The sequence below is a fragment of the Notamacropus eugenii genome, chromosome 7, assembly GCF_028372415.1.
Source record: "Notamacropus eugenii isolate mMacEug1 chromosome 7, mMacEug1.pri_v2, whole genome shotgun sequence".
NCBI classification, from domain to species: Eukaryota; Metazoa; Chordata; class Mammalia; order Diprotodontia; family Macropodidae; genus Notamacropus; species Notamacropus eugenii.
In genome coordinates, this window is record NC_092878.1 from 8353745 (window position 1) to 8497923 (window position 144179).

The 144179-nt window shown below is 39.3% G+C and overlaps 1 long non-coding RNA gene across 1 annotated transcript; it reads right to left on the bottom strand.

The window, feature by feature from the left end:
• Window positions 1-30132: 30132 nt before the first annotated feature.
• On the bottom strand, window positions 30133-92920 carry LOC140514947 (uncharacterized). The gene is made up of 4 exons (XR_011970781.1): window positions 92825-92920; window positions 33181-33257; window positions 32529-32584; window positions 30133-30312 (listed from the first exon to the last, which is right to left on the bottom strand). It is a non-coding gene; the product is annotated as an uncharacterized lncRNA (long non-coding RNA).
• Between the last annotated feature and the right edge of the window lie 51259 nt (window positions 92921-144179).

The following is a 144179-nucleotide window of genomic DNA, read 5'->3' on the forward strand; positions in this document are numbered from 1 at the left end:
ATATGTAGCTAGCCTTGCAATTGGGAAGTTGACTAGTCTGACCAAGTGGGAGTTGGGATAAGAGTCCTCAAGAGCTTATGAGATCACCACTGGCATTGCCTTTGGCATGATATTTGCCTGTGGAAAGCTCTCAGGGTAAACGAGATCATGAACAGAGCTTTTCATATTCCCTGGAGAATGGTCATAAATTCAGAGATTACTGGGAAAAATATTAATTTCCTTTACGGTATGTTATTGGGAAACGCTCCTTGTACCTTACCTAGGTCCAAAGAATGGTTTGGCACTTTTTTTCTCATCACCTGGCTATAGTGAGGATTCAGTTGTATAACCAGGCCAATAAAACTAGGGAAAGTACGTTAAAATCAGAAACGCTGTGCACTTTGCTAATGGCAAAATCTTGGGAACATGAGACATAAACTGACCATGGAAATGAAAAACAAGCAAATTTGGCTTAATTGCAAATAATAGCTTTGCAGCCTTGAAACTGGGAGGAGGTAGAGGAGACCAGGGGCTGCACTTCAGAACCAAAGCCATCATGAAATATCCCCACATTAGCGCTCTGCACAAACATCAAACATGTGGCCAGAAAAAGAAAAAAAAGATTCCAAAACCCTGAGAAAGAGAATGGGATTTCTCTTAATTTGGTCTGCTAGGGATGCATTAAGTAGGGCAGCAGTCTCCATGTGGAGTCGAGGTTGTTTATATTTTGGCTTCTAATTAGCATAGTCATTCTGCAGTCTTCTAGCTGACTTCCCATTCCATATAAATCTCATTTGGCCTTGAGGAAGGTTATTAGAGCATCCACAATGAGTGCAAATGAAGAGAACTGTCTGCCAAACAGCAAGAAGGCCTAAAGCGTCGAGGGCAAGCACCCAGGCCGGAATCCAGGTTGGCACTGGTCAAAACTGGCAGACAAGAGTCACTACGGAGAACAAATCAATGTTTCTCAACACTTCCCCCCCACCCAATTCTCCCACCTCCCAAAGTTGCCCTGGCCAAGGCACTTTCATAATAAAAAAGGTGTGGTATTGAAAGGATGTGAAAGCTATAAAGAAAAGATTTAAAATGGATTTTGAAAGTTTCTAAACTAGGCCATAGAATGGATGGCTTGTATTGAAGTCACTGCTTAGTCTCTCTCCTAAAACTCCTTATAAGAGAGTGACATTTCAATTTTCCCCGGCTTTGGGAAGCTTGATTTTACAGCTCTACAACTCAGTCTTTGCGAAGCACCTTCTAGCAGTGATAATAAAGTATACTGAGTGGGGATATGGACAACATTGATAAAGAGGCACTAATCCTTATCCTCTGTGAAAAATCGTCTGAAGGCAGATTCCAACCCAAGGAAAAAAAGAAAAAGAAAAAGGGGAAGAATGCTAAACATGACTAGGACTGACCTATGTTTCAACAAGCCATTGGGAGCTCAAGTTCATTTTTGACTAATATTTTGTTCATAAAAAAAGGCAGGAGACTTAAGGGGAAAAAATTGTGAAAGAATATGAAGTCACCAAAGTCTAGTTTTATGATGCCTCTGGGGAGAGAAGATGAAGCAAAAAGTCATTTCAAGGAGCTTTGGGGGGATCTGACTGCATTGATCCCACAGATCCTTTGTAAGATCTGCCTTTGTGGTTGGAGATTTCTCTTTTACATTGTTGGGAGCAGAAGCATTGGAAAGAGGCCTCCCATGCTGTTCATAAAGTTTTATCACAGCTCAGATGATTATAATTTGTAGCCAAACCTCCCCCTACCGTGAAAAACAGAATGCTAATTATCTGAGAATCTAGTTTAGCCCCAGAACAGCTAAGAATTACAACTCCCTCAACCACATGCTGGAACTCTCTACGATTAAACTTTACTAAAAAAAACTGAACTTCGATCATTTTTCATATTCAATTTGAACACATCAGTCAGTTGGTTAGCCAGAAACATTTACTAAAAAGTCGGAGATAGATACTATAGATTTCAGTCTCCCTGTCTCCACTTCCTCCCCTGTCTGGTCCATTCTGTCATAATTATAATCCTCTTAATACAAAGTTATGCCACTCCCTGCTCATGACACCTCAAGGACCCCTCATTGCTTATAAAATACAAACTCCTCAGCCTGCCTTTTCAGGCTCCCAACTATTTGACACCATGGCCTTATTTCAAATTACTCCCCATCATGAAGTCTACTGTCTAGCCAAGCTGGGCTACTAGGTATTTTGCTACCTACTGTGTCTATGACTTTCTGTAGGCCACTCTCCATGCCTGAAATCTGCTCTTTTCTTCTCTGCCCATACATCCTCAAGAGTGGAGATTGTTTCATTATTTGTATGTATAGCACCCATGCCCAGTACAGTGCCTGGCAGATAGTAGGTGATCAATAAATATTTGTTGATTAATTAAAATTCACCTCTTTATTCAAGGACCAGATCAGGTGCCACCTTGGTCACTGAGTTTTCCCTGATTCCACACCTCAGTCTCCTCTGTCAGATTTTCCTAACATACTTTATCTGGGTCTCTCCTTCTACTCATCATGTTCTATCCTATGTAATATCTGTTTACATACATGCCATATCTCTCCCCAGTGCAGCTTTCACTCCAAAAACTCCTCGAGGACAGAGATTGAGTAATTTTTTCATCTGATTCCCAGGGCTATTATAGTATCTGGCAGATAGTAAACACAGTGTTTGTTGGATTCAAATGAATTTAATAGTTTCTGCATAGATCTCTTGAATAAAGGAATACTCATGGTGAAAATTCCCTGAGATGCAAACTATTTAAAGCAGGAGGTGAAAGATTATGTTTAGGATAAGTTAGAGGCCTTCAGTACCACTCCAAAGTATGTTGATGTTTCAATTAATGTTATGGGACTCTAAATAGTTTGCTGTACTTGGGCAGAGTCTACTTGGTCATTCAAAGATCAACAGACCATTGGCAAATAGTCAGGCTTCTGAACAAATACTGTCAGAGAATACCAGAGTATGCCACCTACTTGTAGATCTCTCCTTGTTTATATTCTAAAGGTCTCATACTTCAAGATTTTTAGAGTCTTGAAAGCTTCTATAAAGACAATAATCAAGTTCCTCTGATAATGTGAATTAAGATATTACATCACTCCAGGTGTGTTCCAATTTTATATTTATGAATTAACAATTATTTGCTGACATTATAAATGCTCGGTTTAATATATGTAAAGCTCTCAATAACACACCATTTAACTAACAATAATAATAATTTGTTCTATTGAATTAACATAGTATTATTGCCAAGCTTGCAATTGGTTAGAAATTTGTCCTACACTCAAGTTAACCAAGTACTAAACCTACATGGACAGCTAAGCGGGGCAATGGATAGAATGACGGGTCTAGAGTCAGGAAGACTCATCTAAGTTCAAATTCAGCCTTAGAGAGTTTCTAGGTGTGTGACCCTGAGCAAGTCCCTTAACCCTGTTTGCCTCAGTTTCTTCATCTGTAAAATGAGCTGAAGAAGGAAATGGCAAACTACTCCATTACTTTTCTTTTACTTTGTTTTTAATTTATGGAATAAAACAATCATTTGCATTACATAGTCTTAAAAAAATGATTGCACAATATCATTTTAAATGACTTTGAGCAAACAAGTTATTTTAACTATTATAATTACCCAGATTAGCTATAAAGGACCTATGAAGAAAGAAGCTATCTACATCCAGAGAAAGAATTGATAAATAGAAGTATGTATAGAATAATCTTACATATCTGTGTATATTATATATAGGTATATATATAAATATATATATATACCTATTTGTGTCCATTACCTTTGCCAAGAAAACCTCAAATGAAGTCACCAAGAGTTGGATACAATTAAAACGACTGAACAACAAAAAACTATGTGGCTAAAGGAATCAAATCAAACTCATTGAATCTCCAAAATCAAGTGGCTATGCTGATTTTTGCCCTCCCCACCTAGAAAGATGAAGGAGAAATTTGCTTCTCGTTCACTAAGGTTTGCATTACATGACCATCAGTCATTTTACAATGTCGCCAAGTCAGCCACTTCTCAGACTTGAGGCATAATGAGAAAAACATCATGAGGCAGACAAAGTCCAGGATGAGGTGTCAAGAGATATCGGTGATAATTCTGGATTGTCACTGACCATATGTGCAACCCTGGATGTATCACTTAATCTCTTTAGACCTCAGTTCCTTCAAAAAGTAAAATGAGAAGGTTATGATAAAATATAAGATCCTTGAAGGAAGAAATTGTTTATTTTTGTCTTTGTATCTGCAGCATGTGGAACAGAGATTGATATGTAGTTTCTGATTAATAAAGGTTGGTTAGTCAGTTGGCTAAAAATCTGGTTGATTGGTCAGTTGATTGGCTTGGATGATCTCTTGAGGTTCCTTTCAGTCTCACATTTTTACGATTGCAGCATTTTTGACATTTGTTTGGCATAGTAGTTTATGTCAGGCATACTCTGGGCCAAAGTCTTCCTCTAATACTAGATTTCTTTTTCATCATACTGTCTCTAAGATATCTTTAAACATCAGTTTTTAGCATGCAGATAGGGAGCCAACATAAGACATGGGATTTTGCATCTCACTCGATGACTGGCAGTGGGACTAAATTGAAACATTTGAGGCTCAGTTTAGCTATGTCATTAGCTAGGATCATAAATGCAATGTACTCTAAGTATTTTCTATACCCATCATGCTTGTAAAGTAGCATTTGCTCTTCATGCTTCATAACTGAACTTACAGTCAGTTAACTTCTTGAAAAAAAATTCACAAAAACTTAGAGACTTGATTGAACGACTCTTGGCTCCCTATAAACCTGGCGTTATCTTGCGTGCCTGAGTGGTTTATTCTTTCCACGCACTTTTTGTCATGCTTGTCCTGGTTAACTGGGCTGTGCTGTCACAGAAATCTTCCAGCTGACGTGGTTTAAACCATGACCGATCCACTCCCTTGAGTCCCTAGTGGAACATTACAAAGGGCTAGAGACAGGATGTTTGCTGGATTTCTCAAAGGCTAGAATCAAAAAGACAAATTATAGTTACAGAGATTGTGCCTAATCGCAGAGGAAACCATTTCTCAGGATGGCCCATTTAAAACACCCACCTGTCACCTCTGACCCTGGAGAGGAGACAATGTGGAAAATAAGGGCAAATGAAGAAAGCAGAAATTGATGGATATAGATGTCACATGAGGGAGAACACCCATCTCAAGTCTCAGTTTGACCTTTGTGAGCTTTATAAAATGTATTTAGCTCAATTTTTCTTAGATACCCCAAACCATATAGGAGAATGGAACTGGTTAAGGACATTTTTGTATTCCAATATCAATAGAAAATATCAATAAAGCAAAGGCATATACTAGCAGTTATTAATGACTTTCAATCCTACATTTTTCACAGTGGCCTCAATGTTACCACCACCACCCACACTCCCCCTTGTACTCATGGGCTTGGCTTAAGTCTCTTTGCCTTAATAAGTCAGAATAGATGAGTTCCCAAGGACTCATGGAAGACTATCCCCAGTCACCCTAAAATACAGGAAGTATCCATCTACCTTCTTTAATTGGTCCACCTAGAGTTGTGGAAATTAATCTTGGGAGACCCCATCTTAAATACATTCCCAATATGTTAATCGCCCTGGGATGCCAGGGTATCTAATTTTCTTTTTCAGAATGGTAGGAAAAGACTATCACTTGACTTCAATCATATCTTTTTAATTAAAAATCAAAATAGGCTTTCTACTACATTATAGCCTAATGTAGCTTAAGCTAGTTAACTATGTATCCTAGTGTATTACATTATACTTAAAACATGATTTGATATTAAGCTCTAAGATATAAATTCTACATTCACATGATATCATGTGATACCTACACATACATATGTTTGGTAAAACTCAGTACAAAAGAAAAAGACAAATAAAGCCAATAACCAAACAAAACCAAATCATTGACCAAGAAAATTCAACAAGTCAGAAAGCATTTAAGTGTTGACTATGCAAAAATAAAAACAGTCTCTGCAGTCAAAAATATTACATTCTAGTGGAGGAAGACAACATTTAAAAAAGAGGATGAAAGTAGGACTTGTGGCTGCATGGTGGCAAAGTCTTTAGAGCCAAGCAGAGTCAGGAGAAAAATGAAGGATGCTATCCCAGGCCCATTCTCAAAATAGAGGTTTGGAGAGGAATTCATCAGTTGGAGAAGGGGATCACAGGGTCAGAGTGATGGATGATCCAGGGTAAGAAGGCCTCAGATACTAAGGAAACACCCAAAGTAAGAAAGCAATTGAGGTATGGTAGAAAAGTCCAGAGAATCAGAAATAGACATGGAAGATGAATGACAGGCAACTATCCTGAATCCTTCTTCAAAATGGAAATTTTCAAGAGGAACTCACCAGTGAGAGATGGGAGTCTCAGGGATGATCCAAAGTGAGAAGGCCACATGCAAAGAAGGATGTTCCAAAGTAACAAGACAGTTGAGGTATGGAATTAAATCCACAGAGTCAGAAGGAGAGTCAGGAGAGGAATAAGGAAGAGTTTGTGGAAGGACAGTGAGATGGTTACTACTTTTAAATATTTGAAAAATTGTCTCATGAAAGAGAAAAGAGACATTCTGGTTGGCCCCAAAGGGCAGAACAAGAAATAATGAGCAGAAGTTTTAAGTAAACAGAAAGCTCGATTAAAAGAGGTAATTACTAACAGAAGTCTTCAGACAGAAGTTGAATGTCCACTTGTCAGATATGTTAAGCAGGCATTCCTTTGGGGTATGGTTTAGACTATATGACCACTAGAGTCTCATTCCATTTCTGAAATTCTGTAATTCTGTAATAACCGGAGCTGTCAAGATAAAATGGATGGGCCTGCCTATGGAGCTAGTGAGTTCCCTGCCACTGGGAGTATTCAAACATGGGATGAATCAAATTATTCCCTACAGGTAATGACTGAGCTGGAAAACATCTAAATTCCCTTCCAATTCTGAGAGACTATGATTTCTTGGTGTCAAACAACAAGAAGAAACAAGATTTTTCCTTTTTCAACCAATTATTTTAGCATCCTATGCAATGTCATTTTCTAATTCTGTCTGTTTCTTTACATAATCCATGCAACCTTAAGCAAATTCTTTAACCACCAAAATTTTAGTGATCCACCTTGCATCCTATTTGTAAATATTTTGTATAAACTTACATATTTATATGTTGCCCCCCCCAAAGAAAATAAGTTCCTTGAGTTGTTTCCCTTTGTCATTGCAAAATTCCATGGTTAGCACAGTGTCTGGTATATAACTTACCAACAGCTGTTCAATCGATTAATTGACTTTATTCCTATCCCTTAATAAAAAGTCAGATGTGCTCACAACCACAGAGGACAAGGTGACTCAGCGTAGCCCGCGCTGCCAACACAGTCAACACGGCCAAAATGAAAACTTTTTGTTTGGCTATGCCTGCAGGGCTGCATTTAGTAGTGATTTCTAAAGGCTCTTTGTTTCCCTCAAATTAACATCTAGATGAGTCCCAGTGGAAAATTTAACTGAAGAAGCTACTGCTGCAGGAATTCCTTCAGTTTTCTCCTTTTCTAAAAATCCTACTCAAGAATCCACTCAAGAAGATTCTCTGACATGAAAGAATTTTCTTTGATGTTTTATTCCCTCTCAGGCCACTTTCTGTAATTTTAATCAAATAAAATTATAAAATCAATGTCACAGAGATGCAAGAGACCTCAAGAGAACATCTGGTTTAGTTTCCTGATCTCAAGCAAGTGACAATCCACACCATCAAGGGTGAAGAGTTTATTATCTTCTTGAGAATCTCCTGGGATAAAATTTCCCCAACTTTCCGAAGTAGCTCATTACAGTACTTTATCACCTAAAGATCAAGAAATTACTCCTCTGAGTCAGTAAAATCCTTTTTATTCAGTTTTTTGTGCTGATTTAAATAACAAATAATAGGAATCTGAATCCCAGGGGAAAAAAAAGAGTTTGGAGAGAACAATCTGTCAGACTTCACTGATGATTGGAAGTGGAGGGCAAAGGAAAAGGAGCAGTTAAAGAGACTAACGCTTAAAGCCTAGAAAATGAGCAGGGTGATGATACACCACATGCTAGGCAAAGTCTGAGTTAAGTGAAGTATCTTTAACTCTCAACTGTTTCCCATATCAAATATGTGCGTTTGTCCTTCATTGCCGAAGAAGACCATGCCATCAAAAAAATAATGATGTGGCTTGCACTTGACTTTGTTTTGAGTGAAGAAGGGCTCTACAGGTCACCAGCCTCACTTCTCCTCCAGAGCCATCTGAATTCAGTGACCAGATATCCATCAGGATGACTAGAGATGACCCAGGATGAGGCAATTGGGTTAAGTGACTTGCTCAAGGTCACATAGCTAATAAGTGTCAAGTGTTTGAGGTGAGATTTGAACTCAGGTCCTCCTGACTTCTGCACTGGTGCTCTATCCACTGCACCACCTAACTGCCCCACACACAAATGAGAAATTGAATGAAAAAGTGAATGAATGAATAACACCAGAAAGATAGTTTTAGAAAGCAGACGAATAAGCTAATTTCCTATTCAGCAGGCTCAGATGATCCTACCCAGAAGTGCTATCTCACTCCATCGGGTTCTCACAGTATTTTGTGTGCACCTTGCTTGATTTAGCTCTGAACTCCCTGGGACCATGCATGCTTATCTTTACTGTGACCATTTTCTATCTTGCTGGGGTAAGTATAAGTGTTCTCAATTTCCAGAGCTCCTACTTGGCGCACTGATCAAATCAATACTCCCATTGTCTCTGAAAAGGAGCATGAATGAACTGCCTTATAGTTCTACCCATCGTCTCTGAGATTTTCAAGAACATCTTATCCTGTTCACCACTCTCCTAAAGGTACTGTTTATTCCTATTAAAATTATAAGTTCTTTGCAAGCAAGGGGCTGTCTCTCTTTTGTATTTGTACCCAAAACTTAATATGGTGCATGCTACAAAGCACATGCTTAATAAATGCTTTTTTCATTCAATGGTCTATTCATTCACTCACTCAGTCTTGTGATGCATGGCATTCTGTCTTATGTACCGGTATTTATACACCTGCCATCTCCCCATCTGCAATATAAGGTCCATGAGGAAAGAAAACATTGCCTATACTTCTTTGTATTCCTCCATAGTGCCCTGCACATGGGAGGGGTTCAGTAAATATTGAATGAGTAAATGAATTCTATTGCATCCAGAAAGGCCAATAAAAAGTTGATCATTATCAGGAAGGATAATGGAAATTAAATGAAAACATAATCCTATCTTTGTACAAATATCCACAGCTCTGAAAAGAGTGACCAACTCATTTCATGTAACATGACAGTCAAACTGGACTTTTCTTCATCCCCTGTTCTGGTCCTACCTTCTATCTATCATCCCTGTACCTTTGCTAAAGCCAAGCCTTGCGTCCAGCCTCCTCTCTTTCTTCAAAAGGCTTGTCTCAATTGCACCTCCTCTAGGAAGCCTCCCTTTAAGTCTCTCCCCCAACCTGACATTCCCCATTCACTGGCCCCTTCCCTCACCACTTTCCAGCTGTAAGTAATTCACAGATATTCACTCACAGGTCATTCGTTGGACCTCTTCTTTGAATTTACTGTACTTTTTCTTGTATCATATTTCTTTCTGAATTAGTCTTTCCTTCCCTCCTCTATTAAATAGTAAGCTCCTTTAAAGCAGGTTCTGTGTGTTGTTTTGTGTTTCCTTAGAATTTAGTAGGCACTGAATGAATAAAGGAAGAAAAGAAGAAAGGGAGGAAGGAAGGAAGGAAGGAAGGAAGGAAGGAAGGAAGGAAGGAAGGAAGGAAGGAAGGAAGGAAGGAAGGAGAGGAGAGGAGGGAAGGAGGGGAGAGGGAGGGAAGGAGAAAGGAAGGAAAGAGGGAAGGAAAGAAGGAGGGGAAGAAAAAAAGAAGAAAAGGATGAAGGAAGGAAACCAATCAAGCAACCTAGGAAAGTTGTTGCTTTTGGGACATTTCAAAAAGTTATAGGAAAATCTACAAAACCAGCAAAGGTTATTTCTGTAAGCACGCTCACTGCTATCAGTATTACTCTCTCCCTAATCCCCTCATGTTACCCTCAATACATGAAGCTTGTTGCTGGCAACTAGATGGCACAGTGAACAGAGAATGCTTGACCTAGGGTAAGGAAGATCTGAGTTCAAATCCAGCCTCACTTATTAGCTGTGTGACCCTGGGCAAATCATTTCACTTCTGATTACCACAGTTCCCTCAGATGTAAAGTGGAAATAATAATAGCCCTTACCTCACAGGATTGTTGTGAGGATCAAATAAAATATTTATAAAGCCTCTGGCATACAGTAGGTGCTATCTAAATGCTTTTTGTTCTTCCTTCTCTCTCCTTCTCAAGTGAAATTTATCTCTGCTGTATCCATGCCCTCTCAAGTCTCAAGGCGCCAATAAGATAATTTGATCAATCTATTTTATTCGTCTTTGCCCACTCCAACACATCTTCCACACAGCTGCCAAAATAATCTTCCTAAAGCAAAATCTGACCATGCCATTTCCCTAACTTAGAATTTTGTAGTGACTCTTTTTTTGCGTAGAAGATAAAACAAGGGCAGCCTTAGTCTGGCATTGAACAGTTTTCATAACCTGGTCCTAACTTACCTTTTCCACCCTGTTCAAGTTACTTCCTCTCATGCAGTCCACTTTCCATTCAGATTAGATAACAAACTGTTCCCCAAACTTGATGTGCCATCATTTTACCCTTAAGCATTTGCACAGACCATCCTGCATACCACAAGTGCCCTCTTTCATCTCTGCTTGTCAAAATCCTTCTCTTATCTCAAGAAGCACCTCAAATGCCACCTTCTCCATGAAGATTTCCCTGGCTGAAAGTGTTCTCTACTCTGCAAGTTCACTTAAGGCAATTTGGATCTTTTATTTCTTTCTAACTTAAATTATGCTCATCTGTATACCTGTCATATCCACAAAACGCAATAAATGTAAACTTTTTGAGGATATTTCATCTTTAGTATTCCTGTCACTTGAGGTATGTGTGAGTGTGAGTGTGTGTGTGTGTGTGTGTGTGTGTGTATGGTGAGTCTACTGCACACATATTTTATGTGGGTCAAAGTCAGGCAGAATGGGCATCTCCAGCTTTGCTCCCCTTCTTCCCCCACCCTGCCACCTTCTCCAAGGGAGATGATTTCCTTCCAAGAGAGGAAGAAAAAGCTGGGGCCAGAGGCCACCATTCTGTTCTCCTCAGAAAAAGGAGATATTAGGCTAGAATTATATCTTCTCCCTTAATTGTTGTTATTCTAGGGGATATGGTTTTCAAGGTCAATCTAACTCCTGATCAGTTTCATTATTGGGAGAAGGAGGACCTCAAGCTTTGTTTCCAAGTCTTGACCCTTTTTCCACCAAACATCTCCATGAATATACATAAGAGTTTTCAAAGAACCCCATTTATCCAAATCATAGCAAAAAATAGAAATAAGAGAAAGTATACGTAGGAAAATTGATTTCAGACAGTAAAGAGTGAAGGAGTTCTCTCACTGGAAGCAAGGTAACTCAGCTCCACCAAGACAGAGAGTCCCAGATCTCACTCAAGAGAAGTTCCTCAAAGTCTCTAGTACAGCCAGCTGGAGATAGGAACATAATGGAGACTGCCAACTCATCTAATGTTGTTTTCTTCCCAAAGTCTTTTCAGTAACCTGAAGTGGTATTGGCATCTACCATTTTCTCTCTCAAAGCTGAAGTCAGGAAAATCTGAACTCAAATCTGGCCTCAGATGTTTATTCACCATTGGAAAGTCACTTAAACACTGTTTGCCTCCATTTCCCTGAAGCCAGAAGCACCCAAAGTCCCAAGTGACTCAGGAACTTAAGAAACTTCTAAAGAATTGAAGAGCCCACCTCTCTCTAGCTCCACCTAGCTTCACCCAACTAATTTCTAATTCATTCAGATATGAGAAAATCTAGTTGTACCCAACTAATTTCCAACTCACTCAGAAATGAGAAAACATATGCATTCCCTAAATGTCTCCTCCTATTTTGATTGTGCTGAAAATCAAATCAATACATGGAAAAATATCTCTCTTACAGAGATATGAGTTTCCATGAGTTAGCTGCCTATTCCAGGCCATGGTGGCTTGATACATTAATAAAAGATTTATATCTTACCAAGTTTCCATGTGATTGTGAAATAGCTGAAGAAGCATATAGTCAGCCATAACTTTTAAGGAGAATCCGTAAATGCATGAAGTATCTGACAAAAAGTTATATATTACATAAATATTGTTCTAGCATTTGGACACTATCCCTAAATATTGAGGTGAAAAAAATGCATAATTTCAATCAAATCTTCCAGCCATCCCATATCTTTGGGGGGTTTTTTCATATTGAGCCCAAGAACTTTAGCAACAGAAAGGATTTTTCTTTGGTCATTTCATTTAAGTGGATTTAGAGATAAAATTGACCTAGACATCACCTAATCTATCTTCTGATTTTTTGGATGGGGAAACTGAATCCTAGAGAGATATTGCATTTGATTGAATTCAGTGATGTTCCAAGACCTAAGTTCTATGCTATATTTAATGGCAATCCTACTTTTTTTGATCATCAGGCAAATGAATTGAAAAGGAGATATGGGAGGTAAACAGATAAAGCTCTAGCTACAAGTCAACCCTCAACAAAGGTAACAAGTAGTCAAGGTGCATCTTCAGGGTCACTTCCAGTCACATTTTCCCCCTCATCAGACATCTCCAAGACCCACCTACCCCAGACACTCTATCCCTTGACTGTCCAAGACTCCCTAAGTACAGGCCTCTACCTCTACCATCTTACTAAAACTGTCCTGCCCTGTGTTTCACTCTCTTTCAGCCAGGAGGTAGCTCAAGGTAATCTATTGTCAATAGATATCTGCCTTTTATCAGAGGATGCCCAGTTCCACAAGTTCCATCATCAGTCATTAATTGAGCATCTCAGAAGGGAGGAGGTCATAGAAGCCTTCCAATTCTCATTCTGTCTGTATCTGTTTGGTCTCTTTACATGTAAGACCATGGCTGTACATGTGGTATAGAATGGCCTGAGGAGCTTGACAAGTTAGAGAAAAGTTTATGTAGTGATACATTTCCCTCTCCCCTTCTCACAAAACAAACAAATGCAGCTTGTATATGTGGGATACTAAGCCTACTTCCTCACCTTAGGATCTCCAAATATTTTGCTTCTTCCGCAATTGAAATGAAACCTTTTGTCAAGTGCAAGGAATAAGGAAAGAAAGTAGACTGAATCTCACACAATCCTGCTGTAATTGTTTGTCCTCTGTTCTCAAAAGGACCCAATAACACCAGAAAGGCAATGTCCTGACTTGCAAGAGTATTGGACTTAAGTGAGGCAGGGCTGTGCAAAGTCACCAGCCTCACTATCTCCTACAGAGCCATCTGGTTCCAGTGGCAAGGTACAGATCAGGATGAATGGAGATGGACCCCTATATAATCATAAAGCACTCTGGAGACTTACCAAGAGAGAAATTTAAGTACTTGAAACCCTTTAGCTTACCACCTGCCCTGCATTAGCACAATTTGGATTCCTTATCTCCCTTCTTTATTAGATGGTAGCAGCTTATTTTCTTTGAACATGGCATATTGATTTCTGAATTGATCTTGACTAAGCCATCCACTGAAAACTCAGATATGATATATCTTAATCCAAACTCTACCCTGAACATGTTGGGTGACTTAGGGAAATGAATCCTGAAACTCAGGATCCCGGTCTTTGATGTAGGAAGCAGCACAACCGAATGGAGCCAGGAAGGAGGGGCAGCCCTCGTCTTGAGATCAGAGGACCTTTTTTCCCATTCTAGTTCACCATAGATTTATAAGTTATTGGTGATGGAAATGAGAATAGAGATCATCTATTCCATGGTTTCTTAACCTAGGGTCCAGGGGCTTATTTTTTATCATAGTTTTTATCTCAATAACTACATTTCAATATAATTGGTTTTCTTTGTGATGCTAGGCACTTTATTTTATGCATTTAAAAAAACATTATTCTGAGAAGGGATCCTTAGACTTAATGATACTGTCAAAGGAGTTTGTGATGCACACACACTCACAAAAAAAGGTTGAAAACTCCTAATCTAGCCCAGTGTCTTGATTTTACAGACAAGGAAGTTAAAGCTCAGAGAAGTTAGGTGACTTTGACCAAGATGGTGAAGCTGAGCTGGGATCAAAGGATCCTAGGTTAAGCACTATAAGAGATTGCTAGAACTATATGAATCTGATTTAGCCCCTCTTCTCATTTACGGATAAAGTCAGTAAGGCCCAAAGAGATGCAGAGCCTTACACAGGGTCTCCCAGATGGTAAACAGTGAAACTGGAATATGAACTAAGGGCCCCGACTCCAGAATCAGTGCCCTCTCCACTGTCCAACCATAACACACAGGCAGAGCCTCCTTCTGACTCACAATCTCACATTTTTATAATTACCTTTATTTATCTTACATATACCATTTCCTCTTCAGTTCCACTCCAGAATCTCCAGACTTTCTCTACTGTGCCACAGAATCCTCCTCACCCCAGAAATTCACTCCACTCCTGGGTTTCTTACATTGGAAGTACATCCAGTTTCCACAATCCCTTCCTCTCACTGGTTGATTCCTCCCAGAACTTCCATTTTAAGGAGAGTGCCTAGGCTAGACATGGTCTCAGTTTCCTCCAGGCTCCAGTCCTGAGTCTCTAAAACAGGGATAGGGAACCTGTAGCCTCAAGGCCACATGTGGCCCTCTAGGTCCTCAAGTGTAGCCCTTTGACGGAACCATCTGAAAGTTAGGATTCTGACAAAGGGCAGCACTTGAGGACCTAGGCTGCAGGTTCTCCATCCCTTCTCTAGACTTTCTCTATCATGCCCCCCTTCTCTATCAGCCTGAACTAATCAACCGGAAGAAGAGCTTGGACCTCATGGCTTCTTTGTTCTCTGAGTTAACTCAGAGAATACCTCTTTCTATGTCAACAAGGCCAGATAGAGTATTTGTTTCTCTGTTTATGACCATTAAGGATGAGATCATTAACCCAAGACACTATTTTGAATAATGGGAATTTTCTCATATCTTAAAATTTTATGGACACATACTATATTATGGCATGTTAATGGTAAAGAAAAAAACACAGATATCCTGGGTCATAATTTCAATTGACACTTTGTCAGCTCTCCTATCTTATTGTATTTACCACCTATTTAATCAAGAAAATTCCTTTCTCATAATATGGTTAAATATATAAGAGATCATAAATTTGAGTGACATAGACACCCTCATTTGGGATTGTTCTAAAACTTACTTAAGGCTGGTCATTCTTTTATCAGACAGTCAGAATTCACATTCTGGCTCCTGGTACATACAAGTTCACTAGTTTTGGCTAGCTTTAAGGGAATGAACAACATGAATTTATATATCACCTAGTCTATTTCCCTCCTTTAACCAAACTTTCACGTTGACAAAGGTGACTGATAGCTCAAAAAGCTTAAATTGCCTTGGAGAGGGGAATCAGTACTTAATGCTATCCAAGGAATTTTCCAGTTCTAAATCCTATCCACCTTCTAAATATTCAGCCTGAATATTTTTCACTGGAAAATGGGAGGGAAGTGGGAGTGGCTGATAATGGAGGTGGGGAGGAGGTGAGGGAGTGGAATCCTCCCTCTGTTTTCCTGGTAGATTCTGATTTATTATTAAACTCAACTGTCTCATTGTTAGGAAATCCATCTCTCTGGGCAAGTTGGAAGGCAGATTTATCTCATTGTAAGGGACAGCTTCCTAACAATTAGAGCTGTCCTGAGATGGAATAGGCTTCCTCAGGAGGCAGTGAATTTCCTCAGCAATGGGAGTTTCTCAGGGGAAGTGGAAAGATTACTTGCCAGTGATTTGGTAGAAGGAAATCATGCTTCAAGATTTTTGTTTGTCCTCTGTTCCCCAAAGGAACATTATATCAGGAAAGTGAGATCATGACTTAAAAGTGAATTGGATTTAAGTGTCTATGTTCATCCTTCATTTTCAAAGAAGATAATGACATCAGAGAAATGATGACATGACTTGCACTTGACTTTGTTTTGAGTGAGGATGGGCTGCACAAGGGTACCAGTTTCACTTTTCTCTCCTGAGCCCATCTGGATCCAGTGACCAGATATTCATCAGATGGCTGGAGAAGGCCCAGGATACAATGGGAGACCTTAGTCTATTCAGGTACTCACCTAGAGAGTGAGGTAATACCCATTCAGTGAATAGGGCCTCTTTAAGAAGTAATCAGGGAATGGTCCTTTTAATGAGCAAAAGAAATAAATAACTAAATCAAGCTGGGAGGGAAAGTAGTAACAGTTACTATTGATAATCACTGTGAAGCCAGGAGGGTCCCAAGCCATTAAGTGGAGTTTGGGTAGGGACCTATTGTTGTGCAATGTGTGAGCTTCAGAGTGCACTAGGTTTAAGGTTTTGGGAAAGGAAGAATGCAAGAAAGAAAAAAAAGAAAGAAAGAAAGAGAGAGAGAGGGAGGGCATAAATCAAAGGAAGGTAAATTTATGTGGATGGATAGAGGACTCCCAGTTAACTTAGGGTTTATGGGCCAGATTTCTTTCTTTCTTTCCTTCTTTCTTTCTTCCTTTCTTTCTTTCTTTCTTTCTTCCTTCCTTCCTTCCTTCCTTCCTTCCTTCCTTCCTTCCTTCCTTCCTTCCTTTCTTTCTTTCCCAAAACCTTAAACCCAGTGTATTTAAGTATAGGGAAAGGAGGGGGGGATGCTGTGCAAAGTCACCAGCCTCACTTTCTCTTCCATAACCATCTGGGTCTAGTGGCAAGATATAAATCAGAATGACAGGAGATGATCCTGGATGTAGTAGAATACTTTGGCCTTTTCAAGTTAAGGTCTTTCCCAGGTCTCAGTTTGACTTAGGCAATGCTCATTCAGTGATTAAGGCTACATATAAAATGAGGCAAAGAATGGCCTCCTTTACCTAGTCAAAAAATAAATAAATAAACCTGAGAGAGGATAATTCTCAGGGTTTCTGGTTCAAACAGAAACAGTTGCTATTTACACTCACTCTAAGTCATCAGGGTCTAAACAAATGACCAAGTGAGGTTTGGGCTAGGACTCATTGTTAGCCAATCTATGAAAGCCAAAGTGATTTGCATTTAAGGCATGGTCCTTAAGAAAGAAATCCAGTCCATAAACCCCAAGATATCTTATAAGGTTTCAGAGATCAAAATTTACATTCCTTTGGGCAGAGCACCCATAGGTAAGGGTATAATATCTCATGTACATAGAGGGAGAGGAGGGAGGGAGTGAGGGTGGGAGAGAGAGAGGGAAAGAGAGAGGGAGGAAGTCGCATTGCCTATCTAGAACTGGCCAGTTGGGTCTCCAGTGGGACAGCAACTACTACTCATAAGTTGTTGTTTGTCTTTCATTCTTGAAGAGGACTATGACATCAGGAAGTCATGATGCCATGACCTGCAAGTGAATTGGATTTAAGTGAGGAAGGGCTGTGCAAAGTTATCAGCCTCACTCTCTGCTCCAGAGTGCTTCAGGAATAGAGTGTACTAGAAGATCATGAGGTTTCTTCTAAGATTCTATGATTCAAAATTACAAGATCATCCTTATATCTTCAATTCTAAGTTAAATTTCTTCAGAGCAAAGACCAAGAAGTCTACTTTTTTATTCCTTAATAGAAATAACATAGTAAAATCATTGTAGTGTTCTGCATGGTAATAAACTCAATAATATTAATAGTTCATGTTTATAATGTACTGGATAGACAAGATATTATAATGGAAGGAGACAGGAAAACAGGTTTTAATCCCTCCTCTTACATTTATTAACTGTGTGGCAGTGAATGAGATACATAACTTCTCAGGGAGGTTCCCAGGCAGTTCTCAGTTACAGACCAGTTGCCAGTCTGCAGTGATGAACAGATTTTCTACAATGGAAGCTCTCTACACTGAAAAAATTGATGTGGAAGGCTCCCTGGTTTGGAAACTCCCATCACTGGTGCAGATTAGCTATTCAACTGTAATTTACAGAATAAGAAAATTGTGTAGTGCGGTGAGCCGTCAAGTTATTTGCCAATAGTCACATAATTAATAAGTGTTAGAAGCAGAATTTGATTCTAGGTCTTCGTGACTTCAAGGTCAGTCCTCCAGCCACTATATTAACTTATTGCTTACATATATTGCATCTATCAGTGTAGATGGCAGGGTTACTGTGAGAAAAGCACTCTGTGCATTGCTCCTATACAGAGAGACCTATTAATAAACATTATCATTATGTAGTCATTGAGAGTTTTACAATTTACAAATGTCTTTTCTCATAGCAAACCTTATGTAATGGGAAGTGGGGAGGGGGGTGATCAGGAAAATCTAAGTCTATTTAATAAGGTCACATAGGATGGTTATTTATCAGAAGACAGTACTTCCTATGAAGTTAGAAATGTATATCAGTGCTTCGTTTTGGTGACACAGCCATTTAATCTCTATTTGCTTTAATCTAGTGGAGAAGGAAATGGCAAACTCTTCCAGTATCTTTGCCAAGAAAGCTCCATGGACAGTACTGGTGTGCTATGGTCCATGGACTTATGAAGAGGTGGACACAGTGGAATAGCAGCATAGATTATATAAAATACTTGTAAGTCTATTTGCCCTGATACATATAGGAACTATATGAATATGCCTACAAAACACTGTTTACAAAAATAAAGACAGACCTAAACAACTGGAGAAATAATCACTCCTATATTGGCCACTACTATAATAAAAATTATAATACTACCTAAATTAATTTACTTATCCAGTACCATACCCATTAAATTATTTTTAAAAATACTTTATAGGACTAGAAAAATAATAATAAAATTTATCTGGAAGAACGAAAAGTCAAGAATCTCAAGGGAAAAAAATGAAAAAAGTGGAAATAAAAGGAGCTTGGCAGAACAAATGTCAACATATTCTACAAAATAATCATCATCAAAATAATTTAGTACTGGTTAAAAAATAGAAATTAAATATGCAACATTCTGAAGCAAACAAACCTTGTAGCTTAGCAACCAAGGAACTCAAAGACCCCAGCTATTACAATAAAGACATTATTTGACAAAACAAATTGGGAAAACTTGACAGCAATCAGGCAGAAATAAGGCTTGACTAACACTTCACACCATATACCACATAAACTTCAAATGAATATATGAACCAGATTTGAAAAAAAGTCACATCATAAACATATTAAAAGAACAATGAAAAATTTACCTTTCAGACCTATGGACAGGGCAAGAGTTCCTGACTAAACAAAGTACAAAGAGGATTATATGACAGAAAATTAAAAAATTGAGTACATAAAATTAAAAAGTTTTTACATGAACAAATCCAATATATCTACGATTAGAAGGGAAACAGTTAGCTGGGGGTACGAAGAGGAACCTTGAAGCAAGTTTCCATAATAAGGTTCTTATTTTCAAGATACATAAGAAGCAGATTCAAATTTCTAAAAATAATAGAGTTCCCAACTGATGATTGGTTCAAGAGAAGAAATTCAAGCTCTCAGCAACCATGATAAAATGCTCCAAATCATTAATAATTAGAGAAATGCATAACCAAGCAACTCAGTTTCCAATTCACACCAATTAGATTGGCAAAAAATGAGAAAAGAGGAAAACAACAAGTGTGGAGGGCATGTGGGAAAGTAGTTACACTAGTGTACCTATTCATGGAACTTTGAATTGGTCCATCCATTCTGAAAAACATTTTGGAACTATACCTAAAAGTGCCAAAACTGGGCATGCCCTTTAACCATTATAAGACGTAAACCCCCAGATTAAAGAGGAAAAGGGCCTATATGTACAAAGATATTAATAGCACCTCTTTTGGTAGTAGCAAAGAACTAGAAACTAAGAGAGTACCCATCAATCATGAAGTGGTAGAACAAATGTAGTTTATAAATGTAATGAAATACCATCATGCTATACAAATTAAGAAATGATTTCGTAGAAATTTGGAAAGATTTTGTTATAACTAATACAGAGTGAAGCGAGAGGGACCATCAGAACAAGGTATACGATACCATTATATTTTTTAATTCTGAAATACTTGAGATCTCTGATCAACATAATGATCAACTATGAATCCAGAGGCCCAATATTGACGAATGTTGTCGATATCATGACTGAGTAGTAATGGACTAATACAGCATGAGAAATATACCTGTGACCACTAGGGGAGTTTGTTTTGCCTGATGATGCATGTTTTTTACAAGGGTTTTATATTTTTTTTAAGTAGGGGGAGGGGAAAGAGAAAAATGCTTAATAACTGAAAAAAAATTTTGAAGAAATATATGTTCAATAGTTTCAAAAAGGGTCTTTACCTAAATGTAGGAATATGATGAGTACAATAGACTATTTGAAAGTTTTGTTTCCTAAATATGTTCTGGTGTGCCTTTAAGAGTTTTTCTGAATCTTATGAATTTTCTCTCCTATAGGAAATAAAAAACTGATTCACGTACCATATCCATATTGAACATTCAGTACTTTTGGCAAAAAAGGATCTTGTTTTTGGCAAAAAAGAAATCCTAGACATGTTCCATATCTAAGCTTTATTTTAGAGAGTTCCTTAGTATTTTACTCTGGGGTAGTGGCAGAGCCAGACAAAATATCTTCCTCCCCTGGGGGATCAAGCCATATGCATAGACCTGGGTCTATGCAGCCCCTTAAAGGAAGACTGGGCTATGGAATTGAATGTAAGGTAGGTAGTAGACATATTATTTTTCACTTTATAGATGAGGTTCAATGACACTAGAAGACTTGCCCATCATAACATAGAGTTAATAACATTAACTCCACGGGCAGAATAGATCACCTTAGTTCTTAGCTATACAAGGGCATTTCCCATTAGCCTTATACATGTATAAGAAAGGTGGACTTGATGATTTCCAAAGACCCATTTCATTTCTAAATCATATGAGCCTATGAAAATAACCCAGACTGTTTTTTTTAAAACCTACTATCTCCCTATTAAAACTCTGGCTTAAAAAGAGGAAATTATTCTGTTTAAGTGATTTCAAATGTGGAAATCTAAAAGTAACTTCCCAATTAGAATTAGCAGTCAGTCTCCAGCCACTGGGAGATCTTATTTAAAGAATCTAAGAATCACTTAAATCTAGTAATAAGATTTGTCTTAATGCATGGACTGTACTGTAGAAATTCCATAATCACTTGGCTGTTGTTTATGTATAATGAGTTTTAATTAGGAGTCCAAGCAAATTTCCATTGCTTCTTCACACTAATACAACCTCCTTGGCCTAACAGATAACCATATGATATTAAGAATTCAGCCAAATGGGAGGAGTTATGAACCTAAGTGTTCCTTAATTGACTATATTTGCAAAATACATCTCAGCTTGATATATTATTTATGAATTAAGTTTAATTAGCGTAACAATAAAGTAATGCTTGAAAAGAATTTGGCACAAATTTCACTTTTGAGGTTATTTACTATATTCTCTCTAGTCATATTGCAATCTTTTATTTAAGAAAAAAATACTTAGTGTTTTACTATAAAGTGCTAGCATGCTCAGATCGATTTTCTTTTTCTCTAATGCTTAGTAGCTTTCAAGAATAGTGTTTTTCTTTTCATTTCCTTTCTTTGTTTACTTTGGCGTTTTATTGGCTCCTCTCTTGGTTTCCTCATTATTGCCATTCCCTATGAAAATTCTCCCCAGGACAAAGTCAGTCAAGTAATTTATCCATCAGAAATTTCTCTGCCAGTGATGTCAATATTTCTTGATTATTAAGGGATGTTTTCAAAGGACTGACTAATACGAGCAGTGAAGGGCTTAATCCATACTTGAGCCCCAAAGGAGTCAAATTATTTTCTCTGGCTCTGCTTCTACCCCAGAGCAAAATTCCAAATAAATCACTAAAACAAAGAGAGGTAGGTACAAAGAAAGTGGATAACAGAATCCCCTCATGATAAAACTATTCAATGTATAGTATTTAAATCCTCCAATACTGAAAATGCACAAGGCTCCAAAAATTTGAACTCTAATGGAACCAATAAACAATCAAGGGAATGGGTCTATAATGGTGTTTAATCTTAATGAAATTGATCTTGACTTGTAACAAAAAATGACAGATAAAAGATGGACAGCTTGAGTATTGCTCTGGTACTCAAAGAATATGAAAAGATCTACAAGAAGGCCTCCAGTGTCCTGAGTATCTCCTCTGGGAAACTATTTCTGGGAGGGCTCAGAAAGATTCACACAGGATCAGAAGATATGGCTGGATTGTAATATGTTCTGTTGGAGGGAAATCACAAATCAATGAAATAAGATTCATTAAAGTAACAATATATTAGAGTGAATTCTCTCAAAGAAGAGACATTGTCCTCAAGTATTCACTTATGATCCTTAGCGCAATATACCAACTTAAGGTAGACTGCACCCAGTATTGATGTGTGTTTGGTCAGTCCATAGAGTAAGTCTATCACTCTGACTATTTAGGTCCTGGCTTGCCACTATTAATTAAAATTTCAGGTCATCAGCACAGCACAGTGGGAAAAGCACTGGATTTGAAGTCAGAGAATCTGGGTTCAAACACTGCTATCAGTGTGACTTAGAGCAAATCTCTTTACCTCTCTGAATTTCAGTCTCCTCATCTTCAAAAGTAATGAATTGGAACAGGTGACTCCTAAGAACTCTTGATTTGTTTGCATACATATTACACACTGTTTGCATTTCTTATCTCCACCAACTAATACTTCTGTAACCCAGGGTTGAATAAGGCATATACAGAGCTGTCCTTACTGTCTCCACCAGACTTATACTATCTCAGTGTTTGGGTGCTTTTGCTATGATAAAACTCTTGACTGATTTTGTCCTACTACGTACTAGATACAGCACTGAGGAAGCTTGGTGTCTGGGCAATAATGATGATGATAATGATCTTATTGGCTGCTGAGCTGTAAGAGTCAATGATTCAATGACCCTGGGGCATCTAGGTAGTGCAGTGTATAAAGCACTGGTTCTGGAGTTGGGAGGACCTGAGTTCAAATGTGACCTCAGACACTTACTAGTTACATGATCCTGGGGAAGTTACTTAACCCCAATTCCCCTCTGCGTCAAAAAAGTGAGTGACCTTTCACTTCACACTTAGCAAATTGGCAAAAGGGGACAAAAGATGAGAACAGATAATGATGGAAGGGTTATGGCAAGATAGGTACACTAGCATATTGCCAGTGGAGATGCAAATTGATATGACCACTTTAGGAAGCAATTTGCAATTATACAAAATGTGACTAAAATGCCTATACCCTCTGATCCAGAGATTCCACTACTCTTCCATATCCAAAGGAGGTCACTGGTAAGAAGAAAATCCTAATGTACATAAAAATATTTATAGCAGCACTTTTTGTGATAGCTAAGAATTGGAAATAAAGTAGATGACTATCTACTGAGGCACAACTAAACACATTTTGGTACATGATTGAATTGGAATATTACTATACTGTAAGAAACAATGTGAAGAAATACAGAAAAAACACAAAATACTAGCACAATATGATGGAGAGTAAAGCAAGTAAAGAATATTCATGACGACAACAACATAAATGGAAAAGTAAATATTGCAAAAATGATGAAAAAGAAAAAAGAAAAAAAGGAGGGCTGCAAAAAAGAGATATGAGAAGATACCCCTAGTGTATTCCTTTCGCAGAGGTGGGAGTCCTTGGGAGTGGTACATTGCATATACTTTCAGACATTTTCAATGGATTGATTAGTTTTGCTGATTCTTTAGTCTCTTCTTTCTCCTTTGTTTATTCTTTTCTTTAAAAAATATGTTAAGGTAGTTTTCAGGGAGGGGAGGGGCAGGGATAGTGGGAGAAATTCTGGTGATATAAAAAACAAAAGATATCAATAAAACCTTATTTAAAATACCAATATAGTAAAATTTAAATATGAATGACCTACCCTCTGCTGTTCTCCATTCTTTCCAGTTGTGTAACATCTCAAGACTGTTTGAAAGCATTTTACATGATGGGCAAGAAAATAGTACCTCACTCTATCTGCTACTACAACTACCATGTGGCCACTAATAGTGGCAGCTAAAGCCCATGTTCTGCCTAGACAAGCCTGATCCTGGATTTGGCACTGCCTCCTCTGTTTGTTCAGTCATGATCCTGGATGAATGAGTATCAACCCCAAAGTGGAAATGTCTAGGCTTAGAGGCCTAGTTCATCTGAGCCTCAAGAGGGTTGGAGGTCTTAGGAATTTTGACTAGAGCTCACTGATGGTAAGAGAAAAGTCTCTGGCAACTATCTGAGTGCTCAGAGTAAATGACTACCAACAAAATCAAATGAGCTCAGGACCTGCCTGGCTTGCCAAAAGACATATCCCATAAGGAAGATGGTGCAAAATCAAGGTAAAATGTAAAATATCTCCTCAAAATTACCATAGAATACTGTCTTTGGATGAGGTTTAATTAACAACCTACCAGCAGAATATAATATGTTGGGGGTGTAAGCTCAGTTCCATGTGGACAGTCTCGAGCAGGTAAAGGTGAGGACTTCTAAACCTTAGAGTTCTCATGAGGCCCCCCAGGGAACAGCTGGGAATTGAGGTGTGAGACCCGGGCTATCTCGTGTATTTCCGCCTCTTCCCCATGGGAAACTTGCTGGGGAGAGCATCCCCGCCCTCGAGATTAATCCATGGTCTGAGCACACCTATTGTTGTCTAAGGGCTGAGAACAGGCACGGTATTCAGGTGCAAACTATGCAGCAGGAGAGCTTAAGTAGGGTCAGGAAAGCCTGAAGGCACTCTTAGCGCTGAGGGGCCCTTAGAGGACAGAAGGCCTCTCTCTCCTCTCCCCTCTCCCCTCTTCCCTCTTCCCTCTCCCACTCCCACTTCCATTCTCTTACTGTAAGATCTTTGCCTCCTTGGGAAGAGGATTCCTCTCTTCTGAGGAAGAATTCACCCTGCACATGTAACCAAGACCCTGAATAAAGCCTAACCCTTGTTCGACTCTGGAAAGTCTCTTCTCTCATACGTTTATCCAGTTTGGCCAGCCAAAGACCTGCGATAGGTAAGGTAAGACTTGGGTAGCCCTAAGGCCTCTAGGCCTGACAATAATAGAAGTTATTATTGCTACTTTTGAGTATATTTCTGTCAAATAAATGTGTATGAGTCTTCTGCGTTTGGCATTTCTTTTGGATGTGGGAAATAAATACCTGCCTCATAATGGATTCATAATATATATTGAGTACCTTTTAACTCTCCCCTTTGATGAGATCCTAGACATATGCTCAAACTGAAGCTTTAAGTAAATCATTCCCAGGATACCTGAGTGAGGGTTTAAAAAGCTGAAAACTGTAAAAAATGAAGTCTAATCTCCCTCATTAGAGGCTAAGCTACCTCAGGAATGAACCTCACCTCAACTCATTCCTGTACATAGAGCAGAGGGATCCCTGGGTTAAGAGGGAGAAGATTATCTCAACTCCCTTAGACCCAATCAGTTTTCTTTTCATTCTTATACTTCTCTTGTATATTTTATAATTCCCTTACGTAACCCAAATTCAAAGAATCTAGCCCAGATAGGTAGCTGAGAACAGCCAAAGGGTGCTAGGATTCACAAGACATTGTTCCAAGCCTAGCTCTATCACTTACGTGACAGAGTGGCCATGCATAATTCACTTGATCTCTGTTTCTTCATCTATAAAATAGGAATGATAACATGTGTCCTAACTATCTGCAGGACTGTTTTGAATATAAAATAATTAGTCACATGTATATGGTAATATTATATATAATTACTATCATTAATACTTCTGAGCACATTATAGGTTACCAATAAACATTTACTGAGTTTAATTTAATTTCATTCAAATTTTGGAAATGTAATAAGTTTAACATTGCCTGTAAGCTCCATTTGGACCCAGGTGGTTAATTCAAACAAGAAACAAAATGAAAGCATGCTGTCCCTCTCCAGTTTTTGTCCTTGGACTCTAAAAGCTCATCTATCTTCATTAATCAGTAAAGACTCAAATTGTTGTAACTGGATGAGAGGGTTGGTTTTCAGCCCAAACCGCAACTGAAAGTGGGGAACAGAAAAAGCCTCTTGTCACCAACTTGTTACTGAAAAACTCATACAAGGCCAACACTAGTTTCAGTCTGCTTAAAACAAAGAAGATGGCTTCATGTTTAGGGTAAAAAATGGCTCCTTTCAACCACAAAGACCTAGTTATGTGCTCTGGCATTTAGCCCTGAACTAGCTAGTCCAGCTGTTTAGAAAATGGATCCAGGACATCTGAGAGGAAGCTATAGCCCTTGTAACTCTTCCAAAGTGGCCAAATTCATTGAATCAAATAAGAGATGTAGCTAAGACATGATCATGTCCTCATCATCCTCAGAAATAACCAAGGACAAACCTCTAATCCAGCTGAGTCAGAATCACATCCTCTAATCATTGGTGCTAGAGATTCTGACTCAAACCACATGAACGAAATATTAGATCTGCCCCACACACCATAGTCCAGACTGACAAATCAAACACTTAACAAATGGAATGACAAATGCATTCATTTATGATGTTGCTGCAAAATACTTAAGATATGTTTTATAGGACTTGCGTAAGAAAATGTTTGCTAATTCACATGTGAAAGACCTGTTTTTGACTGTTCCATTTTCATTTCAATTTAGAGAAGATTCATTAAATTCATTCATTAAACCACACCATTACTAAGGTTAACAATTATGATGAAGTGAAATATCTCTAGGTAGTTCAGCACTAATCCAGTAAGACAGCTCCATGAAACCTGCCCTTACTGTCATTCAGGGAAGAAAGACCAGTAACATTTGAGAAGGACTTTCACTGAGATCGATTTTGTGGTTTGGGTGGTCTAGATTGATCCCAGAGTGAAAATAAGATGTAAAAGTCAAATCTTCCATTTTTATCCCCTAGACAATGACCGAGTGCATCAAGCAGAAGCTTCCCTGATGTGTTTTTGTATCTCTAGCTTTCCTTCAAACTTCCCTGTTTCTGTTGAAAGTACTATCATCTTTCCAATCACCCAGGTTCAGAAGTTCACTCGTCTTTACCATTACCAGTTTCTATATCCAGTCAGCTGCCAAATCTTGCTAATTCTACCTAGACAGCTAGGTGGAACAATGGACATGAAGAAAGAAAAACTTAAGTTCAAATGCAATCTTCAATACTTATTCTCTGTGTAACCCTAGGCAAGTCACTTGACCTCTGATATTTGAGATAATATCTGTGAAGTACCTGGCACATAGTAGGCACTATTTTAATATTTCCATCCCTTCCCTTACTCTAAAATATATTTTATACTTGCCCTTTTCTCTCCACTCAACACTGTCATTCAAATTCTCAGTACCTCTTCCCTAAAAGTTGAAATCATTTCCTAATTGATTTCCTTGATTACAATACTTTGCCTTTCCAATCCATCACCCCTAAGGTTTCCAAAAAATTTTTTTCAAAAACACAGATCCCACTATGACAATCCTTTCCTCAAAAATCTTCAGTGAGCTCCAATTGGCCCTAAAATAAAAATTCTCCACCTGGCATTTAATATTCCGTGATATGTCTCCATTTCCAATCATTTCTTATTCCTCTTCTTCATGCACAATCCATTCCAGTGACATGGATCGAGCTGTTTCTCACATTCTTTCTTCCTTCTTCAAGAATTCACACGCATCTGTAATACTCTCTCATCCCACCTCCATCTTTGTAGACTTCCTAGCTTTCTTCAAAGTACAGCTCGGGAGCTGCTTCATAAAGAGCTCTTTTCTGTCTCCATAGTTTTCAGTGTTCTTTCCCCTAACCCCTTTGTAATTCATTTGTATTTTTTTGACACATAGCTGATATGTTCATTCTTTCTGCTAACCTCTATTTTGTTTGTTACAAGAGGGCTCAGGGATAGGAGGAGGAGCCCTTGGTAGCAATAATGATGTAAAATGAAGGGGAAAAGAATATCAATGAAACATTGAGAACACAAAGTAGAAACAAGTTCAGAAGGGGACATGGAAAAGCAAAGAAGTGGTTATTACTACTACATTAAATTTAATTGAATACTTTTATTAAAAGTTACTTAACAGAAGTTCAATTTCCAATGCAACCCTCCTTTCTATTCTTTGTATATGGAAATATTTGTTGATATTCGCTAAGTTGATAAGAAAATTTTTTAAAATTATTTTTGCATTACTTTATACACATAGTATTTACTTATCTGTGTACAGTAGAACTTAACTTGGTTTATGTATGCTTCCCTGGATGGGGAAAAATTTTTCACAACATTTGTCTTACAGGACGAACAAAAATTTGCAGTGTGAACATCGTGTTTGGATTTGAACAGCTCACAAAAGGATAATGCTCAACTAGGGCAATGGGTTTTGTTTGAACCCCATTTGCAACCCCGATTGCATGCCATCTTGGGGAGGGAGGAGGAAAGGGAAGAAAATTTCAAGCTTATGGAAGTGATTGCTGAAAACTGAAAATAAATAAATTTTTTTTAAAAGTCAAACACAAGTGTTGTTAGATAGATTCCTAGTCAGAAGCAAATATAAGGATAAAAAAATCAATGAGTCAAAATGTGAAAGTGATTCTTAAAAAATGAAAACAAAGTGAAGGCAGTAGTGTTAGTCTTATTTAGTGAAAGTAGCATAAGAGAGAACACTCCTGATGTTGAAATCCCTGAAGTTCTCATGGAAGGAGATTCTCCTTTGAAAATTATAAATAATTCTCCTTTGAAAATTATAAATAATTATTTTATATGAATATTTGGGGGGATGTAGTACCAATATCTGACTTTACATTGTTTCCTATGGGAAAATTCACTTTGCAATATGAACAAATCTCATGACAAACCAAATCTCAGAATGAATTAAATTCATAAGCCAAGGTTCTACTGCATAAGTAAGTGTGTTTTCTTAGGTATTTACTTCTCTATAAATAATATCTTTGTATCTCCTTATATATGTTACATCATTATTACCACCACCACCACCCCAAAAAAAGATACAAGATCCTTAAAAGCAGGGATGATTTCATTTTGGTCATTCTATTCTGAATAACTAATATGGTGCCCTGAACATCATAAATTCTTAATACATGTTTGTTAAATTGAAGTTGATCTGTTCATATAGTAGTACTTCAGTACATCAAAGAGTTGTGATGTTATCAGTGTGGATATGCCCTCCATTTACTGTATCCTGTTAGGATTAATTGAAGCCATACAGAGAGAAGGACTTTAAAGAATATACTCCTATGTGTCTTAGCAGATGGTCTTCATGAGTAATTTTGATTAAAAATATTTTATTAGACTAAGTTATGGAAATTCTTATTTTATTCCGTAAATTAAAAGTAAAATAAATAAAGCACAAAAATATTCATCCCCTAGTAGCCAGTTCTCAGTGCGGAAGGTCTCCGTTGTTTAACAGTCCAGTCTTTGAACTTCATCAGTCCAAATTTTCCAGTCCTATGGGACTAGCCAGAGCTCTCGGCTATAATGGTCTCTGGAAACCTGGACTGGCCTCCATGCCAAAATGAAGCATTGGAATAGGATTTGTGTGGTCAGTCAGCTAAATGTTGAAGGCCTACTATGTGCTAGGTACTGGCCTGAGGACACAAAGAAAGGTGAAATACGGTCTCTGCTCTCAAGGAGCAATGGGGGATGGAGAATAACATGCAAATAACTATGTATTCTTTAGAGGCTATATAAAGGCTAAATTGGAGAATGCACTAAAATTAAAGGGAATCAAGAAAGGCTTCCTGTAGAAGGTGGGGTTTAAGCTGGAACTTAAAGAAAATTAGAGAACCTAGGATGTGAATGAGAGGAATGAGAACATTTCAGGCGTGAGGGACAGCTGGTGATAATACCCACAGTCTGGAGATGGAGCATCTAGTTTGAGTAGAAGCAAGGAAGTCAGTGTCACTGGACTGCAGGGTACCCAGGTATTGGGGTGGCAGTGGTAAGTAATAAGGTGTCAGAAGGCTCTAAAAGATAGGCAGGTTATGAATGACTTTGAAATTTTATACATGCAATAAATAATAAAACATATAGTTCAGTAACATATCATGACTAGTTAGAAGGGCATAAGAGCAGGTGAAAAAAGAAATAAAATGACATCACTTGCCTTAAAGATCTGCCAAGTGGGCAGAACTGTCATGGCCCCAGAGGGTGGAACAAGAACCAATAGGTGGAATTTGCAGAGAGGCAGAGTAAGGCTCAGTATAAGGGAAAGCTTCCTAATCACTGAGAGCTGTCCAAAAGTGGCATGGCCATAGTAACTCAGAAGGAAGTGAGTTCCCCATCACTGGAAGTAGAATCTATACAAACAAATGACAGAATTTCTGATCAGGTACAAGTTGGACTAAATGACTTCAGAAGTTCTTTCCAGTTCTAAGAGTCTGTGATGTAATGAGAATTCAATATTTTGGATTTCTGGGTTTCCAAAGCCAAAAACAGCCTTTGTTAGGTCCTGTAGAGCTAAAAAGATTTCCTGTATTAGACCAACAAAGTTCAAGAGCTAGGTGAGCAAAGAATCAGGGGTTCATTGTCCTTTTTTGATCAGCATACCTTTCATCATCCGAGAGGATGGAGAGGAGAATTTCCTCTGTTAACATGCAAACAGTATTACATATATTGGACTCATGCAATTCATTCAAAATTAAAATTTAACAACTAGCCTTTTTTACTTACTTTGGGCTAGTGACCTAAAACTTTATTTAATATTCTTGGAGTTCTTGGAATAATTACATTAGTCATTCATTTCTTTACTCATTCATCAATTCATACAAATATCTATTTTGATGAAATAAGAGATTTTTTAAAAATAGATATAGAAGAATCTAGTTTCCCATATCAGATAAAACAGTTTGTCCTTCTTAACTGAAACCAGAACTGACAGTTTCCTCCCCTAGAAAAACTCTTTAGGGGGAAAAATTGTTTTTGCATTTTAAACTTCAGCTCCTCTCCTTTTCCTTGCCTCAGTAGTTTTACAACCCACTCAAAATGGCTCATTTTACCTCTTGTTAGGTGCCCTTCCATGCAGGATCAGGGGGCTAATTACACATGCCATTAACCAAATGTAGTTCCAACTAATTGACAAAAAATATTCTACACCAGCAACTTTTGAAGAACACAACAGAGTATAATACAAGGGCATACTTCAGAAGGTTTCTCCCAGAACCCGAAGAAATGCTGAGTGCTCACTGCTCTTCTACCCAGTTCTAACATCTGACTCTAAATTGGCTCTATTATGTATAGTTCTTAGTACAGTGCTCAATAAATATTCATTCATTCATCAATATTAATGAGTTCTTCCTATGTTCAAAGTACTAAGCTAGGTGCTGGGGAGGATATAGAAAACAAGAAGACATAGCTTTTTCTTTCAAAGAGCTTACAATCAGGTATGAGAGCTAACCTTTCAATGAATCTATGCCCTCATAGATGTCCCTCTCATAGATACTCTCTCCAATAGTGCAGATTGCAATCCACCCCATACCTCAGTATAAAGGGTTAAAATTATTCTGGGTTTTTTTTTTCCACTACCTTTGAACTGGTTCTTCTCTGTCTCTTGATCAAGTCAACAAGCACTTATGAAGCACCTACTTTATACCAGGCATTGTGCTAATTTGTTGTATTGAGGACAGATATGTGAGAGAAATTTTGAGCCTAAGTGAGTTGAGAAATGCAGATACCAAAGATAGAAATGGGGACAGCATAAAGAGAAATGAGTTTGTGATGGAGGTGGGGAAGAACGATCAGTTTCGTCTTGGCTGTATGACTTGAACCATCCAAGGAGAGATATGCAACAACAGAAAATGAAAACATAGCATGGAATTTGAGAGGAAGGTTGGGGCTAGAAATTTAAATTTTGGAGATAGCAAATGGGAATAATTTTAGCAAAAAGAATGGTTGAGATCACCAAAAGGGGATTTAAAGAGTCAAGGCAGAACTTTGATGAATATCTATGTTTAGGGAACAAAAAATGAAAATGGACCTAGTAAAGTTCCCTAAGAGTGGGGACTGTGTTTTTGCCTTTTTTAGTGTTTAGTGCAAGGCCTGGTTCAAAGGAAGTTACTTAATAAATGCTTGTTGACTTGACTTCATCAAAAGAGACAGAGAAGAATCCGTCAAAAGCTCTAACAGAATCATTTTAACCCTTTTTACTGGAGAAAGGAAGAGAAATTTTTATAGCAGCTATTATGTACCAGGCACTGAGCATTTTGACAAATGATATCTCATTTGACCCTCACAACAAACCTGTAGCAGAGATGCTTCTGTTATTTTCCTCATATTACAGTAGAAAAAACTGAGCAAACAGATGTTGTGACTTGCCCAGAGTCAAATAGCTAGTAATTGTCTGAGGTTGGATTTGAATTCAGGTCTTCCTGACTCCAGGCCCAGCATTGTATCCACTGAGACATTTAGCGCCCCCCCCCCCCAAAAAATGTTAGGAGGTTGAGAGATATGAAATAGGTTTGCAGTAGTCATTGTAGGGAATTTGACCAGGAATCAAGAGATTTTTAAAAAGACTTACTGAAGTTCCAACTGAGGTCAGAAAGCATGGATTTCTAGTAAACTTCAGTTAGCAACCTAGAGAGGAAAAAGGCAGGTGGTAAATGTTTCCATTCCATAAGGGCTATCTTCAAACAGCTGAAGGCTTATCACATGGAATAGGGGTGAGCCTTAGCTCCAGGAGGCTGAGCTAGGACCAGAAAGAGAAAATTAAAGATTTCAGCTTGATAAAAAGACAATTCCTAATCATTAAAGTAGATCACAAATGGAATGAAAGGCTATCTTAGGAGGGAGGGTGTTTTCCATCATGGAGGATCACCAAGCAGAAGCAAGGTGAATACTTTGGGAGGAGACTGTATTTAGGATCCTTAATCAAATAGAGGTTCGAATTAAGATCCTTGAGAGGAAAGATTGTTTCATTCTTTGTATTTGTTTCCCCAGTGACTGGAGCATAGTTGGTACCTAATAAATGCTCCTGAACTGATTAATCCATCAGACCTCTGAGATTCCTTCCAACTCTAACATGCTCTATTTCTAAAGGGTCTATAATATGCGTATAAACCTTAGAGGTAAAAAGATTAGTACCTTTTCCAGAACAAATTGTTTTTGAGCAACATTTAAACAAAACTTCTCAAGTTGGGTTTTTTTAATGAATACAAATGAAACTCTTTTACCTGAGTACTCATCACTGTGCCAAGTGCTGGGGGGGATGACTTGTTGCTGCCCTGCTTTAAATAAACCTTGAAGATACCTGCAAAAAAAGGCAATCAATTTAGGAATCATATGTCATTTTCACTTTAAATTCATCATGGGTAAGGAGGAAACCTGCTAATTCTTGCCAAAATTATACCCAGAAGGTTCTCTTCTGAAGATTTTTAAATGACAGTGAAAGTCAACAGAGATAGTGAGTACCTTCAGTAGGAGTGAGATGACTGCATTATTTATTATCTCATTATGAACCTCCATATTTTAATGAGTTCCTTCCTCCTGAGGCCCATTCACTAGAGGGTCTAAAAGAGAAAAGAAGGTTGTGGCAAGACAATAAGGAGCAGGTTCAAGCAGAATGCAACATCAAAGGAAATAGTCCAATTTAGGACTCTGGTTTTTAAGGACCAAGCCCCAACTCTCCTCTTGAGGATGGGAAAGAGTGGAGAGGGAGAGGCAGTAAATGAACACAAGATACTCATTTCCCAGCTCAGCTCCCATCATGCTGTGGACAGCAAACTGAGAAATTTTGCACCACCTTGGATCACTATGAGGTGATGAAAGTTGTTAAGGACAATATTTTCATTTCTTTTCCTCATTTTTTTAACCTGGGGGGAATCTAGCACTCTGGATTATTTTTTAACCTTAAGCTAAAAAAAATTTCTACATTCTCGAAACATCCCCCTAGGGAGACTGACATACATTTCTTAGCTCCTTTTGGAAGTACTGTCCAGATCAGGAAAGCTCTGTTTCGGTTCATAACTCTAGGCATCCCTAGGAGAATTCAAGGAATAATTCTGATCACTAACTTGGTCACTGAGCTACCAGAGGACTCATGAGGAGAAGAGCCAATCACAAATTCCATCCATAAAGCTGGAATAAAAACTCCCTTGCTCTATGAGATCTGTCATCGGTGCAGCAAAGTGTGACCAAAGCAATCTTCAAGGAAGGTTCTGGTTTACCAATGGAACTTAGGAGCTGGTGGTGGAAATGCACCTGAGATGCTGTTTCTGTCACTTGCCTTGAATTCCACCCCAGGGGTCAATGAGCAAAATGAGATCCGTCTATTGGAGAATAGACCTTACTCTTTCCACCTCAAGGAAGAAAATAAACTGAGAAGAGGCAGACCTGAAATGCTGTTTCCAATGTGGAAAAAAAATCCAAAACTCCTTCTAGCTCTGATGAGCTCCCTATGTCTGCTCTGTGATGAATACTGTAGAAATTGAATGTCACTTATCTTGTAAAGAGTTCCCTGCTCCCAAGTGCACAAGCTAAATTCAGCACAGTGAGAAGAGGTAAAAACTGTTCAGTGTCACAGTTGTACACCTCAGGAATTTTTGAAGAAAAAATAAAACCAGCTTTTCCAACCCACATGTGCATAAAATGGCACACTCCCTCTACAGGACTCAGGTCACTTTGTTTTATGTAAATGATATATTCCTGAAAGAGTTATATGCAAATTGCTGTTCTTTTTTTAATTAATTATATTTTCCCACTATCTGATGATATATTATCAAAGATATGGACCAGCAGAAATAAAATGTGGCACAAAGATGTTATGAGAAAAGTAAAACACACACACGCACATACATACACACATACATACACACACATACACACATACTACATACACACATATGCATGCACACATATACACATATGCACATACTACACATACATACACATACATACATATACTATATATACACATATACATGCATACATACATACATACACACACATACACACACACACTAGTAGAATGTTGTTATTACTCCTTCATTCTCAAAGAAGACCAATGACCTCAGGAGGCTGATGTCTTGACTAGCAAATTAACTGGATTTAAGTGAGGCAGAGCTGTGCAAAGTCATCAGCCTTACTCACTCCTTCAGAGTCACTGAAGTCCAGTGGCTTGTGTGGTTGTAATTTGTCCATCCTGAAGAGGACCATGACATCTGGGAGATGATGACATGACTTGCACTTGACTTTGATTTGAGTGAGGCAGGGCTGCGCAAGGTTATCAGCCTCACTTTCTCCTCCAGAGTCATCTGGGTCCAGTGGTCAGATATCTATCAGGATGACTGGAGATGGCACAGGATGAAGTGGGACATCTTGGCCCTTTTAAGCTAAGGTATTTTCAGGTTCTCACCTTGAGTGAGGCAACATCCATTCACTGAATAGTTCTTTTTAAGAAGTGAATCAAGGGATAGTCCCTTTAATGAAAAAAAATCAAACTGGGAGAAGAAGAGGAAAGGGGAGGGGCGGAGAGGGGAGAGAAGAGAGGGGGGACTATTCCTATCTTTTATCATATTTGATGATTTGTATCAGGTCTTTTAAAATAAAATCTCCAAATTTGTAGTCAGGAATTATTAAATTCACCAGATATTTAGTTAAGATTTACTATTTGCAAAGCATTGTGCTAGGTCACAGAAATGATAATGTTTTATTTCTTATTTTAGGTTCAGACCTGTAATTTCATTGAAGTTGGGAACTCCTGATCACATCACCCTCTGTTACAATGGAAATCAGTAACTTCCCTCTGAGTGAGTCTTGGGAAGTTGCTTTGGACACTGAGAGATTAAATAATTTGTCTAGGCTCCCCCTCCCCACCACACACACACACACATACACACACACACACACACACACACACACACACATATCAGAGGCAGGCTTTGATCATAGGACTTCAATGACTTCGGGGTCAGCTCTCTACTACACCACGTTAGCTCTTGGATGTAACAAAAGCTACCTAATGAGATGCTAAATTATACTCAAAGGATGGAGAATACAAAACAGAAACTGCAGAATTACAACCCCATGAATTAAGGATTAGAAGGCCTATGTTTGAATCTCAACCCTCTCATTGATTAGCTGTGTGATCTTATATAATTGTGCAACTTCTCTGTGCCTTCAACCGTCAAATGGAGAGGTCAAATCAAAGGAAAAGCAGGGTCACTTTCTAGCTCTGACACTCTGTGAAACTGTGATGATTGGCAATGGGATGAAGGAGGGAGAGGTTCTTTATTACGCATTTTGAATGTAAATAAGTAAAGCTATTCTGTCTTTTGTGGACTGGTGCCATGGAACCATGAGGCAGAACCTTCTGAATGTTTGAGATGGAGTTGGACTATCTCTTTGTTCTGGCAGAAATGTGGGCGAGGCCTTCCACAAAGCAGCTACTTTCACAGCATTGGGCAGTGTGTGCTGTTGGGGACGCAGATCCACAAATGTGACAACGATTATAACTGTTTTTGTCTACGAGCCTGGAGCTGCTCAATATGGTTCTTTAACTACTCATCAGATAAGGAGGAGTAAAGAGGAGGATATGAAAACAAGGCAAGAGCAGAAGGAAGATACATCCCAAACATATACCAACAATAGTAGACAACATTGTCTATAGTATTTAGTATGTGCTAGACAATTATTGTCTCCTTTTGTCATCCTAACACCTCTCTGAGGTAGGTGCTATTATCATCCTCATTTTGCAGATGAAGCAACTGAGACCAACAGAGGTTAGGTGACTTGCCCAGGGTCATGCAGGTGGTAAGTGTTTGCAGCTGCATTTGAACTTAGGTCTTTCTAACTCTAGACTTGGAACTCTATCCACTGCATCACCTATCTGCCCTAAAAAATATGAGTACAGAAGTAAGGCTTGTGTTTCCTTTGGCAATGAGACTACCTAGAGTCTACTACAGAGAAAGCACAGCCTATGGATAGAGTGCTCAATTTGTAGTCAGGAAGACCATGATGTGAAACTTGTCTAAGACACGGACTAAATTTAAGATGCTGACCAAGTCGCTTTGCCTCAGTCTCCTCATCTGAAAATAGAGAATAAATACAACAGCTATCTCAGTCATTATGATCAAATGAGATAATATGTATATATATAAGATATTTTGCAAACCTTAAAGCACTATTTGAATGTTAAATATTATTAAACCCTACCCAAAAGATTATTCATGAAACCTACTTTAAAAAAAATTCGACCTCCTGCCCTTATCAGAAAACAAGACACACAAACATGTACCATGTGATTTAGGTCACCTGACGAGGTTGGGAGTTGTCTGTGCTGCAGATGTTCTCTTGGCAGCTCACTCTCATTCCTCACCAACGCCGCCATATTTATATCAGTCCTGACTGTCTATAACTGTCAGAATGGCAGAATGTGGGAGCCACTTGGATCTTCCCCTTGTTCCCAGCACACTTTCAAGAGGATAGAGGAGACAACCTTCCTTCAGGGTTTTCTAATCTCCCTTTGAGGAAAAGAAAAGACCCCGTCAACAACAGCCAAATCAAAACCGAAGACACTGATCTTAGGTCTAAGTGATCAATGAGTACTTGCCATGGATTAATTGGATGATTGGTAAATGAATTAACCAATCAACAAGGATTTATGTGTCTAATATGAGCCAGCCACCCTGCTAGGCAATGGGTGTATGAGTACCAAGAATGACAATCTGTATCAGCAAAGAGTTTATATTACATTATATTCTAACAGGGTAGACAACAAACTCTGTGTATGTATACATGTATTGTATATACGCATATATGCGTGTATGTATAAATACATATGTGTACATGTATGTCAGCACAAACATAAAGTGCATAAATGTGAAAACAGACAAAATAGTTACACACAAAAAAGAGGGTACTAGCAGTTGGTGGGATCAGAAAAGCTTTTATGCAAAAGAAATGAATCTTGAGCTCTGTCTTAAAAGAGAAGAGTGATTCTGTAAGGCAGAGACAAGGAAGGAATGCATTTCACACAAGTAGCACAGTCAATATAAAAGCATGGAGATGGAATGTCTTATGAGAAGAACAGAGAAAAAGTTAGTTTTGCTGGATTAGAGAGTGCAGAGTGATGTCCAAGGATGCTGGAAAGATAAGTTATCATGCAGAGTTTAAAAGCTAAACAGAATAGTTTATATGTTATCCTCAAAGCAGTGGGAAGCCAAGGGAGCTGGTTAAGCATGGGATTCACATGTTCATATCTGCATTTAAAGAAGATGACTTTGGCATCTATGTTTAGGATGGACTCGAGTCTTGAGGCAAGGAAACCAATTAGGAGGCTGTTGAAATAATCTGTCTGAAAGGTCATGAGGACCTGTGTTAAGGTGGTAGCCATGTGAGTAGAAAAAGGAAGCTGAATGTAAGAGATGTTGTGGAGATAGAAACCAAGATTAAGCAACCGATTGTATATACGGGGTGAGAGATGGTGAGGAGTTGAGAATAATGCATGCCAACATTATGAGTGTGGGAGATGAGAAGGAAGGTGGTGCCTTAGACAGAAATAAAGTTTAGAAAAAAGGAGAGTTTGGAGAGAAAGATAATGGATTCAGTTTTAGATATGTTGGGTTTGAGATGTCTCTGGGACTACCAGATTGAAGTATCCAGAAGGTTAATTGATGCAGGACTGAAACACAGGAGAGGGATGGGATTGGGGGAAGGGAAGAAAATGAGGAGAAAAGAAAAGAAGGGGGAGAGAGAGAGAAGAAAAGAGAAGAAAAGGAGAGGAAGAGAGGGAAGAGAGGAAGGGAGGGAGGGAAGGGAAGAGAGAAAAAAAGAGAAAAGTAGAAAGGAAAGAGAGGGGGAAGGGGAGAGAGGGAGAGAGGAGAGATCTAGGAGACACTTGCATAAGGATGATAAATCAATAGGAGTTAATGAAATTACCAAAAAACAAAATGTAGAAAATGTAGAAAACAAGGAGTCAGACACAACCTCAGGGAGGGGCATGATCTGGATGATGAACCAGCAAACGAGATGAGGGGGAGGGGAATTCAGTTAAGAGGTGGGTTAAACAGGTAGGAGGGAACCAGGAGAGAGTAATATCATGAAAACTCAGAGAAATAAGTGCCTAGGACAAAGGCCTGGTCAAGAGGGTCAAAAGCACTCAATAAATCAAAAATGAAGAGAACTAAGAAAGACCACCTAAAAGATTAGTGATAACTTGGGAGAGGGCAATTTCAGTTAGGTAATGAGCTCAGCAGCCAGATTACAGAGGTCTGAGGAATAAGCAAAAGGAGAGAAAATGGAGGCTGGGGGTGTAGACAACTTTTTCAAGTGTTAATTATGATGATAATGAGAAGGAAGAGTAGCCTAAGAACCAAAACAAAACAAAATGACCCCTAGTCCTTCCTAGCTGATATAATGAATCCACGTGTGTAGTAAAGTACTAGTTTGAAATCCAAAGACCTTTAAGTTTTAAATCCTGTGATCCTATGAATTATTGACTCCTCTGACATTGGCACAATTTATCCACTTTTAATCATTTTTAAAGTACTCTTCATAAAAATCTTGATAAGGGAGGAAGCTAAAATGCTTTCCTTAAAGTTAACTTCTTTAAACTTTCTAAGGATTTCGTTAGTCTATACCATCCAGTTTGAGCAAAAGTTCATAGTAGGGTGCCAATTTTGTCAGTGTGGTGGGTTTAATTCCTTCTGAAAATGTTTCACCCAGCAATAAATATTTCTTAAATGCCTAATGCATGCAGAGCATTGTGCTTGCTAGGTGTCATGAAAGACACAAAATTTAGATAAGACATAGCCTTATATATAAGTTCCTCATGGAATTTACAGTCTAAAAGAGGAACAAGACTCATTGTCAAATAATCGTCAAACAAAATAATATACATATAAATGCAACAGATCAATGAAAAGTGCTAGGTGAGGTCTGCTATTACTGAATAGCAAAATGAGGGGAAGATTTAAAGCTTTTATTTAGGCTTTAAAGAATGGGGGCAGGGAGGCAGAGTCAAGATGGCAGAGTAAAAGCAGGAACTTCCCTGGGCTTTCCCACAAAGCCCTCCAAATACCTGTAAAAAATGACTCTAAACAAATTCTAGAGCTACAGAACCCACAAAATGATAGAGTAAAACAAATTCCCAGCTCAAGACAACATGGAAAGTTGACAGGAAGGGTCTTTCACACTGGGTAGGGAGTAGGGAACTGAATTGTTGGTAGCTGTGGCAGTTTTCAAACTTCTCAATGGACAAACGCGAAAATGGTCAGTGGGAAAACTCTGTGGGACCAGGGTGAAAGAGAAGGAAGATCAGGGTTTATAACCAGAGGAGGACAGCAGAGTCAAAACTCTCACATCAAAAGCCTCCAAGAGGAATAGGGATTGGTCTCAGGCTATGGAGGGTTCAAAAAGGATTTTGAAAATCAAGAGAAGTAAAGGAAAAATTGGGAAGAGTAATGAGAGTTATGCAAGAAAATCATGAAAATCAAGTCAACAGCTTGCTAAAGGAGACCTAAAAAATACTGATAAAATAACAACTTAAAAAATAGACTAACTCAAATGGCAAAAGAAATCCAAAAAATCAACAAGGAGAAGAATACCTTAAAAAGCAGAATTGGCCAAATGGAAAAGGAGGTCCAAAAGCTAATTGAAGAAAATAATTCCTTCAAAGTTAGAATGGAGAAAATGGAAGATAATGACTTTATCAAAAATCAAGAAATTGTAAAACAGAACAAAAAGAATGAAAAAAATAGAAGACAATGTAAAATATCTCATTAGAAAAACAACTGATCTGGAAAATAGATCCAGGAGGGATCATTTAAAAATTACTAGACTACCCAAAAGCCATGATCAAAAAAAAAAAAAGCCTAGATATCATCTTTCAAGAAATTATCAAGGAAAACTGCCCTGATATTCTAGAATCAAAGGGTAAAATACAAATGGAAATAATCCACTGATTGCCTCTGGAAAGAGATACTAAAAGGAAAACTCCAAGGAAAATTGTAGTCAAATCTCAGGCCAAGGAGAAAACATTGCAAGCAGCCAGAAAGAAACAATTCAAGTACTGTGGAAATGCAATCAGGATAACACAAGTTCTAGCAGCTTCTACATTAAGGGACTGAAGGACTTGGAATATGTTATTCTAGAAGTCAGAGGAGCTAGGATTAAAACCAAAAATTCCCTCACCAGGAAAACTGAGTATAATCCTTCAGGAGAAAAAAATAGGCATGCAATGAAATAGAGGACTTTCAAACATTCTTGATTAAAAGACCAGAGCTGAATAGAAATTTTGACTTTCAAAAACAAGAATCAAGAGAAATATGAAAAGGTAAACAGGAAAGAGAAATCATAAGAGACCTGTTAAAGTTGAACTGTTGCATTCCTACATGGAAATATATTTGTAACTCATGAGACTTTTCTCAATATTGGGGTAGTGGGAAGAGATACATAGATGGATGGATGGATAGATAGATAGATAGATAGATAGATAGATAGATAGATAGATAGATAGATAGATAGACAGATGATAGATGGATAGATGGATAGATGGATGGATGGATAGATGGATGGATAGATAGATAGATAGATAGATAGATAGATAGATAGATAGATAGCACAAGGTGAGTTGAATATGAAGGTATGATATCTAAAAAATAAAATTAAGGGGTGAGAGAGGAATATATTGGGAGAAGGAGAAAGGGAGAGATAGAATGGAGGCAAGAAAAAGCTTTTTCAAAGGAGGGAAAGAGGGGGCAAGTGAGAAGGAATGAGTGACCCTTACTGTCATCAAATTTGGCTTAAGGGGGAATAACACGTATGCTCAGTTGAGTATCTTACCCAACAGGAAAGTAAGGGGAAAGGGAATAAGAGTAGGGTGACAGAAGGGTGGGCAGACTGGGGGAGGCAGTAGTCAGAAGCAAACACTTTAGAAAAGGGACAAGGTCAAAGAAGAAAATAGAATAATTGGGGGATGGGACAGGATGGAGGGAAATATAGTCTTTCACAACATGACTATTATGGAGGTGTTTTGCATAACTATACACATATAACCTATATTGAATTGCTTGCCCTCTCAATGGGGATGGGGGGAAAGAAGGGAGAGAATTTGGAACTCAAAGTTTTAAAAACAAAGGTTAAAAAATTTTTACATATAACTGAGAAATAAGATATGCAGGCAATGAGATATAGATATCTATCTTGTCCTTCAAGAAACTAAAGTGAAAGGGGATAAGGTGGGGGATGATAAAAGGGAGGGAAGACTGGGGGAAGGAGTAATCAGAATGTATGCCATCTCAGGGTGGAAGGCGGAAGATGGGGAGAAAATCTGGAACTCAAAATCTTGTGAAAATGAATGTTGAGAACTAAAAATAAATAAATATAAATCTTAAAAAAATAAAATAAAGAATGAGTAGGGATTCACCAGGTGAAGAGGAACAGGGAAAGCTTTTCCAGACCTAACAAAGGAGCACTGTGAACAAAAGTATAATGGTGGGAAAACGTGTAGAAAGACTAATGAATAGTCCAGTTTGTTTGCTGTCTAGCAGAGGTGGAACAGAGCAGTATAAAATGAGCCTGGAGAGATGGGATAGGGTTACCTGTGGCACTAGACTTTAGAGGTCTCTGAATGTCACACAAAGGAATGTGAATGTTTGAACATTCTGCCTAATAGAAAACTGTTTGATAAGTGCAGTCTACAATCCTAATCCCAAACAATCATTTCCTAAAAGATTCAAGCTGGGTCAAGAGAGTGTAGATGTTTCAGTATAGAGCTATCACCACTGCTAGAGGAAAAGAAAACCTTAAAACATATATCCTATTCACTGTTTGGCAGTACTAGCATCTCCAGATACTGAGGACTGCACATTAAAGAGGACATCTCATGTATTCATGTACTCCCTGTTCCCTGTTACAACAGATGATTTAGAATTGGCTGTAGATTATCTGCCTGCTGAGTTAAAATAATTGGTTAAATTGAGAAATCCAAGGAAGCTTTGTTTTCTCAAAATGAAACACTAATGTATGCTGAACATATTTTTTGGACGTTTTCCCATGGATGTTAACTATTTGAAAGATTTATGGAGTAATTTTTTGTGAATCCTTCTGAAGATTTCAGACTATATTTGCCATTTTTAGAGCTCAGAGTAGGCATTCTAACTCACTAAATCATTCCTAAGGCTCTCATAATTCACTATATCAGGCCAATAAGTGAATCAGAAAGAGAACATTTTCCATCTTGCTGTCTGCTCGGCAAAGTTTGAGATGTGGTAATTTTTTAGTATTGTAAGCAAAGCAGAGTAGCTTACTTAGATTTTACAAAATGTTATCCTTTATCTCCCTTCCTCCTCCCTTCCAAATCCAATTCTGGAGTTCATTTAATGCTAATGTCCATTTCAAAGTACAAATTTTTAACAGCTTAAAACTGCACTAATACTTCTAGGACACCCTCTATACTGGTGGATTAGGTAATAAAATCCTCATCATTAAAGATCTTCAAACAGGGTCCAAGGTGACCATTTGGCAGGGAGGTTATAGACAGGATTCATACGTTGAATGGGGATTGATCCAGATGGCTTCTTAGGACTCTTCCATTTCTGCATTTCTATGATTCCATGACTTCAGTGTTGAAAATTCAGGCTTATCTTATTGAAACAAATGGAAAGTTCTCCAGATCAAGAGCCTCTAAGTCTCAGGTAGTGGAGATACAGTGGAAAGAACTGGCCTGAGAATCAGAGGTTACTGTTGTTCAGTTGTTTCAGGTTTGTCTGATTCTTCTTGACCCATTTGGGGTTTTCTTGGCAAAGGTTCCAGAGTGGTTTGCCATTTCCATCTTCAGCTCATTTTACAGATGAAGAAACTGAGGCAAACAAAGTTGAGTGACTTGCCCAAGTCACATATCTAGTAAGGGTCTGAAGTCTTCCTGACTCCAGGGCTGGTGCTCTATCTACTGTGCCACCTAACTGGAGCTGGGTTCAAATCTGACATTTGTTCCCTTAAGTCACTAAATTAAGACTGTGGTTTCTTCATATGTAAAACAAGAAGGTTGGATTAAATTATTTCTGAGGTCCCTCGCAGTCTCTTGCTCTATGATCTTATGAGCAAATAGTAACTACAATTGCTTAGAAAATATGTTGTCTGCAACCTGTCTAAAAAAATGTAGAAATTCATAATGGAACATTGAAGGCATCAAGGTTTATAGGATCAGAAACTGAGAGCTGGAAGGGACTTTATCCTAGTCTCCCCATGCCCCCATTTTCAGATAAGGAAACTGAGATCCAAAGGGGTAAAATGACCTGCCTAAGACCAAACATCCAATGGGGCAGAGATAAGACATGAACTCAGGTTCATCAAATACTCCCACTATACTGTGCTACCTCCTCTTTAAATTGACTGAAATTTAAACCAGTCAAGTCCAGGGAGGACACCGTGTTCACACATCATATGGTATTTAATCCCATTAATTTCCACTCTGCATTGATGACTTCGGTAGTTAAGCTGATGATGATGTTTATTTTTCAATTCCTCCACTAATGTCATATTCATAGAGCATTAGGCACTCATTTGCTAAGGTGCGGGAACATGTTTTATTGAAAAGTAATCATGACTGTCATTTCTAAAAACCGATTACATTTTAAGACAAAAGCTGTGCCGACACACAAGAATTTAATTTTTTTTGAAGTTTTTTCGAGTGACAAAAGCATGGTTGTTGGGTGTGGGTTTATTTGGGTTTTCTGGGCAAACATGTTTTAAGATTTTTTTTTTTATTTTATAAACTGATTCTTTTTCTTTGAAAGGTTTTTTTTTTTCTTTAGATGAAAGGACTGAAATAATTTATGTGTATAGACATACAACCTTAGTTACTTCTGCTTCATATCACCTAAAAGGAAAGGAGGTCTATAAATCAATCCCAGAAGAACAAAGGTATTTTACAGAGAAATATAATGAACAGAGAGAGCAGGTTCATTCCCTATTCATCCTTACATTAGAAGAGCCCAATGACTGGCCAAAACAAATCTTGTGTAATCATTTGTAATTGCTAATGATAACCTGGAATGACATTTTTATGGATTATTCCAAGGTAAAATAACATTTCATAATGTTCTGAGTGTATTTTCATGTCTTGGGCTTATCTGCATGAGACACAGAAATCAATAAATCAAGCTTGAAAGTAAAACAAAAATCATAAATTGCCTACCTTCATACTCAGTCTTCCTGACTGCAAGCCTCCTCTCCTCTCGATGACTCTTGGGAACATCTGCTGCCTCTTAGCTGACCATATAAGGGATTCACATAACCAACTCTCTGAACTGAAGGTATTGGCCAGTTTTACGTTTGCCCTAGAAAAGTGGTCATAGGGTTGCACAGAAGACATTTGAGGAAACAAGATTGCTAATAATCCAACAACTATGGTGAATTCATGATTTCTTTCAATAGCTGATATTTGACCAAATTCTACCTGTCTTTCTGCTCCTACCAGATTGCACACCATAGGATCAAAGATGTAGATCTTAGAGACACCCAGTCCAAGAGTTCTTAACTTTTTGCTGTTGTCATGAAACCCTTGGGCAGTCTCATGAAGTCTAAGGTCCTGTTCATAGAATATTGTTTTTAAATGCATAAAATAACACACTTAAGTGCATAGGATTACAAAAGAAACAAATTATGTAGAAAAACAATTATCAAATATTTTTTTAAAAAAATTCATAGGTACAAGGTACTTTACCTTGTATCTAATGTAGTTTAAACTCCTCTATCTATGGATGAAGAAACTGAGACCAAGATTGGTTTAAAGTGGGTTGCCCAAGGTCACATAGTTAGCAAGTAGCCAAGCCACCATTTGAACTTAGGTTGACTGATTTCATATCCCCTTTTTTCCTTTATGCCTCACTGTCCAATATATATATATATACCCATTTCACTCCACCATCTCTTCTAAAGAAAAAAGTCCTGTCAAATGACCACCTGTTATTTGGCATCATGTAAAAGAAAAAAAAAAAGAGTTGAAAGCTTTTCAGATGGGCATTGACCAAGTGTTTATTTATCTATTCCTTTGTAAAGAGAAGTAGAAAATAACCTATAGGTCAGCTCTCCATACAAGAAGATGCCTTCTGACCCTCCTTTGGGACTAATAGGACTTAGAGCTACAACGGGCATGAGAGATCATCTAACCCAATGCCATCATTTTGAAACTGAAGAAAATGAGACCCAGAAATTCCAGATCCATTTGCAACCCACCTGGCCCTGAATGAATTCCCCAAATGGACCCATTTATCAAATTTACAAAAGAAACAATAGGTTAACATTTGCCTCCAGAGGAAAATATATTCCAACTCATGGTGTGAAGATATAACAATGTCATCCAGATATACAACAACCAATTGATATAGAAGGATGATTAGGACATCATTCACAAAGTGTTGAAAAGTTATCAGTGTATCAGCCAGCACAAGAGATATAATCTGATATCTATGGGCTTTAAATCAGTCCTGAAATCTGTCCTCCATCGTATTTCCTTTTGTGGGAATGTTCTGGATGATAAACTGACTTCCAATGTCCTCTTTTGTCCTAATACCCCAAAATGCTTTTCATGGTGCTACTACTAAGGAAAGAAGTCATTCTTTTTTTTCCCTTTTCTTAGCTTTGTGCTCTAACATCTGAAAAACTCTGGTTGTCTAGCTTCCATTTTTCTGCAAAAGAACCTGCCAACTCTAAACTCTCCACTTGGTTTCCTCAGACAACTATCCACCATTGCCCTATCTCTCCACCAACGCAGTACAGTAAGTGCTTTTTCTCCCTTCCTGCTGAGCTCTCATGGTAGGGTTAATCTGAGCACACAATTAAAAATGTTAAGCCAAACCATTAAGCAATGCAAGAAAGTTGGAAGTCAGGAGCAGGTAAACACAATGAAGTCCGAACACAAAGCTCAGAGCTAGAGTGAAATATACCAAGTAAAAAATGGAAGCAAGGTCAATGCACAGGAAAAAAGAGTTGCAATCCCAAATCAAGGCTCAAGAGTGCTGCACATTAGGAGGGGCACCATGGTGGCACCACTGTGCAGTGGCACACACTGGGTCAGGCTAGAGCTGGAAAGGAATATCACAAGGAGAGAAAATATGGCACACTGCCTAGGTTAACATAAAACTAGAAATAAAACAAGTGCCCAGAAAGTGCCTAAATAAATTGTGGTGCCTGAATGAAAAAGATTATTGTACCATAAGAAATGACAAACAAGAAAAGTCCCAAGAAGCATGGGAAAACTGTTGAAATGAATTGGTGCAGAATGAATTAAGGAAAACAATACATACAAAAACAAGAATGAAAAAGGAAAGACCAAAAATCAAAACTGAACAGTGCGTAATTTTAATGACCAAGCATGCAGGACCAGACAGAAGAATTGAGAAAATGTAGCTCTCTTTGCAGATGCGAGGGATGAAGGGTATGAAATTTTGCACATACTGTCAGATACAATCAACTTGTTGACTAGTTTGGTTGAAGTGGATTTTCTTTCTCCCTTTTTGATCTGTCACAAAGGATTATTCCTTATTTAGAGAAGGGATATACTTAGAAATTAGTGTGATGCCAATTGTCCACATGTAGAGTCTGCCCAAAATGTACATACTGATGGACTAACTCAATGGACTGACTGCCTAACTCTAGGTTATAATCTAGACCAGATATAGTTTGTATCTACTTTGATTTCCCAAGGTAGATTGTTGACATGATGGCTTTCACTGATGAGACTTTGGAGCATTCCAAGGTTTTTGAGTACTATCTCTTGAGTCAGGGACCCTGAATTCAAATCCTGCCTCAGGTACTTACTGCCTTATGACCTTGAATGAAGCCCTCAGTTTTCTCATCTGTAAAATGGAGGGATGCACTAAATGTATGCTCCTGTAATCCATGGGTAGGATCATTTGAAGAACCTCCATATAAATATTAAATCTCCATGATAAAATACTTTCTAGTAATAACAGCTGGCATTTGTATCCCCTCTAAGGTTTGCAAAGCACTTTGTGATTCTTATTTTATCCTCACAACAACTCTAGAAGGCATCAGTTGTTATTATCCCCAATTTATAGATGAGGAAACTGAAACAGACAAAGGTTCAGCGACTTGCCCAGGGTCATTGCTGTTGCTGTTTGACCCTTATTCTGAAATGGGGGCCAATAACATCACAGAGGTGAATTTGATTTAAATGAGGCAGAGATGTCCAAAGTCATCAGCTCCACTCTCTCCTCAAAAGTCATTGAAGTCCAATGACAAAACAGAGGTCAAGATGACTGGCACCTCAACTAAGAAAGTGATTGAAACTGAATTTGAACTCAGGTCTTCCTAACTCCATGTCAATGCTCTGTCTGCTGTGCCACATAGCAACTTCTATCCTAACCTTCTATTAAAATACTCAACATAGTACTCAAAATAAGGCAAATATAGAACTTAAAACAATACTATATAGTACCAAATACATAAAATGGCAATGAGACATAATTGAGAAAGATTTCACTTCTCCAGAGGATTTTTGTATACATACACACATACATGCACATACACATGCTCACATAACCATTCAAATATGACTCTTCTTTCTCTGTAGCCCCTGGTGATGGCTGAGCAAATAATTAGCTCCTGGTAAAAATCTAAAGTTACATTCACCATTAAGATCATTTGCCAGGATTTGCAAAACAAATTCAAACTGCTCAGTGCAATTGAATTTCGTACTTAAGCTAACTGGTCTATGGTCTCTTTTAAATTTCTGCTATTTCTGTCACTTACTGGCCTTTTCACAGGAACATTAATGCAAGGAGATGAAGCTTTAATGGACATGCAATACCGCTTACACGGAGTGTTTAAGAGTATTACTAGAGCCTGGGTGAGTTGAATCTTCCTTCAAAGACATCTGCTGCTTTTGAAAATGTAGAGAACGTGCCCACTGGAGATGGTTCCAAAGGGACCAGGACTGGGACAGTTTCTAATCAGCTTTGTTTTACTAACACAGTTTGGATTGAACTGACTTACAGATATGATGCAAGTCACATGCATACTATTGGCCATAGAGCTTGAGGGACAGATGGAAAGAAAAATGGAGGGAGAATGTGTCACTGTCAGATGGTACCATGTAGGCATCTGGGACATGTGAGCAACCCCTCTTTTCAGTGCCGGAATTGTAAGGATAGACAGGTCCTGAAGCTTTATTCCCAGGATTCTGGAAGTGGCAATCCTGATCTATCAAAGAAACAGCAGCATCACTAGTAGACAAGCAGGCAGTACTTACTAAATTACCAAAATGATTTTGGTGGTTGTCCCCTATGAAACTCATCTCCTACTTCCCTGACAAGTATCTTGAGTGATAGCTATCACCCACCCTTACCCCCAACCCCATAACTGTCCTAGAAGAAGGTAGAGGGTATTTTGTAAAACAGATGAATTTTCCTTTATCTCCTGGTTATAGCTTGTAGAACTGACGGAGCAGACACAGACTTCAATGTAAGGGGAGGAGGTGACTGAGAGAACAGAGCTGGGAGAAAGAAGTGTGCAGTGTTACATGTTATAATACAAGTAGATAATTTTTTTTATTTTGTCATGCTTTTACTAATCTAATTAAACAATTTGTTTAACCATGACCTTGAGGAGAGTGATTGAAACAACATTGTATATGGAAAAAATAGGAGTGAAAAGAGTTCACAAATGACATCATGATTGACAGATAATTCTAGACAAAAATAACCTGAGATAGAACAGCTTAAAAGGTGGGATATTGGGTGATTGGCAGCTTTGTGGTCCTGACTGCTGACAGGATCAAACTACAAGAAACCTTTTTCACCTGCTTATTTGTTTATTTAACAGGAATAAAACGAGAAGATAAAAGGAACATCAAGACAAAAAGAAGAGAGGACAAAAATCAAATACTAAGAAAAAAAGATAAGAGAAGCAAGATCCAGAAGGGAAGTGTGGTTTAACAGTTGATTCATTCATTCATTCAACAAAACTTTATTAAGCACCTCCTGTATGCAGGATCCTGGGTTAGGCACTAGGAAAGATAAAAAGTTCAAACAAATTAAAGGCTCTGAACTCAGGATGCTCACAAGAGGGGTCAGACAAAATGCTGCAAGAGACACAACAGGGAATAATGTTGTGAGACTCAAAGGAGATAGTGGTTATAAAGCACTTTGCAAAATTTACAGAGTTATTTAATGAGTTATAATAACTTATTATTAAACAATAATTATTAAAATAGAGCTTTATTAATATTAAATTATTGTTCATATTATTATCCATAATGATTATTTGATCATTGAGGATTAGATTAATATTATTATGTACTTGCCTCCAGTCTGGTGGTGATTTTATTTCCTAAGTCTTCTGTTTCTAACCCTAATTCCATGTTGGTTCCAGTACATTCCTAAATATAGACAACCAGGAAGAAGTTCATAAAAGCAACATGAGACATGGAAAATAAGTCTGCTGAATCACCCTTTTTATCAAGAACTGCTTCCGAATGCTAGGATAGCCCCTGGAACTCCAGCCTCTGACAGGTAAGCTTTCACCTAATCTTGCCCAAAAAACAGGCCTCTGTACCACTCACCTGCCATCTCCATACCCTGATGCCCCCCCAAACTTTTCCAGTTCCCCTTTCTGTGTTCTCTACCCCTATTAGAATGTAAACATTTTAAAGGTAGAGAATGGTCTTACTTGTCTTTATTTGTAATCGTAGAGCAAAACACAGTGAAAGCTTAATAAGTGCTTTATCTGTTTTTCTTCCTATTTACAAGTTGAGTCTCAGACTTTAATGAATTTCACACTTGTACTCAATATTCATGTTTTGAAGATATACCAATATCTCTTCATAGCTACCCATGATCTCATCTGATGTTCATAGCAGCCCCATGAAATAGATAATGCAAATATGTTACTAGCCTCATTTTACAAATGTGCAAAGTGAAGCTCATAGAAATTAATTTACTTTCCTGGGGTCACATAGCATGATAGACTTAGAGCTGAAAAGCACCATAGAATCTATTCCAACTCTTTCATTTTACAAATAAGGAAACTGAGACCCAGAGAAGTAAAGTAACTTCCTCTGAGTGACATGGAAGAAGTAGAAGACCCCAGATCTTAACAAAGTCTCAAAACCAAGCATCCTAACTCCAAATCCAGCCTTCTTTCTACTCCATAACCCACTGCAATCTAGAGTAAGGCCTAGGAACTAGATTCTCCTGGTTCCTGTCTTTAGAATAGCACAGCATTTCCCAAATAGAGTTAACTTATACTTCTGTCTCACATAGAAAGATTGAAAACCATTTCAGGCATTTTATTTTAGGGGGGTTATATTTTACTGCAGTGGCATCATAAGATGATCATATATCCAGTTGATGGAATGCTAACCAGAAAGATAATGTGTCAGACGTTCTTTGTTAAAGTTCTACCTTTGGCACTATCTTTGTGACCTTGGGCACACAGTTTAACCTGTTGCAGCTTCGGTTGTTTCATCTGTGAAATGGGGATATAGTAATGGCACTACCTACCTCACAAAGTTATGACAAGAAACTACATCATGAACTGTCGAGTGCTTTGTAGATGTGAGCTATTCTTATTATCTTCCCCAGTAAATTAACTTGGATTTTATAATTAGCATGCCATCTTTTACTCAACATGAGCTGAAGTCTTAAAAATATGTTTGCTTTCAGAATGTCAAAGAGTCAGAATAATTAATTGAGTACCCACGATAGTCAGGGCACTGCAGTTGATGCTACAGCACAATACCAGGGAAATAAGCCAAAATACAAATAGCTTATAGTCTAATAGAGCATCCAAAACCAACATAAAAGCTGATGCCAGGAAATGCAAATAAGGGAAAGATGAAGACAGACATAAGCCAGCAATTATCGTGTGTTGCACTCTCAGCCTAGATGCTCCCTCCTCACTACACTGTTTCCTGGCCCACTTTCTACCTTCCTGAGTATTCTTCTCAATATTTTTATAGGATTATCATCCATGTTCCAGGCCCTAATGCCTATATGTACACCCCTCCTCCCCAGCTGCTCTTTCCTGGGCCTTCTTCTCTTATCTCTCACACCCTTTCTCTTGGCATCCTCATCAGTTCCCATGGATTCAGTTATCATCTCTATGCATATGATTCCCCAATCTGCATATTCATCCCTTATTCCTCTCCTGTAATGCCAACAGTCTACTGAATAGTCCACTATGGGCATCCACTTGGTAGTCCCATGGATTTCTCAGGTTCATTAAGTCCAAAACCAAAGCATATTATTTTTACCTTCAATCAACTCTTCTTAACTTCCTTTTTTCTCTCAAGGGGAAAAAATACCATCTTTTGGTCAGCCTGGTTTAAAACTTTTTAAAGTACATGAATTTACATAAAAACCATGATACTGCTATCTTAGCTATATTATTATGATGCTTTATCCTCCAGTCATGGCGATAAATTGCATTGAGTCATCCATACTCTTTTGCCAAGTTCTCTGTGTGATCAAAGTTAAAGCAGGATAAGTACTTCCCTATACCTTTTAGTTGCTCAGAAATCCTTGTCCCTCCTTCTGCCCTAAGAATACTATAGCTGACCACTCAGACTGTGCATATTGGGTCTTTCCAGACTAGTTCACTTATCAAGGTAAAAATCTCTCCCTCTCTCCTCCTCTGCTCACTAGGCTTAACGGTTTTCAGGAGACATCATGTGGTAAGTAGGGAAAAGAGTTCCCTCTGATACAAAGTCTGTTCTGTCCCCAAATCAGTGGTCGACTTCTTCCTAAAGATCTTGAAGAATCATAACCAGGCTATTTAGCGTCTTTGATTCCTCCAAGTCTTTCAACCTCCCCTAGCACTTCATAGAATTATAAACATGCCTGCTAGATCAGGGCCAAGGCTAGCTCTTAGAGAAGGTAAGTAGTCATCACATCTAACCATCTTTTTTAAGCCACATGGACAGTCACAACATTCAACTGAGACCAAGAAATGTATTCTCCTTTCTCCCCACTTACAGTATATGTGACCTTGGGCAAGTGACTCAACCTTTCTAAACCTCACACGCCTCATCTGTAAAATGTGGATAAAAGAATGTGTGCCATGAAAGAGTGACAAACTCCAGATTTATAATTAGGAACCTTGTGTTAATACAACAAATGAAACTCAGACCATTTAAGTCTAAAGGGCTGTATCTCCCATGTCTAGATCGCTCCCTCTTTTCTCTCCACTGCTTGGAATCTGTGGTCTCCTTTAAGGCTCAGCTTAGATCAATCACTTTCTTAAGGAAGCTTTCTGATCCTGACTACATGCTGGTACCTCCCCCTCCAAGATTACCTTGTTTTTATGTGGAGTATATGTTTTCTACATGCATACACAAATGCACACATGCACAAACACATATCTCTTCTATTAGAATGTAAGCTCTTTGGGCACAGGGACTGTTTTCCTTTTATCTTTGCATATCCCCTGTCTAGCATGATGTCTGAACATAATAGGTACTTAATTATTGATTGATGATTGATTGATTGATTTAATACATTACATAGGGTATTTAGAAAGACTAGGCAAACAGACTATAGAAGTGGTAGAAATTATAAAGCTTAAAGAGTTCTCAAAAGTCATTTGATCCAACCTCCTCTCTTTACAGATAAGAAAATGAGACCTTGAACAACTACAACTGATTTGAGATCCCACAGCCAATTAACGGCAGAGTCAGGACTAGAACACAGGTCTCCTGATTCCTAGGCCAGTGTTCAATCTCATACAACATTGTATTTAATCACACAAAAAAGTTTACTTCTGACTATAAATTCATCTTTCTGGTTGCTTGAGAAATATTTGATGAATGAATGAAAGAACAATGAATTCCCTATGGTTATATGGCTTGTTAGTTCACATCCCCAACAAAATCCACTGCATTTTGGATACAAGAATCTGAATTATTCAATGTTTGACTCTCTCATTTTAATGGTACATGGTGGACGCATCAGGAAATCCATAAGATAAACTATCAAATTATGTATCTACTCTGCACAGGCAGAACTCCTTTTCCCCATTAATGACACCCTGTCCAGTGTAACACTGATATCATTTGAATCTAAATGATTAAATTAGAAACACATCAAAACCCAATTTCAATCCTATTATGATTTGTAATCTATGAAATCCACATTTAACAAAATTTCACATGTAAAAGAATTGCAATTATGAAAATAAAAATGGATAAAGCTGGACTTCATTATATTTGAAATGCCTTCCACCTTTGAATATTGCAAACCTATTGTTCTCTGTCATTCATTAGTGCCTGAGAAAGGGAACTGTGGATTACGCTAGGCTACCTACTTCCCTTGAATCAGTTAAAGTACGCCCTGCTACTAAAGAGTCATCATTTTAAGTGACATCATCATAAAATGAAGAATTCCAAACCCAAGTATAATCTATAAAATATGAGATTAACTCAATCTCAGAAGTACCTGAGGTGGCTCATGGGTCATGGGTTGTGAAAGATGATTTCTGAGGTCCTGAGATAATCCAAATTGCAGAAAAATGGGGGCATATAAATGTGGCCTATGACAAGGAATCTCTTCTAAAGTGTCCTCCTTGTCAACTCCTTCAATTTTGGGAGACATCAGAGTGGGGGGAAATGTGAGGTCGTCCAACAGGGTGGTAGCAAAGACATTGACGTTGGCTCTATGGCCCTTCCCCACGTGAATCATAAAAACTTCAAGGAGAAGAGCGTCACAATACTTACCACCTTGGACATCTCCCTAAAAAGGGAGTAGACTTTGAACTATGGGTTTTATATATTTTCAAAGAGTATTATGCCATATCTTGGAGCCAGAAAGAAAAGAGGGCAATAGAGTTTCTTGTAGGGGGATATCAATACCCATGAAAATAAGATTTGTTACAATTCACCTGTAAATTATCCAAATTAGATCGCAAATCTGAGGTTGGGAAGATTAATTAAAGTCATTTACTTCACTAGAAAAATGGGGGAAAGAGGTGAAGCGAGATGGTAAGGTCTCCTCCCCTGAAGACCATACAGTTCAGAGAGGCAGCAGGACACCTACAACTACCTTGAATTTTCTCATTGACCTCAGCAATTACAGCAACAGTCAGTTGGGTTTATTTCATCTTCCTTCCCAAAAGGCATCTTTTGACTTGTCTCTCCACTGCCCTCATTCCCCCATCTCCCACTGGGCTGAGCCTGAGTTGCATTCTGGGGCCAGAAGTAGAAGCATGCTTCCCTTGTCCTTCTTAACCATGCAGATTTTAGAGCAGTTTGTTTATTCTTTAAACTTTCACTTCCTTTTGTGTCTCTGAGCTGAGTGAGAAGACACAGTGGAGGCTTCTGGGAAGCTTATTGAACTGAAGCTTATTGGGTCTTGTTGTGGTTGTGGTTTGTCCTTCATTCTCAAAGAGGACTATGACATCAGGAAGATAATGCTGTGACTTGCAAGTGAATTGGATTTAAGTGAGGAAGGGCTGTGCAAAGTGACCAACCTCACTTTCTCCTCCAGAGCCATCTGGGTCCAGTGGCTAGATATAGATCAGAACAATTGAAGATGGCTCTATTGGGTCTAATAGGTTTAGATTGAACTCTCATCTCTTATGTGGGGTAGGAATCATGTTCTCCCTGCTTCCCCAGGATGCCTTTCCAGACTTGGGATCAGATTGAACCTTAATTTCATTTTGGAGCACTGGAGTTCTGATGTTTTGTGTCATCTTTGCAGGTAGTGATTGAGCCCTGATACTCAGTGACAGAACTTGTGGATGCAAAGCTAACTATTTTTCTACATGAAGGCGATGGATGCAAGAGCTGTCATGGAAGCATAATGGAAAAGATTTGGCAACTTATTAAGTACAATGGGTCAAGAAAGAAGAGCCAAGAATGACGTTGGGGTTGTGAAGATTGGTGTCTATAGCAGACAGAGTGTCATGCCAGGAGTCAGGAAGACTTAAACTCAAATCTGGTCACAGACACTGACTAGTTGTGTGAGCATAGGTAAATTGCTTAATCTCTGTTTGCCTCAGTTTCCTCATCTGTAAAATGAAAATAACATAGCACCTACTTCTGTGGATTTTTGCAAGGATAAAATGAGATGCTAATTGTAGAACACATAGCACAGTGCCTGGCAATAGTAAGTACTATATAAATGTTTCCTATTATTATTCTTACTAAAAAGAGAATCATACCTTAGACAGAAATATGGAAGTTAAGAGCAGGGATAGATAAAAAGAGAGGAGAGGAGATAATGAGTTCCATTTTGAAAAGCCTGAGTTTTAGTTTCCCTTGAGACATCACATGAAGATGCCCAGTGGGTAAGTTATTGTTCACCCTTAGTTTTCAAAGGGGACCAATGACAGTTGCAGCAAAATGGTGGGTGATGGGCGACATATTGACTTGCACATGAATTGTATTTAAAAGAGGCAGAGTTGCACAGTCACAAGCCTCACTCTCTCTTCCAGAGTCATCAAAGTCCTGTTGCAGGACAAAAGTCAAGATGATAGGTGATGTCCCAGAGTGCCGTGGATGACCTTGGCATCTTCAATGTCTGACAAAGCTCTAAGTGCTCCACAGCATCTGCTTCAACCACCTTCATGGCGAACAAACTGCTCTCACTCACCATTCTATCACAGTGATGTAGAAATATAAGCTCATACTTTAATAAAGCTTTCACAAAACTTCATTTTTTTTCTTTGAATCCCCAGCATCTATCACAGTACCTTGGACATGTAGGTGTTTAATAAATGTTTCTTTAATGGATTAATTAAACGAGAACAATGTTTTGAGGAGAGATTAAGGTTAAACATATAGATTTAGGGGTCATCTGGGTAAAAATAATGTGATCAGGAGTTGCAAGAAGGCAAGTTTAAGCTGGAGATAAGGAAAACTTACTAACAACAAGAGCAACTCCAAAATAGAATGGTCTGTCTTACAAGGCTTGGGGTTCACTCTCATTGGAATTCTAAAGGCAAAGGTTAAATGACCACTTCCCAGATATATTATAGAAGTGATCCTTGCTTAGGTTCAAGTCAACTGAAATGATTTCTGAGTCCACTTCCATCCCTGAGAGGTTTTTTATTTCCATTGAATTTTGTAAAAGTAAATGGAAAACAGGCAGCTCTACTGAGGTCCCTTCAGGTCTTTCTTCTTAATACAGAGTCAAAATGCCTAATTTCACCCTCATAATCAGAGTTACAGCCGAGCAGCTGTTCCCAGGCTTCCCACACATCAGTAGGGTTACAGAGAGGATGTTATGATAAGGCCACTTGAAAAATACATCCTTTGGGTCCAGACTTGGCATCCAGCAGCTCATCTAGCGAGCCAGGCCTCTTTTAAATAACATGTTGACGAGCTCCATTCAGTCACTAGGTAATTATAACTATCAGTCACAATAAACATTAAGGCAAAGTAGAAATGTTTATTGTCTAAGAAGCAGACATTTGTGTTTTGCTCCATTCCAATTATACCAAATGCTTAATGATGTGGATGTGATTGTTTGGGGGGAATGGATGATGGGTGCAGTGGGGGAACAATTACAAAATGTGACATTATTGCAAAAGCCATATTCCAGCTGACTTGTGGAACAGCTCTGCTTGAGCTATTCTGCTTGGGAGAGGCTATGTGGTGAGAAAACAGTGATGGAGCTGGAGTCAGGAGAATTGGGTTCAAATCCCAGCTTAGGTTCCGTGTGACCTTGGGCAAGTTACTTAGCCTCTCTGGGCTTTAGTTTTCTCTCTGGAAAATAAAGAGGATACACTAATTTAGGGTGTGGTGATTTGATTTACTCAACTTCGCTTCCTGCCCAGTGACAAGTGGCAAGATGGTCAATCAATCATCTTCACTCATTAGTCTTAGGCTAAGCATGGCAAAAATCCTTGCAACCTTGAATAGTGCTCAGATGGACTGATGGCCACCCCAAAGGATCTTCTACAAATTATCAAACAAGTTAGAACCCATTCATTCTGCAAATTGGAGCAAGTATGACTTTACAGCATCCTTGAGGAAGTGGGAAGTGGAGAGGAGGAGAGCCCTCAGCCTTGGCCAAGTTCCATTTTCCTCCATGCCCCATCCCTTGAATGAAGAAGGAAGAAGAAAATAGCCATCTAAATGGAGAGAGCCTACTATGTGTCAGGTACTGTATCTCATTTGAGCTTCACAACCACACTGTAGGATAGATGCTGTTATTATCCCCGTTATAGAGCTGAGGAAAGTGAGGCAAACGGAAGTTATGTGGTTTGCTCAGGATCACACAACTAGTAAGAGTCTTGAGCCAAATTTGAACTTAGGTTTTTCTAACTCCAACACTAGCTCTCTATGCACTATGCCACCTAGCTGCCTGAGAAGAACGTTGTATGTAAGCTAAGGATTCATAGGATTTTGGATTTCCTTTCTTTCCAACAATGTCCTAGTTCCATTTTAAAATCAGCAGTGTCTACGTCAAGAGCCAAAGAAAGAGGGATACATATTTACTATGCAAAGGGAGACTTCTTGAGTACCCCATGAATGGGAGAAAAGTATTTCCAGAAGCCAAGAGCTACAAGTCACCCCTTTGCCACATGTGCTCTAGAAGCTTGAGCCCACTTTCCCCTCACCACTATATATAATTGTAGGAGGCTATATCTCTCCCTGGAGAAATGTTTTACCAACTGCTCTTTTTTTGATCATAGCTTTCAGGTAGTCCAATAACTTTTAAATGATCTCTCCTGGATCTATTTTCCAGGTCAGTAGTTTTCCTAATGAGATATTTCACATTGTCTTCTATTTTTTCATTTCTTTGGTTTTGTTTTATACTTTCTTGATTTCTCATAAAGTTATTAGCTTCCATTTAGTCCATTCTAATTTTGAAGCAATTATTCTCTTCAGTCAGCTTTTGGACATCCTTTTCCATTTGGTTAATTTTGCTTTTTAAGGCATTCTTCTCCTCGTTGACTTGTAGGATCTCTTTTGCCATTTGGGTTAGTCTAATTTTTCAGGTGTCCTTTTCTTCAGTATTTTTTGAGTCTCCTTTAGCAAGCTAGTGACTTTTTTTTTCATGATGTTCTTGCATCCCTCTTATCTCTCTTCCCAGTTTTTGTTCTATTTCTCTTACTTGATTTTCCAAATCCTTTTTGAACTCTTCCATGGCCTGCAACCAATTCACATTTTTCTTGGAGGCTTTGGATGGAGGAGCTTTGGCTTTGTTGTCTTCTTCTGGTTGTATGTTTTGATCTTCTTTGTCAACCAAGTAAGATGCTATAGTCTGAGCTTTCATTAGGCTGTCTGCTCATTTTCCCAACCAAATATTTGACTTTCTAACTCTTTGTCACAATAGGATTCTGTTTCCAGCGGGGGAGGGGTGGTGTACTGTCCCAAACTTTAGAGGTTTTGTGAAACTATTTTCAGAGCTACTTCTAGGAGTCTGTAAATTTTCAGTTCTTCCAAGGTGATATAATCAAAGGAGAGGTATTTACTCCTTTCCTGACCTTTGCTCTGGTCTGTGAATGACCACAAGCACTCTTTTCTGCCTCAGAACAGTGAGAAGGATTCCCTCTCCACCGCACCACAAGCTCCATCACATCAGTGCTGCAAAATGGGGCTGGTTGTGAAGAAAGCACTTTATAAACTTGAAAGCACTACATACCTGTAAGTTATGATTACTAACCAGGTATCCTCCAAGCTTTTCCCCTTAAACACATCTTTCCTGCCCCCAAACTCTTCCACAGTGTGCTTGTCCCAAATACTGGGGTATTTTAGATACCAATATATTTGGTAGTGAGAGGGAAGGGTAATAGACAGCCTGATGCTTCACTGGTACCTGTGAAAAGTTAAAAAAAAAACCAAGGCAAGCATACAGCACAGTTGGGTAGATAATCTATAGGGAGTTAATGGAAAGATAGGATCAAGAATTACACAGTCATAGCAGAGTTGTCATCTGGAACAACGGAGGTCAAAGTCAACCACTAAGACAGCAGCACTTTCTAAGTAAATATAATAGCTGACATTTAGGTGGCATGTCAATGTTTGTGAAGCTCTCTATTTATATTACCTCATATGAACCTTACAGTAAACTAGTGAGGTGGCTACTATAGGTACTATACAGATTAAGAAACTGAGGCACAGAAAGGTTAAATGACTTGTCTCTAGTGAACATCAGAGGCATACGTCCAACTCCAACTGACTAGACAATTCACTGGAAAAAGTTTTGAGTCAGAAATCAGATCTGAGTTCAAATATATCCTCAGACATGTATTAGCTATGTAATCCTAGGCGAGGCACTTAGCCCCCGTCAACCTCAGTTTTCTCAGCTGTAAAATGGGGATAACAATAACACCAACTCCCCAGAGTTGTTGAAAGGCTCAAATGAGATCATATTTGTAAAACTGCATTTTAAATATTAATTTTTAAGTTGAATATTAATATTAAAATACAAATGTTTGATAATATTCATAAAGTGCTTAGCATAGCACCTGGTACACAATTGGCATTTAATAAATGCTTGTTTCCTTCACCTAAACCTAGTACTTTTTAAGCTATGCCATGCTGACTCTCAAAGTATCAAATATGACATTTGTAGAGACTGGTCAGAATAGAGATTTGAGAGGAAATATGGAAGAATGTGTTATATTTTCCAGAAGAAAATAGTGTTGATTTAATAGACTTTGTTTTTATTAGCTATACTGAAAAAATTATATTAATTAAGATCTCCTTAATAGACCTTATTTTTGCTAATTAGGCAACTGCTAAAATATGCTAGTTGGAGATTTCAAAAAAAAAAAGCTGAAATGGGGGCCAGTTGATAGTTTATGTACATTTTTTTTAAAAAGCAACAGAATAGTTGCTTCTTCTATCCCTCTCTCCTTAGATTTAGTAAGAAAGGAGGCAATATGGTGCAGTGGATAAAGCATTGGACTTGAGGGATCCAAAATTGCACCTGGGTTCTAATCCCGACTCTGCCATTTACAAGCTGCGATGACATTGGATAAGTCATTTCCATTCTCAGGACATCAGTTTTTTTCAGATGTTAAATAAAGAGTTTGTACACATGACCTCAAAAGTTCCTACTAGATCTAGAATCCTATGAAAACTTTTTAAACGCGTGAAGTTTTTGGTAAAACTACCCAAAGAAATACAGCATAGGATAAACACCAGGCAAAATGAAAGTTAGGAAGACTTTGTCATTGGTATCTATCCAGATTGGCCCCCTATCAGGGGATTCCCTTAGCAACTTCCACTTCTACTACCCCTACTCCACTAACTCAGTACCCTTATTAGATCCCTAAGCTGCCCTGGGCCATTCACTAAGGTACCCAGCTAAGACCTACCCTCTCAGGTAATGTTCCATGATCAAGACTTCTCTCTGTATTCAAATATCTCAGAGCTTGGTCGTTTCTCCATGGATCTTCTCTCTGCCAAACTTTCTCTGTTTCACTCATTTAAACTAAGGAGTAGCTTCAAAAGGGATAATAGCCCACTGGGTTGTAGACTTCCTCAGTGAAATATCAGCACTTTAGCGCAAGCTTCCATGCCCTAACTTAACCTAACAGAATGATTAATGGGAGTCTTGTGCATCCTATCAAGCAGCCATGGTCCAGTAGAGATAATTTGAGACTTGGAGCCTAGAGATCCAGATTCTTTGATAATTTGACTCTAACTTACTAGCTTTGCTACCAAATGTAAGTCTTAACCTCTATGAACCTTTGTTCTCCTATCTATAAAATAAGGCTAATGAAAATTGCACACTCTACCTTATGAGACACAGCATAATGGATTAGAATGCTGGATTCTGAGTCAGGAAAACTTGTGTAAATCCTACTTTTTAAACTTATAACCCATGTGACTATGGGTAAATCAAGGATCTCTCAGAGTCTCAGATAACTCTGTTATGTCTATAAATTATATTTTAGATGATTGGGACCAACATTGGCAGAGGGAGCACTCACACTGGAAGTTCACACACAGACAAAAATCACAGGCTCTTAAAATATCAATCTCCTTCATGGGGTTTTTGTGAAGAGGGTGCTTTGAAAAAAAACCTACATAAATGTCCAGCGCTGTTATTATTCAGGCTGATAGGGGAGATTTCTGAGCAGAAAAGTCTGTGCCTTCAAATCACACCAACTAACCACTCCACTTCTATATAAAGCCAACCCTACCAGACAGGGTTCTTTCACCTCACTTCACTTGCTACTCACTCCCTCCCACCCCCTACTGCCCAGAGCTTCTATTCCCCCAATTAATTATAACTTGGCGTTCCATTGATCCTCAACTGGGCTATTCACACAAGCCCATGATAGCAGCCCTGTAGAAAGGTCTAATCTGAAAAACAGTCCAAGACACAGAGATAAATCATTCTCAGGAGCGGTAAAAGAATGCTGTTTAGCCTGGAGAAAAGAGAAGACTTGGAAGGAAGCAGAAGGATGAGTGTTATCTAGTATTTGGGCTAACCATCATATGTAGGAGGGATTAAACTTGTTCATTTGGGCTCTGGAAGGGAGAGCTAGGGCAAATGGGTAAAGGTGGAAGATTAGGTGGATTTCGGCTCAGTACAGGAAGAAGAGAGGAAGACAGCATCATAAAGAGGGAGCCAGCCTCAGAGCCAAGGAATCCTGGGATCACGTCCACACACATTGGATAAGTGACTCTGGGTAAATAGCTTAATTATAATAGTTTACACTTACGTAGCACTGTACACATTGCAATAACCAGTGAGGAAGGTGATATTATTATCCCTGTTTTATAGATGAGGAAGCTGAAGCAGATCAGAGTTACGTGACTTGCCTAGGGTCACACAGTTAGTAGGTATCTAAGGTGAGATTCAAACGCAGCACTTCCCGACTCAAATCCAGTACTCCACTCACTGTGCACCTGGTTGCATGAAACATACAATAAATTCTTTTCCAAATGTACACTCCCTCCTTTTTTATTTTTTGTGATATTTGAGTTCCAAACTGTTTTTCTCCCTCCGTCCCAACCTCACACTAGAGAAGACCACCATTTGACACAGATATACGCATGTGAGGATATATAGTACATAGTTCCATATATCAGTTCTTTCACTGCGAGTGGATACCATCTTCCTTCACTGGTCCTTTGTAGTTGATTTGAATATTCATCTAACTCAGAATAGCTATGTAAGCAGAACCAAGAGAATGTTGTATATGGTAACAGCAATACTGTTCAAGAGTAAATCCAATGTATTAGTGTCCCAATTTTTCTACATCCCCTCCAACATTTGTCATTTCCCCCTTCTATTATTTTAGCCAATATGATAGGCATAGAGGAAATATTGTTACTGTATAAACATTCTCTTGGCTCTGCTTATTTCACTCTGCATTATTTCTTCCAAGTCTTTCCATGTTTTCCAGCCTGCTCATCATTTCCTACCACACAATCCTTTCCTTCCATCACAATCATATACCACGACTTCTTCAGCCATTCCTCTAATCAATGGGCACCCCTTCGATTTCTAGTTCCATGCCACTACAAAAAGAATTTATAGAGGTTCTCTTTCTTTTTGCCTGATTACCTTAGGAAATAGACCTAATGGTAGTACTGTTGGGTCAAATGGCATACTCTTTGGCCATGATTCCAGATGACTCTCCAAAATGCTTGGATTACTTCACAGTTCCACCCACAATCTATTAGTGTCCCAATTTTTCCACAGCCCCTCCAACATTTGTCATTTTCCCCTTCTATCGTTTAGCCAATGTGACAGGCATGAGGTGATACCACAAACTTGTTCTAATACAATAAACTCTTTATGTCTTCTTTGTATACCTAGTGGCAGCTAGGGAGAGAAGCGGATAGAGAGCTGGGGCTAGAGTGAGGAAGACCTGAGTTCAAATCTCACTTCACACCCTTGCTAGCCAGGTGGGCATAGGCAAGTTGCTTAACCTCTGTTTGCCTCAGTTTCCTCATCTGTAAGATGGGGTCATAATAGCACCTACCTCCCAAGATTGTTGTAAGGCTCAAATATGATAATAACTATGAAGTGCTTAGCTCATAATAAGTGTTATAAAAATATTAGCTATTATTATCACCATTGTATATAGTTGTTCTCATGACTGTCTCCTCTGTTAGAATGTGAATACACTGAGAGCAGGGACTCTCTTTTTGCCCTTCTTTGTCTCTCTTGTACTTAACAACACAGTACCTGGCACATACTAGGCACTTAATAAATGCTTAGTAACTTGACTTTACTTAACCTCTCAGTGATTAAGGTGTAGTAGGGGGAAATTTCCTCATCTGGGAATTAGTTATATGGTTGAAATCCTAGTTGAGTCCTTGCTTCCTAACCATAGGAAAGAAGGGGTATCTTGGGATAGTGGATAGAATGCTGGACTCTGAGGCTGAAACACCTGGGTCTTCCTTCAAATCCTACCTCTGATACTGTAACCCTCCCTGAACATGTTATTTAACCTCTATGTGCTTCAGGTAACCCCCCAAGACTTATCTACTAATTCAGAGAAGTCATAAACTACATTAGTAGAAATAGTAGAAAGGGATAATTCCTTCATTCCTCTCTAGGTTCCACTCCTTAATCTCCAGAGTTTCCCCATCATGACATAGCAGTCTCCCTACCCTTTCCTCCAATGGGGCTCCCAGAACTTCCATTTTATGCCCAGACCAGCCATGTCCTCATTTCTCTCCATCTTCATCCTTCTCTGGACTTTCTCTACTGTGTCCCCAATTCTCTCCCCCAGTTCTCTTTCTGGTTTCCTTTCCTGGGTTGTTGTCCCCCATCAGGATGTAACCTCTTTGATAGCAGGAGGACTTTGTTTCTGCTTGTATTTGTATTTGCAGCACTCACCACATTCCTGACACATAGCAAGCACTTCATAAACGCTTATTGACTTCACAAATTAACATGGGAGTTCTAAATACTGCCAAGATCACAGATCCTTCTTCTATTCTAAAGACAAGACCTTACCTACAATCAGAGGGGTCCAGCAGTGTTATGGGGCTGCCTCAAAGGGGACAGGGGTTCGCATTACTGGGAATTTTCATATAGAAAATGGACAACCATTTGTTGAGAGTATTATAGAGGAAGTCACTACCTAGAAATGGGTGGACTAGGTGGGTCTCTGAGGTCTCTTCCAACCCTGAGATTCCTTTAATCTAAATAGACGTTAGTCAAAGAAACAAGACCTTACAGGGCTGAAAAAGTTGTTGTATTCTAGGCAGCATCTGTGGGTCCTTTTCTAACCTTTCTGAGCTTTAGCAAGAAAGGACTGACATTCAAGGAGATATACAATGTTTTTGTGCCACATATTGCGGGTTTTCCTTCAAAGCGTATTCTCCGGGAGCCTGAGAATGAATAGCAGTAGGTTAATAGGATGGTGAAAGGCCAGATGCTCCTTAGATTGCTTAGCTACCAATGCCTTCTGTGGGGTTTAGATTGGCAGGACACATGGTCCCAGATTTTCAGGGCATCAGAGAAATTATAAAATTGACTTGGCTCAGCAGCAGGTTCAGAGAGCTTTGTGCCTAATCACAGAAATTCGCCTGAAGCTTCTATGTTGTGGATGGTTAAAGTCTAGACACAAACAGGACAAAGTAAGACCAAGGTTTTCCCAATTGCTGATCCATGAACAGGAATCTGCTTAAGAAAGAAAGTGATGTAATAAGGTACTTTTGTGTTGGGGGGGAGGGGCAGATATTCTGAAATAAATGGACTTTTATTTACAAAATATGCTTGGATTGTTGTGTTTTCTTCAAGCCATCAAGTATATAATGGAGCATAATATGCGTGATTTGTTTTTGGTTTTTGTGTGTGTCTCATTTATTTTTAGAAAAAGATGAAAACAATGCAGCACAGGCTGATTGTATAAAAAGGATAATTTTCTCTAACCAGTTACCAGCAGCTGTTTCATTGACCAACTTTCTCCCACTTACCTACTGTATTCATTCAGTTAGTCATTTATTCAACGAGCATTTAAGTGATCAAGGCATTGTGCTAAGCACTAGAAGTACAAAGCTGAAAGGGAAAATGATTCCATTTCTCTAGAAGCTTGCTTTCTATGTAGGGAGAAAGAGTGCAAGATTGTAGAGATAGATAAACACAAAAGGATTTGAGGAGAGACAGAGAGGACTAACGGCTGGAAAGATGCTACCATAAGAGGCAGAACATGAGATGAGCTTTGAAGAAAAGTAAGAACTCTTAAGTAGAGACGGTAAGAGGGAGGTTATTCTAGGCAAGAGGAATGACATGTAATGCCTAGAAAAGGGCAATAGAATTCTGAGCTTGGAAAACAAGCAGTAGGTCGGCTTGACATAGTTTCACATGTACAATGTGAAGTTAAATCAGGAAAAGTAGGCTAGAGCTGTGAAGCAAAGGCTTTAAACACCAAAATGAGTAGGTTGCTTCTATCCTAAAAGCAGTAGGGAGCTGTTGGGAAAATGTGAGTTATCATCACCATTATTATTATCAGATTCTTTTTATGGCTTATTTGGTTTCTTGATCACTCACCCAATGAGAAGACTCCATTCTATTCAGTTACTGAAAGCAGGAAAATGCCATTCCATAAATCTCCCTCCATAAGTTGCCAACCTGAGCCCATCTCCTTGTTGGCATCTATGCTTCCCTCCACCTTTCCAGCTTTCCAGGTATATACTGCTCCCTGTGGTATCTGAAGGGATGGTGATAACCTACCTAATTTATTCTTTAATGAGTAACAAACTCCCTCCTCATCATTCCCTCCCCATCCTGTGATTTGAAAACTGAAGTTATCATTGTGCGAATTCATTCTCCATCTCCCACTGCTTGCTGCTTTATTTACATTTCCCACACAAGCATCTAACTCTACAGCTACCCACCCCTTCCACTGTGTTCTCTGGAATGCCTGCTTCATAGGCAATAAACATGTTTTCATCTTAAACTTTTCCCTTTCCCACTCCTTCCTTCTCCTCACACTCACTGAAGCCCAGCTCTCTTCAGGTGATAGCTTCCTCACCACCCTTTCCAACACTCATTACACTTTCACTCATTCCTTGCCTCCGATTCACTAGTTGAGGTGGAAGAGTTGAAATACTCTTTGCTCCCCATTGCCACTTCCATACTCTCCCTCAGTCACCATTACTCAGTGTCCTCTCCTCCTCTAAGGTTCACTCAATCCATAGTTACCACCCAACATAAGTTAAAGGATTTTACCCATATATGATAAAAAGAGCACTATATTTCGTCAAAAGTCGGCAGTCCTGTTTTCGCTTTGTGACTTAATTCTGCGTGACAAAGAACAACTCACATAACCTTTCTGGGCCATATTTCCCTATAAAATAGGGAAAATTTTACTCATGATTTTTTTTCAGAGTTGTTCAAGAAAAGCACTTAGTAAAAGAGTAAGACTGTATAAATTTGTACTTAACCCCTCAGAAGCTCAGTTTACTCATCTGTAAAACTGGGATAATACTGTCGTTATCTATCTACAGCATAAGGTCTTATTTAGAAAAACTACGTGCCAACCGTTTGGGGTGTTCAGGGAGGTCTAGAACCTCAGGTATGAGGGTTTGATGAGCACTTTTGGGGCTGCTCATCTACCCTTGGTGTTCACCTTTCCCCCAACTCTCACTGCAGCTCCTAGAAGCATGTAACTGTAGCATGCAACAGTAGTTATACTCCAGTAAAATCGCCTTAGCAGATGGGCTACCCCAGGTTGAGGATGACTGATCGGTCTCAAACCTGTCAATGAATTATGGAGATGTATATCTCAAGCGTGTGAAGACTTCCTCCAGCAGAATAGGCAGATGAGAACAATTTGCTTCAATAGCCATGAAGGTGGCTGACGCAGGTGCTGCGGAGCACTTAGAACTTGGTCAAAAATAGAAGATGTCAAAGTTTTCCACCATCATCAGTCACCCTGTCTTTTGTCTTGCCCTGGACTTCAGTGACTCTGGAAGGAAAAGTGAGGGTGATGACTTTGTGTGACTCTGACTCATTTAAATCCATTTCACTTGGAAGATAAGACATCACCCTGTAACGTCATTGATCTTCTTTGAGAATGAAGGATGACCAGCATCATAGAGTCCTGTTGAAGAGAGCCACATGCCAGCTGTGACACACCATATCAGTATGAACTAGTATTATTGCATATTTTATACTTTCTGGAAACTGACCTCAGTAAGTTCTTGATCATGGGATCATAGAATCATAAACTTAGGGATTTTACAAGTGATTTAGTCCATTCCCTTCATCTGGCATAGGAAGATTAACTGCAGTTCAAGTCAAAGTATGGGATTTGTGATAAGAGCTGAGTCCAAATCCCAGATTTGCCATCTACTACCTGGCTAACTTTGGACAAGATAGTTACCCACTCCAGGTCTCAGTTTCTGTAGTTATAAAACAAGGAAGTTGGAGTTAGATGACCTCCAATGCTCCTTTCAGTTAGGAATTTATGTTCTTAAGTGATTCATCTGAGGCACACAGTTAGAGAATGTCAAGAGTTAGAATTCAAACCAAGTCCTCTAAAACTGCAAAACCCATCATTCTTGTTCATTGACTCATAGATCTAGAGTTGGAAGGAAACTGAGAAGTCACCTAGTCAAATCCCCTCATTTTACTGATGAGGAATCCCAGGGAAGGTAAATGACTTAACCAAGGTCACATCGATAGCACCAGAATCAAGACTTTAACCCAACTTGTCTCTCTCCAGAGTTACTCTTTTTTCCAATTTAACACTAAAACCATAGATTTGGAGCTAGAAGGGACCATTTAATCCAACATTTTCATTTTATAGAAGAGTAAACTGAGACTCAAGGAAATTAAGAGACTTGCCCAAGGCTACACAAGGAACATATAGAATACATATATATATATATATGCTTTACAAATGGTCCATTTGCTAAAACACTTCTTAAACTAGCTCTTCACCCCTTCTTTCTTTTCCTTGTTAGTTTCAAAGACAAAATGCCTTTGCCATATCTTTCACCAGTATTTATTCAGCTTCATTCACCCCTGTATTGGCAGCATGGCAGCTTTATTGTGTTGCTGGAGAAGAAAGCTGTACATGCATCCCAAAAACACCAAACTTCCATTTCAAATGAAAGCTTCCCCAAAGCATTTTCTTCATCTGGAACAGACTCATTTACTCCACTCTTTCGCAGGTATGCGAACAAAATAGAACCTCTCTGCTCCCAAATGGGATTTTGTTCCGAACACAGGAACATTGTTTCTGCCATCCTGGCCCCATTTACCACCTCCTTGACTGCGTTTGTGACACATCATCCTGGTGTTCAGAGCTCAGCTACGTGTGTCTAAACTCTTTAAGAAAGATGGCTTATTTGTCAGGTTGCAAATAAATAGAATCCAGTCAGCAATTTTCCCTCATTAAGCAATTGTCAGAATGATGCTGCCTTGGAGAATTCCCAACTCAAATACTTTGGGGATGGCACCTGAGGTTAAGGAAAGGTAAGGGGAGGGATAAAGGCGGGGTGAGGGTAGGGTGGAGGTGGAGGTACAGGTGGGGAGAGGAGAGGCTGCTCAGGGAAAACCCAGGTCTGAGGAAATAACTCTTCCATCGTCAGATTTTGATCTAGATGAAACATCAGTGATCATGGAGTCCCAACCCCTCATGAGGAAACTGAGGCTCAGAAAGGTTAAGTTATTTGTCTAAGATCTTGCACAGCCCTCCCTCACGCAAAGCAAAGTCAAGTGCAAGTCATGTCATCATTTCTCTGTTGGCACGGTCTTCTTCAGCAATGAAGGACAAACACAATGTGCCCAGATGTAATCTGAACTCAAGCCCTTTAACTCCACATTCAGCATCCCTTTCACTGCCCTACTTTATTCTACTGGTTAAAATTACTTGTCCAAGGCCACACAGGTAAAGAAGTCAAGATTCAAACCCTATTCTCTGACTCCAAATTGAATTCCCTTTACACCGTAACTTACTGACTCTGAGATAGCATAGGTTTACAACACAAGAGTTAGTATTTATATCATTTCTATGGTATATAGTATTTGTATGTCCTCACAGTACTTCTGGGAACTGGGTGCTTTTATCATCCCCATTTTACACTTAAGGTTAAGAAGTTAAGTAATTTGCTCAGTGTCCGACAGCTAGTAAGGGTCTGAGGCTGAGACAGGCACTCAGATCTTCCTGACTCTAGGCCCAGCAATCTCTCCAAAGTGCCATCCAGCTGCCTCCATGGACTATCTGGAGAGATTGGTCAGGTCGTAGAATCACAGCTTGGTAAATATAGAAGAAACCTTAGAGATCATGTATTCCATTATCTATTATCCTCAATGTCTCCCCTCCCCCCACTCCATTTTACATTTGAGAAAACAGAAACCCAGAGAGGTGAAGTGACTTGCCCAAAATCACACACAGTGTTCACTGGCAGGTGATGAATCTCAGGTCTTCACTCTGTACCTATTCTTTCAGTTTTGGGGTTTTGCAGTTGGGGGGGGTTTTTGCTTATTTTTTTCTTTTTCCTTAGGGTCATTAAAAGCACCACACAACTTCCCAAAGATAATCCAGCCTGTTCTTCTTTTGTCACTCAATTCTTAATCCAGCACATTGTTCCTTTGCCATGTGTGCTCAAGGTAAATGTACTGACAGGACATCCCTAGTGGGGGCCCATGCAACTGTATGTCATTTTCTGGATGACAGGCACTCTTCAATGTTTCATCCATTTGGTTCTCTTTTGTGGGTAGTGAATTCAAATTCTGTGATCCTCCCTAAGTGGACAGAGTATAAAACTTGGAATAGGAAAGCTGTGAGTTCAAATCCTGCCTCAGGAAACTCCTAGCTATGTGATTATGAACAAGTCACTTAAGCTCTGTCTGCCTATTTACTCAATGCGAATATTAATAGTACCTAACTAAGGATGCTGTGAGAATTAAATGAGATGATATTTGTAAAGAGCTTTGCAAAACTCAAAGCACTATATAAATGCTAATTATCATTATTGATAAAACAAAAGCTCATTTTTTAAAAAAATTCTGGGGAATTTACGTGGCTACAAGTTATGGAACATTCCAGTCTTCAAAGAATTAAAGTTGAGAGTTACTCAAAGAACAATGTAGAATCACATGGTAGGCATTAACAGGCTGAAATATATAATTAATGAAATTTAATATGGGAAAATTAGCATAAAGAACATTATCAAAGAATCACATGACCAGGAGAAATAGACTGGGCTGCTCATGTAAGGACAGCTTCCAGCGGACATTCTGTGTGCTCCGTTGCTATCTAGGCATTGTCAAGAAGTGAGAGGAAGGTCCTCCATGCATTAGTTTGACCTCCACGGAGGATTTATTCATATATTTATTAACTGCTTACTCTCTGCCAGTTAGTATACTAGGCGTTTAGGATACAAGGCAAAAAGAAGGGTCTGCCCTTGATAAACTTACATTCAAATGGGAGAAGAAGTATAGACATACATAAGTACACATGAAACACATACAAATCAAATAAAAGGTAACCTTCGAAGGAATGGCACTAGTAGCATGAAAGAACAAGGAAAGGCACCAGGAGGAACAGTGGAGCAGGATGGGAGCAGGTGTCAAGGACAGAATCCCCAGTGGCAATGCAGATTCCTCAACACACAGGCACCAAAGGTCAGTGAGAGGGCTTTTTCAGCTGGTGGAGAAGAGAGCAGGGTCTCCCGATAGCTCTGGTCCCAGACAGCAGTGGCAGAGTCCGTAGAGGGCTGCAGCGGCTTCCTCAGCAGGCAGCAACCCCCATCCATTGTGGGAGGCCTCATTGTAAAGCCCCTGGGGGAACTGAGCAGCTGATTTGAATCTCAATTCCCAGTACTGAAGTGGTGGAACTGAAAGTGAGGTGGTTGTGGAAAGGAAATTCTACTAATCACAGATTCTGGGCACAAAAGTTTTCTGGTTGCTCCCAGACCACTGTGCAGGCTTGATTGTGCCACACTGAGGAACTGAGATCTTACAGGTCCCCAGAGTATACCCTACTCTTGACAAAGAACCCAAAAGTCAAGTAACTGGTTGGGAAAATGCCCAAAAAAGGGGGGAAAAATAAGACTATAGAAGGTTACTTTCTGGGTGAACAGGTATCTTCTCCCATTCTCTCGTATGAGGAAGAACAATGCTTACCATCAGGGAAAGGCATAAAAGTCAAGGCATCTGTATCCCAAATGTCTAAAATAAATATTCAGTGGTCTCAGATCATGGAAGAACTCAAAAAGGTTTTGAAAATCAAGTAAGAGAGATGGAGGAAAAATTGGGAAGAGAAATGAGAGAGATGCAAGAAAATCATGAAAAGCGAGTCAACAGTTTGCTAAAAGAGACCCAAAAAAAATACTGAAGAAAATAGCAACATTAGAAATAGGCTAACTCAATTGGCAAAAGAGGCCCAAAAGCCAATGAGGAGAAGAATGCTTTCAAAAGCAGAATTAGTGAAATGGAAAAGGAGGTTCAAAAGTTCAATGAAGAAAATAGTTCTTTAAAAATTAGATTGGAACAGATGAAGGCTAATGACTTTATGAGAAACCAAGAAATCACAAAACAAAACCAAAAGAATGAAAAAATAGAAGACAATGTGAAATATCTCAATGGAAAAACAACTGACCTGGAAAATAGATCCAGGAGAGACAATTTAAAAATTATGGGACTACCTGAAAGCCATGATCAAAAAAAAAGACCCTAGACATCGTCTTTCATGGAATTATCAAGGAAAACTGCCCTGATATTCTAGAGCCAGAGGGCAAAATAAATACTGAAAGAATCCACCAATCACCTCCTGAAAGAGATCCAAAAAGAGAAACTCCAAGGAACATTGTGGCTAAATTCCAGAGTTCCATGGTCAAGGAGAAAATATTGCAAGCAGGTAGAAAGAAATAATTTGAGTATTGTGGAAATACAATCAGGATAGCATAAGATCTAGCAGCTTCTACATTAAGGGATCAAAGGGCATGGAATAGGATATACCAGAAGTCAAAGGAACTAGGATTAAAACCAAGAATCACTACCCAGAAAAACTGAGTATAATACTTCAGGGGAAAAATTGGTCTTTCAATGAAATTGAGGACTTTCAAGCATTCTTGATGAAAAGACCAGAGCTGAAAAGAAAATTTGACTTTCAAACACAAGAATGAAGAGAAGCATGAAAAGGCAAACAGGAAAGAGAAATCATAAGGGACTTACTAAAGTTGAACAGTTTACATTCCTACATGGAAAGACAATATTTGTAACTCTTGAAATGTTTTTCAGTGTCTGGGTAGTTAGTAGGATTACATACACACACACACACACACAGAGAGACAGAGAGCACAAAGTGAGTTGAATAGGAACAGATCATATTTAATAAAATAAAATTAAGGGGTGAAAGAGGAATATATTGGGAGGAGAAAGAGAGAAATGGAATGGGGCAAATTATCTCTCATAAAAGAGGCAAAAAAAGCCTTTTCAAGTGAAGGAAAAAGGGTGGAGGTGAGAGGGAAAAAAGTGAAGCTTATTCTCATCACATTTGGCTGAAGAAAGGATCAACATGCATACTCAATTCAGTATGAAAACCTATGTTACAATACAGGAAAGTAGGGGAGAAGGGGATAAGCAGGGTTGGGGGGGATGATGGATGGGAGGGCAAATGGAAAGAGGGAGCAACTAAAAGTAAACGTTCTTGGGGAGGGACAAGGTCAAAAGAGAGAATAGAAGAAATGGGGAGCAGGATAGGATGGAGGGAAATACAGTTAGTTTTATACAACATAACTATTATGGAAGTCATCTGCAAAACTACACATATATAGCCTATATTGAATTGCTTGTCTTCTCAGTGGGGATGGGTGGGGAGGGAGTAAGGAAGAGAAGTTGGAACTCAAAGTTTTAGAAACAAATGTTGAGTATTGTTCTTGCATACAACTGGGAAATAAGAAATACAGGTAATGGGGTATAGAAATTTATCTTGCCCTACAGGTCAAAAGAGAAGATGGGGATAAGGGAAAGGAAGGATGTTAGAAGAGAGGGAAGATTGATGGTAGGGGTAATCAGAATGCTCGGTGTTTGGGAGTGGGGGAGGAAGAGATGGGGAGAAAATTTGGAACTCAAAATTTTGGGGAAATGAATGTTGAAAACTAAAAATAAATAAACAAATTTTTTAAAAAAAGAAAGAAAGAAAGAACCAGGAAAATCCTGATGTAGAAGATGACCTTGAGATGAGTCTAGGAAGCAGTGGAAGAGGATAAAAACATGAATATTTGAGTTTTGAGGAAATATTTCTCCACTCAATCAACTGAATAATAAACATTTAAGTGCCTACTATGTACCAGGCACTTCACTGTCGTAGATATATAAAAAATAGGCAAAAGAGAGTCCTTGCCCTCAAGGACCTTACAATACAATGAGAGAGACAACAAGTGAAATGCCCACAAGCTATATGCAAAATAATAGGAAATAATCAACAGAAAGAAGGTATTAGATTTGGGGGGGGGGGGAGGCAGGGTTGCTGGGGTCTAGAAAGACTTCCTATAACAAGGTGAGACTTTAGTTGGGACTTATTGTTCAATTGTTTCAGTTGTGTCCAATTTTCCGTGACCCCATTTGGGTTTTCTTGGCAAAGATACTAGAGTGGTTCGCCATTTCCTTCTCCAACTCATTTGACAGATAAGGAAATTGAGGCAAATAGGGTTGTGACTTGCCCAGGGTCATACAGCTAGTAAGTGTTTGGGGCCAGATTTGAACTCAGGAAGAGGAGTCTTCCTGACTTTAGGCCTGATGCTCTATCCACTGCATCACCTCACTGCCCTTGGAATTTATTTGGGATCCCAGATAAAGACAATTTTAGAAGCAAAGAAACAGAGGTATGAGGTCACATCAAAAGACCTTCAGGTTGTATTTTATTGTCTTCTTCACTGGCAACAATAAGATGAACCAGACTGACTCTTCCTTGAAGGAGGCCTCCACTTTCTTAGAGATTACTAATTACACAGAAATGCATTTTTCCACAGGAAGATCCTAGCTGATCAATATCAACCCCTGTGACTCCTGAAAAGGCCTCTACATGTTCCCCCATTTCCTGTCTGTCACTCATTGACTGCGTACCTAACAAACCCCAAAAGCTTTAAAAACTCAGCTCTGTAACCCAAGAAGTTATAGCTGCTGCCAGTCTGAGCAAAGAAAAATTTTTAAAAAAGAAAGAAAATAAATGCTTGTTGATTTGTTTTTTCTTTTCAGTTAATCTGCTCACTTGTTGGCCCAAAGTCTTTCAGACTTCACAGTGGGTGAGAGTCTCCTTCTAGGCCCTCGTGGAACTTAGGCTGGGAAACCCCCACAACAAAACCAAAATTTCCAAGAGGTTGAAATCAGGAGGGGAGAACATTTGAGGTAGAGAGGACAGCCAATGAAAAGGCATGGAAATTGGAGATGACACCCTGATATGACAGGAATACCTTCTAGAAAGTAAGTTTGGCTGGACCATAAAATGTATAGATGAGGGTATGCGATAAGGCTGGAAAAGGAAGAATTTATGGGGTATCATGAAAAAGTGTCACACTAGAGTGTAGACGTGCATGACTTTAAATCTACACCTCCAGTAATGGAGGAAGAACCCATATCCATGGGATGGCACATCCATCCATCAATCAATGAACAGGCATTTATTAAGTGCTTACAACAGGCCAAACTCTGTATTTCTTGTTGCTAGGGAAATACCAGGGGAGAAGTTGATTTTTCAAAAGTGATTTGAAAAAACCATGGTTCAGTACATCTGATCAGACGGAAGGTACCCCAGATTAGACAACAGGGGAGAAAATAAAAGTAAGCAGAAATTGGAGCCAGAAGATTTACATTCAAATCTGAGCTCTGACACTTAACAACAGTATGAACCTTGGCATATCTCTTAACCCTTCTGGACCTAAACTTCCTATCTATTAAACAGAAATGATAATTATCCTACCTACCCTCCCCAGATTGTTGTGAGGAAAGAACTTTGCAATCTGAGAAATGCTATTAAAAACAAAACAAAACAAAAAACCTTTATTATTATCTCTGCAAAGCAACCCCAGGTGTCCCCTTTGACTAACAAGGCTTTTGTTTTTTCAAACGAACAGCTCCAGGGAATGCCTGAGGCTATAGATGCAGAGATCAGACTTGGAATTTATAGTCCTACCCTGGGCATCCTCCCAGAGTCTCCCTGGGGATGTTTCTGGGAGCCAGACAGTTGTTTTTGCAGGCCATATCTCAGTTTATTAACTCTTACTTAGGTTTCAGATGTCAAAAGTAATGAGCAGAATCACTTCCAAATCCCAAAAGCATTTATTAGGGGCTCAAAAAGATATGTGTATAAATGGACTCATAGTGAAACAAGGAGCAAATTGTCCACATGATGTTGTTAAAGTATTGATATTACAAAATGGGCCCATGTTAAAACAAAGAGTATACTGCCCATGCAGTGCTGGATGGATGCCATGATAGGAATCTCTCATCTGGACTGATAGCCTTTCAGTCCAACAGACTCTGACTGAAAATCCCAGGCACAGCTAACCCAAACTCCAGTTTCCCTCTGGAGGTAAGAGACTCAAGGCCGGGTACCACACAGGCCAGAGATGTAACCAACTGGTTTCACCAGGGAGGCCACTTATACTTGACTTTTCCATCTGCTGGAGGCCTTAGAAATACTTGACTGCTCCTTTTATACATTGTACTCATTGGAAAGGCTCTGAACCTAGTCAGAAAAACCTGAGTTCTCCAGGCTCAGTCACTTTCTTAACTGTGTGAACCTGGATAAGTCAACTAACCTCTGTCTCAGTTTCCTCATTTGTAAAAATGGAAATAGTATTAGTGGCTATCTCTTAAAGTTGTTGTTAGAAGAAAATGAGATAATTATTCGTAAAGCATTTTACAAGTTATAATGTGCTGTATAAGTGCTAGCCATCATCACCCTCATTATCATCGTTGGCATTAGCATTTGTTATCACAACTCATCCTATGATTGTAGAACACCATATGGCAAAGCCTATCACAGAACTACTTGCATTTCTGGTGGTAGGCTCTAGCCAACCAAATGAAGGGTGGAGAAGAGAGCAAGGGAATTTCCCCCTTCAGTCAAATTGAATATTTGAAGTGCATCAATAGAATATATTCCATGTGTTTAAAAATATTTTATACCTATAGTTTTACCTGTTCAATATTATTTCTCCCTGTACGACCATCCATTGCCAGTGTTCTGTGTTGAATCTTCCGTCAAGTCATGCCCACTGAATGATGATGTCACCCAAAGCTTTGACCTGAAACATTTTTCCCTACCATCTTAAGTGATGAACTTATCAATTTAATTTTCATCTCTATACAGATGATTCCCAGATCTATATATTCAGCCCTAGTCTCTCTCCTGAGCTCTGAATTACCAACCACCTCTTTGAACATTTCAAAGTGCACATCCTATTGGTATACCAAACTCAACATGTCCAAAACAAAACTCATTATCTTTCCTCCAGAATCTTCCTATCTTCCTAAATTCCCTATTTAGTATCAAGGGTACCACCATCCAAGTCTTGTTGATGCTGCCTTAACAACACCGCCTGCATAATATCTCCTTTTTCATTGCTGACACTGCCACCATCCTAGTGTAGGACTTCACACATCACTCTTGGATTATGGAAGTTGCCTTCTGATTGGTCTCCCTGCCTCAAATGTCTCCCTATTCCAATCCATCAGCTGCCATAGTGATCTTTCATTTTTTATTATTTTATTTAGTTTTAGTTTTCAACAGACACTTCCACAAGATTTTAAGTTTCAAATTTTCTCCCTACCTCTCTCCCCATCTCTACCACTTCCCCCAATCTGTCCTTCCTTCTATCATACCCCTCCCTCCTCTTATCCCCATCCCCTCTATTTTCTTGTAGGGCAAGAGAGATTTCTATACCCCGTTGCCTGTATATCTTATTTCTCACTTGCATGTAAAAATAACTTTTAACATTTGTTTTTAAAACTTTGAATTCCAACTACTCTTTTTTCCTCCCTCCCCACCCATCCCCACTGAGAAGGCAAGTAATTCAATATAGTTTATACATGTGCAGTTATGCAAAACACTTCCATTACAGTCATATTGTGAAAGACTAACTATATTTCCCTCCATCCTATCCTGACCCCCATTTATTCTATTCTCCCTTTTTACCCTGCCCCTCCTCAAAAGTGTTTACTTCTAATTACCCCCTCCTCCCATTTGCCCTCCCTTCTATTATCCACCCCACTCCACCTCCACTTATTCCCTCCCCCTTACTTTCCTGTGTTATAAGAGATTTTAATACCAAATTGAATGTGCATGTTATTCCCTCCTTAAGTCAAATGAGAGGAGAGCAAGATTCACTCTTTCCCCCGTACCTCTCCCCTCTTCCCCTCCATTGAAAAAGCTTTTTCTTACTTCTTTTATATGAGATAATTTGCCCCATTCTATTTTTCCCTTTGTCCTCCCAATGTATTCCTCTCTCACCCCTTAATTTTTTTTTAAGATAACATCCCTTTCTATTCAACTCAACCTATGCTCTCTGTCTATATGTATAAAATCCCTCCAACTATCTTAATATTGAGAAAAGCCTCAAGATTTACAAATACAATCTTTCCATGAAACAGTTCAATTTTAGTAAGTCCCTTATGATTTCTCTTTCCTGTTTGTCTTTTCATGCTTCTCTTCATGCTTGTGTTTAAAAGTCAAATTTTCTGTTCAGCTCTGGTCATTTCAACAAGAATGCTTGAAAGTCCTCTATTTCATTGAATGACCATTTTTTTCCTTGAAGTAATACTGTATGTGTAGGTGATCCTTGGTTTTAATCCTAGCTCCTTTGATCTCTGGAATATCATAGTCTAAGTCCTCAGATCCCTTAATGTAGAAGCTGCTAGATCTTGTGTTGTCCTGATTGTATTTCCACAATACTCAAATTGTTTATTTCTGACTGCTTTCAGTATTTTCTCTTTGACCTGAAAGCTCTGGAATTTGGCTACAATATTCCTAGGAGTTTTCCTTTGGGGATCTCTTTCAGGAGGGGGTAGGTGAATTCTTTCAATATCTATTTTATCCTTTGGTTCTAGAATATCAGGGTAGTTTTTTTGATAATTTCTTGAAAAATGATGTTTAGGCTCTTTTTTTTATCATGATTTTCAGATAGTTCAATAATTTTTAAATTGTCTCTCCTGGATCTATTCTTCAGGTCAGTTGTTTTTCCAATGAGATATTTCACATTGTCAGCTATTTTTTCATTCCTTTGGCTTTGTTTTATAATTTCTTGATTTTTCATACAGTCATTAGCTTCCATCTGCTCCATTCTAATCTTTAAGGAATTATTTTCTTCAGTAAGCTTTTGGATCTCTTTTTCCTTCTGGCCAATTCTGCTTTTTAGGGCATTCTTCTCCTCAATGGCTTTTTGGATCTCTTTTACCATTTGGGCTAGTCTATTTTTCAAAGTGTTATTTTCTTCAACATTTTTTAGCATCTCCTTTAGTAAGCAGTTGACTCGTTTTTCATGATTTTCTAGAATCCTTCTTATTTCTCTTCTCAATTTTTGCTCTACTTCTCTTACTTCATTTTCAAAATTCTTTTTGAGCTCTTCCATGGTCTGAGACAGATTCATATTTTTCTGGAGTCTTTGCATGTAGGAGCTTGGACCTTGTTGTCTTCTGTTTGTTTACTTTGGTCTTTGTTACCAAGGTAAGATTCTATAGTCTGATTCTTTTTTGGATTTTGCTCATTTTGTCAGCTATTTTCTTGACTTTTGAGCTCTTTGTCAAGGTATGACTCTGCGTCCACTGGGGGTAGGAGGTGTACTGTCAGCTGCTTGATTCCCCCACAGTCTGTGGGCCTAGAGCTCCAGAAATAGTCCCTGCTGCTGCCTCTGCTGCTGCTATGGATGTAGCAGGTTTCTTCACCCCTTTCCCCTCTCTGCAACTCTAGGCTGGGACCAGATCATTCCACTCTCCTGCACTGATCCCACAGGATTTTTCCACTGACCTTCCAATTTGTCCTTGGCGTTTTGGGGTCGTGAAATCTGGAAACTGCCTGAGATTCAGTCCCTCTGAGGCCTATTCATGTCCCATGCTGGCATGACCCATGCTGGACTGTGCCCTGCCCCAATTGTGGCATAATAAACATTTCCCAGTGACCTTCCAGGCTGTCTTGGGCTGGAGATTTGCTTCATTCTGTCATTCTGTGGGTTCTGCAGCTCCAGAATTTGTTTAGAGCCAATTTTTACAGATATTTGGCTGGGCTTGAGGGGAGTGCTCTAGGAAGCCTGTGCTGTTACTCCACCATCTTGACTCCACTCAGCTCCTCCATAGTGATCTTTCTAAAAAGCGGATCTAACCATATCACCATTACCTCATCCTCCCCTCAATAACTTCCTATGGCTCCTTGTTACTTGAGGATCAAATATAAAATCATCTGTTTGACTTTTGAAGCCCTTCACAAATTGTCCCCCTCCTACTTTTCCAGTCTTCTTTTGATTTATTCCCTCCATGTACTCTACAATCCAGTCACACTAGCCTCCTTGCTGTTTCTCACACACATAACTCCATCTCCCAACTCCAAGCATTTGTATTGGATGTCCTTCTTGCCTGGAATTCTCTCCCTCCTCATTTCTACCTCCCAGTTTCCCTAATTTCCTTCATGTCTAAGCTAAAATCTCATGTTCCACAAGAAACCTTCTACCTATATTCATACCAGTGCCTTCCTTTTGTAATTATCTCCAGTTGATCCTGCATATATCTTGTTGACACATAGTTGTTTGAGCATTGCCCTCTCCACCAACCTGAGATTGTGAGCTCATTAAGGGTAGTCACTCTTTTATGCATTTGTTTGTGTATAGCTTCTGACACTTGGTATGTGCTTAATAAATGCATATTGACTGTTGTCTTTACTTATCATAGTGTCTGGCATAGTAAAGGTCTTAATAAATGCTTTTCCTCTTAGGAAAAATATACCCATTACCATTGACAGGATGAGAAAAATAACTCCAATGAAGGAGGAATGTTCAGGTTTACTATTTTTCTAACATCAGTAACCACGTGGACATACAGGTCAATTTCATGCAGATGCAAAGTAGAAAATGTCCTCTGTGGTATGAATTGAGGGTAAAATTGAAAAAGAAGCCCTGCTAAAACATTCTACTCCACCAGCCCTTTCTTGATGCTAGAAATTCCCACATTATTCCAGAATTTTTTCTAATAGATGCCCCTCCTGAAGAGCTATGAGAGTACGTTAAAATGTAGAAGACCTTACTCACTCCCTCTCCAACCAATGTCACTGGCTGCCTGATCTGTTAGTCTGCATCAGGAAAACTTCAGTGATGGTTTCAATTGAATCTTATTCAGTCACTAACTAGGTAGATTTATATTATCTAGGGCCCAAGAAGAGGCTGAACTATCTTCACTCTTCTCCTTCCCTGCCCTTTCCTCTGTCAAGGTCAGAATCAAACTGTGTATTACAGAAATGCCAAACAAAAGTAGAAAATAATAATCATAGTTCATATTTCAATAGTTCTTTAATGTTTACAAAGCATTTTCCTCATGAAAGCCCTATGATATCAGTGACACAAGTATTCTTAACTCCATTTTGCAGGAAAGAAAACTGAGACTCCAAAAATTTAGGCAATTTGTCCAAAGATTCAATTATGTCAGTCATGTCCAATCTTTGTGACCCCATTTAGAGTTTTCTTGGCAAAGATACTGAAGTAGTTTCTTTCTCCAGCTCCTTTTACAGATGAGGAAACTGAGACAAACAGGGTCACACAGCTAGTAAGTGTCTGAGGCCAGATTTGAACTCAGGCAAATAAGTCTTCCTCACCCCAAGACTGGCACTCTATCCACTGCGCCACCTAGTTTCCCAAACTTGTATTTTTAGCATATGTGTATTCAAGGTGCCTACCACAAAGCTTGGAGCAGGGTAGGTAATCCATAAATGTTTGGTCTGAGGGAGCTGTTAAAATGCAAATATTATCTCCTTGGGGTAGCATTAAACCATTAACACCTACATTGAATTTGCTTATCAAAGTAGCCCTATCAGAAAGAGTCCTGTAAGGGAAAAGGACAAAGCCCAATGATTTGTTTGCAAGGAGGAAAGATTAGAAAACTGGAGGGAGGAGGACTATATGCCTGCATTACATAAGGTCCAATGACCTACCCAGGCAAGAAAACCCTGGACAACTGAGAGATTGTTTGAGGGCATTTGGGGAGAAGAGCCTCGGGAAGGATCTCAGAAAGAGGAACAATGGGTTCCAAAGGAAGGTTACAGAAAAAACTAGATAGAAAAAATTCTTAACCTAACAGGGGATGAAGAAAAACATGGAAAAGAAAATAATCAATTTCCACTACATGTAATTGAAAAGTTTTTACATGAAACTGTTGATTAGAAAAAAAAATTTTGCATCCAATATTTCTGATAAAAGTATGATATCTAAGCTGTATAGGAGATTAATGCAAATATGTCAAAACTATATTGATTCTCCCACAGATAAATAGTCAAAGAACACAATTTTGCAAAGGAAAATCACATACTATCAACAATCATTTGAAAAATTGCTCCAGATCATTACTAATAAAAGAAGTACAAATTAAAACAAGTCTGAGATTTCATCTCACACCCACCAAATGAGAAAAGGGGGCAAAAATATGAAAATGATCAAAGTTGGAGAGGCTTGTATTGTGACAGACACACTATTACATTGCGAGTGGAATTGTGAATTGGTCTCATCTTTCTGGAAAACAATCTGGAGTAGTACAACAGTAATGTTGCTACGTTGACAGACATGGTCATGGTATTCTTTGTTATTTAACTCTGTTTCTTTCTTACAAGTGAGGACTTATTGGTATGGGGGGAGAGGAGAATGTTATGGGCAAAAATAATATAAGAGCAGAAGTCAGCAGCAGGATGGTGCAGTGGATTTCAGAAAGTTTGTTGTAGTCAGAAAGCCCCTGAACAAATACTCAACACATGATCCTGGGCAAGTCACTTTTATTTCTCAATACACCCAACTGTCTAAATATGTAAGCTGCAGATCCTGTGCTTTATCACCTCTGGCGGAAGTTCTTCAATCTAGATCTCTGTACCAAAACAAACAAACAAACCCAAAAGTCAATAAAATATTTTGTTAACAAGAGGTGAGGGCTTTAAAGACAAACTCTGTGTAATTTAAACTTACTTATGGGTCAGGGCAGCTAGGTAACATAAGGGATAGAGTACTGGACCTGGAGTCAGAAAGATCTGAGTTCAAATCAGTTCCAGCTACAGCTCCACATTCATGCCATCCACTTGAAAGAAATAAAAGTATGCATACAGCCTAATTCTGTTCATCTTCCTTAGACCAAACTCTGGAGGTTGACATTTTTTTTGACAAGACTCAGATAGGACAAGGAATTGGAGACCAGACCCTTCCCCCACTACAGCACTGTGACTTGGAGCCAGAGACCCCATTTTCCTGACGTATGGAGCCTGATGGGTGGGTAAATCTCTTCCCTATTCCCCACTCCTATCTCGGACTTCCACCTGCTCTGTAGTAGTCCACATTTCTCTCTAAGACAGCTCTGGGGATGGAGAGTCACTTTGCATAGGTCTCCTCTGAATGCAAGGACATCCTTTGTAATTTGGTCATGGGTCCTTCAGAATCTAAAATTAGGAATCTGGCCAACCAAACGGCTCGAGCCATTATCAGTCTGATGACCACAAGTATTGCCAGCACTGGTGCCAGTTAACTAAAGATAGCCCTGAATTATGTTATCCCCATTGGGATTTTTTTGACCAGTCCACATTGGTTCATCTTAAAAACAAAGCGTAAAAGCCAACAAGACATTCAGACTAGAGTGGGAATGTTTCCATCATTGGTTTGTTGAAATGGCAGAGTGAGAACTTAAAGGAAGAAGATTCTTCGCTTAAAACTTGTGAAGCCACCTCAGGCCCACCAGCCCCTAAGGTGCCCCCACCCTCTTTAATTCCATCTACTCTTATTTACCCTATCCTCCCCTCTTGTCCAATGGCCCCAGCCTGCCTATTCCCTCGCCATTGCCCCTCCACTCTCCTCTTTGTCCCCTCCTCCCTTCCTTCCCCTTGGGGGCTCCAGTCTTAATTGGGGTGACTCTACCCTGCCTATGAACCAAACTCCTGAATTTAATCCCATCAGGACATACCCCTTTAAGGCAATCAATAAGCAGAGCTCCCAGACCATCCTGGTTGAAGACAAGAAAGGCCCTGTTAAGCCCTCCATCAAATTTGTTTCCACCCCACAAACAGTATAACTTTAAACCATGGGAACAGGGTGAATTACAGGCCATCTGAAGGGACTTCCCAGACTCCCTTCAGGATCCCATAGGCTTTGCCAACCAGTTCAGGGTCACCCTTCAGTTTTACCACCTGGGAATCCCTGACATTTGCCTTTTAGTGGTGGCCTTGGTCAGGAAAGGTAAAGTAAACGTCGGTTTAAGAAAGCAGACTTAAAGGCCACCATCAAGGATATGCAAAAGGCAGACTAGGTCACCTACTAGGCTCAGAAAAGGTGGTACCAGGAGGCCAAAGCCCCATCTGAGGCTCTCCCAGCTGCCTTTCACTGACCTGGAGAGTTTTCCAAAATCAAGAATGTCATCCAGAGGCCTGACCAGACTATATTTCAGTTTTACAATAGCTTAGCCGAGGCCTTTGATACCAACTCCAGCTTCATACATGATCAGGAAGGAGGCGGCCAGACCTAGTTCCTCTCCTACTCTGTTAATAACCTCCAACTTTGCATGTCACAGAATATCAAAATCACCCAGCTGGAGTGGCAGTCTACACACCCAGTTTGTAGTTGAACTCACCTCCCAGACCTTGGTGGCCCAGAAGGAGGAGGATCTTAGCAAAAAGGTAGCTCTGGGCTAAAAAAGATCAAGATTCTACCATGCAGCTTAAACAGCTAACCCCTTCCCATCCCAAATCCAGTCCCTATTCCTGACCCTGTGAGAGACCACAAGCCTGGTACTTGTCACTATTGCCAAAGCTCAGGACATTGAAAATCTGAATGGAGGACTTGACTTAAGTTTATGCAGAATAAGGGATATCAGGGGTGCCAAGGCCATCCCCTCCAACCTTAGGGGTGCTCCAAGGAAAGTTTGCAGGATCCAGTCCCCATCAGCCCCTCTTCACCCGTCTCTCAACTAGGAGAGATACCCATGGTAATACAGAGCCACCCCATCTCCACCTTAGTGGATACCAGGGATGCCTTGTCAGCCTTGGATCCTTGTAAATTCCCCTGCCCCCTTCCTTAGAATAATGACAGCCTATTAGTGGTGGAGGTTTCTAACAAGCCCTTCCAAGTTTTTTGGACATCCCCTCTCAGACAGGACCACTTTCACCACACCTTCCTTCTTATCGCTGAGGCCCCTTGTCACCTGCTTGGTCATGATAGCCTCTTCTCCCTGCTGTACTCAGTTTCACCATGGCTACATTTGGCTAGAACATTGTTCTCCTACCCCTGTGCCTACAGCGGCCTGACCCCTCTTGCCTCAGACTAAGGCACCTGAGAACCACTGCTCCTTGCTGAGATCCCACTCTAGTTATGGGCCACAGACCCTACAGACATTGGGCACATCTCTACAGCCGCCCCGAAAGAAGTTCAAGTGGACCCCTTGTACCCGCTCCTATGTCTCACCCAGTACCCACTTCCCTGAACTGCTATTGAATGTGTTAGGCCCCTATTCTAATTACATTTGAAAGGTATAAGTGGTCCCCTGTACTTTCCCCTGGGACACCGACATCTTCCATGTTAGGAAACCTGGTAACCGAGGTTAGCACCTCATCCCAAACCTCCATGCCATTAACACCATTGTTCTACCTCGCTGCCTCATGATCCCTAATCCCCATACCCTGTTATCCCTTATTCCTCCATCTCCTACCATATTCACTGCTGTCAACTTTTGCAGCACCTTCTTTTCTATCCCTATGTACCCCTCCAGTCAATAACTTTGCTTTTACTTGGGAATACACTTGGACCATCCTCCCTCAGGATTTCATTGAATCTCCTTCATACCTCTGCCAAGTTCTGCATGATAACCTTGCCTGAATGCCCTCCCTTATCACTCAGTACTCCTCCAGCATATAGATGGGCTGCTGCTCTGTTCCCCTGACTTAACAATAAGGGAGGGTGATGCCATGGTGCTTCTCACATTTCTAACTTTGAAGGGTCATAAGGCTTCCCAAAGTCCAGTTTGGTGCTGCTCATTGGGCACTTCATATCTTGGGGTAGTGCCTCCTTGGATCCCTCATGAATCCAAGCTATCCATGATCTACCCCTCCCATCATTCAAAAGGCAATTTTGGGCCTTGTTGGACCTCATTGGGTACTGCCAATCCTGGATAACTGGATATTCTGTCTATCCTGCCCCCTGTGCAAAGTTCTGCAATGCCAAAATCCTAACCCCCTTTGTCCAAAGAACAGTATAAAGCTATAGAGACCATAGAGGCCTCCCTCTCCAAGCCCCCTCTTCTTGGCCTTCCCAATTATTCTCTGCCTTTTATTCTCTTTGCCATAGAAAAAGGAGGAATGCAGTAGGAGTCTTAGCACAGAAACCTGAGGATTGGTAAAGACCAGTAGGATATTATAGCAAACAACTGGATGCGGTAGCCAGAGGTCTACCACCCTACCTGAGGAGTATGATGGCTATAGCTGAGACTCTCAGACAAAGTGAGGACATCATACTTGAATTCCCTGTAATGCTTCTTGCCCCCCATGAGGTTGAGGCCCTCCTAAATTCACATCATACGCACTTATCAAGCAGTTGCCTGGCAGAAATTGAAATCCAGCTACTGACATGGCTCTGTGTCATTATCAAAAGACAATGTACTAAACCCTGCTGAGTTTTTAGAAACTATCCCTAGCCTTGAATTATACCAGTCCATGAGTGACCACGAGTCTAACCTTGCCAGCCAAGACTGCATCATGATCCTAGACTACCAGCTGACTCCAAGAGTTGACCTCCAAGAAACACCTATCTCAAGTGATGATCTCACAGTTTACACAGACAGTTACTGCCTAATGAATTCCAAGGGACTGCAGGTTACAGCATCAGTAAGGTAAATGAGGTACTGGAGTCAGGTCCCCTACCCCCTACTCACTCCATACAACAGGTAGAGCTAGAAGCAGTGTCAAGGGCCTGTGGACTAGGAATTGGACTGAAAATTAATATCTACGCAGACAGCAGGGATGCCTTTGTGGCTGCCCATGACTTTGGAATGTTGTGGAAGCAATGAGTCTTCTTCATCTCCACTGTACATCCCATAAAGAAAGAATAAGCTGATCTTCAGGTGGCTAAAATATCTGCTCCTCCCCAAGCAGGTGGCCATTGTCAAAACTGCTGGTCACTCTCATGAATCTTCCCCTGTTGCCCAAGGGAACCAACTGGCTGACCAGGCAGCCAGGGAGGCAGCCCTCTCACCCTTGATTTCCACAGGGGTCTTCTACCCCCACCTATTGATCTAGTAGCTTTGATGGAGGTCTAAGCCATGATGTCTCCAGAGACAGCACACCAATAGGAACTACAAGGGAGCAACCAAGACTGAAATGGGGCTTTGGAAACATGAACAATGAGTTGTCCTCCTGTCACTCTGACAGTCGCTGCTGAGCCGCTTGTGTCACCTGTGCCATTGATGCCTGGACAAACTTTATGAACTTGCTTCTCAACATTGGTGGAGAATATCCAAAAACGTGGCCAAGGATGCAGTGCCTAATGTCAGTCTTGTACCCAGTACAACCTCTCCAAGCCTCTCACACTTCCCCAAAACTCTGGCAGATTGATTTCATCCAGTTTTCCCCACATAGAGGATATAAATTCTCCCTGGTTATGGTTTGTATGATTTCCAACTAGATGGAGGTCTTCCTGTATCAGGCAGCCACCATGGGGATGGTAGGGAAAGTCCTAGGTAAACACAGCAGCCCTTATTGAGGGGGAAGTCCATGGGAGGTTCATAGAGATCAGGGAGCCCATTTTACAGGCCAGGGACTCAGGGTAGTGCTGGAGACCTGGGGAATCTGCCAGAACCTACAACTCGCTTACCACCCTCAGTCCTCTGGGTTGGTCAAGAGAACTAACAGGGTGTTGAAGGTGTTACCAGGGAAATTAGCCTTTGATTTCCAGGCACTCTCCAGTCATGACAGCGGGTAAAACCAAACTTTCCCCACAAGGTTGTCACCAGGAGAGCAATGCCTCTCATCCCCCACAGATCTCTCCCCACTCGCATGACATTTTCTTCTGTAAACTGTGTTAAGCTTAGTTAACAGATTCACCAAGTTCAAGATCTTGTTTCTCAGGCTCATTCCCTAGGTCCAGTGCCTGAAGCCAGCTCTTCTATCTCCTCATGTGATTGGATATACTGGAAACACCTCTTGCAGAAACACCTCCCTGGAACCCTGATGGAAGGGGCCCTTCCAGGTGCTACTGATCCAGGGTTAGTTGTTTTCCCTTATGTTTTCCCTTACCCTACCATCATCCCTGAGAATGTTCATCCTATGTGACATGTCCCTTCATCAGACCCTTCCTCCCCAGTGAACAGGGCTGTGTACCATCATTCGGGCTGTGCACCATCATTCATGCTGTGCTTCACCTCCAGTATATTCCAGGTAGTACCCCAATTCCTCTGATACTCCAAGGTCTTGTTGCCACTAAACCTCACCCTCCAGTCATGTCCCACCACTCACAACACATGGTCCAGGTCTTACCCCTCATCATAGGCAGCAGTATCCTGGCTGCTTCAGAGATGGGAATAAGAAGTCTTATTTCCACAATGAGGTTTTCAGCAATTTGTCCCAACAGATGACTCATGAATGACTAGATAGCAAGAGTGCTGGGAGATCTGAAGAGTGAAAATAATTCCCTGGCCAGGATGGTCTTGCAAAATCCAGCTCAGGGCAGGAGTCTGTGTCTTCTTTAATGAGGAATGCTGGTTTTATGTTAATAAATCCCAATAGATATAGGATAGTATAAACCCATTTCACATTCATGCCACCCAGTTGAAGGAGAAGGCCACAGGGACCCAGGAGCATGACAAGTCATTGGTTAATCAGATCCCTCCTTTTTGTCACTGGGGTACTTACTGTCCTCAGTTTTATCTTACTTGCAGCCCAAATGGGGTTGACTTTGGTCCAAAAACTCTCCTCTACCTTGGTGAGTAAAGTAATGCTGTCCCTGGACATTCCCTGTGCTCTGCAGGACCCACCTCAGACACAGGATATTGTGGAAGCAGAGCAACCCTCTGGTCAAATAAGGAAGGACTCCTAGAACTCCCCTTTCAGCTCTTTGAGGAAGAGGAATGTTTTCCCTATACCTTCTTTTGGTCTGCAGGTGACACTTTCGGAACCCCCTTGACCAAAAGGAGGGGATGTGAGACCCCCTTGAGTCCCTCATCACCCAAAAAAGTCCAAAAACCTGGACTGACCAATCAGAGAAAATGATTTGAGCCCTTCTGGACTGACATATCAACAACCCTCTGCCATGTTCTCTGAGTGAACCCGAATTCCTCCTGCTGTCTCAGCAACTACAAGACCAGATCAAGCTGGCACAGACATCCTGAGCTAAGGGCATTTCCTTGCTTATTGGAAACTGTCATCTTGACTGACAAAAGGTCAGACATCCTGTGTCAGGGACAGTTCTTGGCTTCATGGTTTTATAAGTCCTTTCACCTAATCCCAAAATGAGCTCCCTTCCAACTGCAGCTCTACATGCATGCTGCCCACTTGAGAGAAATAAAAGCATGCATACAACCTATCTGTTTGTCTTTGTTAGACCAAACTCTACAAGTTGACAGTACTCAAGACTGACAGGAAAAGAAATTACTGTACTGAGGAAGAATACTTGGGCTTCTTGCAGCTGCAACTTCTTAGGGTACCTATTAGATTTTAATAGCACTTCAGGCTCTCTTAGAGCATACCCTGGGCCAATACCCAGGTAAAAACAAGATTAAAATATAACTGAGTCCTATTTAGCAAAATAAAAATACAATTGGACATAGATAATGCTAATATATGTGAATTTCTAAGTCAATAGTGGTCCACAGGGATCCCGGATCTTTAGTGGCCCTAGTTTCTATTTGAGTTTGACGCCACTGGCTTGGAGTGCATGGCCAATCGTAAGCTTTCCACAGCAGAAAGAAATGGGAGAAATGTGCAAGATATATCACTATGTCTCTATGTACATAGAGACACATAGACATGGATATATCTATAGCTATAGTGCTATATGTGCTGTAATGCCTGGTCTTGCTTGACTCAAATAACAACCTCTTTAAAAGTCATCTTGCTTCCTCCATATTGAGTGTCTAACTCCATCCACGACCCCAGCAGACTGCCTGGTGTGAATCAAACTTCCCTGACCACTCATGCACTCAGTGAGTGGCTCCCCTCAATGAGACTTGTTCCCTGTACTTTTTCTCTTACTTGCTCATTTCATGGACTGCCTTTGGGTTTGACCAAAGAATCTGTACCACTCAGTAACGCCGGTTCTCTTCTTAGAAGTGTAAGCTATTGCCTAAGACCATGACTAGTGAATCAGTAGTTACAACTAATAATGACTAGTAATTCAGTAGCTAGGTGGCACAATGGATAGAATGCAGAACCTGGAGTCAGAAAGACTCATCTTCCTGAGTTCAAATCTGATCTCAGACTCTTAGCTCACACTAGTTGTGTGACCCTGAGCAAGTCACTTAATCCTCTTTGCCTCAACTTCCTCATCTGTAAAAAGAGCTGGAGAGGCTAATGACAAACCACTCAAGTATCTTTGCAAAGAAAACCCCAAGAGGTATCACCAAGATTTGGACACGAATGAAATGACTAAACAAGATGACACACTTAATTTCCAACTCTTCAACACAGAGAACATAGATTGCAACAGCTGAATCTGGAACCACACGCCTCATCAGCGAGACTCCACCTCCTTCTCCTTGACACAGGGGATAAGACTAAGATCTCTGTCCTAAACTTCAGCTTCCTAGGATTTTTTCACCCTGGCTATATAAGTAATAGATAGCAGCTGCAGACATCTTTCCCTGCATGGGATTTTAGGGCATCTGATCCCAAAGTGGGCGATATCAACCCCAAGAACACTGGAATGATCCAGAAGGGCAGTTGTAGACTCAGGTGCAATTGGGGGGCATTGAATAAAAATAAGGGGATGGCAGACACATAAGCAAAGAAGAGATGATAAGAAAATGTTGAAAAACCATTCATATGTGTTTCATCTGTTGTGTAACAGTCATAGTGATTACATTATTTTCCAAATAAACATACAAAATGCAAGTTATAGCCAGTCAGCGGTTACGTCCACTGGGAAGTCTTAACAAGCAAACGTCAACAGGGGATCATGTAGTGCATTGTCGGGAAGTCCAGCAAGCATCAGCAGGAACGTGTGCGTGTAATGACTTGTTTACAGTATGATACTATACAGTTACATGATGCAATATTGCATTAACAAACTTTCAATGCAGAAAAAAACCCACAAATTTACATAAATTATTTAAGATGTATCACTTTTTTAAAAAAATATTTTATATTTTATATTTTTTTAAAATGAAGCAAATTTTTAAAAAAGGTAAATTGTTAAAGAAAGATTTCCATTGGGGCACTGAGTAATTTTCTTTTTTTTTGAAAAGGAGCAGGAGGCCAAATAAGTTTGAGAACCTCTGCTTTAGAGTCCCAAACCTTCCCAGTCTGTGCTAATATAGTAGGACCCCTGTGCACAAAATCTTGGCCCCCAAAGCTGGAGAACTGAGCTATTTTAATCCTCCCTCACCACCCTCCTTAAACCAAGAATCACTCCAAAGCCAAACCTAAACCTTTGGAGATGCTCACTCAGAATCATTCATAATTCTCTGGGCTTTTCTCCCCAATATAAACTCACTCTCATTAACTTGCTCATGGCTACCATTCCCTCTGTCCCTCTGACTCATAAAAACCACACGATCATTGATTTAGAGCTCAAAGAGACTTCAGAAGCTTTCTGATCTACCCACAAGACTCAACTCTGTCTGTATAAACTCATTCAACACAATGGCAAGTCCATACTTTGTTCTAAACACACACACATATATGTCTTTATATTATATATATATATGTACATATATATATGTATATATGTATGTATGTATATAAAATCCAGTAGGATTAGATCTTCTACCATGGCTAATAACTGACACCTGTATAGTCTGTGTATGTCACTTTCTGTCTATATTGTGACACACAGGGGGTATTGCAGCCTATCATTATAGAGTAAGCTACTGAAATCAGCTCATGTGCTGCCTTCTTAAATCGTGAAGGCAGTCTTACTTGCTTGTTACATTTTCCAGGAAAGGAGCGCAGTGACTGATTTGTCCCCCAAGTGGCACTATCCTTGATCACATAGCCCCCTCAATTCCTCCCCAGTTCATGGTTGGTACAACATCCTAAAAAGATAAAATATCTCACAACCGATGGACTATAAACATATATGCTTTGCTGCCCCACCATCACCCCCACCACCACCACAAGTACTCAGCTGGATAGCTTCAAATGGCCAGAGGTGGCTGAGTTCAACATTTAGATAGAAGATAATATTAAATTCTGTTCAAAATAGGAAATCTATGGCTCTAGACATCACCTCAACCTTGAAATCCCTTATCTCAGCCAAACAATTTTCTATATTCACAGAACATAGGTACTCAACATATTATGTTCACATAATTTGTTGAACATAGTGAAAACAAACAGAAAAATGCTAAGCATTCTTACATAGAATCTTCCACTTCCAATTATCTCCAGATATTCCCAAAGAGTCTCCCCTTACAGATTTTTTGGGTGCTAGAGGAACAGTTTCAAGTAACCCAATCCCTAAAGGTCCTGAAAGGATTAAACAAGAGTGTAGGAACCTTCTCAGGGTCAGGAATGGAAACAAGGGATATATGGCATGAGAGAAGTGCCTTTCTTTCTAGTCAGCCTGTGAGATTTTCAATAGATGTCAATCTCTTTCTTCACACTCACTTTCTCTGTGCTGATCTCTGCCATCTGGGTCTCTGGGTAGGAATTTAAGAAGCAGTGGTCATGCTCTCAGCCGCTCCTTCTCTGCTCCTTACCAATCCCAAGTCACCATAACTGGCAGCTATTAACAGTCTAGCAACTTTAATTTCAAAGTCCACTCACAAAGCAATCAATGATCCTAACTCCAACCACAGTTGCTGAGTGCCCCAATTCCAGTGAATAGAAAATCCCAAATTTCAAGGGCTTAGTTCAAATTCCATGCCTGTCTGCTCCCTGATTTCCACATGGCAACCAGGAAGTCTCTCTTATGGTAATCCCAGAACTGTATACTTACACACACTTTTCATCATTTCACTGCTTTCTCATGTAGCTTTTTGCCCTCTGTGAGTGTATGCTCTGCCAAATTCCCAAAAGGAGGAGAAAATGTCTTCATTGAGTCATCACAGGAATCACCCAGGGGGAAAATAATAGTAATTCAAACAGATACCAGTGCAGGGATGAAGGCACAGAATAAGAGCTGTTTACATAATGATCACCAATATCAAAACCACATTTTGACATTAACTAAAAAGTCTAGAAGCAATTAGCAAATATGGACAAATGCGGAAGGGCCTTTCACCCTCCATACACAGCTGTCTACCACCTTTCACGCTGGGAATACCCAAAGCTTAATATTCTCTAATTAGGATCACTGCTAGCGGCAGTCACTTCTTTAACTGTAACAAAGATAACGATGATAGGTATAGAACAGAAATGAAAAACCTCTGGCTCACGGCTCAGGGCTAGTCCTCATCTTAATATCCTCTATCCTGTGGGATAAGGAGAAAAGATTTTTATCACTAAAAGTCTGTAGTTGTGAAAAAACAAAACCAAACAAAAATATGGATTTAAAATTCTTTAGCCAGAATATCCTAAAATGCCATAGAAATCAGAATATTTTTCTCATAATCTTCTGTCACTGTGACTCTCTATTTTTCTTCTCTGTTTATGGCTTTGTGTCTTTCTGTCTCAATCTCTCTCTCTCTCCCTCTCTCTCTCTCTCCCTCTCTCTCTCTCTCTCTCTCTCTCTCTCTCTCTCTCTCTCTCTCTCTCTCTCTCTCTCTCTCTCTCTCTCCCTCTCCCTCTCTCTCCTTCTCTCTCTCTCTCTCTCTCTCTCTCTCTCTCTCTCTCTCTCTCTCTCTCTCTCTCTCTCTCTCTCTCTGTCTCATCTTCCCCTTTCTCTCTCCTTTAATTTTTCCTCTCTCTTGCTCTACCTGTCCCAAAATAGGCCAAAAACCTTTACAGGTTTTTTTATTTGAAATGTAGAATTATTTTGAAGTTAAAATACACAAAACAAACTTTGAAGGATTGGAGTCATGTTGCCATTCTGGATAGGAAAAGAAGTGAACTAGAGGGGAAAAGCCCTCTACAGCTACTCTGCAGAGCTTGGACGCAGTGGGGTAAGAACAACTGATAGTCTTTATATAGCACTTCAAGGTTTGCAAAGTACCTTACGTATGTTATCTATCTGATTCTCACAACAACCCTGTAAAGGGGGAGGAGGATGCTAGTATTATTATTCCGAATTCACAGATGAAGAAACTGTGATTGAAAAAGGTTAAATAACTTGGCCAGGGTCACACATCTAAGAAAGTGTCTAAGGCAGGTTTTCTTGACTCTAATACCTATCAACTATGCCACCTAGCTTCTTCTAGGGAATAATCCTTTCCACTTACGTAAGTAAGGCAGCCAAGGTAGGGATAAGGATTGGGAAGAGGATAGCATTCCCACATCCACTCCCCTACCTTAGAAACTGCTAAGTTTGCTCCCATCACTTAAAGAAAAGAGAATCTTGTACTACGGGTGTTGGAATAGGGTTTGGGTATGTGGATGTATGTGTGCTCTGGCAGTACAGGGAGGGGAGGAGAAAGTTCACTGTGGAATAAGCAGATTGGAGCTTTGCCCCAGGGTCTGTGCAACTATTCACAGTATCACAGGCTCTTAGGCAGTGTAAGCACACACATCTGACACAAATCAGAAACCAACAAGGTTCAGGAAACAGCACCATCTGTGCCATGAAAGGGAGGGGAGGGTGGGAAAGGGTAGAGACCATAGGAAAGAATAGATTGGAGAGGGAGAGAATGGAAGGGTAGAGACAGGGGAAGTCAGTTAGACAAAAATATAAAGAGGAGAGGGAGGGATAGAAGGAGACAGACCGAATGGGGAGAGAGAGAGAGAGAGAGAGAGAGAGAGAGAGAGAGAGAGAGAGAGAGAGAGAGAGAGAGAGAGAGAGAGATCCTCCAGGGTGGAAATCTATTTCTAGCATGTAAAATATTCAGTACAGAGACATGCACCTGAATGTCCCTTGCCATCTAAGTTACAGCTTACAGCTCCCTCTTGGATAACATAGTCTTCAAGGAACTGATGTTAAATATGTCCAGCTGTACCTAAGCTCATACAGGAAAGTAGTTAATGTGGGCAGTGTAAAAACTTCAGGAAACAAACTCCATGAACTTCTCTATAGCATCTCAGAATTTACACAAAAACAGAGCAGAAAACTCTAAAACCCCTGGCAAGGACTTCAGAAAGACTTTACCTGACCTACACCTCCCCCCACCAATCCAGACCCCAGGTCTTGGGCCTCTGCTGTTCTCCCATAGTAAAACAAGGACTCAGCCATAATGTATAATCAGGGGCTTGGTCCCATTGGATACTGCTGCTGTTTGTCCTTCATTCTCAGAGGACCATGACATCGGGGAGGTGATGCCATGACAGGCAAGTGAACTGGATTTAAGTGAGGAAGGGCTGTGCAAAGTCACCAACCTCACTTGCTCCTCCAGAGCCATCTGGATTCAGCGGCCAGATGTAGATCAGAACAACCGGAGGTGGCCCAGGATGCAGTGCAGACCTTTGCCATTGCAAGCTAAAGTCTTTAACAGGTCTCAGTTTGACTGAGGCAGTGCCCATTCAGTGACTAAGGCTTAATAAGAAATGAGGCAAAGAATGACATCTTTAAAAAAATAAACACATCTAAATGGGGAAGACCTCTCCAGGTTTCTGACCAAAACAGAAACAACTGTTGTTTACACACATTCTGAGTCACTCAGGGCCCAAACAACAACCAAGTGAACTGAGAAAGAAGGGCAAATAGCAACCTCTGAGTAGAGAAGGAGCTGCCCACTGGAGACCAAGTATCCAGTTAGTCAACATGCCTTTCTCTCTTTCCTTCTTCTTTTTCTTCTTTCTTTCTTTCTTTCTTCCTTCCTTCCTTCCTTTCTTTCTTTTCCTTTCTTTCTTTCTTTCTTTCTTTTTCTTTCTTTCTTTCTTTCTTTCTTTCTTTCTTTCTTTCTTTTCTTTCTTTCTTTCTTTCTCTTTCTTCTCTCTCCATATAGAGTATCATACCCTTACCTGTAGATGCTCTGCCTAAAGGGAACATAAATTTCAATTTCTGAAACTTTTTTGTTTTGATTTTTTCTCTTAAAAACCAGCCTTAACCCAAATCACTCTGGCTCTCATTGATTGGTCAACTATAGGTCACAGGCTACGCCCTACTTGGTCTCATTGTTCAGACTCTATGTAAAGGTAGAATGGTTCAGCCAACCACAGGATACAAGTCACACCTGTATTCTCTAATCTTCCTAAACTACCTTAGTCTGTACTTCCACCCAGGGTGACCCAGGCCACTAGAAAATCCACACCTCTTCTCAATCTTCCTACTTCCTCCTTCTCTCCAGGGCATAGTGAGTGCAGGTCAGGTTTGTTCACCTGAATGGAAGGGAAAATTCGCAATTAATATAGAGGATGCATGAAGTCATTCTGATGAAAAATTATCTAACTGTAATGTCTGGAGTCATAGAAAATGATATTCCAATCTACACACCCCTCTAAAAGTCCAGTGGTAGCCTTCTCTAGGGAAAGGGGAGAAAGGGGGGAAAAGAGGGAGGAAAGAAATTTACATAACTTTATTATATGTTAAAAAGGAACAGCAAATTGTACATAATAAATTTGCAGTTTCTTGTGCAATCACCTTTTTATTACACTGTTTTATGGAAATGCTTGTTTTATTCCATATATTTAAAATTTTTTAAAAAGAAAATTGCATTCATTATTCTCACACAAAACTGATGGTTCATGGCAGAGAGAGGGTCTATATCTGGCTGCTGAGAAGTGGGTTAGTAGAAAGAGTCAGTAGAGTCCTTAGAGGTTGACACACAGCTCCAAAAGACCATAGAGCAAAAGGTGTGTCAGTTTCCCTCAACAGCAAAGCAGTGTTACAGGTAGGAATCAAGACTTTGGAGCTGAAAATAGATCTTAGAATTCATCTAGACCAGCAGGGGCCCCAGGACCCCTTTCCACTCTGAAAAGCTATTGAAGACCTCACACAAAGAGCTTTTGTTTGTGTGGGTTATATCTATCAATATTTACTATGTTAAAAATTTAAACATTTCAGTGTTAATCTAAAACTAGTTGTCACCTCAAGGACCCTAAGTGATATCCAGAGCACACTTTGAGAACCACTGGTCTGGTCTGATCTCATTTTAAAGATAAGGAAATTCAGGCCAGAGATGTGATTTGGTATTTGCCCAAGGTCTTGGAGGGAGTAAATGAGAGAGCCTGAACTTAAACCTAGATCATCTGATTCCAACTGTTACACTCCTTCTACATCATGCTCAGGGGGCTACGCACAGAATAAATAGTCCCAGGACCAAGACAAAAGTTGATAAAACCTATTCCACAGCAGATCCAGAAAGGGTCTGACCACTACAAAAGCTCATTATAAACTTCTTCCACCCAATGAACTAAGAAGGACTGATAGCTTTTGGATGGGGAATGTGAATTTGGCCCCATCCACCTGATCCTGTAAAGGATTTCCACTGTGTGGGTTTCTGACTCAGCTTCCCATTTCTCTGAGTAGCAAGCAGCTGTGTTAGGATCAAGGCCAGGCAGGTAGAAGATGGCTGTCTTCTTACATGTCTCCCATTCTTCTGGTTCCTTTTTGTGAGCCACAAAAGTCATTCACCCTTGGCAAATTAGAGAACCACTCTCCTGCAAACTAACATCTTCCACAAATTTGGAAGGCTTAACTTAAAAAAATATATTGTGGTCAAATTCTGTATTTTAGGGAGCTACAACTTTGCTTCTACTATTCATGCATTACTGATTGAATACGCAGGAACTTTGAGCAGTGATGTCTAGTGTTGAAACTTTCAGCTTTGTTTAAGCTCCTGAAGCCTGTACCCTCTCCATACCTGTGTGTATAGCAGCTGCCCCTAAAAATTTCCTCCTTGAGGGCACAGAATAAATGGGGGGCAGGAGAGGATGGAGGGAAATATAGTTAGTCTTTCACAACATGACTGCTATGGAAGTGTTTTCCATGACTACACATGTATAACCTGTGAATTTAGAACTCCAAGTTTTAAAAACAAATGTATTTGTAATGTTAAGGGAAGTTGAAGACCTTCCCTGCCCCTTAATAGGTCCTTGTAACCTGCTTTGAGCTTTGGCCCAGCCCACAGCCTAAGTCACATGCAGCCAGTGGTGGAAGGACTTGCCAAATGGGTGCAGCAGGAAGAGAAAGAGAGAGAGAGAGGTGGAGCTGAGAGAGAGCAGGCAGAGCTGAGCAGAGCAGCTAGCATGAGTGAGAGAGGGAGTGATTTTGCCTAAGGGAGCTTGTTTGTGGGGAGGCCTGATGAAGGAAAGGGCTCCCTGCATTGATAATATGTATAGATTTTTTTTGTTACTATGATAGATTTGGCTTTCTGGTGTTTGAATAAATATCTTGGTTCTATTTTTGAGGAAGAGAATTTATGTTTTGCGAATTTATCCTGGAAATATGCATGCATATCCATAGAGGCTGCTGTGAGTATCACACTGACATTATGATGTTAAAAATTGTTTTTACATGCAACTGGGAAATAAGATACACAGACAATGGGATATAGGAATCTATGTTACCCTATAAGAAAATAGAGGAGAAGGGTTTCCTTCCCTAGAGTAACATAGAGAAAGAGGGATGTGACAGAAGGAATGGCAAATTGAGAAAGGGATAATCATGTCATCTTTGGCGGGGGGGAGTAGGAGAGAGATGGGAAGAAAATTTAGAACTCAAAATCTTTTGGAAGTGAATGTTGAAAACTACAAATAAATTAACAATTTTTTTTAAGTTTTAAAATTTCCTCCTTCATTCTTCTTTGACATTTTCCTTTGTGCCTGGCTTCTGTGCCAGTATTATAGCCCTTTCTACTTCACCTCTGGAAGTTGAATCATTTCTTAGTGCCTTGTCTGTTGTCCTTACTTGAGAAATATTTATGGCCCTTGCTGATCTTATTAGATTAGTCTGGAGATTTCTCTGCACAGTTCCACCAATTAAATAATTTAAAGGTCAAATCAAGTCATTATACTGATGGCTGAATGACCTATTAGATCACAAGCAAGCAATCTGATTTGGTTGTCTTTGTGTTTCAAATTGCTGAATCCCATCTCATCTACCATTCCCAAGTTCAGTGACTGTTCAGTAATTGACCACTAAAAAGCCTGATCAGTCAAGCAGTCCTGGCCTGCATCTTGGCACAGATACTCTTTCTCAGCCTACCAGCTATGTTCTCTAGGATTCTAGCCTGTTACCAGTACAACCAGACTACTCAGTCTCAGGGAATCCCCCAAATTCTAAATGAAAATGTGCTCCCTATCCCTTTTCACAGACTGCCCTACAACTAGACCATCCCAAGATCTTACTCTTTGCACAAAGGTTGTTCTAATCAACACATTTTTCCATCTTTCATTCTTTCCTGACTTTCAGCACCAATAGACCAATCAATCTACAACCATTTATTAGGCATGCGCCAGGCATGACGCTGGGTGCAAGGAATATAAGTACAAAGAAAGAAACAATCCTACTGTCAAGGAGACTATATTCTAAAAGCTCCCACATACATGCAGATCTCTCTCTCTCTAAAATATAGGAGAATCAGTCGATAAGAGGGAAAGAAAGACCCATCTACTATTAAGCATCTACTATGTTCCAGGCAGTGCAGCTAGGTGGTGCAGTGAATAGAGCACCAGGCCTGAAGTCAGGAAGACTTGAGTTCAAATCCAGCCTCTGATCCATACTGACTGTGTGACCTTGGGCAAGTCACTTAACCCGGTTTCCCTTAATTTCCTCATCGAGAAAGTAAGCTGGAGAAGGAAATGGCAAACTATTCCAGTATCTCTGCCAAGAAAACTTCAAATGGAGTCACAAAGAGTTGAGTATGATTGAAAAATGACTGAAGAACACTAGACCAGGCACTAGACTAATCACTTTACAATTATCATCTCATTTGATCCTCACAAAAACCCTATGAAGTAGGTGCTATTATTACCCTCATTTTACAGTTGAAGAAACTGAGATAGTCAAAAATCAAGTGACTCGCACAGCATCACGTAGGTGATAAGAGTCTGAGGCTAAATTTGCACCTGAGTCTTCCTGATTTTAAGGCCAGCACTATCCACTGTGCCTCCTACTTTTCTCTGAATAAGCATTTATTAAGTACCTACTATGTACCAGGTACTATGCTAGGTGCTGGGGATACAAATTTTAAAAAATGAAACACCTGCTCTCAAGGAGCTTACTTTCTTAGTGGGGGAGGTGGAGGCAAAGGAGAGACCACATACATATATAAGTAGAAGTAACATGATATACCTAATGTACATAAATTATGTACATAAATTTCAAGTGTTATTTAAATCAGTGGTAGCAAACTCAAATGAAAAACCAATAATCTATACATATGTTGACTTAGTTTTTAAATGTAATGTTATCTATGTTTTCTTGTATTTTGATTTATTTTGTTAAATATTTCCAATTGCATTTTAATCCGGTTCCTGTAGCACTATGGAGTGTGTGACTAGCTCAGTAGGCAGGATGTTTGATACCTCTAATTTAAATAACTCCTCTCCTCACATCCTGAATGGACTTATACGCTAGTTTTCCAACCAAAACTATGGATATGAACATAACATATTTCCAAGAATTTTTTCCTAGAGTACTTGATCTAAATAGAGATATTTGGAGTAATTATTTTTAATTTTCATTAACACTATGTATGTGAATAGCCCAGAGAATAATAGGTGTGATGTACAACAAGCTGACAAGTTTGGGTGCAGTATAAGAAAGAATTGCCTAACTATTAAAGTTATCTAAAAATGGAATGGATTGCCTCTGTACGTTAGTTATGTTGGTCAAAAGCTGGATAAACACTAGATAGGGATACATGAATCTGGAAAGGCATTTGACTAAAGGACCTCTCAGGTCACTTTCAACCAAGGACTTTTATGATTGGTTATATGATAGCAATCACTGTAGGTGGCAAGTTAGACAGTATCAAGACATTATGAATAAAAAGGTACCGCAAGGAATATTATTTGACACTTATCCAGTACTAATTGAATTTTTATATAGATGAACAAAAGGAGGAAGGAAAGAAGAGAGGGAAAAAATGGAGGAAAGGAGGAAGGAAGGAAGGAAGGAAGGAAGGAAGGAAGGAAGGAAGGAAGGAAGGAAGGAAGGAAGGAAGGGAGGGAGGGAGGGAGGGAGGGAGGGAGGAAGGAAGGAAGGAAGGAAGGAAGGAAGGAAGGAAGGAAGGAAGGAAGGAAGGAAGGAAGGAAGGAAGCCAAATAATCAAGAAGCTCAAATTCTAATTGATGAGATGACAAATAGAGGAGGGTTTGGCTGCAAAACTGATCAAAATGGGAAGGGAATAAACATTTATAAAGTACCTACCATGTGCTAGACACTGTGCTAAGTTCTTCTTGCAAACATCATCTCATTTGATTCTTACAATAATCCTGTTAGGTAGGTGTGATTATCCCCATTTTACAGTTGAGAAGACTTAGACAAAGGAAAGTTAAGTGACTTGCCCAGGGTCATACAGCTAGCTAGTAAGGGACTGAGGCCAGATTTAAACTGGGGTCTTTCTGACCCCAGACTCAGCTCTATCCACTGTGCCATCAGCTGCCTCTAATGATGGGAAATCCATGGATGGTAAGGCCCAGGTGTCTTTAAGATGCATCAGCCAGTGTGGTGGCAATACTCACAGTGCCTGTAGGGCAAATCTCGGGGGAAATGGTAAGACCCAGTATTCTACCATCTTTCTAGAAGGATTGTAATTGGTAACTTCCTACTTATCCAACAGTGTAAGCAACCATAGTGGTAGGAAAGTGAGGTGGGGGAAGTAGCTGCAGTGGCCATCCCACAAACAGGAAGGGAGGAGTGGACCACAAGCTCTGGGTTCTCTCCCACCAGAGTGAGGTTAGGGTCACTATCCAGCCAGGATAATGGAAAAGGAAGGGGCTGTTGGCAGAAATTGGGAAGACTCGCCACCTGCTCCTCTGGACTTTCTAATACCAGGTAGGATCTGGGTAGAGGACTGAAAGACTAAAGCAGAAGAGGGGAAGGGTTTCACACATAGACTTCACTAACCCTTCAGGCACCTGATGGAATCTGGAATATACTTTCTAATACCAAGCCGCCTTTTTTAAATAATTGGTCATACATATGATTGAATTATGTGTATCTGACTAGAACTTAAATGTTGAGACACAAGGCCTATAAATGATAAGCCACATGGTGGCAAAGAGGTATCAGTGAGGCAGTGTGGAATTGTAGCAACATTACTGGAAAGCCCCAGTATCAAATCCCATCTCTGACAGCTGGAGGCTGGTGTAGCGATGGACAAGGTATTTATCTTCTCTCAGTCTATTTCCTCATTTACAAAATAAGGAAGAATTTACTTGTCGTACCTGCCTTATATGGCCATTGTGAGGGTCAAGTTAGAAAATGCATATAAAAAAGCATTTTGCCAACCATTAAGCATTATATAAATCTCAGCTCTTATTAATAATCAATTAATTCTCATACAACAAAAGACAGCAAATGAAGAGATCCAGGTGGAGTCTCATCCCCTCTTTTCCTTCAGATGATGACCTCCAGCTGGTCAGAGACAGGTCCTAGCTTCCCAAGGAGAACAAGGACAGACAAAGTAGACTCACTCAACTCGGGCTGCCTCGTGGGAGACAAAGGAATGAAGTATCTGCTAGTAATCCCATTTTGGTTTTCTGACCATTTCCGTTCTAGCTCAAAGCTCATAGGTCACTGACCCTGCTCCAGCTCTGTAGCCTACAATCGTACTGATCTGCCCCTGCTGTCTGATGTCTTATAATGTTTGGTGGTGAGACTGTGTCCTCTATACTCTGAGCTGTGAGCCAGATCTGCCCCAGAGACTGAAGGGGATGTTATAAATCAGAAAGCATCTGCTGCATTTTGGATGGAAAGGCACCTCCCTGATCTAATCATAAGGCCCATAGTGGTCCCTTTCTAAGACCTTTAACTCAGGCCCAGGTTGCCACTTCCAGGAACCTCATTAATCAGCAAGGTATTACCTGCTTCAGTGTTACCACCCTCTTGTCATTTTCTCTAAAATGCTTCAACTGCTTTGAACTGAAGCATCAATTCAACAGAGCCATATATCTAAGTTGGCACACTTCTAACAAGCCTGAATTGCATGTCTCTGCTAACTGAGTAAGCCCTTAGACTCTTCTCCAGCTTATGTAATTCTTCTTCATAATGCTGATCTCCCTATCTGGATTAATGGCACCCATTTACCTTTCCCTATAGAAACTGATCTCTTGGACTTTTTGTGTAGTACCATAAGTACTATTAGAATCCTAGACCTAGCACTTCCTAGAGCAGTTCATCCTGTTGCTGCTTGGCAATAACATGCTATCCTAATATTTCTACTTCTTGTCTAGTTAGAGTGACAGCTTAATATGTTGGAAAGCAGCACTGAATTTGTAGTCAAAGGATCTGGGTTTGAATTCCACCTCTTATCACTTACTATTTGCAAGTGATGTACCTCAAGTCATTTCTCTGGGCCCTAGTCTCCTCATATGTGAAATAAAAGGACTACAAATATCTAAGGTCCCTTTCTTTTATAAATATATGTACCTATAATCCTGCGAGTTAGTCTCATGACCCAAACCTGTATCTGCTGCAAAAGAAGATCCTGTTTAGCTTTAAAATTCCAGAGCTCATCAAGCTTATATAACAAGTTCATAAAGCTCCAGAGTGGCAAAGCCAGAACTGAAAACTCAGTGTCTGACTTCTACCTAGTACCGTATTCTTGCTACAGTCACTTCCTATTTTTGGTCCTCTATTAACCTATGACATTAGGAAAACCACTGAATCTCAGCTGAGTTTCCTCATTTGTAAAGTAGAAAATAATTCTTGCGCTGTTAACCTGTCAGTCAGTCAAACAGAATTTATTAAGCACCTACTATGTGTCAGGCACTGTCCTAAGCTCTAGGGAGACAAAAAAAGGCAAAAACAAAGGTTCCTGCTCTCAAGCAGCCCATAGCCTAAAGGGGTAGCATTAGGAAAACAACTATGTATAAACAAGATATGCTGTTAAATGATTTTTAAAAACTATAAACATGGAGGGGCGGAGCCGCGATCACGGAGTAAAAGCACCAATTTACTAGAGCTCTCCCCCAAAACTCAGCCAAATACCTGTAAAAAACGATTCTAAATAAATTCTGGAGCTGCAGACCCCACAGAATGATGGAGTGAAGCAAATCCCCAGCCCAAAACAGCCTGGAACATCAAGGGGAAGCATCTATCATGCCATGCTGGGAGCAGAATGCAGAACAGCATGGGCCACACTGACATAAACATAGACAGGACCTGAGCAAGTCTTGGGGGGTGGAGGGGACTGAATCTCTGGCACCAATGGTGCTTTCTAGACCCTCACAAACCCAATACACCAAGGACAAATTGGAAGGTCAGTGGAAAAAACTGTGGGACCTATGTGAGAGTACAGGGTGGTCCAGTCCCAGCGCAGCAGAAGGGGTAGAGGAGCCCAAGGAAGCCACAGCTGCAGCATCAAGGGCAGTGTCAGTGGCTGTTTCTGGAGCTCTAGGCTCACAGATAGTGGTGTTATCAAGTGACTAACAGTACATGTACCACCTCCATGAGAAGCAGAGAACGACCTTGAAAAAGAGAAGAAAAGTCAAGTAAGTAGCTGGGAAATGAGCAAAACCCAGAAAAAGAATCAGATTATAGAATTTTACTTTGGTGACAAGGAAGACCAAAATATACAAACAGGAGAAGACAACAAAGTCAAAACTTTGACATCAAAAGCCTTCAAGAAAAATAGAAATTGGTCTCAGGCCATGGAAGAGCTCAAAAGGGATTTTAAAAATCAAATAAGAGAAGTAGAGAAAAACTTGGGAAGACAAACAAGAGTGATGCAAGAAAATCATGAAAAATGAGCCAACTGCTTGCTAAAGGGGACCCAAAAAATGCTAAAGAAAATAACTTAAAGAATAGACTAGCCCCAATGGCAAAAGAGATCCAAAATGCCAATGAGGAGAAGAATGCCATAAAAAGCAGAATTGGCCAGATGGAAAAGGAGGTCCAAAAATTCACTAAGAAAATAGTTCCTTAGAGATAAGAATGGAGCAAAAGAAAGCTAATAACTTTATGAAAAATCAAGAAATTATAAAACAAAACCAAAGGAATGAAAAAAATAGCTGACAATGTGAAATATCTCTTTGGAAAAACAACAGTCCTAGACAATAGATACAGTAGAGACAATTTAAAAATTATTGGACTACCTGAAAGCCATGATCAGAAAAAGAGCCCAGACATAATATTTCAAGAAATTATAAAGGAAAACTGCCTTGATGGTCTAAAACCAGATGATAAAATGGATATTTAAAGAATCCACTGATCACCTCCTGAAAGAGATCCCAAAAGGAAAACTCCATGGAATATTGTAGCAAAATTCCAAAGCTCCCAGGTCAAGGAGAAAATATTGCAACCAGTCAGAAAGAAACAATTCAAGTATTGTGGATAACACAAGATCTAGCAGCTTCTACATTAAAGGATCTGATGACTTGTAATAAGATATTCCAGAGGTCAAAGAAGGTAGGATTAAAACCAAGAATCACCTACTCAGCAAAACTGAATGGTCATTCAATGAAATAGAGGACTTTCAAGCATTATTGATGAAAAAAACCTGTAGAAAATTTGACTTCCAAACACAAGCATCAAGAGAAGCATGAAAAGGTAAACAGGAAAGAGAAAGCATAAGAGACCTACTAAGGTTGAACTGATTACATTCCTTCAGGGAAAAATAATATTTGTAACTCTTGAGACTTTTCTCAGTATTAGGGTAGTTGGAGGGATTATATCCATATAGACAGAGGGCACAGGGTGAGTTGAATATAAAGGAATGATATAAAAAAAAAGTAAGGAGTGAGAGAAGAGAAAGAGAAATACTGGGAGAAAGAGAAATAGAATGGGGCAAACTCTCACATCAAAGAGGAAAGAAAAAGCTTTTTCAATGGAGGGGAAGAAGGGGGAGGTGAGAGAGAGAGTGAACTTTACTCACATTGCATTTAGCTTAAGGAGGGAATAACATGCACACTTAATTTGGTATGAAAATCTATTACACTACAGGAAAGTAGGGGGAAGGAGATAAGCAGGGGGTAGGAGGGATGATAGTAGGCAGGGCAGATGGGAGGAAGTAATCATTTTTGAGGAAGGACAGGGTCAAAAGAGAGAATAGAATGAATGGGGGTCAGGATAGGAGGGAGGGAAATATAGTTAGTCTTTCTCAACATGACTGTTATGGAAGTGTTTTGCATAACTATATAACCTATATCAAATTGCTTGTCTTCTCAGTGGAGATGGGTGGGGAGGGAAGAAGGGAGAGAAGTTGGAACTCAAAGTTTTAAAAATGAATGTTAAAAATTGTTTCTACATGCAACTGGGAAATAAGATATATAGGCAATTGGGGTATAGAAATCTATCTTGTCCTACAAGAAAATAGAGGAGACAGGGATAAGGGAAGGGAGGGGTGTGATGGAAGGGAGAGTAGATTAGGGGAAAGGGTAATCAGAATGCATGCTGTCTTGGGGTGGGTGGAGGGGAGAGATGGGGAGAAAATTTGGAACTCAGAATTTTTTGGAAGTGAAAGTTGAAAACTAAAAATAAATAACACTTTTAAAAACTCTAAACTTAAGTGGTGATTTTTCTATTTTAATTATCATTATCACATGAATCCTCCTCATGCCCCATTGCTTCTATTTTGAAGGAAATGCTGCCCAGCCCCTTTTGTTCTTTGACATCCTGTTTAGAAAATTCAGTAGTTTCAGTGAGTATATGTGTGTGCTTGCTTGTGTCTGTTTAAACCTCTCAGCATATCACTAGCTACTGTATCCCTTTTTGTTCTCTGATGTTATATTTAGCCAGGCTTTAAGAAAAGCATCTCCCAAAGGCTAAGATGTAAAACATGAAACTGAAAGAAAAATATACACAAAAAAATCTACCTGAGGTTACCAGGACATAAAGCTCTGGCAACTCTGAACCTGCTTACCAGATTCCTACTCTGTAATCAAACCCTCTGTTAGGAAGTCACAGGTGCACAACCCACAAAACAGATGAAAATGTAACAGGGAGTGATGCTAGTTAACTTTGGGGTCCACAACGTGTTCAACTCAGCACTCAGCTGCACATCTGTTATGTGATTAGACTATTTTATTGGCAATATTTAAACAGCTGAGCAGCTTTACCATAAAGACCATGTGCTTGCGAGAGACAGATACAAATAAAAGGGCCATCAAATACATGGCAGGAGTATCCCCTTCCAGAAGGGTAGGGTTAAGGTTTGGAAAGAAAATTGAGATTGGTTCCAGAGGGAGGCACTGTGAAGCATCCCTAGGAGGATGATAAATAGTACAACCAACCTCTAAAAATGTCCATAAGGTAAAAAGCCTGGCCAACTAGCTGGATAAGCATATGGTGTTAGAGGACCCATATGTACCCCAGGAGGACAGTCTATACTTTCTTATTCTCAAAACATGTCACTGGGATAATGGGACAGTCTTAGGATAAGCACAGTATCAGACATGCAACCAAAAGTGTCTCTGAAAGGCCTTCTTATCATAGACCGAGTCCTTATTGACCCCTTGCCATACAAGGACAGACCAGATGTTGTCACAAGGCATCAGAACCCCCAGGAGAGAGATGCAAGACCACAAACTTTCACTTGTCTGCTTCCCTGTGGGTGACTGCATCGCAGAAACAGCATAAGACACATTCATTTAGTATAAGCTTCACAAAAAAAAGCAGATTATTCAGCAATACCCCCCTCATGTCATGCCCTGGAGGTCACTTGCTTCTTATTATGACTTCCCTGAGAATGTCAAAGGGTACAAGACTGAGCCACCCTAATCCACCAGCCAGAATAACAGACCTTTCTTATCTTTAAAAATATCTCCAGTAAAACACCCACACACAGCTTAAATTCATGGCATAAAGGTGCTGGTTGGTTAGCACATGGTACTGTCCACTGCCTCAGTAAAGAACCTTTCATTTCTTTCAACTTTTCTGCAACCAGTGCACGAATGCTAAGTCTTCAATGCCAGTAGGATCAAGAAGACATTCAGGAGTGTGGAGTGAAGTGAGATTCCTGGACTGGAAAACAGAAGGACAAGTAGAGAAGATGCCAGTAGTGAGGGAAGTGGTCTGATGCCCTAACCCTAACCCCAATTCCCTCATCCTGGGTCATCTCCAGTCATCCTGATGAATATTTGGTCACTGGATTCAGCTGGCTCTGGAGGAGAATTGAGGCTGGTGACCTGCACAGCCCGCCCTCCCTCAAAACAAAGTCAAGTGTAAATCATGTCATCATTTCTCCAATGGCACTGTCTTCTATGGCGACGAAGGACGAACACACACACAGTCATGGTGGAGCTGAGACTTGGAATACATAGATTCCCAAGCACTTCTTGAAGAGAAAGCAATCCTTGATTCAGATGATAGTCCATCTCAAAATTAATAAATGCCTGAAATTCCTATAACCAAATGTCTCTCACTCTCATCTTCTTCTTACATACACTGTCATAGTATCAATGTATTTAGAGATGACCAGACCTTTAAATATCATCTAGTGTAACTTGCTCATTTTACAAATGAAAAACTGAGGCAAATTGATTTGTCTAAGGTCTCAAAAGTAGTCATTTAGGGTACAATTTGAACCTGGGTTCTCTGACACATTCTACCACACCATACTGGCCCCCTTCAACCAGCAACCAGGAAGGAGTCACTTCATAGTGGAGACATTGAGTAAAATACAGTCACTCCAACCAGACAGGACACATAGGGAATTTTTCAGGACAGCCTGAAATTCACATTGTGAATTCAATCTCCTCATCTGCCTCCATCTCTTACCTCTACTTCAATATGTGTGTAATACAGGAGACATGGTGAAAAGCTTTATTAGCTGCACCATTTGGGCAATTTCTGCCTCTAAACACCTGAAAGATCATAGATATACATTTCTTGTCCTTGTTAAGCTTTTCAGCTTTTTCATTTGGTGGCACCATAGTACAGCAGATCAATGAAATAAGGGAAGTGAGCTAAGAAATGTGCAAACCAAACATCCCAGTCATTTACTGGAGTCTTTTGTTGATGTCATAGAGCTGTGGGTCTCCATTCAGCCCCTGTCCTCTAGCTGAATTTCTTTGTAACTATCACAGGTGATCTCATTTCCCAGATGTACAGAAACAGGAACTATTTAAGTACAATTTTCTCTGTGATGCCCAGACCAGCCTTGAGTTAAGGGTACTGCGTCAGCTTACTCACAGAGAATGTCATGCTTCCAACGGATTAATGTCTGGACTATAATATTATATAGGCATGAGAGTTTCTGTGTATTTCATTCCATCTATTGAGGCTTGTAGTAGTATAACTTATACTGGCAACATTTCATTTTTACATTGTAATGGGATCTCTATAGGCTTATATTGAAATTGGTTTTCTGCTGTAATCTCACATTTTAACAGCCTCTACAGACCTGCACAGAAACTGACTCAAAATTGGTGAGAACAGTCTTTGGCATCATAGTTTATTTTTTAAATTATACAAATACCTTTCTCCCCCCTCAGAGGTGTTGAAGTGCCATTATAACTGTGATGGAAAGTAAGTACTCAGCATGCTTGATGGTTATTTCACATTTGCTGGAAACCTGTTTTTCCCCCTCCCTAGTATAGAGTCTTCATTCATCCTCTTCAACGGGATTTAGATACCAGTTTGAAAGGGTAGGGAAAGGTGAGTTTTATCATTCCACTTTTTGTCTAGATATTGAATTCGAATTAACATTGAATCAGTGAACATTGACAACTGAACTGTTCTGAAGGCCTAAAGCACCTTGGGTAACCCAAGAGCAAATAGATATTTGATCTTGAGCATAACCCAATTTCTTGTATCATTCAGGACCTTTTGTGACCCATCATCCTGAACAGCTTCATCTATAGTTGGTGAAAAAATCAGCTGTGTCACTCTACCAGTCCACTGCCATAGTTTTGGGAAGAGGGCTAGGCTCCTAACCAGTTCCAAGTGGAAGAGATAGAAGGCTCTGCTCCAGGAAGCAGGACATTCCTCTGCAACTTACCTACTCATTTAATATGATGCTATGATGCATAGAGCACTGTACCCCATCTCTTATATAACCTTAGACAATCTCATTAGGAAAAATGTCTTATCTGGGCTAGGGAAGGCAATGCCATAAACCTGTCCCCAAATCTAATCTGTATCTCAAAATGCTATGAAGATTTAGGAATTGATATGAAGTTCTATAATGTCTTGTGGTCAACTTACAATGAGAATGAATTAATTTGAGTTATTCACCACACATGCAGTGACTGAGCCTCGAAAGGACTTGGTACTTTGACATGGTGCAGCAAACCCAGGATGGTCCCTTTCAGGATTGAAATTGGTCATCACATCTGCAATTCCAAAACTGAGATGACCCCCTTAGTGAAGAGGGAGAAGGCACAGTGCCCAAGGAAGGGTACAAGGGAAAAAGTGAAATGCTCCCTGCCCTCAACAACCTTTTATTCTAACAGCGGAGCTGGTGTACACAGATATAGCCATTTACAAAATATACATCAGGAACAGATGTGGAACTGTCCTGCCTGGTTTTGTCCAATCACATGTAAAGGCTCAGTGCTGAAAGGTCTTGGTGATTTTGTACAACACAGAATATTTTGGGTCCCTTGATCCATACCCTGTGACACTGGCAGAATACAGTATCAGTTTTAAAATGGAGAAACAGTTACTGCCTTTATCTCTTTCTTCTACTCTCTAGAACATGTAGCAAGCAATTCTCCTATGAGAGGTGGGAGAAGAGGCTGCCGTTTCCTCCTAAACTGGTACCATGCCAACTCCATCCACAAGGGAGGAGTTCTCCTGTTCCTTCTCTGAGCATAGGTAACCAAACATCAATATCTATTAACAACTATAGTTACATTACCTAGCATTTATATAACATTTTAAGATTGGCAAAGCACTTTATAAATATTATTTCATTGTATCCTCATAGCAACTCTAGAAGGTAGCTGCTTTTATACCAATTTTGCAAATGAGGAAACTGAGGACAATAAAGGTTAAGTGACCAACTTAGAGTCACACAGCTACTAAGTAACTGAGGTTGGATTTGAACTGAGATTCTCCTGAATACAAGTTCAGCACACTAGTCGCTGTACCACCTAGCTGCCAAAATGGATGTGTCTAGTGTCTAGATCCACAGGTAACCTTATAAATTCAAGAGGTCCAGAAAATCTTTGTCCATTTGTCAGAGGTGACTAACAGAAGGCTAGGAGAGAGTCTGAATCAGACAGTATACCACCAAGAGGGGGGAAGAGCTCAACTCTTGGCCTAGTTTGCCAGAAAATGTGGAGTTGGAGGGAATTCTTTGCACCATGTAGAACCAAGATGAAAATGTATAAAATCCCTATTCAAAAATCCCCCAAAATGCTTCAAGTTTTGATGGTTTTGTTTCGATCTCTTGGGAGAATATGATAATATTTATAATTAGTTATAAGTATCCTCCTTTAAGTCTTTTTTTGTCAGTTCATGCTTGTGAGTCTTACGTGTATGCACTGCAGTCTATCTTAAAGGAAAGTAGCGATTCTGTGAGATACAAATGAAGAAAGGAGTGAATTGTAGGCATAGGGGACAGCCCCAAAGGCACACATATGGGGGATGGTGCTTCATAAGTAAGGAATGCCTAACAGTAAGACCATTTGTCTAGACCACAAAGGAGAGGAAGAGAGAGAATGGGGTTGGGATGGATAACAGAGAATAAAGTTGGAAAGGTAGGATTTAGAAGACAGAATGAGTAAGTGTCATAGAAACTGTGTAGGCAAGGATGTTACATCATTTGAGGAAGTACCCACATCAATGATATGATACATCAGTCAATCAATCAACAAGCACTTATTAAGCACTTACTGTGTCCCAGGTGCATATTTCTTCCCACTAGGGTAGTAAAAGAGAGAGACACCACATGGCTGACTCATATTGTGTTTGCAGAATTGGTGTAAGGTTCCTAACTTTCCACACACATAAATACTCTTGCATAAAGCTAATTAAAAAGGCAATTATTTTCTGCTTTGCCTTTTCCTTTTACTATACCAACTCCTCCTTAGGAACTAGCCATAACATTGTTTTGTACCATGGATCTAGATGTTAATGTCCCTTCTGCAGAGCCATCCCATATGGGCATGTTCACAATTTTCATGAGAAATAGAAATCATTTTCTTACTATGAGAAATTAATGGCTGATAGAAATGGAATGTAGTAAGGGAGCAATCAATCTTTCTTCCCATGGATGATCAGCACTGTTAGAGAGGAGTAATTGATGAATTGGCATCTCTTGGTCAACAGCGTCTAATCAAAGAACCAGTTAATCAACAAGCACTTATGAAGTACCTGGTGCTATGCTAGTGGTAATTCCTTTCAGGTTAAGGTAAGACTAGATGCCTAGTAAGGTTCCTTCCGACTCTCCATGCTAAATCAAAACATAAAGAGTGTCTGCTCTCAAGAAGTGCACATTCTATTGGCAAATATGTACATGTACATGTGTAAATATGTACAAAATAAATATAATTTATATAATATAGTAATAGAGTAATTTGGGGGAGGGAGGAGGCACCAGCAGCTGGGAAGACCAGGAAGATCTTCACTGTAAAAGTCAATATCTGAGAAAAAAAATACTAGGGATTCTTGAGACAAGTGAGTAGGGACTGTATTTCAGTCATGGAGGGCAACTTGTGCAAAGGAAATATAGTAAAAAAGATAGCAAAATTTTAGTGTATAGTAAAAAGACAGAGTGATGTATAAGAACAAAGTATATCACACAGCAAAGTAAAGGAAATAAGAAAGCCATTTCCCTTTCTTCAAATAGTAAAGGAAATCAGAGCACTTTCAGTCTTGGAAAAGAAAGGTAGAGGCTCAAGTTACCTTGGCCTTGTTCAGGAGCTACAACATAAGTAAAGCAGAGAACCATAGGGCAGGGATAAGGTGGGAAATTTGCAGTCATTGCTGTCAGCAGTTTGGCCTGGGACCTCAGCTAAGGAGAACAGATGCTCAGCATTTAACTAAGCATCTGCTGTCACAATTACATACTTCCATTTAGAAGTAATAAAGGGCACCTTTGTGAGCAAAAGTGCATCCCTCTCTCTATTGACAGGTGCAACTGTGTGTTTTTCTGGAAATGGAACTGGCAAAGAAGCAAAAAATGTCATAGAATCGGAGCTGAAAGAGACACTAATGAGGATCTAGTCCAACATGAAACCTGCAGTCTCTTCTACAACACTTATAGTGACTGGTCATCTACCTAAAAATTGAGGACCTCCAGGGACAGGGAACTCACTACCTCACTGTTGTTGGTGTTGAGTTGTTTCAGTCATGTCTGATTCTTTGTGATCTCATTTGGGGTTTTCTTGGCAAAGATAATAAAGTGGTTTGCCATTTCCTTCTCCAGCTTACTTTACAGATGAGGAACTAAGGCAAACAGGGCTAAGTGACTTGCCCAGCAGGACACATCTAGGAAGTGCCTGAGGTTGGATTTGAACTCATGAGGATAAGTCTTCCTGATTCCAAGCCCCAGTGCTCTATACAGTGTGCCACCTAGCTGCCCCTACCTCATAAGGCAACCTAATCCACATGAGAAAAATTATATCCATTAGGTTTTGCAGTCCTTAAGGACAGGAACTATCTTTGCTTTTCTTTGCATCCTTAGTGCTTAACACTCTGCCTGATACATAATAGAAGTTTAATAAAACAGTTGTTGACAATTTTTTAGAAAGTTTCTTTTTTTTACTCCCAGCTCAATTTTTTTCTCACTAATTTCTTCCCATTACTCCTACTTCTGCCTCCTGAATTTGCCAAAACAAAGCTAATGTCCTCTTGGGCTAGATTAAAATATTACCATTTTCTAGCAATAAGGAAGTAAAAATCCCTTTTTACTCTGACCTGGTCAGATCACATTGGGAGTATCCTGTTCAGTTCTTAGAGCCACTAAGGATTGGTGAGTATCCAGAAGAGGACATCTGATATGTTGAAGAACTCTACACTCATGTAATATAAAGATAGGATCAAAGAAAAGGAGGCACTTAGCCTGGAGAAGAGACAAACTCAGAGGGGATATGTAATGGTAATTTAAATGGAAAAATCTTTTCCATTCATTAATAGGTCCAGGTGAACTGCTTAAGTCACATGGAAGCCTGAACCACATGAGTCTAAATCACATGGAATAGGAAGGGGTAGAATAGGAAAGGTGGACAGGAAAAGGCAAAGTTAGAGCACAGCTAAGAGGAAATTAGTCAGAGCAGTCAGAACTAAGGGAAAGAGAGGACACAGACAGCTAGGCTCATGAGTGCTTGTTTGTGGGAAGGTCCTAGAATGGAGAAGGCCTGAGGATGGTGTTCTCTGCATTGTTATTGTGTTTGGATTTTTGTTACTATGATGGATTTGGCTTTTTGGTGTTTGAACAAATGTTTTGGTTCTGTCTTCCATGTGGAGAGTCTGTTGTATTTCATGATTCAGAATTGTGCCAGCATATTCATGGCCACTGTAGGTTCTGTGAATATCACATTGGTACTACAAGATATAATAATCAACTTATATTTGAAGGGCTGTGATATGGAAGAAGGATTAAATTTGTTCCCTTTGGCTCCAGAAAATTAAACAAGGATTAATGGCAGGAATTTCCAAAGAGACAAATGACAGGGAAATTTTTCCTAATAATTAGAGATGTGCAAAAGTGGAATGATCTGCTTTCAGAAGTGATGAGCTTCCCTTCTTTGAAGGTCTTCAACAGAAGGTAGGTGACCACTTGTTAGCTATGTTGTAGTGGAGATTTCTTTTGAGTCTGAGTTGAATTAGATTGCCAGTGGGACACCTTCTGACTCCCAAAATTTTGTGATTTCATGAATATATTTTCATTAGAAACAGTGGAAGAAGTATAGCTATGGAAGAATCAAAGTGATTTAGCACAGGAAGATAAATGTACAATCCACTAAAACCCTAGATAGCTTTTATATAATCGACTTCCTAACCATATCGCCTCCATCTTGTATTTGTAACTTGAGTTTTTGAGCCTAGTCACAGGGCTGTACATTTGTCCCGAGTGATTATCATCTTGTTAGCTTCATCATTCCAGCCTAGGAATATCTTTTTAGTTTCTGACTGTCACCTAACTTATTAGCTTCCCTGCAAGGTTTATGACATCTGCAAATTTGAGGAGTATACCATAACTGACGTTAAATTACTAATAAAAAATGTCAAACAGAAGAACAAGGACTGATTCTTGGGATACTCCCTTAAGGTCTCACTCTGAATTGACACTAATCCACTAATAATAATAGCTAGCATATCCTATGAACTTTCAGTACCACTACTAGATCTGTATCCCAAAGAGGTCAAAAAAAAGAGAAAAGGATTCATCTATACAAAAATATTTATAGCAGTTCTTTTGTGGTAGCAACGAATTGGAAATTGAAGGGATGTCCATCAATTGTAAAATGGCTGAACAAGTTATGACATATGATTATGATGGCATATTATTAAGCTATAAGAATGATGAGTAGGATGGTTTCCCAAAAATCTGGAAAGACATATGAACTGATGCAAGGTGAAGTGAGCAGAACCAGGAGAACGTTGTACACAGTAAGAGCAATCGTAAAATAATGATGAACTCTGAAAGCTTTAGCTACCCTGATCAAGGCAATGATCCAAGATAATTCCAAAGGACTCATGATAAAAAATGCCATCCAACTCCAGAGAGAGAACTAATGAGCTCTGAGTATAGACTGAAATATACTTTTTCACTTTCTTTCATTTTCTTGTTTTTGTTTATGTTTGCAGCATGGCTGATATGGAGATATGTTTATCATGACTTCACATGTATAAATGATATCACATTGCTTACTTTCTCAATGGATGGGGAAGAACTGAAAAGGAGGGAGAAAATTTGGAACTCAAATTTTTTTTAAATTAATGTTAAAAATAAATAACTTAGAAATTTAAAAATCTAATAAAATAATATCTAGCACATACAGAGCACTCTGAGATATGCAAAGTACTTCTTTGCAAATATCATTTTATCTTCCCAACAACATTGGGAGTAGTGCCATTATTATCCTTATTTTATAAAGGAGGAAACTGAGGCAAGGAGAGTTTACTGGGGTCATACAACTAGTAAGTGGGAGTTGAACTCAAGTCTTCCTGACTCTAGATCCAGCACTCTGTCCTCTACACTATGTAACTGCCTAATCATTCCTCTTAGGATGTAGCAACTGGTTTCCAAACCCACCCAACTATATTATTACCTGACACATTTCTCTACCTTTTTGCCATGATAAAATGGTAGCAAAGGTAGGTGTACTTTGTCTATGGCACTTCCCTGATCTACCAGTCTCATACCCTTGTCAAAAAATGAAAAAAAAGGTTATTCTGGCACGAACAAATCTTAATGAGGTTTCACTTTCCATTTGCTATTTAACCTGGCATTTTTCCTTAGTCAATAAATTGATTTTTATGAACTTTATATTCTTAAAGACTGTATAGAGGTGACTGTGACTATATTTCTCAGACTTTCTGTAGTCTTAGTCTGGAAAGTTTAGGCAGGAAGATGGTTGGGTGGTGGGGAACAAATGCAAACTACTTTGCCAGAGTTTCTTCTTGCAAATGAAAATCTGCCTTGCCTGCTTAAAAAAATACCCAATTCCGATTGCTGGTTACTAACTAATGATATTCAAGCACCTTATAAAATGTCAGTCATCCAAAGGCATTGAAGGAGAAAGGGAAAGGAATAAATGAAGACGTGGGATGATGATGCGGGACTATTCTGCTCAGAATCACCCTTGAAAAATACTTGGACAGTAAAACAAAAAGAGGAAAGCCATTTCCAACGACCAAAACATACCCCCAAATCTAATCCTGGATAGATTCTAAAAGGTAGCATGGTATAGTGAATAGAGAAACCGCTTTGGAAACAAGCTGTCCTGTATTCAAGTCCTACATCATACACATGCCAGTTTTGTGACCCTGGAAAAGTTGCTAGAAGCTAGATGATACAGTGTATGAACAAAGTGTTGGCCTTGGAATCAGGAAGATCTGAGTTCAAATTCAGCCTCAGACTCTTAGTGGTTGTGTGACCCTAGGCAAGTCACTTAGCCTGTTTGCCTCAGTTTCCTCATGTGTAAAATGGGAATAATAATAGCACCTATCTCATAGGGTTGTTGTGAGGACTGAATGAGTTAACATGTAAGATGCTTTGCAAACTTCAAAGTGCTATATAAGTGCTACTTGTTATTACTTAACTTCTCAATATTATTACTTAACTCTCTCAGATTGTGGATGTACAGCAGATAATGATGTACATTGCTAAGAGCAAATATTCTGCACCAGTAAAATTACAGGTCCAGTCAAAAACAAAAATAGATTCTCTTGTATATTCATTTATTTGTTTATGGTGTATCTCAGCCCTACCATGTGGAGGTGACCCTAGGGTCTTGAAGGCAATGCTAATAGAACATAAAGTTTAGGAAATCCTACAAAGGGAAAACAGCCCCTACAACTGTTCAAAGGGCTAACTTGCTTGTGAAGCATGGAGAGGCTAGCTAGAAGAAGGCTAACTCCTGGAGGATCAATATTTTGTTCACAATAACCCATAAAGGTTAGCTACATGGGATAGGTAAACTGAGTCAGGGGAAGGAGTACTGGCAAAATAGTAATGAAAACAGCAGTTGTCCTTTAGTCATTTTTGAGTCATGCCCAATTATTTGTGACCTTATCGGGGATTTTCTTAGAGAAAATACTGAATGATTTGCCATTACCTTCTTTTAGCATCAATGCAACATTCACAGCACCTCTTACAGATATGACTTTGCTAGCACAGTTCTGAATCACAAAATATGGCAGACTCTCCACATGGAAGACAGAACCAAAACATTTATTCAAACATCAGAAAGCTGAATCCCAACACCAGAAAACCAAATCCATCATAGCAACAAAGAAATCTATATACAATAACAATGCAGGGGGCAATAACAACCCCAAGCCTTCCCTCTGTTAGGCTTCCCATAAACCAGCCCCCTTAAACAAATTACAAACAAGCTCTCCCACTCACACCAGTTGCTGCCTGCTCTTTCCCAGCTCCAATTGCTCCAACTCACTACTTGCTCCACCCCTTCCTGCTCTACCTGTTCAGCAAACTCCTCCCACCACAGGCTCCATGTGACTCAGAATTCCATGGGATCTAGGCAGGTCACATGGGCCTATTGATGTATAGGAAAGATCTTCCCATTTAAATTACCATTACATTTCTCCATCTCATTTTACAAATGAAAAAATTGAGGCAAATAGAGCTAAATGACTTGCCCAGGATCACAAAGCTAGTAAGTAACTGAGGTCAAATTCAAACTCAGGTCCTCCTGACTCCAGGGCTAGCACTCTATCCACTGTGACACCCAGCTGCCCCTTATACTGGGATTAGCCTGGCATTTATACAGCACTTTGAGGGTTAAAAAGCATTTTACAAATGTTATCTCGTCTGATCTTCACAACAACCCTGAGAGGAAAATGCAATTATTATCCCCTCTTACAGAAACTGAGGCTAGGAGAGGTTAAGTGACTTACCCAGACCATACAGCTAGTAAGTAACTGAGGACAGATATGAACTCAGGTCATCCTGATTCCAGGTCCAATGCTGTCCATATACCACTTGACTTGCTTCTAATAATAAAATAGAACCTTTAAGTGTTGAAGCATTTATGTGTGTGTATACAGGGATTAGACCTGTGTGACTTTATTGGTATAGTGAATTTGTGATGAGGAATGCATTTTTCAGTACAGCTTGTCATCTTTTCTGCAATCTATAGATTTAGAGAATTTCCTACGGCAGTGGCATCAAACTCAAATAGAAATGGCATACCATTAATCCATACATAACAGGTAGGCAGTACACTGACAATTTAAAATGCAATGTTATGTATGTTTTATTTCATTTTTATTTATTTTGCAAATTTCCCAATTATAATTTAATGTGGTTTGGCAGGCACTGGGGAGCCCTGTGCTTGACACCTCTACCTTAGAACACAGAGAGGTTAAGTGGTTTGCCAAGGGGCACAAGGTGGTGCAAATCAGAGGCAACAAGTCAGAATCAAAACTGAACCCAGATCTTCCTGGCTTTGAGGCCAGGTCACTATCCAGAATGCCATACTGCCTTTACTTTACCCATATATGTGCATGCACTTGTGTCTATGTACGTATGTTCATAGTAATTGTTTTCTGTTTGTTTTGTGTGCGTATGTTTGAAATATAGTTAAGGATATGCAGGTATATAGTTAGTTTCATAGTTTTTGTTTTTCCATTCCACAGCTGTATACCTTGGCAGTATCCTATTCTAGAAGAGGCTCTGTCACTAACTAGCTGTCTTTTCTAGGTCACATTCCTTCCCTTCTTTAGAATTCCATTAGAATGGAAGCTCCTTGAGGTCAGGGAATTTATTTCTTTTCCCTTTTGTTTTCACACAAGGTCTAGTGCATAGTAAATTCTTCATAAGTGCTTGTTACCTCCCTGCCTATCTCTCTCTCTAGTTCCCAGTTTACTCACCCATTTTTTAAAAAGGGGTTTAAAATTCTGTGATTCTGTGGTCTTGTGTTCCTCATCAGAATGTAAGCTCCTCTAGAGACCACATTTATTTTGTATACCCTGTACAGTCTAGCACTCTTCTCTAAACATTTTTCAGGGTGATTCAGTGGAAAAGCTGGGGGATTTGGAACCAGAGGCCCTGAGTTCAAATCCTGCTATGTACTTCCTTTGTGACCTTGAGCCTTATTTCCCTCAAATGTAGAATGAAGGAATTGGATGAGGTTAGTCTTTTCAACTCATAACCTATGATCCTATTAAAATTTATAAGGAATAATGAGGTAAGTAAGTATCCATGGACCTGAATCCAAGATTCCTAGAACAAATTGCATTTGCTGAGGGTAGGAAAAAAAGAGGATTACTTTTCCCCATTGCCTACAAAGCCATTCCCTTGGCTACCTTGTATCCAAAAATAGCACACAAATGTGTCTGTGCAGGTGTATTGAGACCACCTGGGAGAATAAGGAATAATGTGCATGGTCAGGCCTGCCCTGGCCTACCTCAGGTCGTGTCCTTAAGTCTGTGATAGAACAGCTGTTCACAGACCAGAAGAGTGCTTAAGAATACAAGTAAGTACATTTTTATGGGGCCACTTTAGGCTGAGTTCAGGCTCCTTTGCCAGCAACACCATCAATTGAAGGTTAGTCCCTTCTCTTTGTCCAATTTATACCGATTTCAATGTAGAAATATCACCTTACCCTTCATGCCACTGAAGCTTATAGACCTGATATTGTTTTGTTTGAGAATCACAAGACCGGAAGGTGCCACCTATACCTATCTTTTGAAAGGGCACAAGTAGTCATTTTGTTTTCTGCTCTGCAAAGAGGGTCTATTTTGTCTTAGCCTACTTATTATATAGTGATTATAACCTTTCACTAGAAATGTTCTTGAGATTTTTTTTTAAGCTATCCCCAGAGAACTAGGCATAAAAATAATATTTTCAACTCTCTTTCGATCAGACGTGCAGTTCCTATAAAGCCCATGCGCCTCTTCTTTAACTCTATTAAGCTCAGATCGAGTTTTAGAGCATGATTAAAAGTCATTCCTATTATAGCAATGCCAAAACCTCATCAACCCTGGCAGCATGAGAATCCAAATACTGTCCTTCCAAGTACTTTAATGAATAATTAATATCCTGTTCAATGATCTGGTAGCAAGAACCAATCAGTGGGCCAAAATAAATTGGATTTGTATCGAAGAAAGTACTCCCTCTGCGTCGCCAAAAGATTACTGTTTCTTTTAGGGAGAGCCTTCAACGATATGAAATAAAGCCCTGTTGAAATACCTTGCCGCTATCTGCATGAGTAATCATTCCTTTTTTGAAACTACTCTGTCACTGTGTTGGCTGAGTCTGAAAGGCCAGCCTGTAAAAGGAATTGCTTCATAATGACAAAAATCAAATTGATTTTTATGGGGCAAAATGCCAACCTCTCTTCCTTTTCTCTGCAAGCCACACTTCCCTTACTACCAGAGATGCATAGCAAATATTCAGAAAGCCCTTTTGCATGTCCAAAGCACTGCTCACTGTTAGGGTGGAGGATGGGGGAGAAGGCAAACTTTGATTCAGAACTGGTAGTTGCTTGGCATTGTCACATGGGTCAATTTCCTTCTTGGCCAGTGCTGCTGGACAAATCAAGATCCACATGTGAACTGAAGAAATTGACATCTAGTGTGACTGAAGTCATGTCTTCATGGAGCTCAAACATCTCGATCAGAAATGTGAGGTAATGGTCTAAGCCGGGGTGGGGAACCTGAGGCCACGAGTGGTCTTCTAGGTCCTTAAGTGTGGCCTTGGATTCAGTCAAAAGGGGGCACTTAAGGATCTAGAAGGTCACATGTGGTGTCAAGGCCATAGGTTCCCCACACCTAAAAGCCAACAACAATCAGTTCCAAGGTCAAGAAACTATCTAGGTGGTAGGCCCTTCTACATGCCAAAAATACTGCCAACAGTCAACAATGGCACCATAAAGAGAACACACACACACATGCACACACATAAACACATACACAAATACTGCATGTGCCTTTTTAGCATATTTATAGAGGTAGAACTACGTTCTTTCTCATATTTTAGCTTACTTTGTATCAGGGGTGGGAAACCTTTTTTCTATCACAATAAGGAAATAAAACTAAGACCACGTTAAGTAAAACATTTCATAGGTTCGTAGATCACAAGATCTTAAAGGACCCTCCAAGCTCATCTGCTTCACACCCCTTATTTTACAGATGGGTAAACTGAAGTGTAAGAAGGGTAAGGTAATAGCAGCATTTCTGTAATGCTTTAATGGTGACAAAGCACCTCACAAACATTATCTCATTTTATCCTCATAACAACCTTAGGAGGCGGTGCTTTGATCATCTCTGTTTAAAGATGAGGAAACTGAGCTAGGTTAAGCATCTTGCTCTAGGTTACACAGCTAATAAGTGTACGATGTTGCTTTGGAACTCAGGTCTTCCTGACTGCAGCCCAAGTGCTTTCTCTACCAGATAGAGCTACAATAAGTTCTAAAGAAGTTGAGAGGGGAGAGTGATCACTATAGGCAGGCTGGTCATGGAAAACTTCACAAAGGAGGTGGGATTTTACCTGGACCACAAAGCATGGAAAGTAATTATATGTGTAGAGAAGGAAAGGGAGCATTCCAATCCAGAGAGGAAATACAAAAGAAGGCATAGAAACAGGAAAGTGCCAAGCATGTTTGGAACTAGTGAGTGGATTGTTTGATTGTGACAGTGACTTTTGGAGGAATAATTGAAAGTAGTTGGTTCACATGGCATTGTAAATTTAGAGTCCAAAGACCTGGGTTTAAATCTCAGCGCTGCCATTTTACTTGTGTGACCTCAACAAGGGATGTTTCTCCCTGAGTAAAGTGCATTAAGTTCCCTCATCTGCACAATGAAGGACTTGGACTAATTTTCCCACTGGCTCTAAACTTATGACTCTATGAGCCCATGAATCATTAGACTTGGGATTTCAGACTATGTCCTATGAATGATGGGGAGTCATTGAAAGCTTCTGAGCAGAAGAGGGATGTAATCAAAGCAGTGTCTCAAGAGAGTAGCTGGGCAATAGAAAGGACTGGATAAGACAGATTATTGGGCAAGCTATGGCAATAGTCAAAGATAATAAAAACCTAAACTATCATGTTGGTAGTGAGAAGAGAAAGGAAGATAAAGGAGGAGAAGTAAAAGATTTTGAGACTGAACCCAGTGCTGAGGAGAATGAAGACACTGACGACCAGAATGGGAAAGTAGGAAGCACCTGTGAATAGTGAAATTGAGACCAGGAGAACATGATTTCAGCTTTAGACCTTAGGAAAGAGGGGAGGGGGTTGGTCAAAGTATGCCACATTCACTAACACATTGCCAAATCATGTCTTAACTTGGGCTAGGATTATTCTAAGATCCTTTAAATTATCACCTCTAGCATATATCCTGTCAGAGCCTTTCCTGGGTTTAGGTTTTATAAGTCAGGGTAAAAGTACTTTTAACTCCCTATTAATGATGAACCCCTTCCTCTTGCCCCCAATTTGTGCACCTTAGATGGGTAGCCATAGTTATCTGTTACAGCTAAACTGAGCTTTACTATCTTTATGACTCTTTTATGTGCATGACCAGTCCCATGTACTTATCATGAAGGCTCCCTGGAGAATTTAGCCGACTTTTTGGAGAGAGTAGATCTTTTATATCTCTAGCACAAATCACTAGTCAATGGGCACTAGGGAGTGGAGAGAAGGGTTATGATTCTGAAGAAAAAACATTTCCAGAAGTAAAAATTCAAGAACTACTCAAATTTTTTTTTTCTTCTAGAATCCATCCTTTTAAAAAATCTTCACATTTCTGACATATTAACTTCCAACAATAAACTACTTGAGTATTACCAAACTTAATCTTAATGACTCTTTACTGCAACTGAATGGCTGCCCCACAGCCAGAATCTCGAAGATGCAGCAGCTATAATGCCTTTCTTTAAAGGGCACCTCTATAAACATTCACTGCCCTCCTAGTAAATGAGTCTTCAGGTGAAAAAAGCACATGGATACATATACATGTACATGTACATGTACATACATATACAAATACACACATATAGTGTGGTGTGTAAACATACATACATATACATATATACATACCTATACATATATATGTATGTATATATAATTAGCTAGGTGGTGCAGTAGATAGAACACTGGGTTTGAAATCAGGAAGACTGATCTTCATGAGTTCAAATCTGGCCTCTGACACCTACTGGCTATATGACCTAGGCAAGTCACTTAACCCTATTGCCTTGGTTTCCTCATCTGTAAAGTGAGCTGGAGAAGAAAATGGCAAACCACTCCAGTATCTTTGCCAAGAAAACCCCAAACAATGTTATGGAGATTTTGGCATGACTGAAACAACTGAACAACAATAACAAATACACACACAGATATTTTCCCAGTAATACTTTTAGTGGTAGAAAAGAATCTATATGCAAAAGAGGTACCCATAAATTGAGAGCTGGCTGGGTAAATTATGATACATAAATGTAATAGAATATTATTGTGCCTTAAGAAACAATAATTGTGAGTGATTTCAGAAAATCATGAGAAGACTCAAACGAACTGATGCGAAATGAAGGAAGCAGAAACAGTATACACAAGAAACAAAATAGTGGGGAAAACTACATTAAAAGACACCAGAATTCAGATCAAATACAGTAATAAATCTTGTCTCTAGAGGCAGAGAGGTGACAGACCACATGTACAAAATGCTGTATATACTTTCAGATACGGTCACAGTGAATTTATTTTGTTTACAGTTTTTGTTACACAGGAAAGTTCTGTGAGATAGGGGAGTTATTGAGAAGTTACTTCTAAATATTAATCACCATAAAGCATTTTTTGACAAAGAAAAAATGACAGGAGGCATTGCTTTGAATATCAAAGTTATTCATATATACTATGAATTTCAGAAGAGAGTAGAAGGTGTACTGAGAAATGATAAGGATTAAAGTAAGAAAGGATAAAAATGAAGACTACACAGTAGTTTTTGTTGTTCAGTCATTTTCAGCCATGTTCAACTATCTATGACTCCATTTGGGGTTTTCTTGGCAAAGATACTGGAACGGTTTGCCATTTCCTCCTCCAGCTCATTTTACAGATTAGGAAACTGAAGCAAACAGGGTTAAGTGACTTGACCAGGATCACACAGCTAGTAAGTATCTGAGACCGGATTTGAACTTGAGTCTCCCTGACTCCAGGTACGACACTCTATCCATTTTATCACCTAGCTACCCCTATATAATAGTAATAAGCTACTGTAGACCTCCAAACCTGAAGGAATGGATGAGAAGCAGTCTGGTTGATTCTCCAAAGCAACTTCAGAATAATGGTCAGGTCATAAGATCATAGGTCTAGAGCTGAAAGGAACTTTGCTGGTTATTTTACAAATAAAGGAAGCTGAAGTCCAGGAAAGGTAAGTGACTTGCTCAAGGTCAAAAGAAGTAGAGGTAGAATTTGAACCTAGGTCATCTGACTCCAAAACCTAAGTTTTCCAACGCAACACACTGGCACCAAAGTGATGACAAAAATTAAGAAATTTCCAGATGTCCCTGTAGAGCCACTAACTGCTACTTCTGAGCATTTCTATTCCTTTTTTGATACCATTTTGGTGATGCTTCCTCTTCACCCATTAGCCACCTCCTTGAGTCATTGATCAAACTTCCCCATAGTAGTGATCAGTTCACCCAGAGCACAAGGTCTAAAGTCATTGCCCCAATGTGAAACAGCTTAGGATGATTCTGCCAAGAATTCCTAGGTTTTGGAAGATTGGTACAAAATCTAAAATTACCTAAATGTGTATGATCAATGTGTTGATTGCCCTGAGTCCTCACTGAACCCACTGGATGAAAACTTTCCTATTTGACAATTCTCCTTAATAAGATATAAATCCCTCCCCTTTTCATCATTGGTACACCATTGAAGATGACTGATTGATTCATGGATGGTTCATACATCTGAACTGCATGCACCTTTTGACCTGACCTTAAAGGGAGAACAAAGACATAGGAGCACAGAATGGTAAGAATAGACCTGGAAGGTTAGGCAGAAATAAGCCACACATAAACACACACACAGATTCCTAGTGAAAAGCCTACATGACCCCAAAGTCCCTCCATGGAAAACATCCAAAGAAATACATAGCCCCAGGATGGTAGGAGAAAGAGGCAGCAACTGTGTACTAAAAAGTCCCTGAGTAAAGATGAGCTGCCAGCTGGAAGCAATGGAGTGACAATGATGTAGGCACCAAGGAGTTACTGGGCCAAGTATGGACAAAAGCCATGGGAAAGCAAGGAACAAGGCCACAATGTAGAAGAGTAAACTCAGACTTTATCACGTTGTCAGTTGTTTGGCGTGACAATAAAATAGGAAGCACTTGCTTAAAGTTTATTATAAAGTTATATTATTATTGTCACTCACAGGTACCAGGACCTGTGTACTATGTAGATTTAGGGAGAGTTAATTCTTTAACAACCCTTTTGAATAGGGGCATCTAAGTTAACACGAGAAGTCTGGAAACTTGCTGTTACCCCACTGATTTTGATGAATTAATGACAATTCTAAGAATCTTGAGTTCTTTTTGCTAAGACTGGAAAGTCATGTGTTAGGCTAGGAGACAAGACTATATAAGTACCTCAGAAGTTAAGTGAAGGGGACTTGTCTTAATTATTAATGGTCTTGAATGCAAATACTTTTATATTTCATGTTCAGTTAAATAAATCTTTTCCTACCTTCGATATTTTATTACCTTCTATGATTGTGTTTGAGCATAAGACCTTTATTGTGGAGACCTAGAGATGAAGCAAATATCTAATTCTCCCATGGAAAATCCTGGGTCAGACTAAAAACATCAAATTTTAATACTCTCAGGGGAAACACTTGTTAGAGGCATGAACCAATGTATATGAAAATTGACAAGTCCAAAGGATTAAATTTAGTCTATGTTAATTCAGACCTTTGGATCTGAGCCAGAGGTTTCATTGAAATTTAGAAAAATGAATAAAATAGAAACAGATGCTAAATAAACATAACGTAGAAATTTAAGGCTGGGAGAAACCTTACAAGCTATCTAATTTAGACACCTCATTTTATGGACGAGGTAACTGAGACCAGAAAAAAAATTAAATTAGTGCCAAGAATCAGTTGTTACATTTAAGGAAACAAACACACACTTTATATATACAAACATAGTTGCATATATATACACAAATAGATAGATACCCCTATACATACACACATTTTTAGATATATAAATATAAGTACAAAATGGGAGAGGAGTGTAAGAAAAACATCCAGGAGTCACAATCAATCAAAATTAATGTACAATCAGTAATTCATCATTTTGTTTTACTTTATTGTAATGCTAATTAGAGTTAAAAAATTTTCCCCATCCATTAATCAGATACCTTTCATTAATTTCTAATGAGGCACTGGGTCACAAGGGTGATGCCCCCCAGCTCTGAAAAGTGCATATATACTCTGAAGTGATGTTTTACTTGGGGGCTTACTCTTTGGTAGAAAGTTCATGTGCCACATGAGATCCTGGGTAGCCGTTAAGAAGCCCTGCCCCAGCTTTGGCTTTGAGAACCCAAATGCTGGTGCTTCTCTGTCTGGTAACTATCCATGTATGTGACAGGCAGACAGCTGGATCCGTCTGTTGATCTGTGATGCATGTATTGCTTATGGTCAGACAGCTAGAAGCCCTGTCTGTTGATCTTTATTTCTCTGCTTGTATTTTCTTTGTTAGTGAATGTAATTGAAATAGAATGTTGCCCTCTCAAAAGCTGCTTTCCTTTTATAAAAGCAGATCTAAGAACCTGTACAGCGGGCCCTCTTGTGTATTCCAGGGTCCTTGTTATTACATTTGTTTTAAGAAAAAACAAAAAGGAAAGGAGAAGAAAATGGAAACAGAAGAAAAATTCCAAAATGTTTCAAAAAGAGTACCCAAGAACTAGGAAGTGTTTTCCATAGTCAAACCCTTAGGAGAACACTGTAGATAATGTAGAAACACTGAAGATTGAGAGAAGAGTTGCAAACAGTGATTAAAAAGTAAAACAGGCCTTATAGAGAAAGGCTGAACCAACCACATTCTGGAAAAACCAAGGTTTTTAACTTTCCTACTTTTTCTTAGGTATGAAGGGGTTACTGGTTGGCTGCTTTCACAGTGCAAAGAAAACTGAAGCAAAAGACATGTATTTGAAACATGGAAGGAGATTATTATTAGATGCCGATGGCCAGGATAATAAAAAAAAGTAGAAAGAGGTTTTGAGAGACACTAGGATTTGGGGTTTGGTTTGGTTTTGCCTGTAGAAATACATGTGGAAGGGGAAGTAAAGAATCTGTCTCTGGTGAGGAGCAGTCTAGTAAGGGACTACCTCAACAAATTCTGATTGCTGTGGAAGGAAACTTAACTAAAAAGTCCTGCTCATCGTATTAAGTACTGAGAGGTGATGAAGAACTTAGAAAAGAAAGAAGAGAAACCTGCAATGAGTTTAAGACAAAGACCTCTAGTCAGGGCCAAGAAGATGAATTTTTACCACACTTAATGAGAGTCAGTACAGGAAAAGGAGGAGAAGCAGAGGAGCTGGGAAAGCACTGTGTAAAATCAATCACCAAGCACTTATTAAGTGCCTCCTAGGTACCGGAACCTGAGCCAGGTACTGGGATGCAAAGACAGAAATGGAACACTTCCTACCCTCAAGCAATTACATTCTTTTGGAGAAAAGGGGGCAGGGAAAAAAGAGGGGAAAGAAACAAAAATATGTAGCCTGGCAATCAGATTCATTTGTAACTAACTGTTCAATGATTTGGTTGTAACCTGGCTCCCGTTCTGTTCTTTGATCTTCCCGTTCATGTCCCTGACCTTATCTGAGCCCTTGGGCATCTTCTAGGGTACTTATAGAGCCAGAATACATCCTATTTTAAGTCAAAATCATATATCAGGTCTCTGAGTAAAACTTGGATGTAAGCTGGAAGCAGTGCCCCCAGAACAATCAGATTCATGATTTTAACTGAAAAGCATGATGGTTTTTTTTTTTCTTTCAATCTTAAACCCCCCAAAAATGCCTAAGCAAAAGCACAGAAGTGTCTTGGGCAATGTGAGAGAACTTTCTAGAAAGTTCCCGTTACCTGTTTCTGACACATCTCCCCTCCTCCTAAGAACACCTTTTTGGGATACTTTTTAATATGCATGTCACATTTGAGAGAGTGTCAGCAGGGAGGAATCATAGAATACTTACCACACAGACATCTGAAAAGCATAATTGCTCCAGCTGACATGTATGACTGCACTTTCATTATCATGTCAAGAGGACACTTTCCGCTTATAAATTGTTTGGTGTGAAAATAAAATAGAAAGCACTTGCTTAAAGTTTATTATAGCCTTTTAGGGGGAAAAAAACCATAATTATAATTATAAAGTGTTCCTCCTGGGCAAGAACATTCTGTTTGTTCTTCGGTTGTGTTCCTTTAGGATCAAAAAATAAAAGGTAATTTCAAGGTGAGATGTTAAGCAGACAAGTTTCATTCATTTCAACTTTACTGGCATGTTCAACCTGGTTCCCTGGGGGTAGGAAGAATATACCAGGGCCTCTTAAACACTTTTAGGCGCAGTGGAAAGAACCTCGTAAGTACTCCCTCCATACAATTCATAGATAATATCAGTGCCCTGCACAAATCTGCTGGCTCAGCAGGAATTTGTCTTGCATTTAGAACCAAAAGAAAGTTAGAGAAAAGCCTGGGTCAGGACCAAGGGAGGGCCCTACCTATGGGCTGAAGTAGTTAGCTATTTCTAGGGTATAATTCCAGGCTTGGCAGGAAGGTCTCTTTCCACTCTTAGCCCCTCACCTCCAGGGAGAAAAAAATCTTCCCAAACTTCACTTATAAAACTGTTTAGAGTGACAGTCCCCTGGGGATGGTTAACTCTTTAGTTGGTTATCAATCAGAAGATGTGAAAGCTGGAAAGGAAATTAGAGAAAATGGCATCATAGAATTTGGAGCAGTGAAAAAGCCTTAGATACCATTAGGTTTTGCCTCTCAGTTTACAGATGAGAAAACTTATGTCCAGAGAAGTGAATAGGAGGGTCTCCAGAAGTTTGGGGATCCCTGGCCTTCATCTTTTATGCCTCTGTGTGAATGAGTTTCAGATACTTTCCTGCAAACAAGATTTTGATAAAGAAAAAAGTGGAAGGGTTCTAGGCCACTTAGAAAGGGGATAAGGAGATTGGAGGACAAAGAAGGAGAAATTGAAAGGAGTTGTCACTGAAGACAACTTTTCAAATAGTAGGCTTTGGTCAAGGTAGAGAAGTTATGAGGTTTTTGGTGGTGGTGGTGGCTTTTTTTTCCAAATCCCATCAATACCATCAATTCTACACAACAAAGGGAATTTAGGGTAAATGAGCACAATAGGGAAGTGTAAGATTTAAGTTCACTATTCAGATAATGAGTAGAATTTGGTCCATGACCACCTGAACCCAGACTTTAAAGCCAGTCTTAGTCTAGGAGGAGAGAGGAAAAGGAGGAAGGGATGCCCTGGATGACAAAGTTAAACTCAATATCTCTAAGGTTCCTTCCAGCTCCAACACCCTGTCAAATAAAAAATATTATACTGGATTATTCATTTTAAGTACAAATATTCCAGAAACAATTTTTATTAATTTCACATTATTCTAAATCCAAGTATGTCTAGCTTAGAGGGAAGAGTGTCCAATTCAACATAATCCCTCCTCAGATGTCCTCAAACATCTGTCTAACATAAGATATTTTGAAGTAACATTTATAGGAATCTGGAACAAAGAAAAAGTCACAATATTATAAATACTGTTCACAATCTACTTCATCTAATAGGACAAAAGTCACTTAATCTCCTAAAACTATTCAATTCCTTCTTTAACCACTCTCCTCTAGAATAGTCAAGGGGACCACCTTCCAGTGAGCAGGAATGTCCTAATGTCTTCAGAATGAGAAAAGAGAACGTTGTCCTTTCTTAGATCATACCAATCCCTTCTGTGGATGAGGAAGGCAATGGTCTAAACTAGACATGAAGCTATGTCTTATTCTATGTTTTGTTACCACTTTTCATCTATTTTCCAGGATCTTTCCATACTAGCTATTGTAAACCTGGGCGAGTCATTTAACCTCTAAGGCAACTTCAATTTCCTTATCTGTAAAATAGGGATAAATAGCATCTACCTAACAGGGTTGTTGTGAAGATCAAATCAGATATCTGTACAGTACTTTGCAAACCTTAAAATGCTAAACAAATGGTAGGAGGAGAAGAAGGGCAGCTCTCTAAACACTGCGTGGATTGAGGAAGATCCATCTTCATGAGTTCAAATCCAGCCTCAGATACTTACTAGATGTGTGACCCTGGGTAAGTCACTTAATCTTATGCCTTATGAGGTTCCTTATCTGTAAAAAAGGAGCTAGAGAAGGAAATGACAAACTACTCTAGTAACTTTTCCAAGAAAATCCCCAATGGAGTCACAAAGAGTCAGACATGACTGAAATAACTCAATGGGAGGAGGATTTGGTTCTCAACTTCCTACATACTTTTCTAAAGGGAAAAGTCTGAAAAAAGACTTTATATGAGAGAAACATTTATTTCTTATTATTTTTAGTTGAGCTAAAAAGGAAGATTTTTTTAAAAAAATATGTTTCCATAATTCTATAATTCACAGTGACTTGTTATATCCTCAACTAGCAGAAAACCAATGGTGCATTCACACCCAGGCTTGACTGTGAGTACATGTGGGTATCCATCATCCCAGTCTCCTTCAATATCACCTTAAATGGTGTGGAATTTGCTTGAGTAGAGCCACTGAAATGGTCATAAAAGGTCATGGTATCTAAAAATGCAGGGAAGGGACTTGCATAGCCAGGCAACCAGGCAAAATTCAAAAGCACATGAACCTCCCTTTTTGATTTTGTCTTTCTCCTTCCCCAGACACAAACAAGGTCATTTTAAGTCTGACCTCGTTCACATGAACCAATCACTCAGCTCTCCCAATTAGGTCATCCCCTCTAGACATACTTTTGTGTTTTACATAAGGTTTAATAAGCCAAGGAGTCATGGTTTCAACAAGTTCAATAAACTAATATTTCTTAGCGTGGGCTTCCCCATGGAAGAAATCTGTTTAACCCCTTAATGGCCAAGAGTGAGAATTTCAGGCCTGACTGTTGTTATCATTGGTTCTTATTCTTAAAGATGATCAATGACACTTCAAGGATGAGGTCTTGACTTTCCAGTGAATTGGATACGAGTGAGGCAGAACTGTTCAAAACCGTCAGCCTTACTCTCTCCTCCAGATCTGTTGAGGTCCAGTGGCAGGAAAAAGGCCAAGACAACTGGAGATAACCCAAGATGCAAATGGGTTGGAGAACCAGAAGTCACACATTTACCAGTTCACGCCTGCCTGATGGTCTCTCTTTCTCAAGAACACCTCTTATTTCTATCTTTTGTTTTTGCACGATGATACAGGAGCACTGTGCTGGAAGGCAGCAGATCTGTTTACTGCTCCCAGCTCTGCCACTTCTTAGCTGGGTTATTTTGAGCAAGTCACTGCCTCTTTCTCAGTCTTAGCTTCTTTATCTGCAAAACGTAAACAACAAAGGTCTACCTACTTCACAGAGTTGTTGTAAAGATCAAAGCAGAGAACGTATCAAAGAGAAAGTTCTTTGTAAAGTGTAAAGCACTATTCAAATACGAGGTGGTCTCATTAGTATTATCATAGCCAAGTGAGGAAGAAAGTGTTTAGGAATAAATACTGCAAATTCTCTGGATATCATTTGAAGAGTCAGCCTGGCTGTGGGTGATATTGTCACTACTAAGTTCATCTGCCAGAGAGTACATGTGTGAGAAAAATAACTCCTTCCCAATAAAATGATCGTGGAGTCAATGGGGACTCTAGATGAGGAAAAGTCAAGATGAAATACAAATGAAAAATCTTACATAACTCTGTTTTACATTAAACATTTTTAATTAACTGTTTCTTTATAAACAATGAGATTTTCTCAAGCCAAACTGAGAAATTCTCCAGCATCCTCAATAGTACTAGGGAAGCTTAGACAAGCGGAAGTTGGAGGTTGAAATATCTATAGCATCAATATAAACCACTATAATTATTTAACAAATATTTACATCTAAATTAAATTATTTTAATGCAGAAAGTATCATTTTTCATACTTTTCATTATTCCTTTTAAGTCTGCATCAAGACTCCCAAACGTTCATCTTCACTAATTGTCCTCATGTTATAGTTAGTGTGTATTCCTTTAATCTGGTTTTTTTGCTTTGCATTATTTCATAAAGATCTTTTTAGGTATCTCTGTAATCCTTCTACTTTGCCCTCTTAGTTACATGTTAGAGATATGTTGAGAATACCAGTAGGTTACCTAACCATTCTCCCAGAGCTGTACGTTTAGATTATTCTCTTTCTTCAAAGATACTGCTATGAAAAATTTCTGACAGATTTCTTTTTGCTGTTTTTGATGTTGTTGGGCCATTCGTTAACTTGTTTAGACGATAAGAAACAAAGGAATTATTCAGTCAAGGCGTATATTTTTTTTCTTAAACTTTATTTTCTAATGTCATTTTACTCTCCAGAAAGATTCTACAACTCTGTAATTCACCAGCAATGAATGAACGAACCTGTTTTGCCACAACCCCACCAGCACTGAATTGGAAAGTAGCAATTTTCATTTACTTCTCTGATTATTAGTAAGGCTAAATATGTTTTAGAATTTGTTAAAATTCTTATTTCTTTTTTTTGGAAAACTGTTCATATCCTTTGACTATATCTTCATTGTGGACTGGGAGTTGCCACTGTGACTCCTTAACAGTTCCTTACATATTTTAGATGTCAAGTTTTTATCTGTAGCGTTTCCCACAATTATTTCCCTAATCCATCTTTTAATAATTTTATTAAATATAATTGTATTTCCTATATCTTTTCATTGTATCATTTTAGTTGAATGTTGAATGGAAGGGATTTTCAGACTAGCACATCTATCTTCTCCCCAGTAATTCCTTCCTTTGTTGAACTGAAAGAAATTTATTGTCCCTACACAATTGAGATAAATACTTTATTCCATTTTGTTTGATATTTTTCTAGAGTTCATTTTTGTTTATTTGCTTGGTTACTTGCTTCATTAAGTCTTCCCTGCAGCTGGAATTTATTAAGTTATATGGTATAAATGAGAATGAATACTTTCCTTCCAAATTGACAAGTAATGTTGTCTAGTACATTTGTTAAATAATGATTTTTTGCCCTATATTTAATTTTATAAGTTTATGAAACACTAATTTTTTTCTATAGTTGGATACATAATTAGATTCTGAAAGATATATTCTATTCCATTGACCTATTTTCTATTTTTTTCTTTTGCCTAAAAAGCTACAACTGACAGTTTTGATAATAAGTGTTATATAATATGCTTTAAAGTCTAGGAGTGCATGACCCCCCTTAACAGCTTTTCCTTTCAGTGTGCCCCTTAAAATATTTACCCCATTGTTTTTTAATCAAATTTCATCATGATTTTATCTAGTTTCATAAAGAAGATTCTTTGTATTTTACCTGGTATTGCATTAAATATAGAAATTCATTGGGCATGGGAAAGGCAGTGCTTACTTGATTGCATGGGTTACCTGCATAATAGAATTTGAAAAACAACTCTTCCCTTGAAGTTGAAAGATCAAAGTTCTAATATTAGATCTTGCCAAGTCCCCTTAATTATAACATTATCTTATCCAGTCGCTACTAACTAACCATGTGATGTTGGGGAAACCATCAATCATTTTGCCCTCTGTTGTCCAAAAATTCCTATCAAAGATTTGAATAAACGTAAAACAGCATATTAATGAAATTTGTAGATTTCATAACTCTTTGAAAGATAATCAACATGTTGAGTAACAGAGTCCAAATCCAAAAAGATATCAAAAGTTTAGAATGACAGGAACAAGATGGAATTTAAAGGATAAATGAACATTCCTACAAAGGTTAAAAACATTAACATTATTAGCCTAGGATGGATGTTAAATATATTCATGATGGAAATATAAATACAAGCTAGAAAGATAATCTCTTCCCATAAGCCTTCAAGAATTCTAATGGGAGAAGGCAATGAATAAATGGATGTTGGAAATACGAACAGAGACATGTTAAGTAGATGTGAGGGTAGTGCGTTGAAGACCTGAGCTCTAACAAGATGAAGTGACAGTTCATTCCTTAAAGCCATGGATCCAGGGATGGAGTCCATTGTTCTGCTGGGAATCTAAGAAGGATGACCAGAGAAAGGAAAAGTCTGGTGTAAAGATGGCTGGGAAGTGGCTTCAAAACCGGATCTTGGCAAGTTAAGTCAAAATCTCACCTTTCAGTGAGTATGGGTGCTTGGAAACCCAAGCAACAGAGGCCAAAATGGATTCAGGTGGGTATGAGATTAGATTATGGGCCAAGAATAGAAAACTTGACAAAGAGCACATTTTACAGAAAGGAAATAGTCTGTAAGCCTGGGCCTTGGCATAATAAGGTGAAAGCTCACCAATCTGGGATACAAGGATATGTTCCATGTTTCCAGTGGAAAGGAGTACATTTCCACTTGCATGTTTTACTATCACCTGAAAGGCAGCATCTTAAGTTAAATCCATCACCTTCCCATTTAAAAATGGCATCCACAATTAATTTTATTTTCAATTAGTGGAGCCACCTCTGCCCTGTTGCATCATTAGAGCTGCTTTCTCAGCCAATACTTCAGTTCTTTGGGAGTATATCAAGTAAATAACATGGAATGGAAGTATTCTGAGTCAGCAAAATGGATTACGATTTATTGGCTCATGCCTTTCCAAGTTCTAGTTCCATATCTCCATACCTTGAGAATATTTCTAAATGAATGTCTCACTGTCACCTAAAAACAACATATCCTAAATCATACTCATCATCTACCCCACCTAAACTAGATTTTCTTCTTAATTTCCCCCTTAGAAGTATCAGTAATTCTAATCACTGAAGCTCAAAACCTCAGAACTGAAGGAGATTTTAAAAATTACTCTGTAATTATATTAGATATATTTAGTATTTAATCACACCAAGCTTTAAAAAAATTGCCTCTCTATTGCTCCCCACTATTTTTGTATCACATTAGTGCTTATAATCTTCCACTCCTTCATAAGATGCCACAAATGACTTTATTCTCTAAACTGGCATTGTCACCTGTTGCCATAATGCCCCCACTTGGCACAGACATCAAGCCCCTTCCCACTTTAAAATTCTGGGATTCTCTAACTCAGCATTAAATGACATTCTATTTTAGAATTTTGGAAAGTCTTCCATATGGACATTTCATTTTGGAAAGTCTTATCTCCTCAGACTATGAAGCCTTTGTTGGCCAGGCCCATGACTCAAAATGTCTTATCCTTTCTAGTCTCTCATGAAATTAACAACATGTTGAGCACATGGTAAGGCATTTAATAATAATTGTTTGAGTAGATTGTTAGATATCCTTTCTTTAATGTCAGTTGTTTCACCCTATCCCAAGACAGTCCTTTCTCCTTCATTTGGTAAAAAGTCTTAAGAGTCTTCCAAATCCCTAGAAATTAGATTCTGCCACTAGCCTTTCAATGCTTTGTTGGCCTTCCCTTCAGAAGCAACGTAGTATAGTTGAAGGAATAATGGACTTGGGGTCAGATGAAACCTGGGTCCAAATTCTTACTCCATTACTTATATCCTGTGTGACCTTGGACAAGTCACTTAACTTCTCCAAGACTCGTCTCCTCATCCATAAAGTAGAGATAAGATTTTATTTTGTGTTCATCCTTCATTTACAAAGATCATGACATCAGAGAAATGATGACATGACTTGCACTTGACTTCGTTTTAAGTGAGGGAGGGTTGCACAAGGTCACCAGCCTCACTTTCTCCTCCTGAGACATTTAGGGATCAGTGACCAAATATTCATCAGGATGACTGGAGACGACCCACGGCCTATACTCTGGGCTAGAATCCCTCACATCAATCCACCAACACTCTGCAGACAGAAAGTCCAATGGAGGAAAAATAACAAGCAAAACTAGGCTAAAATACCAGCAAAATATGCCTCAGGTCACAACAGGTAAATGGTCAGCCCACATCCACTCATAATTCAATCATTCAGAGTAAGGGAACGTCAGGATTGGCTCTGACAGAGAGAGCCGAAATGTTTCTCCACACTGCATGTCTGCCCAGGACAATGCCATTGCTTACATGGACAGCAGCAGTGGCAGGAGAAGAGCCTGAAATCTAGAAACAGGCAAGGAGAAGGAAAATTCTCTAAAAAATGCCATCCTTGGGACAGGCCTTCACAGCAAAGTGAGGATAAGAAGTATGGACCTCAAAGAGTTGTTGTAAGGTCCATTGCAAACCTTAAAGCAATGTAAATGTCAAATATTATTATCCCACTCTCTTTTGGCTCCAGGAACCAGTGGACACTCATAGAGGAAATCATTTTTCTCCAGAAGTCCCACTGAGGCTCAGGAGGAGATCTAATATCCATACAGGGTTTTTCATGCTCACCTACATGCAGAGATGACCTTGAAACTTACAACCCCACCCCCAGAGAACTGGGTTGGGCGTGGGTAGAAGCTGGCAATGAAGTGACACTGGGTGTCAGGGAACTCCTTTGCCTCCAGCCCAATTTCTTCCTGTAATTGGTTTTCTTTGTCTACTTCAGAGGAGCTTGTGTCAGAAGCTATTTCCAGGGCTCGCTTTTGCTTGCTATTTTTATTTTCCCTTACCATATTTAAAATAAAAGGGACTCTATTTTTATAACAAACCTCTCATCCTCCTCCTCTTACTGGATTGAGTAGAATGCAGCCTAATAAAAGTGAGAGAAAGGAACCTGTTTTCTCCCTTCCTGGCCCCACAAAATTTTCTGGTCCTTATCGACCAGTTGTGGCAGCATTTTTTTTAAAGGAAGTTTTCTTTGTGTGTGCATGTGTGTGTGTGTGTGTGTGTGAGCACGCACGCATGTGTGTGTGTGTCTGGACAACAATAGATGCAAAGCTTGCTTTGTGCAAAATATCACTCATGTTTTCTTGTGCCAACTTTGAACCTTTGTGAAGCGGTCAGGTATCCAACTGAATGAAAGTTACCACAAAAGGAGAGTATTATTTTGGAGAACTCACAATAAAGGAGGAGTTACTTTTTCACTTACTCCTTTGTACATATATTATTTTTTTTAAAAACTTAGCTCTATTCATCTACTGAGAACCATGCTAATTGTGGAAATCCACTTTGTTACTTCCGTAATGGATATATTTAGTTGAGTAAGTAAGGAGAGCGCAGCAAAATCAACCAGAATGATATAAATACTTTGAAGAGCCATCTTTATTTCTAAGGCCTCTTGTCACAGATGCTGTCAAGGTTGACAGACACAAGCATAACTCATTAGTTATACATTCAGAATAATAAATCCTAAAATAACAGAAATGTTTTCTACATAGAACTTTTAGGAAAAGAGAAACATATTGCCCCCCCTCACATAAAATGTCTTCTGTCTTCTACTTATGGTCATAATAACTAGCATTTATATGGTTTTAAAAATATTATCTCACTTTATCCTCCCGACAGCTTTGGGAGGCAGATGCTCTTATCTCCATTTTATAGATGAAGAAACGGAGCTGGACAGCAGTTAAATGACTTGCCAAGAGCCACTCATCTAGCAAGTACTATTATTCCAGTTCTTTTCTCTATCTACTCAAATGCTACCTATCCTTCAAGGCCTGGTTCAAGTCCCATGTTCTGCATGAAGCCCATTTTAATTATTCAGATGCTCACAAATTTCCCTTCTCTAAATCACCAGAGCACTTACTGTTTCCACCACATAATTCAGTGCTTTTGGCTGTCTTTTAGTGTTTTCTGTTTTATGTGTGTTTTATCTCTAACTAGACATAAGCTTCCTGAGGGCAAAGACAGCATCTTTTTTTTCCTTCTTATCTTTGTAATCCTTGTAATAATTCCTAGCACAGAGCTGAGAGCGATTGTAGTAGTTCAATAAGTACTTATGGAAAGAATCTATCTCAACACATCTATAACTTGGTAGATAAGTCTTAAGATGGTGCCTGAGGCATTTAGAGGTTAAGACTTGCCCAAGACCCTATATGCTTAGGGTCGAATCTTCCTGACCACAAATTCAGCACTCTATCAGTAGATCCTGTCAGGTATTTTAGTAATTATAGAAGTCATACATGCCATAACTTGGGTAGAGAGGGGTTTAGGGGAAAGGAGAGAAGACACTACTCTCTTCATGAGAAATTCAAGAGAGAGTCTTGAAGAGTCCCTGTATGCTCTCCACATGAGAAGGAAAGAAAGAGTGTGTGAGAGGGAAGAGTCGCTTCTTTTAAGTTCTGCTGAATGCTCTCCCTAGCTCAACCCTCTTTAACACAACACCACAACATCAGTGAGATGGGAGTGGAGAGGCACTTGGGTTATGAATTTCTCCTACCAAGTAGCAAAATCCCCTTCCTATCTCCCACAGAACAAAAATATGTGATCCAATAGAATTGCTTCTAGTACACTCATCAAAAAAAGATACCTTCTGGGGCAGTTAGGTGGCTCGGTAGATAGGACACAGGCACTGGAGTTCAAATCTAGCTTCAGACACTTACCAGCTGTGTGACCCTGGGCAAGTTATTTAACCCCAAGTGCCTCAACTGCAACAAAATAAAGGTACCTTCCAAGGAATAACCAAAGACATGCACATCTAGTCCAATAATTTGTTTTCTATATCCTGCAATCCTATACTGATGATTATTTCCCTAATAATGACTTCCTCCCACCCTACCCTGAAGCTAGGGTCTGAAGCCGGGTTCTGAAGCCAGCTCATCCTGACTCCAAAACCAGATTCTATCTACTCCACCACATGGCCTCTCTGTCATACCCCATTTGGTCTGAAAATCTGGATTCTTTTCAAAGTTGAGTCAAGTAAGCCCATGTTGACTCAGATCCCAACAGTCACAAATTCTGAGTGTCCAATGTTCCCCAGTTGTAGCTGACATCTTACTGGCTAAGTTAGGCTAGTCACAGTAGAAAGTACTAAAGATAAAATGATAGGCTAGCTCTGAATCAATCCAGATTGTCACCTTGGCTTGGGAGTTACAGCCTTTTCACCACTGGCTTCATGGCCAGCATATTTTTCCAGTAATCCTGCAAAGATATCTATACTATAATTCCGTTTTTTAAACCTATTGTTCAATACTGACTTCTTGAGATATAAAAAGAAAAAAACATTTTCAAGGACAGTCCTATCCACTGACATTTCAGGAAGGTCTTTGGGAAAAAAAGGTCTTTTAGGAAAAAAGATACTCCTACCCAGAAGGCACTATTGCCAGATTCCTTCTGTTGCCTAAAAAAATATCACTGTGGATTTCCCTATATGTTCAGCTGGGTTAAAGTCAAAACGATTGAACTATAAATTAAGTATAGACATATAAACGAATATGTTGACATTGGTAAAGGAGAAAGACCTAGAGATGAGAGTCCAGAGTCCCAAAGGTACACCCCTTCCTATACAAGAACTGGTAATAAAGGCCTTTTAACCAACCATCTCTCCTAACTACCACTGTCATCTATGGAACCAACAGTAATGCCTCCAACAGCACCAGGTGCTACTTGATTCAGTAGCAACATAAAACACATACCATCTGCAAACCTAGAACTTACTCAGCTCTCCAATACCACACAACCCACTCAGGTGGGAGTCATTGCCATCCCTGCTGTGTAAAAGAAAAGCTAACAGTGAATTGATAAAGGAACAGCAGAGACTGCTTAAGGTTCAAGAAACAAACTGAGATTAACCTGGACCATGGTATCCAGGTGTATTACCAAGGCAATATTCACAGCACCAAAGGTGACTATGAATATGCTGGCATAGTTCTGAATCACAAAGTATAACAGACTCTCCATATAGAAGGCAGAAGAAAAACATTTATTCAGATACCAGAAAGCCAAATCTACCATAGTAACCAAGAAGTCAGTGCACATTAGCACTGCAGGGGACAATACCACTCCCAAGCCTTCCCCCCAATCCCAAACCCCACCCCCTACTGGGGCCTTCCCACAAGCAAATACTCACAGCATTAGCTGTGCCTGTCTGTGTCTTCTCTCCTCTGTCCCTAACCACTCTTACCAGCTTCTTCCTAGTTCTGATCTCCCCTTCCTGTTCCATCCATTCAGCAAGCTACTCTCACCACATGTGATTTAGGCTTCCGTGTTATTTAAGTGGGTCACATGGGCCTATTAATGAATGGGAAAGATCTTCCCATTTAAATTACCATTACACCAGGAAGGAAACTGGATCTTCTAAAGTTGGACAAAGCTAAATTCTGAATCTATTCTGTGCACTGATAATTTGCTCACCTATATACAGTTTTGTTTGCAAAGTGATTTATATTTCCAAAATGCTCCACTTCCCTGACTTAATAAGCACATTATACTAAAGTCATTGCTTTCAAACCTCACAACATCCCTATTTCTTTTTCAAGTATGGTATAAAAGATGGATATCTTGATGGACAACAATGTATATAGTGTTCTATAGCCATCACTGTGGAGAAAAGGTGACCACCATAGAAGAGAAACAGAGGGAAAGTTGTAAATCCAAGGGTGTCATTTTTAAAGGGAAACCTTCTAGGATCCCCAAGTGATGGCAGCTAAAAGTTGCCCTCAAGAAATGGTGGTAGAAATGTAAAAGGTAGTATAATCCTTTCAGGTACTGCTTATTTTTGACATATGTTCTACCCAGGCTTTCATGGACTAGGGAAAAATGTCTTTCCCCAATTACAGAAGTGGAGAGGGTCTGTGGATGAGTATTGTGTTCCCCAAATCCACAAAATGTGGAGTGGCTGAATTTAACGAGCTCTTGGGTAAGTTCTTAAGAAACTGCTACAGTATTTCTTGCAATATTCACAGAGAGCCCCCATACGGATGATGTTAAAGCTTTTGTCCTTTTGGAGGCTTCCAACCAAAGGCTATGCAATTGTTTCCTGGAATTAAACATAATTTCAAAGGTAAGATGCTAGAATGGTAAAAGAAACTCTTCTTCCCTCTATTCATAGGCTTCAGAACAAAAGGAAGATCTTTCTCATTACTATTTTCATTGTAAAGGCTTGCCAGCATTTATAGTATGGGGATGTTCTATTTGAAAGATTACGGTAACCTCATTACAATAACAATAATCCATCTCATACAATCTTACTCCAATAATATCCAAGTGTCATTTGGACTCAATAAGCATAAAACTTTTAATTTACGGCAAGGAAAGATAGAGAAGGAAGGCTTGGCGACTGAATCTAGAAATCTCATCAAACCAATTCTGTTAAAATGCTTATTAACTCAAAGAGCTATAAAACCATGCATACCCTTTGACCAAGCAATACCACTACTAAGTCTGTATCCCAAAAGGATTTTTTTAATGGATCTATATATACAAAAATATTTATAGCAGCTCTTTTACTGGTTGGAAAAAATTGGAAATTGGAATACTATTGTGCTTTGAGAAATGACAAGTAGACTGCTCTGAGAAAAGCCTGGAAAAGCTTATATGAATTGATGCAAAGTGAAATAAGCAGAAACAAGAGAACAGCATTATTGTTTAATGATTGACTGTGACTTAGCTATTTTCAACAGTACAGTGATCCAAGACAACTCTGCAGGACTTGTGATGACAAATGCCATCCATCTCCAAAGAAAAGGCTGATAGAGCCTGAATGCAGAATAAAGTATAATTTTTGTACTTTATTTTTCTTGGAGTTTTTGTCTGTGTTTTCTTTTGAAAAGTGGCTAACATAGAAATATGTTTTGCACAACTGCACATGTATAACCTTTATCAAATTTCTTGCCTTCTGAATAATGAGGGGTAAGGAAGTAGGGAGAGAGAGAATTTGGAACTCAATTTTAAAAGAAACAAGTATTAAAATTACTTTTACATATAATTGGGGGGAAATAAAATACTAAATTTTTAAAATTATCTGGAAAAACATGGGAAAGGGGGGATAAGATGCTTGTTAGCATCCTGAATTAAAAATGAATCAGAAAAACATGTTTAAAGCAATCAATATCTAAGTTATACTCATCTGAATGTACACCTTTGGAACTGCAAAATATACCATAAGAAATGTGAAAAGTAGTCTAACAAAAATTCTACACAATATTAACAACCCACAGGGCCCATCATCCTAAAGCCCCATATCACCCTAAAGTAGCTACATCCTCACCAAAGAAAGAAGAAGATTAATAGATTTGCTTATGATGAATGATTAATAGATTAAAAACCCACATAAATATTTTTGGAACAAGCAGGCATCCCTTCACCAACCAACAGTAAAGGTTTCTAACATTGGATTTGGATTTGTGGGACGTAACCAAAACGTTTCCTCCAAATGGAGCTTATGACTAAGATTCAGTCAGAAGACCCTCCATGGGAAACAACTGCATGGATTTAGCCAGCAACATGTTGATGAGGAAGTTCAATGACTAAGTCACAGAGTTTTATTTGTGGAAATGAAGAGGTTTATGACGGTAATTTAGGATTGGGTTATTACCCCCAGAAATTACACAAAGGTCATTTTTTAATATTTTACTTTTTTTTCCAATTACATGTAAAAATAATTTTTAGCATTCCTTTTTTTTGCTTTGAGTTCCAAATTCTATCCCTCCTTCTCTCTTCTCCCTCCTCCCTAAGACAGTAAGCAATCTGATATAGGTTATACATGTGCAACCCTGTAAAACATTTCCATATTAGTCATTTTGTGTGAGAAAAAAAAATCAAACAGAAAAACTATTTGTACAAAAAGATTTATAAAAGGGTCATTGTTAAGGAGTCCACATTTGTTAATTAATGTGCATCATACAAGGAAATAGTAGGACCCATGCAGTGCAACAATCAAGCAGAAACAATTTAGCACCTAACAAATTTCTAGCAAAACTTGACCTGGCGAATAGAATTATATATCTCAAAGCCACTATCTTTGATAGACTTGTTCAGTTGTTTCAGTCATGTGTGACTCTTCACGACCCCATTTGGGGTTTTCTTGGCAAATACATCAGAGTGATTTGCCATTTCCTTTTCCAGTTCATTTTACAAATGAGGAAACTGAGGCAAACAGGATTAAGTCACTTGCCCAGGGTCACACAGCTGTGTGTGTCTGAGGCTGGATTTGAACTCAGGAAGATGAGTCTTCCTGACTTCAGGCCCAATATTCTATCCACTGTGCCACCACTTATAGACAAAAAACTTCCATAGTACAAATACTGATAATTTCCTGGAGACCCCAGC